The 121,896-nt window shown below is 46.0% G+C and overlaps 32 protein-coding genes across 32 annotated transcripts; 18 read left to right on the top strand and 14 right to left on the bottom strand.

Annotated features, from left to right (window-relative positions):
• Positions 1-3,249: 3,249 nt before the first annotated feature.
• B0T23DRAFT_221575 (fungal-specific transcription factor domain-containing protein) lies at positions 3,250-6,541 on the bottom strand. Its single transcript, XM_062833738.1, has 4 exons — positions 5,724-6,541; positions 5,620-5,647; positions 4,940-5,422; positions 3,250-4,882 (listed from the first exon to the last, which is right to left on the bottom strand). Exons 1-4 carry the CDS (start codon positions 6,227-6,229, stop codon positions 3,353-3,355), a joined length of 2,547 nt encoding a protein of 848 aa, XP_062690196.1. The 5' UTR covers positions 6,230-6,541; the 3' UTR covers positions 3,250-3,352.
• Positions 6,542-10,804: 4,263 nt separating this feature from the next.
• Positions 10,805-13,028, top strand: B0T23DRAFT_431687 (putative aflatoxin efflux pump; the record flags this gene model as incomplete). The annotated part of the gene is made up of 3 exons (XM_062840337.1): positions 10,805-11,205; positions 11,278-11,945; positions 12,016-13,028. 3 exons carry the CDS (start codon positions 10,805-10,807, stop codon positions 13,026-13,028), a joined length of 2,082 nt encoding a protein of 693 aa, XP_062690195.1.
• Positions 13,029-15,223: 2,195 nt separating this feature from the next.
• On the top strand, positions 15,224-16,519 carry B0T23DRAFT_323106 (uncharacterized protein; the record flags this gene model as incomplete). Its single annotated transcript, XM_062835336.1, has 2 exons — positions 15,224-15,942; positions 16,051-16,519. The coding sequence occupies 2 exons, from the start codon at positions 15,224-15,226 to the stop codon at positions 16,517-16,519; spliced, it is 1,188 nt and encodes a 395-aa protein (XP_062690194.1).
• Positions 16,520-16,697: 178 nt separating this feature from the next.
• B0T23DRAFT_221295 (uncharacterized protein) lies at positions 16,698-18,461 on the bottom strand. Its single transcript, XM_062833737.1, has one exon. The coding sequence runs from the start codon at positions 18,269-18,271 to the stop codon at positions 17,009-17,011; it is 1,263 nt and encodes a 420-aa protein (XP_062690193.1). The 5' UTR covers positions 18,272-18,461; the 3' UTR covers positions 16,698-17,008.
• B0T23DRAFT_447127 (uncharacterized protein) lies at positions 18,168-20,939 on the bottom strand (the record flags this gene model as incomplete). Its single annotated transcript, XM_062840992.1, has 2 exons — positions 18,168-19,308; positions 19,394-20,939. The coding sequence occupies 2 exons, from the start codon at positions 20,937-20,939 to the stop codon at positions 18,653-18,655; spliced, it is 2,202 nt and encodes a 733-aa protein (XP_062690192.1). The 3' UTR covers positions 18,168-18,652.
• A 1,560-nt stretch (positions 20,940-22,499) lies between these two features.
• B0T23DRAFT_221290 (beta-1,6-glucanase Neg1) lies at positions 22,500-24,197 on the top strand. The gene has a single exon (XM_062833736.1). The coding sequence runs from the start codon at positions 22,633-22,635 to the stop codon at positions 24,073-24,075; it is 1,443 nt and encodes a 480-aa protein (XP_062690191.1). The 5' UTR covers positions 22,500-22,632; the 3' UTR covers positions 24,076-24,197.
• Positions 24,198-24,384: 187 nt separating this feature from the next.
• Positions 24,385-26,566, bottom strand: B0T23DRAFT_447115 (uncharacterized protein; the record flags this gene model as incomplete). Its single annotated transcript, XM_062840991.1, has 6 exons — positions 24,385-24,735; positions 24,798-25,017; positions 25,092-25,198; positions 25,265-25,626; positions 25,691-25,802; positions 25,910-26,566. The coding sequence occupies 6 exons, from the start codon at positions 26,564-26,566 to the stop codon at positions 24,385-24,387; spliced, it is 1,809 nt and encodes a 602-aa protein (XP_062690190.1).
• Positions 26,567-28,082: 1,516 nt separating this feature from the next.
• Positions 28,083-30,527, top strand: B0T23DRAFT_221284 (uncharacterized protein). Its single transcript, XM_062833735.1, has 3 exons — positions 28,083-28,100; positions 28,172-29,282; positions 29,354-30,527. Exons 2-3 carry the CDS (start codon positions 28,286-28,288, stop codon positions 30,391-30,393), a joined length of 2,037 nt encoding a protein of 678 aa, XP_062690189.1. The 5' UTR covers positions 28,083-28,100; positions 28,172-28,285; the 3' UTR covers positions 30,394-30,527.
• A 1,055-nt stretch (positions 30,528-31,582) lies between these two features.
• B0T23DRAFT_447109 (uncharacterized protein) lies at positions 31,583-32,661 on the bottom strand (the record flags this gene model as incomplete). Its single annotated transcript, XM_062840990.1, has 2 exons — positions 31,583-31,811; positions 31,904-32,661. The coding sequence occupies 2 exons, from the start codon at positions 32,659-32,661 to the stop codon at positions 31,583-31,585; spliced, it is 987 nt and encodes a 328-aa protein (XP_062690188.1).
• Positions 32,662-33,620: 959 nt separating this feature from the next.
• B0T23DRAFT_447107 (Triosephosphate isomerase) lies at positions 33,621-35,094 on the bottom strand. Its single transcript, XM_062840989.1, has one exon. It carries the CDS (start codon positions 34,698-34,700, stop codon positions 33,801-33,803), a length of 900 nt encoding a protein of 299 aa, XP_062690187.1. The 5' UTR covers positions 34,701-35,094; the 3' UTR covers positions 33,621-33,800.
• A 752-nt stretch (positions 35,095-35,846) lies between these two features.
• B0T23DRAFT_447101 (uncharacterized protein) lies at positions 35,847-36,476 on the bottom strand (the record flags this gene model as incomplete). The annotated part of the gene is made up of 2 exons (XM_062840988.1): positions 35,847-36,317; positions 36,426-36,476. 2 exons carry the CDS (start codon positions 36,474-36,476, stop codon positions 35,847-35,849), a joined length of 522 nt encoding a protein of 173 aa, XP_062690186.1.
• A 580-nt stretch (positions 36,477-37,056) lies between these two features.
• B0T23DRAFT_447100 (Dak1 domain-containing protein) lies at positions 37,057-38,841 on the top strand (the record flags this gene model as incomplete). Its single annotated transcript, XM_062840987.1, has 1 exon — positions 37,057-38,841. One exon carries the CDS (start codon positions 37,057-37,059, stop codon positions 38,839-38,841), a length of 1,785 nt encoding a protein of 594 aa, XP_062690185.1.
• Positions 38,842-39,626: 785 nt separating this feature from the next.
• B0T23DRAFT_407234 (ketose-bisphosphate aldolase) lies at positions 39,627-40,493 on the bottom strand (the record flags this gene model as incomplete). Its single annotated transcript, XM_062839170.1, has 1 exon — positions 39,627-40,493. One exon carries the CDS (start codon positions 40,491-40,493, stop codon positions 39,627-39,629), a length of 867 nt encoding a protein of 288 aa, XP_062690184.1.
• A 959-nt stretch (positions 40,494-41,452) lies between these two features.
• On the top strand, positions 41,453-44,600 carry B0T23DRAFT_323487 (SET domain-containing protein; the record flags this gene model as incomplete). Its single annotated transcript, XM_062835361.1, has 4 exons — positions 41,453-42,778; positions 42,812-42,925; positions 43,520-43,567; positions 43,653-44,600. The coding sequence occupies 4 exons, from the start codon at positions 41,453-41,455 to the stop codon at positions 44,598-44,600; spliced, it is 2,436 nt and encodes an 811-aa protein (XP_062690183.1).
• Positions 44,601-46,162: 1,562 nt separating this feature from the next.
• On the top strand, positions 46,163-48,203 carry B0T23DRAFT_407232 (uncharacterized protein; the record flags this gene model as incomplete). Its single annotated transcript, XM_062839169.1, has 4 exons — positions 46,163-46,186; positions 46,586-47,767; positions 47,853-47,960; positions 48,114-48,203. 4 exons carry the CDS (start codon positions 46,163-46,165, stop codon positions 48,201-48,203), a joined length of 1,404 nt encoding a protein of 467 aa, XP_062690182.1.
• An 837-nt stretch (positions 48,204-49,040) lies between these two features.
• Positions 49,041-52,820, bottom strand: B0T23DRAFT_387206 (putative coatomer complex beta chain). Its single transcript, XM_062837672.1, has 3 exons — positions 52,095-52,820; positions 49,607-52,029; positions 49,041-49,539 (listed from the first exon to the last, which is right to left on the bottom strand). Exons 1-3 carry the CDS (start codon positions 52,394-52,396, stop codon positions 49,391-49,393), a joined length of 2,874 nt encoding a protein of 957 aa, XP_062690181.1. The 5' UTR covers positions 52,397-52,820; the 3' UTR covers positions 49,041-49,390.
• A 380-nt stretch (positions 52,821-53,200) lies between these two features.
• Positions 53,201-53,998, top strand: B0T23DRAFT_323055 (putative mago nashi protein; the record flags this gene model as incomplete). Its single annotated transcript, XM_062835332.1, has 6 exons — positions 53,201-53,238; positions 53,293-53,339; positions 53,423-53,518; positions 53,578-53,641; positions 53,708-53,795; positions 53,858-53,998. 6 exons carry the CDS (start codon positions 53,201-53,203, stop codon positions 53,996-53,998), a joined length of 474 nt encoding a protein of 157 aa, XP_062690180.1.
• A 1,922-nt stretch (positions 53,999-55,920) lies between these two features.
• Positions 55,921-57,641, top strand: B0T23DRAFT_221110 (vacuolar import and degradation protein-domain-containing protein). The gene is made up of 3 exons (XM_062833734.1): positions 55,921-56,912; positions 57,003-57,360; positions 57,432-57,641. Exons 1-3 carry the CDS (start codon positions 56,159-56,161, stop codon positions 57,496-57,498), a joined length of 1,179 nt encoding a protein of 392 aa, XP_062690179.1. The 5' UTR covers positions 55,921-56,158; the 3' UTR covers positions 57,499-57,641.
• A 518-nt stretch (positions 57,642-58,159) lies between these two features.
• Positions 58,160-60,073, bottom strand: B0T23DRAFT_221091 (S-adenosyl-L-methionine-dependent methyltransferase). Its single transcript, XM_062833733.1, has 3 exons — positions 59,785-60,073; positions 58,524-59,643; positions 58,160-58,461 (listed from the first exon to the last, which is right to left on the bottom strand). Exons 1-3 carry the CDS (start codon positions 59,905-59,907, stop codon positions 58,295-58,297), a joined length of 1,410 nt encoding a protein of 469 aa, XP_062690178.1. The 5' UTR covers positions 59,908-60,073; the 3' UTR covers positions 58,160-58,294.
• A 329-nt stretch (positions 60,074-60,402) lies between these two features.
• B0T23DRAFT_322387 (ribonuclease P 40kDa subunit-domain-containing protein) lies at positions 60,403-61,770 on the top strand (the record flags this gene model as incomplete). Its single annotated transcript, XM_062835292.1, has 6 exons — positions 60,403-60,546; positions 60,598-60,739; positions 60,800-60,862; positions 60,930-61,031; positions 61,100-61,228; positions 61,283-61,770. The coding sequence occupies 6 exons, from the start codon at positions 60,403-60,405 to the stop codon at positions 61,768-61,770; spliced, it is 1,068 nt and encodes a 355-aa protein (XP_062690177.1).
• Positions 61,771-61,785: 15 nt separating this feature from the next.
• On the bottom strand, positions 61,786-62,693 carry B0T23DRAFT_221072 (uncharacterized protein). The gene has a single exon (XM_062833732.1). It carries the CDS (start codon positions 62,422-62,424, stop codon positions 61,801-61,803), a length of 624 nt encoding a protein of 207 aa, XP_062690176.1. The 5' UTR covers positions 62,425-62,693; the 3' UTR covers positions 61,786-61,800.
• Positions 62,694-63,860: 1,167 nt separating this feature from the next.
• On the top strand, positions 63,861-66,383 carry B0T23DRAFT_323292 (fungal tRNA ligase phosphodiesterase domain-containing protein; the record flags this gene model as incomplete). The annotated part of the gene is made up of 1 exon (XM_062835346.1): positions 63,861-66,383. The coding sequence occupies one exon, from the start codon at positions 63,861-63,863 to the stop codon at positions 66,381-66,383; it is 2,523 nt and encodes an 840-aa protein (XP_062690175.1).
• Positions 66,384-66,748: 365 nt separating this feature from the next.
• On the bottom strand, positions 66,749-68,454 carry B0T23DRAFT_221054 (glycosyl transferase). The gene is made up of 2 exons (XM_062833731.1): positions 67,830-68,454; positions 66,749-67,720 (listed from the first exon to the last, which is right to left on the bottom strand). Exons 1-2 carry the CDS (start codon positions 68,181-68,183, stop codon positions 66,764-66,766), a joined length of 1,311 nt encoding a protein of 436 aa, XP_062690174.1. The 5' UTR covers positions 68,184-68,454; the 3' UTR covers positions 66,749-66,763.
• Positions 68,455-68,634: 180 nt separating this feature from the next.
• B0T23DRAFT_387194 (uncharacterized protein) lies at positions 68,635-70,312 on the top strand. The gene has a single exon (XM_062837671.1). It carries the CDS (start codon positions 68,849-68,851, stop codon positions 69,890-69,892), a length of 1,044 nt encoding a protein of 347 aa, XP_062690173.1. The 5' UTR covers positions 68,635-68,848; the 3' UTR covers positions 69,893-70,312.
• Positions 70,313-71,094: 782 nt separating this feature from the next.
• On the top strand, positions 71,095-71,929 carry B0T23DRAFT_324064 (uncharacterized protein; the record flags this gene model as incomplete). Its single annotated transcript, XM_062835389.1, has 3 exons — positions 71,095-71,588; positions 71,662-71,823; positions 71,875-71,929. 3 exons carry the CDS (start codon positions 71,095-71,097, stop codon positions 71,927-71,929), a joined length of 711 nt encoding a protein of 236 aa, XP_062690172.1.
• Positions 71,930-72,437: 508 nt separating this feature from the next.
• On the top strand, positions 72,438-74,680 carry B0T23DRAFT_387189 (P-loop containing nucleoside triphosphate hydrolase protein). Its single transcript, XM_062837670.1, has 4 exons — positions 72,438-72,969; positions 73,047-73,462; positions 73,528-74,162; positions 74,222-74,680. Exons 1-4 carry the CDS (start codon positions 72,659-72,661, stop codon positions 74,240-74,242), a joined length of 1,383 nt encoding a protein of 460 aa, XP_062690171.1. The 5' UTR covers positions 72,438-72,658; the 3' UTR covers positions 74,243-74,680.
• Positions 74,681-76,839: 2,159 nt separating this feature from the next.
• Positions 76,840-78,753, top strand: B0T23DRAFT_431662 (uncharacterized protein; the record flags this gene model as incomplete). The annotated part of the gene is made up of 5 exons (XM_062840336.1): positions 76,840-76,918; positions 76,980-77,342; positions 77,403-77,584; positions 77,639-78,421; positions 78,475-78,753. The coding sequence occupies 5 exons, from the start codon at positions 76,840-76,842 to the stop codon at positions 78,751-78,753; spliced, it is 1,686 nt and encodes a 561-aa protein (XP_062690170.1).
• A 2,056-nt stretch (positions 78,754-80,809) lies between these two features.
• On the bottom strand, positions 80,810-81,878 carry B0T23DRAFT_220967 (Clr5 domain-containing protein). Its single transcript, XM_062833730.1, has 3 exons — positions 81,452-81,878; positions 81,001-81,371; positions 80,810-80,914 (listed from the first exon to the last, which is right to left on the bottom strand). The coding sequence occupies exons 1-3, from the start codon at positions 81,712-81,714 to the stop codon at positions 80,859-80,861; spliced, it is 690 nt and encodes a 229-aa protein (XP_062690169.1). The 5' UTR covers positions 81,715-81,878; the 3' UTR covers positions 80,810-80,858.
• Positions 81,879-86,032: 4,154 nt separating this feature from the next.
• On the bottom strand, positions 86,033-87,120 carry B0T23DRAFT_364498 (uncharacterized protein; the record flags this gene model as incomplete). Its single annotated transcript, XM_062836341.1, has 2 exons — positions 86,033-86,664; positions 86,730-87,120. 2 exons carry the CDS (start codon positions 87,118-87,120, stop codon positions 86,033-86,035), a joined length of 1,023 nt encoding a protein of 340 aa, XP_062690168.1.
• A 907-nt stretch (positions 87,121-88,027) lies between these two features.
• Positions 88,028-88,273, top strand: B0T23DRAFT_407218 (uncharacterized protein; the record flags this gene model as incomplete). The annotated part of the gene is made up of 1 exon (XM_062839168.1): positions 88,028-88,273. The coding sequence occupies one exon, from the start codon at positions 88,028-88,030 to the stop codon at positions 88,271-88,273; it is 246 nt and encodes an 81-aa protein (XP_062690167.1).
• A 779-nt stretch (positions 88,274-89,052) lies between these two features.
• On the top strand, positions 89,053-89,894 carry B0T23DRAFT_398698 (uncharacterized protein; the record flags this gene model as incomplete). The annotated part of the gene is made up of 3 exons (XM_062838378.1): positions 89,053-89,621; positions 89,688-89,705; positions 89,819-89,894. The coding sequence occupies 3 exons, from the start codon at positions 89,053-89,055 to the stop codon at positions 89,892-89,894; spliced, it is 663 nt and encodes a 220-aa protein (XP_062690166.1).
• Positions 89,895-98,041: 8,147 nt separating this feature from the next.
• On the top strand, positions 98,042-100,450 carry B0T23DRAFT_220913 (major facilitator superfamily domain-containing protein). The gene is made up of 4 exons (XM_062833729.1): positions 98,042-98,601; positions 98,664-98,927; positions 98,991-99,081; positions 99,145-100,450. The coding sequence occupies exons 1-4, from the start codon at positions 98,380-98,382 to the stop codon at positions 100,305-100,307; spliced, it is 1,740 nt and encodes a 579-aa protein (XP_062690165.1). The 5' UTR covers positions 98,042-98,379; the 3' UTR covers positions 100,308-100,450.
• The last annotated feature ends 21,446 nt before the right edge of the window (positions 100,451-121,896 follow it).

The following is a 121,896-nucleotide window of genomic DNA, read 5'->3' as shown; positions in this document are numbered from 1 at the left end:
CGGCTATCGCCTATACTTAAATCCTATAGGACCTATTTAATAATTATAGTATTTTTATTTTCTAATAATTCTTTACTAAATAAACCTTCCTCGTCCGAAGTATTATTTCTATCCAAAGTAAAAATATCCCTATCTATCGGATTAAGTAATTAAACTAATTCCTTAATTAAAATAAAATTTAAAGTAGTATACTATAATATAATATTAATAGACAGAGGAAGCAGTACATATTAAACTTCAAATATTAGAATAATAAAATAGTAATATAACCTATTACTATTAAAATATATATTAATTTCCTCCGTAGCGGGTTCGTATAATTAGCCAAAATAGTTAAACTAATAATAAAGGACAAAATAAATCCCCACACTATATATAGTAGGATCCGTACGGACGGCGTATCCAAAATATTAAATTAAGTCCGTAACGTTATTTAACTTCACTATACTATATTATACTACGTATTACATATCTAGAATATTTATACTTATACCGAGCGAAATAGTAGCGAATATTATCCGGTATATAGAATTAAACCGTTTAAAATCTTTATATATAGACCTCTAATCTATAGAACGGATATTAGCATTATACCTACAAATTACCTTTATAATACGAAAGGGTTTACAATCGGAGGCTATAAGATATTGTAAGAGATACAACCGAGTAAAGAAAAGTAATAGCTTACTATTAATATAAATAATAATTTTCAGAATATAATAGATTTTAAATTAAGGGTCGCTAAGCATTATTACGCCGAAGACGAATTTAAACTGCTAGTAATCTTTAAACGCACTTAATAGAATTAATTAGAGTACTATTACAATATTAAATTAATTAATAAAAATACAAATAATAGAAAATTTACTAAAACTATAACCCTTTAGCCGGAAACCGCTATATTTATATATATATAATTATACTTTATATATAAGGGTGGCTATATACCCGAATTAAAGAATATTAGATAGGATAATAATCTTAATAGTATAAATATTTATAAATTATATTCAAAAAATATATTATTAGAATATAGTATATAATTCGTTTATAGTAATAAATATAATATACTAATTAAATAAAACCGTACGTAATAATTCTATAAACTTTATATATATAGCTTATTCTAAACCGAGGAGGATGTGTGTATAGTTTCTAAACTTTAAATCTGATTAGAAGCGAGGGTATTAATATATAATTAGTATATATCTATTTAAATCTAATAGGGGGAGCTTTTAAAAAAACTCCCCCTATTAAATTTAAACTAAAAGTAAATAGGTTCTCACCTTTATAGTTAATTGGTCGATTAAAATAGGTCGGGTACTAGGAAATTTAATAATAGTATCCCGCTACTCTTCGTTAAATCGACTAAACAGTATAATCTAAATAGTAATTTAATTAATTAAAATAATAAATACTATTTAGAAGATAATACTCTTACTATATTCTATATAAGTAATTAAGATCGTATCGCTATATTAATAAATAATATAATAAATAGACTCAATTTAACTAAGTTTTGTATAGTATTAGTCTAAGCCCGTAGGCAACCTCCAATTTAATAGATAAATAGTAACTATATTAATAAAATAATATTATATACCTTTATTATTAATAAATACTATATAACGCAATTTCTAAGCAATTTAATCTTAAAAAGTTAGTTTAAGAAGTAAAAACGTATTAGGTTACTGAAAATTGGTAATACAATAAAATAGCTCTATTATTTTATTAGTATTAGATTTATAGCTTTCTATTATATATATAAAGTTTTATATATATATAATATAAAGTTATGGAAAAATAGTATACGATCCTTCGGAATATAATTCTATGTACAATAAAAACTACCCCTATAATATTAATAAATAATAAAAGCATTATAGAAATACAATTTAAAATTTAGAAAAATTAATATACTATTCGTCCTATCCTTAAACAATTTATTTAATTGAAATTATAATTTTTATAGTAGTATAATTATCGAGTGTTAGTGTTGAAATAGGACATTTCTTATACACATTGAGCACTTTCGTCCAAGCTGTATATAGATATAATCCTAATATTACACTATTTGGCCTTGTAGGTCCAAAACAACTACGCTACGGGGTGGCGGGGAAGTGAATAGGGGCTGACTAAGGTTGAACGTCTATTATAAGAGACTACTACTAGCGTCCTGTCGGATATCCAGGTTTTTCGGGCATTAGGTATTTTTTTTTTTTTTTTATAAAGATTAGTTTAAGTCACCAAGCAAGGCGAGATATCAGATTTAGGTACGGATGTACATAGACTAAAAGAGAATAGGTATATAGATGGATGTGCAAATACAATACACGAAAGACTCAGGAGTGCTTGCTGCTATTCTATTTCTAGTCCTAAATCCCAAACTTATTAAAAGTATAAACCTTCGTAAGCCCAAAATCGAGAATCGATTTTTCGAGGGTTTCGGGTTCCATTCCCGTCTTCTTCCTATTGAGATTGAGGGACAAGTGAGATAAGTCCTCAATCGCTTCAACTATATTCCGACTTGATATATAGTAATAACCTTGTAAAAACCCGACAAATAATAGTTAGTAGCACGAAAAGAGCTTCATTTAGATAGAAAGAAATGGACTCGATCATCATCCAAATAACTCCGAAAATATAAACATGTTTAGTAAAGACAAAACACTAGATCGTCCTAAATATATACCAATGAGAATTCGAAAGTAACACTACCGAAGAGCGGTTTCGGTACATACGTCCAAACGACCTACCTACTAACAACACTTAAATAAACCTATACTACTAATAACTGCCCAAACTTAAAATAAGAAACATGGAAACTACGTAGCTATACCAACGGAGGTTCCAAGCCCTTTCTCTCTAGCTTGCTAGATACAGATGCACACGCAGGTACTTACTAAACTGACTTCCGCTTGCACAAAGCACACTCCCCCAAGTAGAGCAAACAGCTCATACACACAGGACGCAGTGTCTTATCACCTTAGATATACATACAGTTCCAGACTCGTAAGCTGTTGTTATATATCACTCAGAATGTTCCTCCATCGGTCCATAGTTGTTGTCCCTCAATTCCTCCTTTTGTATGTTCCGATTGCCCTCGTAATTATAATGTACCTCAAGCTTTATGATATCATCGTATAAATACCCCACCCCTATACTTAGCTTTCGTTACCTTAGTGCTTCCAATCCTTGAGAGGATATTCTCACTCAATTAAACACACTCAACAAGGCACCCAACAAACATCTTCAACACACCAACATATTCGACCAAACGTATTCGGGGGGTTTATCGGGGGTATCACTGTTCTAAACACAACATTTCACATCACCTATCTCCTGGCCTCCCTTACTGATTCCCCGGACCCGGTTGATGAGGGTATTGCATCTGCGCCGAGTAATTCGGATTGAACCCTCCGAAAGAGCTTAGTTGTACCAGATAATTCCAATCCATCTGCGAAATGTCGAGATCCATCGAGCCTGCTGACGGTGGCGCTGGCGCTCCAGCCCCAAACATCTGGCCCATGCTAGTATCGAAGCCTCCGTTGGGCGATCCGAACATCATCGACTCGTTCATCATCATGCTAGCTGAACCCATTTGCGGTGACGTATCCGTCTGTGGCGTTTGCTGCATCGGTTTGGGTGTCGTGTACATTCCCGTCTGCATGTTGACGCCAGGAAGCCCATGAGGGCCTGCCATGCCCGCCATAGCAGGAGGCATAGATGCCGTGGGCATCATTCCTGGCGGCGTAGCCGAGTTGGCAACGGACTGTCGTGGATCCGATGACATTGACATGCTGCCACCAACACCGCCGACTGGACCACTACCAACTTGCGGAGGACTGTTTGGTCGTTTGAACTTGGCTGCCGTATTGCGCATCAGAGTCACTATTTTCGGCGTCTGTAAATGACGTCCAAGTTGGTTCTGCGCCGCCTCGTGGGCATCCCAGGCCTTAACAAAGAAGCCGCCGAGAGCGATATGCATCGGTGTACGCAAGTTAGATGTCAAGCCACGGCGTTCCAAGTTCTCGATCATAAGAGTCCAGGCACGCTCGCAGGGCGCACCAGTCGTGCGCGTCCTCAGATCCTGTACAAGGAAAATGTAGGCCGGCAACGGAAAGTTGAGCATAGTGTACCACTTAAATCCTTTCAAAGCCTCATTGCCCTGCAACATGTTGTCATATTCAACCATCAAAATGGCCTGCTCAAAAAGCGCGTCTCGTTCATTGTGGTCCATGACACCCTGGGTGGCTTCGCGACAGAGAAAGTCAATAACTCGGAGTTTGCCGAGCGCTTGCCTTGTCATCAACAGGGTGAAGAAGTGCAGAGGTACCTTGGGGTCGCAATACTTGAGGTAAGCATTCTCCATATACGTGCAAAAACTTTCCAAATCGCGCGGCAAATTGGTGTTTGCAACGTGGGTAACAACATCTGGTGACGCCGGAGATGGGCTGAAATGCACTCGCGGCTGCGTGACGCGAGTCCCTCCAGGTGTAGTCACGACAGCACGAAGTCCATTAGGCTCCGCGGCAACCGTTAACTCGATCCGGGTGAGGGTGAACAGCATTTCGGTCGGGCCGGGGTATTGAGTAGGGAAGTCCTTTCCGTGGAGGTTGAGATCCGAGTCGTTGATATTCAGAGGGAATCTGCAATCACCGCCGCAGCTCGATAACGCGGTAATGGCCGAACCAGTGATCTCCGCTATTCGCTTGTCCAAAATCACAATCTGCCACCATAGACGTCTTCGTTGCTCCACCTCAAACGGGGGTAACCGAAACTGTTGTCCATCCTTGTGAATGCCCATCCGGGTCGCAATTCTGACGGCAATACCCATCAAGCAGAACATTGAGCGTGGGTCTACATATTGGCGGACACAGAGCTAGGAGAGATGGTGTCAGCTGATAACGTTCTGTAACGTGGTTGGGCAACAACTCACCAGATACAACAGGAAAGCTTGCAAGGTCATGATCTCGTTTGATCTCATAAAGCCAGCATTGACCAGAGCCTGCTGTGTTGCGCCATGGTATTTCGCCAACAGTATAGTCCTGTCTTCTCCAAATTCGGTCTGAACTTCTTCAGCAGTCATCGATGTGACAGCAGAGAAGTAGATGGCGAACATAAGAACCTCCAAAGGCTTGGGGATATTTGCCGGTTTTGCGCCAGCACTTATGATTTGCTTCTGCAGAGAGGAAGTGTGGCTGAGTTTTAAGAGTGGGTTAACATTCGTGATGTAGGTCTGCCATAGCTGGAATATCTGAAACGAGGACGGGTGCGAATTGGTCACGCTGGTAGGAGATCCGCCGACGACGAAAGGGAAGCCATCGTTGTTATCGAACATCGTGTCGTATGCATGATGGAGTGTTGGCCCATCGCAATCCTCATCGGAGGAATCTGCAAGTTCCTCGTCCATGGCTCGGAACTACGGTTTTTTGTTCTTGGGTCAACGTTTTGCACAGAGAACTGGTCATGGCCATTGGATTGACTGTGGAGTCTTTAATGAATGCAAAAGAAGGTATATAGGCCAGCCGAGGCACGCAAGTCCAATACTGAACAAACCCGGAATATGGAATGGTGACGATGAGCATTGGATGGATAGGGGGGTTCGATCACGCTTACCTCCTTGTTATATGGGAACCACTTTTGCCTGAGTGAAGCAAGGGCACGAAGTTAGCGTGGTGCTGGGGGGTTCATCAGTGAAGGATTACAGAGGAAGGACTGACTTGTCATATCCCTGATCGCCAGGCGAGACATGATCTGCGGCACTCGAAGGGGATGTCTTGAGCCCGCTAAGGTCCTGCTCCAGGTCGGCAACATCGTCGACGCATTCCGAAATTTTAAGGTCGTGGGCAATAGGCTCAAAGTTGACGCCATGCTGCGAAAGGAGGGATTCATATTTCTTGAGGCGGTCGATGAGGTCCCGCTCATGCGGCTTCTTCTTGCGGCGCCTAGGCGGCTGGGGCGGGACAACGCGGCACTCGACGCCGGCCTTGACGCAGTTGGCACAAGGTTTCTGCTTGTCGCAACGGACCTTGCGCTGCTGACAAAGGACGCATGAATGGCCTCGCGTCAACTTCATCACCGAGGGTTCAGCGACGGCCTGAAGGGAATGGACGCCGACGGAATGCCTCTGCTCCGACGACGACGACGACGAGGGCGGCAACGGGGGTTGCGGGTGCTGGTGAAGGTAGTCATGCCGCTGGTCCGGCGGCGTAAGCTCCGAAGCCATGTTGGCTACCAGTCGACTACCTTGACTTATGTAAAAGCGTGTTGCGGGGGTCCCCGTGAAGCTTGGTCGGATGCAGACGGGCCGCTCGGGTCCGAGACGGGACTTGAACCAGCCGTGGTCCAGGCCAGTTGAGTGGGAGCGCTTTCTACCTACTGAGCCAGGCCTACCAGGCCACGCCTAGCAAGCCCCCAACCACAAGTGGCCGTTATTTCCAAGGGTGAGGTAACTTTGCTGGCGTCACCACAGACTCACAGTTCCCGCACTTGTTTCTGCAGTTTTCTCTTGACGGCCTGCGTGGGCGTGCCAAGGGTCGACTCCTGGGGTCACCCACGGCTCGAAGACAGATGCTTGTGTGCAGAACCGCAGGACAGCCGCTACAAAAGGAAACTTGTACAGCTCTCTGCTATCCTGTATTGGGTACACCGTTAGCTTGCGCTCGCCTTATTCTGCTTCCCTGGCCTTTGGTCTTCTCTAGTCCAGTCCTGGTAGCGGACGCGGGAGGCGGATGGTGTCTCCGTGGTTGAAACCACACTACTCGCGGGCGGGATGCCTTGGCGTGCTCGAGGAACTGAAGGGGTGATGTGATAGTTGGGTACCTTCTACCTTTCTTTAGCCATCAATGTCCAACAAGTAGATGTGAGGGAGGGGCCAAGGCAGTGGGAGTTTGCGGATGGACGTGGGATATCCGTGTGTGAGGTATGTATGCCAGTATGTGTGTGTGTGTGTGTGTGTCGCCAGTCAGGTGTGCAGGATTAGAGTGTTGTCCACAGCATGTATCTGTCGCTGGATGAAGGACGATGTGTGTAGTATCAGCGAAGGCCAAAGCAGGTACTGGTAGTATGTGACGGGGCGGATCGGGGTACTTCAACTGGATGTTCAAGGGTCAAGGTCCAATCTCCAGACAGATACCTCTACCGCTCGATGTCAATCTTCTGTCCCCAAGGTCCGGTGTCCGGTCTTCAGCTGTCTGGATCCTTGGCCGAATCAGGAATCTGGAACCCGGAGGCCGGGGGCCTGATGGCTGCTGCTGCTGCCAGCAGGACAGGCGCAGAAAAGCCACTCCCGATTTAGAGATGCGTCACGATTCTCCGGAGACGTAAATGGATGATAGTCGGGAGTGCGCTGCCGATAGAGGTAGGTAGGTAGCGAAAGGCTGTGGTCGGCTGCTGGTAGGCTGGTCGAGGGAGTGCCAGAGTAGAGTGGAGGAGGCTCGGGACCAGAAGAGACATCGAAGCACCCGAAGTGCCCGAACGCTGGGAAAAAAGAAGGAGTCAATAGCACCTACTTTGCGTTGGCAGCCGTGGAATGCTGGGATGGGGCAAGGAGACCCGGTAATAGCGAAGAAAGCGTGGCCAGCAGAGGGGTTCAGTTGCAAAAAGGAAAGCGGGCGATTGGATGCACTTCCGGCAACACAAGATAAAGTGGTCTGGAATAGTATGTGCTTGAAGGCGCTTGTTCCTGTCCCAGGCTGTTGGTGCTATACTGTGGATTTCGTGTGTTGAACGACGCGACGAAGAAGAAAATAGAATAAAAAGGACGATGACTCGGCGAGAAGAAAATGAAAAGACGCAAGCAAACAAAACCAGCCCTGGCGAGAGGAGCAAGGCGATGAAAAGCAGCCAGAAGCAGCAGAAAGCAGTAGCAATCAAGCCAATTCGAGGGGACTAAGGAAACTGAGAGAAGGCAAGCAACGAAGCAAGCAACAGGCGTGCTGGTATGGCTCGTAAAGGGTTAGATCCTGACCAGAGTCCAGACACTCCAAGTCCACACATCCTGACCGCTCGTCTCTGCTTACACTGCTAAGCCTTGTGGATGATGAATGTCCAGCTTAAGACTGCTCGTTCCCCTCCAGCCCCGGGTCCAGTCTCGTGGCCTCTTTCAAATTGGTCTCCTCTCTCTTCATTATGGTCTTTCCACCTTGACTTGGTTTCTTTGTCCTTCCCCGCCGCAACACGGGTTTCTTACCTAGGCCGCGCACGCCTCGCTGGATCCGTCTATACGATGTCGGCCTTGATACTCGATACGTCCTGATGAGAATTATGACCTTGGATCGAAGCTAGACTGGACTGGAGGCAGCTGATCAAAGTGTATCTCCGAACTGTCCTCAGCTGTCACTGCCACTCACTGCCACTGTGACAGCGACTGTGCATCGGTGCGTGTAAGATGCGTGAGAGAACGGAATGAAAATGCTAACTGCAGTTGCCGTGGACTTGGAAGCGCTGTCGCATCAGATTGTGCGCCAGCTATAGGTTGACAAGAGCCAGCCCTACTGTGTATTGCGCACCTTGGGGGGTAGCGAGATGCTTGGCCCCTTTCTTTTTTCTGGTGTGTGTGTGTGTGTGCGTGCGTGTGTCTGTGTAAGGCGTGAGAGTTGGCAGCGGGATATCGCCGTCGCTTGTATGCCTTTGACAATTGCATACCACTGCCCTTCCCTTCCGCTTCCGCTGCTGCTGCTCTCTGATGGCCATGACGGGCATGACGACGGAATATTACCACCTATATTACCTGTACGGTTCACTACTTGATCTCTGGTGTCTCGAGGCCGACGTCGGGCCCTCAAACAAGTTCAGAACAATGTTCGCACTGGTGCCTCTAGTGACGGATCCCGGCACTATGGATAGTGCGTAAAGAGTGAAACGAGACGATGCAGGAGCGCGACGAGGTATGTACCTTCCTGGCACCCCGGTTGTTGGTTTCGGGGCCGAGAGCTCTCTTTCGTACCCGAGGAATTCAGCCCAGGAGCGAAAAAGTGGATTTGCCCTGAATGCAATGAGGTTAAGAGTGGGTCTAACCAAACCTCCTCCACTCGGCGGGGTCATAGGGCACTAGGTAGAGCCGCTAAATCCACCTGGAGATCGCAACGACACCAAAAAAAAAAAACAGGTCGGTTCTTGCAGGGGCCGACCTCCGCCTGTGCCATTTAATTGTACGACACTCAGACGCTAAGCCCTTGAGAAGCCATCGCGTCTGGGCCGCATCCCCCCCTCGTCCAGCTCCACACGACACCACGCTCATGGAACCTGCAGGAGCGGATCTTGCAATGGGGAACTCCTTCCCTTTCTTCGCTTCGCGCAAGGTACACGATGTCATTTTGGCTAGTAAACGAGATAGTGGGACAAAGAATAGGTAAGGCAGGAGTGGTCCGGGTAATCAGGTCAGAAACAGGCAATTGTCGCGCAGGGAGGACAGAGTGGAGTAAGTGGAATGCAGAGTCTGCACCCAAAGCTCCGATGCTCCGACATCTTAGGTTTCCATCCTCTTTGACAAATTGCAGTGATGGAAATGGGAACACCAACACTCTCTTCAATGCCCAAGATAGCAGCCCTTGGGATGGCGAAATGGAAAAAGATAGGTAGACTAGAGGTAACCACTCGCTTCATTCGCCTATCATTCATCCGCCTCCCTTCATCTTCTTCTCATTGCCTCGGTTCCCCTGTCCCTCCATCCATCTCGCGCCGGTCATCCAATATCAAAGTTGCATATTCCCGACAGAATGGGAGCAGCATGCCTCTACATGGCTCTACATGGACCATACATGGGGACCACTGAGGAATTTGAAAATCCCTACTGAGGGCTCATGGATTGGATCTTCCCCATGTCCCAATGGATGTGTCCATGTAACCCAGGTATTTCGGATCACAATTCATCCTGACGCGGCGCCGTAGGTCGAGGTTAAGGGACCGATGCGCATGTTAAGAGCCAGATGGTCCGACGGATTGATCTTGAACTCGCGGGTCCACGGTCCCATACTTGCCGTCACCCGTCATCCACGCCTGCCTGTCGCCTGGCATCTCCGGAGGCTGTCAAATTGTCACGCTGGTTGCTTTTTATGTCCGAGACCAAAAGAACAGGGTCTTATATAGACGACCGCGTGCGCGACGCTGCCTTTTCTTCCTTTCTTGCTGCATTCTCCCTCTTCTTTTTTTCTACGCTTCTTTTAATTCTCAGGATACCTCTGTGACGATATCATTAGTACATACGCAAGCAAGCACTTTCGGATCAGCATATCTTTGACGCACCTCTGATTGTGTTGTACTTGTTTAGTTGCTTCCCGTCTTCAGCTTTTTGTTTACATACTCCCCACATCTCCTCAAAAGGCTTGGCTCCCTCAATTCACTCACCGTGCGTCACCTAATCCTCACCTCGTTACGTCTCATCTCAACAACCACACGATTCCGGAACCTCACGCCTGGATGATTGGCGTGATGAGGCATGACTAATTAGCCGACCCGGCCGTTTGTTGTTTCGTCTGACTATCCGAACTCTGTTTGTGAGACCTTAAAATTGGCCCCCTTCGTCACCAAGGCTGCCAGTGTCCAGCACGAAAAGAAGGAGAGAAGCAGAGGAGGAACGCGAGAAAGAGGAGCGAGAAGGAAAACCAACGAGGAGAGACCTGCTTGTCATAGGACCCCGGGACGAACCCCCCATCAGCCATCGGATCACAACAAGTGTCTCGGTCGCACTCTGTCCCCGCTCCCGTCCGGCAGGCTGGTCCTCCTTTTCCCACGGGACCCCGCCGCCTCGCTTTCCATCTTTCTGCGACCTCCCACCAACTGTTCCGAGCCCCCATCCATAATGGCTACCGTCTCGCAGTCCACCGCGTCCCTCAGTAGTAGTGGCAAGTCAAGCCATCACAATCGCCCGGAAGACGAATCCAAGGGCGCTGGTAGCATGGCAGAACCAAACGATGTCGAAAAGCTCTCTCCCTCTCCGCCGCCTACGGGGCCACCGCAGCCAAATGAGAAAGATCTATACAAGCCAAAGAGCCCAAGGTTCTGGTTGACTCTGTTGTGCAACTTTATGGCGCTGTTTCTCGTTGCTCTCGACAGGACAATTATCGCGACCGCCGTTCCGCGCATATCCGACGAGTTCAACGCTTTGGGGGATATCGGATGGTATGGTTCCGCTTACATGTTAACCACATCGTGTGCTCAACTTGTCTATGGGCGCATCTACAAGTTTTATGATATGAAATGGTCAGTATCTTCATCATACTATTAGTGAACAGTGAAGTGGGGATCTGTGCTAACAGAACTCTCCATCTATAGGGTCTTTCTGGTCAGCGTTGTCGTCTTCGAGATTGGCTCCGCCATCTGCGGCGCGGCACCAAGCTCCACCGTATTCATCGTTGGTCGTGCCATTGCTGGCATGGCTTCTGCCGGTATCTTCTCCGGCTGCATGTTGATCATGATCCCTATGGTCCCCTTGCACCGCAGGCCTGCCTTTCAAGGTCTCTTCGGCATGGTGTTTGGTATTGCATCGGTTATGGGCCCCTTGATCGGCGGAGGCTTCACGAGCGGTGCCACTTGGCGTTGGTGTTTCTACATCAACTTGCCCATCGGTGCTGTCAGCTTCATCTTTATGGTCTTCTTCTGGAACCCACCGAAAGAGAAGCGCCCACCTGCTAGTCCTGGAGTACATATTAAACGGCTGGACCCCATCGGCATGATCTTCTTCCTTCCTGGAACCGTGTGTCTGTTGCTTGCTTTACAGTGGGCTGGTTCGACCTATGCGTGGAATTCGTGGCGTATCATTCTCCTCTTCGCGCTCTTTGGGGCATGTACCGCGGCTTTTATTGTTGTCCAGATCTTGAAACCCAAGACGGCTATGGTGCCGCCAAAGGTCATCACACAGAGAAGCGTGGCTTTTGGTACCGCCTTTACCTTCTTCCTGGCAGGGTCTATGCTTATGATGGTGTATTACGTACCGATATGGTGTAAGTTTTTGTATCCAACAATAGCCCCTTTTAATCTGAACTATAGCTGACCAACAACGTCGATCAAAAGTCCAAACCGTTAAGCAGGTCGATCCCATCAAGTCGGGTATCTATACACTCCCGCTCGTTCTCAGCCTGGTCGTTTCGAGTATTATTGCCGGTATCATCACCCAGAAAATCGGATACTATGTACCATCTATGCTCGTCGCTCCCTCACTCATGTCGGTAGGCGAGGGTCTCATGAGCACACTGAATCCAGGCAGTCCGTCTTCGCACTGGGCCGCCTTCCAGTTCCTGACAGGGTTCGGTCTCGGCTTTGGAATGCAGACTTCAGGTTTGGCCATCCAAACGGTTTTGCCGAAAGAAGATGTCAGCACAGGCATTGCCATTAACTTCTTTGTCCAACAACTGGGCGGCGCCGTTTTCACATCAGTTGGCCAGACTATCCTGAGCAACCTCCTGGTCAAGAAACTGTCCGGGATTCCTGGTATCGGCGGCCATGTCATCGTTAACGAAGGCGCCACGCAGCTCACCAACGAAGTACCACCTGAATACAAAGATCGCGTAATCGGCGCATACAACTATGCTTGCCAGCGCATCTTCCTAGCGGCCATGGGTCTTGCATTCGCCTCGCTCCTCTGCGCATTCGGAATGGAATGGAAGAGTATCAAGAAGGGAAGACAAGGGCCACCACCCTCGCAACCTCCTGAAAATGGATCTCAAGGACCCAACGAAGCTCTCCTACGTCCCTCGTCATCTTTCCCTCCAAAAGACCCATCAGAAGGACCAACAACGAATGGATTAATCATGGCCAAGAAGGAAGCCCCAGCCGAAGGCCTCCCACGACAACACCTCAGAAGCCGAAATTCGAGGAGAGAGTCGCTCGCATCTGAGGGCAGGGCCTCGGGAGTATTGACAAAGCCGCCGCCGGCGCATATGATTCCTGGATCTCCGGCCTCGGTCAAGGGCAGTCCTAGATCCAGTGATCAGAAGATAGAGCAAGATAGGGGGTCGAGTTATCACTCGGCGCCAACGAATATGGGTAGTCAAGAAATGAAGGAGCTTCCTAGTCCTGCTGCTTGAGTTGCTTGGGATGAATAACACAAGTTGGAAACTAGTTGGATTAGAATACACGAGTTGGACATGGCGATGTAGTTTTAAACAACACACCTTATGTATCCAATTTCGGGATGAGATCACGGTCAATGGTGTTACCTCATAAACCTTATGAAAGTTTGGGTTGCGGATTGGAACAGATGGCGAGCGAGTTAGTATGACGAACTGGAGTACCTATTTAGACAAACCTGTATTACCAATAAAGAACGTTATGTTACGAGTTTGGTTGATTAATAGGTATTGGAATGGTTTAAACGGTGTTTTGAGATAACACAGCAAGGTGAGGATACTGTGCTTAGGTAGATAGGAAGATGCAAATGAATGAGGTATTGAATAAGAAGAAGTAGGCGGGCGCAGTGGAGACCAAGAGCTGTGCCGGGTTGCGGGGCCGCAGCGGCAGGATCCCCACCATGCGGGCGGGAACTTTCAATTGCGGAGCCGGCATTTGCAAGCTCAAGTGGACCTAGTCTCACGGATCCACTCACGGATTCCAGGTGGAGCCTTAGCATCAGTCAACCCCCTCCATAAAAAGGGCCCCACAACTTCCAACTAGCATCACTTCTTTCCTCTTTCCTCCCCCGTGAAGCTTCGTCCTCTTTAACGCTGCGTTTCTATGCACCAACGGAGAGTTCTGCCTCGGCATTCCTTTCATCATGGCATATGAGAAATTCGGAGAAATCGCTTCACCTTCAGCCACCCCTCTGATCGCGTCAGGGTCGGCTCACTCCGGTGGCCTGGCTTTGTCAAGATTGAGGAGCTGCTGCCGGCAACGGTCTCACGCGATACTGCGTGTGTAATTGGCATCAGAAAAGCAGGCGGCTATCCTAGGCGGGCAAGCTGACGGTGTAGTCGCCCTTTGGGAGAGCCATTACGAAGCTTGTGGGTAGAATCACTTGAGTGCAATACGCAGCGTGCGGTGTCTGTCTTCTTGGTAGACCTGTACAATCCGATTCCGATTACTCTGTTGAGGACGAAGCTTCACCACCCTTTTCTTTCTCAGGTATGAAGTCCACGTGTCGACCCTGGAAGACAAGGATACTACTGACAATGCTGTCAACAATCACTCGTCGATGGCAAGCAACCCGTGCACAGATCTCACCAAAATTATCATATTTTGAAGCTGAAGTCAACACTTTTTCATTCAACCGCTCCTCCCAAGGATATCGTTATCAGACCGCAAGAACATTAACCGCAATTTGGTGAGGTACAAAACAAAGTCACCCAATGGTGACTGGGGGCGGCTTGCTAGTAATAACGGTACAAACGTGAATGTGCTCGATCGAATCTTCAGCCGCGGCGAGGTGGTCAGCAAAATACAGCATCGAGGAGGGCTGTGATATAATCTGTCTCCAGACCAAACTGACGGCTGAGGTTTGGAAGCTTCATGATGTCTTTGATCTAGGCGCCGCGATTAGTTTCAATAGCAGTCACACCGTTGTTTCCGAAGACAAATGCTGGACCGAGGCAGGTAAGCTGGCAACAATCAAATCATGAAATACAGCTGGCAGGTAGTCGCCCACAAGAGTCATCATGAGGCTGGTAAAACATACAGCCTGGTGTGATGTGGAACTTACAGTCCGGATCCGCTTGTTTATCTCACCTGCTGGACGCCGCCCGACCACTATTTCTCACGTTGCACATAATAAATTTTGCTTCAGAATGTGCTGAACCAATCCTTCGCGTTCATCCTCAAGATTAACAGCTCAAAGATCTACAGACCATCTGGTGACGTTCAGGTTTGGTGATGGCTTTGTGGTCCACCAGTAGAGACTCGATGAGGCTGAGACCTCGGGGAGTACACAGTTTCAACATTCTCGCTCTTGGGCAACACAAGATACTGAGCAAGGTGACTGGTTAACCAATGCGTCGGAAGCTTTCATATTAATATCACGTTAGAAACAGAAAGGTCGATGCTGTTTACTTGCCTTCGATGCTCTATAATCTCTCTCGGCAAAGGACCAGCAGATCACGCTTGATGGCTGCCTCCTCAGACACACAACCCTACTCGTCTTGACAACAGAACTGCCCACCCCAGACCCACAGGCACACAAAAGGGAACAAAGTAGGAGAGGGATCTGAATGTGGGTATGCGGACAGGCGCAGTACAATCAAGAATCACCAGTACTCCGCCTAGAGAAAAGACGTCTGCGCCCCAGTCCAATATGCCGGGATCTCGGTCATCAGAAAGCACGAGCGCCTATGACCGTGAGGACATCGACACCGCACAGGATGATGAACAGTCACCGCTTATCCAAGAGGCCAAAGGTGCCATCAGCTTCGACACTATATCATCTCCAGTCCGGCCAACACCAACTTCACGGCAGCAGCCGAGTCGAAATCGCAGCAGTCTTGGCACTAGCTCCAAGATATCTACCGTGGATTTTGGCTACCCATCGAAATCAGCATCAGATTCAGCAAGACGCAGGACCACGTCAGAAGAAGAAGACAGGACATTGCCTTCGTCACCACCACTACCACCCATCAAATCCAGCACCGACACGGGTTCATCAGATAAAGCACCCGTTGTTAGCCCGACAATGACGCCACTTCAAGCAGCAGCCGTCCGGTCCATGACGGCCGCCGAACATGGCATTTTCAGAGCCGACAACAACTTATCCTGGGGCGATCCAGCCGGTCTACCAATGCGCAGGACCAACGATGAGAACCTGGTGATATTCCGACGGGCGATCGGTATCAACAGCGGCCTGGCCGGGGAGTCGGACCCGCGAAGCCTGGAGGAGGGTCGCAGGCGGGCGGTGGGCATGTATGCGGCGACAATGAAGGCGCAGCTAGAAAAACGGGTAAAGCATGCCCTGATCGACGTTTTGCTTTATGCCAGTCATCTTGCACAGATATTGATTGGAGCTACGTTGACTGCTCTGTGAGTTTCAGTTTCGCCATCTAGACTACTTCCTCCTCCCCTATGGTATGGTATGATTACCAACTACTCGGCAGAGATATGTAATTAACACTTTACCTTGCCATCCAGCGGCCCGTCAGCAGGCAAACATGCTATCATCATCACCGTCCTAGGCGCAGTCAACACCGTCATCGCCGGTGTGTTGGCGCTCATCAAGGGCCAGGGGTTGCCCGAACGGTTGCGGCACGACCAGGCCGAATTCAGGAAATTGCAAGACTGGATCGAGCAGACCGAGGCGTTGCTGGCCGTGGGTGTGATTGGACGGGACCGTAAAGAGGTCGGGCTGTTGATCCAGGTCGCGTTTAGGAAGTACAATGCTGTCAGGCAGTCGGAGGAGAATAACAGAAACGAGAATTATGTGAGGGTTGGTGCGGCAGATCCGTTGGGGAGTGGTAGTGGAGGTGCATCGGCGCCGGTGCAACATGTTGGTCATACGGGGAAGTTGTTGAATTTGGATGATCATGAGAGGAATACTGGGGCGTATCAGAGTGTGGATAGTGGCCGCGGGAAAGGTAGTTCACACTCGGGAAACCAATGAGGATTCAACATTGTGTGAGTAGCCCTCGATATTTGTTCAAGGTGTCTGCGTTGATGTGGCTGCAGATGGGTAATCCAAGAGGGAGGTGTTTTGGCTTGAATCTTGCTATATTGTTGTATCAAATCTTTACAGGCCTTTCATGACAAAGATAATGTCCAATCGACTGATGTGAACAAGATTGGGGGAACTGTGCTGTGAAGGATAGGTCAATTCTCGTGCAGACCAGAGAAAGGGTTTGCCTTTCAGGGGAAGGTGGGGGCACAGATTGGCTAACTGAGCACTAACAGGATTTGGTGTGATTGATGTGTACAGGCGTTAGCGCAAGCTAGACATGCTTGGAATGCGGTCTCTCCACTAATCCCAACTCATTCTTCAAATCATTTTCCACTTCCAACTCAATTTCGCACAATGACTGAGGACAATAAACCATCACCTTATCTCAACCTGAGTTACACGTAAAGAACATGATTAAGTCATGTCCAATTCCCATCAAGCACCAAGTGCCTCCTCCACCTCGGGAAATTTCTCCCGCTTGTGCTTCGCCTTCAGTGCCTCCCGCTCCTCCCACGTATACAGCCCGTCACCGCTCTTCTCACCCAGATCACCACGTCCAACATACGTCTTCTTCAACCACTCCAGCGGCTTCTCGCCAGACCTTGCAAGTTCCGACCGTTGCTCGATATAATGCTCCTCAACATTGGCCACCACATCCAGCCCAACCTCATCCATGCGCTCACAGGGTCCCTTCTCGGCATGGAAAAAGTCGCGAAACAATGCGTCAATCTCAGCCGGTTGTCCGACCCCTTCCTGCAGCACCGCCAGCGTCTCGCGCTTGCATGCCGCCCAGATGCGGTTGAAAATGAACCCTTGCGACTGCACGCCGGGCGGCACCACCATGGGCGTCAAGCCCATGTTCTTCATCTCCCGTGTTAGGAACGGGAAAATCCCTTCGTACGTGTGCGAGGAGGACATCACCTCCACCATGACGTTGCGCGGCGGGATGTAGTAGTGCGTGTTGATGAGACGACCGGGGTTTTGCAGGTGCGGCGCCATTTCGGAAGTCATCAGGCTGCTGCTGTTGGACGCGATGATGCAATTTTCCGGGAGAAGGCGCTCGATCTCGGCGAGGGCGGCGATCTTGAGGGAGAGGTTTTCGGGGAGACATTCGATTACCATCCACGGTCCCTTTTTGCGTGTCGATTTGGGTTCAGTGTCGTGCGCCGCGCTGAAGTCCAACTTCAGACCGTGGCGTTTGCCAGCTGTGGTTGCTTCTCGGAGGTCGCTGGTGAAGTGGACGGGGCCGGGATGGGTCCCGTGTTCGAGACAGTACTTGGCTAGGTTGTCGGTGATGTACTCGGTCGACGAGCGGAGCGTGTTTTTGGAGATGTCGTACACCGTCACCGGGCGGAGCGCCGAGGCCCATACCAGCGCTACCCGACGGCCGATGTGGCCTGCGCCCATGATCAGGACGGGTTGTTCCCACATGTCTTGATCGGTGGGTGGGTGCCATTGGGTGATGGACCGCGCGACTCGCTCGGGGGCCTGGGAGGTGAATAGCTGGGTAGCATGTCGGGGGCATTGCACTGGACTGCTGCGTGTTGCTCGCCCACGTTTTTGGAAAGATCCGATTGAGAGCCGCTGGCCGGAGAACTGGACACCATATGCGCGAAGAGAAAGAAAGCTGTTCCAACTCTTTTGGAGGTTGGAAGGTCGACACAGAACAGGTCGAGTTACCACTGACAGAAGAGCCATGCTGACTTTTACATTACTTCCAGCTCAATTACTTAAACTGGAACAAGGAGTATGAATATTTCATATGGATTGGTGTTTGATGTTTATGGATTTGGCACGCAGAAAGAGCAAAACCCCAACAAGAGCGCGTTTGCTGTAAACGACTTGGGGCTTTATCGCCTAGACGGCCAAGCATCTGTGCGTCACTTTGGATGGCGGTCACTGCTCAGACCTCGGATTCCTGGCAGCTGATGAACGTCGCATTGCCTCGCTCCTGCGTCTTTCAAATAATCTCGTCACTCTCCTGCAAGGCTGTCCTGAATACTGAGTTCGAACCCCTCAAATTCGCACAAGTCTATATAACAGTAGAGGTAGGTAACGTTTCCCGATGTTGGAACCCATCTAACTGCTATGTCTAGACTCGTCAGACATCGTTGCCCCCCTCCGGCCTCTTGAATCCTTCCCTTTCTGCTTCGCTTTGTTGCGCACTATCGACACCTCCGACCTCACATGCGGGATCGTGTAATGGGGATCCATCTTCGCCCATTCTTCATAATTCCACAGCCCCGGGGTGATGGCAAGAATAACCTCTTTACCCATTTCATCCCGTTGAAGGTCTCCCAGATCTCCTGTTGAATTGTTACTCACCACATACTCATCCTCAAGGTCTCTCAAGTGCATCTTGTCGGGCACGAAGGAATACCCAAACTTTTGATCCTCAGTCCGTGGATCTGTGTATATGAGCGCCCAATTCCCCGATGACCGCAACATTCTCGAGTTGAGGTCGCTGGCGTGGCCGATGATTTGCACCGCCAGCTCCTGCATTTCCCTCTCTCGCTCAGCCCTCTCTTCGTGAAAATATCTGCCTGTGCGCGGGGGGTGTTCTTGTTCTTTCTCCCTTAGGAAATCGAGGATGCCATGACAAAAGACCTCTTCGAAAGCACGCGCCACACGAGATGGACTTTCTTTCTCGTAAATTTCTTTCAAGAAAGTCGCCAGTCGAGCCCTTTGCTCGCAGAGCTCCGGCACCGCTTCTCCAAAGTACAGTCCTGCTGACACTAAAACGATGGTCACAAACAACAGATCAGCAAATGTTGCGAGTCACTAACAAATTATGCAACAGCAACTCGGACAAAAACTTACAAGAAGTAACCCAAAATTCCAGCAGCATCGCCCTCCCATGTCCGAAAGCAAAATACTCGGACCGTTGCCGATCAAACATCAGCTTATGCAGCCTCCTCCAGATCAACGCCTCCAGCAACCACTTTCGAAGCGGCCCTTCGTCCGGTTTCCAGTACGCCTTTGCATACTTTGTCATTTTTTTGAGCTCCTCCCAGACATCAGGTACCCGCTTAGTCCATTCTTCAAGGGTTCGATCCGTGGGAATCATTTTCACCAATTTTTGAACCAGAATCTTGAGATGGGCAAAGTCCCGCTTGAGATCTTCCACGGTGACGGGGTCGCCGTACTCAGGCCCGGATGCCCGCGTGAAGATGCCTTGGTTGTACTTCAAGCCGTTTCGCTTGGTGCGGGCTACTCTAATGTTGTATGCCTCCTGGAGTTGGGAGAGGCGGGATTCGATGCCGGACATGATGTGGTCTTTCTGGATGTCGGGGAGGTCGCGGTAGAGGCGTTCGGAGGGTACGCTTGAGATTGAGTTTGAGGAGGTGTCCGAGGAGGAGTCTGAGGGGTCTTTGTCGGGGTCACCGCCATCAGCGCCTGCTGCTGCTGCTGCTTCGGCTACATCTTCGTTCCCTTCGTTGAGATTTTCATCTACCTCCCCCCGCTCCTCATCTACAGCCTCAACCTCGTTCTCCCTCTCATCATCTTCTCCCCGATCCTGACTCTGACCCTCACCTGGACGCCGCTCATCAACATCAAACTGCACCTCCCTTTCCTGTACCCTCCCCATTCCATTCCTCACCGAAACCCTAACAGGCGGCGACTTCTTCTTCTTCTGCTGCTGCGGCTTCTCCAGCCCCTCTCTAGCCAATCTGCCTGCCTCGTCATCTGCCTCCCGACTACTTCTATTTCCATCTGCTCTCCCTGGCCTCCCTGCTGCGTCCGCCCGCGCCACCTCTGATGACGTTCTTGGTTGCGCTCTCGGCCCCATTGATACTGACTTTCGAGGAATTTCGAAAGAAAGGCTTCCAGCAAGTTGAAAATTTCGGTGGTTGGGGTTGGTAGCGGTCTTTGCTGCAGCGGGGGACCTGGCTTTCTTTGCTGGTGGTTGGGCTTCATCCTCGTTTTCGGCTTCTTCGTTGTTGTTATTGTCTTCGTCTTCATTCCCTTCCATAACCTCTGCGGTTCTCTTTCTGCCTGTTGCTGTATTGTTTGCTGTTTTCGCGTTGGGTACCGCCCCTGCACGCTTCAGACCGGCGCTCTTCACGGGCGCTACTTTCTTGGGAACAGCATCCTTTTTAGCAGCAGCAGCCTTTTTGGGGGCAGCCTTTTTAGGGGCAGCAGCCTTCTTCTTTCCCTTTCCCTTGGGTTTAACAGGCGGTTGCTCGTCATTTCCGCCGTCCTCTTCGTCGTCCGCATCCTTCTCAGCCTCTTTCGCTGCCTTTTTTGCCTGCTGTTCTGCCTTCCTTTGCGCTTCTGCCTCGGCCTTGGCTGCCGCTTCGGCTTCTTTCGCGGCCTTTTTGTCGGCGAGGGCTTTTTGTCTCGCTGCTGCTGCTGCGCGAGGCATCTCGGCGGTGCTTTTTCCTTCTTTTTTTCTTCTTCTTTTTTTCTCGAGTGTCGATTCAGGTGAGGAATTTCAATGGATTAGACAAGTGTTGTGACAGGGGATCGCGAATGTGATTAAAGGTTCTTGAGGCTCTAACACAAGTCTCAAAATACTCTTGCTGGCCGAAGTGGTAGTATAAAATGATAATGCTGAAACCTCTTGTCTTTCTGGCATGAGAATTGGAACTGACGGAGTCAGAAAAGCTCTCTTGGAACTCATTTCACTTCGCGGTGTTGCGCTTTCTATGGGGGTTATCTACGTTCGCATCGCCCAACAAACAATGGCTCCCTTGATGGCCGTTTGCGGATGTTTTCCCTTGGCGTTGGGTTTCTTCCTGGTGTCCTTTCTTTGTGTCCCTGGTTCATTGTCACCTTTGAGCCATCACGCCGGTGAAAGTATTCCGGACGCATTCTCTCTTTTTTTCGACTAACTGGGAAATTACGGAGCCAGTATACTCCTACATTTGCACGTTCTTCTTTGCGCATATCTTTTTTTCTCACTATGCCATGATCGCCTCATAGAGTAGTGCGGAGATCTCCAATTTGAGCCAGTACCGCATCTAGTGGTGTTTGGCAGTTGTTTGGCATTTTTCTTTGTTTACTTGTACCCCAAGACAGCTACAACAATGAACAGGAAGGGACCAGTGCCGGTTTTGATGCAATTCGTTACCGGCGGTCTGGCCGGCAAACAATTGGGGGTTTTCTTTTTGGAGGAGGTGTCTTACCTTTGCATCATGATAGCACAAGCACCGCGGTATAGCTACCTATGAGGCCAGTGGCGGGTATTACCGGCGTGTGTATACTTGCACTTCGTACACTTCGTGCCTGACCCCTACAATGATCAAGGGCAGGAACACCATCAGCTGAGCGGAATGTCTCAGTACCCAGTGACTACTTCTCTCGGACTAGGAGGATGATGCTTCGTTGTCTTGCAAGGCTCTCAACGATGGCACGACGAGATTCGCTGACCCAGGCAATCGATAGTGTCTCATCAGATTCTGGGAAGATCTCAACACTCCTGTCTTACACCTGTGCATCACGTCTTCTTACAAATAACAACACCTCATCAATAAATCGAGTAGATATCATGTCTGTTGCTGAGTCATGTACTGGATTGTCTTTCGATATCCAGCATGAGCGCAATGTCCGCGGATGGTAACATGGGGCGTTTTGGACACCTCTTCCGGCGTGTAAATGGTTAGCGCGGTACCGCCACCTTCTCTTCAACGATTAGCCACTATCCAAATCCCCGCGCTAGCGTTTTATATGCCGGAGAAGAAGTTTAGATCTGGAAGAAGATGAGCGGGAAGGTCCCAGAGTTGAAAATGCGAATATGCACGAGTGCTCACCCAGACCAATTACATTCGAAGAATTTTTAGGCAACGACATTTGTCCCTAAGCTACTTTATACACGGCAGGTGCCATATGGTGCTACCGTCACATCTCCGACAAGATGCATAATAAGTTCACAAATCCGAGTATGAGGAATGCATTAAAGGTGGTACTCGGTGTGGTTGGTCATTACTCATGTCCGGATGTTACGTCAATCCGGGGTAATAAGTAAACATACAAAAGGGGCAAGTTTTCGTCCTCTTGGCCTCCATCGACAGCATTGAGTGACAAGCACCCTTCATCGCTTCCAATCATTGCCCAAGATGTATCCCCCAGCCCTCACTCTCCTCTTAACTCCGGGACTAGTCGCTGCGGCGATCCAACCCCAAGCCTATGCCTCCTCAGCAGATGGCAGATACAAACTCTCCTCCTACAGCGCTCCGGTCCGGGGCACTGGCACTCCGGGATCCAACTCAACATGGAAGCTCACCATAGACGACACTCCCTCTGGCCGGAAGCAAACCATCAAAGGCTTCGGCGCCGCCGTCACCGACTCCACCGTGTCCGTCTTCAACGCTCTCCCCTCCGCCCAACGCACCGCTCTGCTCAACACCCTCATGACCACCGCCGGCGCCAACTTTGCCATGATGCGACACACCATTGCCTCATCTGACCTCTCTGCCAACCCAGCCTATTCGTACGACGACTCCAACGGCCAAACCGACCTCTCCCTTTCCAACTTCAACCTCGGCGACCGCGGCAACGCCATGGCCTCGCTGCTCGCCGAGATGAGACGTCTCCAACCCAGCCTCACCATCCTCGGCTCTCCCTGGAGTCCACCAGGTTGGATGAAGCTCAACCGCGTGATTCAAGGCACTACGGTAAACAACAACCTCGACCACGCCTACGCCTCCCAGTTTGCCCAGTACTTCGTCAAATACCTCCAAGCGTACCAAGCCAAGGGCGCCAAAATCGACGCCATCACCATCCAAAACGAACCGCTCAACTCGCGCGCGCAGATGCCGACCATGTACATCTACGCCGACGAGGCCGGTGATCTCATCCAGAACAACATCGGTCCAGCGCTACGCAACGCCGGCTTGGATACCAAAATCTGGGCATACGACCACAACACCGACCAACCCTCCTACCCGTCCACCGTCCTTTCTCAGGCGGGTGGGTATGTTCCCGCAGTGGCATGGCATTGCTACGCCAGCTCGCTGGACTGGTCTGTCTTGACCACCTTTCACAATGCCCACCCGGGCGTGGAGCAGTACATGACCGAGTGCTGGACGTCAGCAAGGCAGCCGACGCCGTGGAACTGGGCCGCAAGCTTCACCATGGGACCGCTGCAGAACTGGGCAAGCGGAGTGACGGCGTGGGTGCTGGGGACGGATACCAACGATGGGCCGCACTTGACGGGCAGTGATGCCTGTGATAAGTGCACGGGGCTGGTGACGGTGGATACGGCGGCGGGGACATATAGTTTGAGGGGGGATTATTATATGATGGCGCAGTTTTCGAAGTTCATGAGGAAGGGCGCCGTGGTCATGAGTGGAACGGGAAGTTGGACGTATGGGGATGGGAGCGGGCTCGAGAGTGTCGCAGCCACGAATGAGGATGATGGAAGTAGGGTGGTTGTAATCGAGAATAAGTTTGGGAATGAGATTTATGTGACGGTTGAGGCGAAGAGTGGGGAGGTTTGGAGCGGGTTGGTTTATAGGAACTCGGTGGTGACTTGGGTTTTGCCGGCTGCAGGGGTGTGAGTACTATCTGTGGTAGGAGAACTTGGATTAATTTACTTTTTTTTTATAAAAGAAAAAAAAAGACACGGGGGTTGATCATTTGAAGTTTCTGTTCTGTTTCTGTGTGCTTGGATGCCAGTTTGGTTCAGTGTTCTAGTATACATTTGGCTTTATGAGCTGCAAGTGCTCATAACCTGGAAGAAAGACTCTTTGTGGTACCAAGCTGGGCGCAATGGGCGGTAAGATGATGACATGAGACATCCCCCCTTGTTCAGAAAGATTGAAGCAACATGAAGCAATTTTGTAGAGCAAATAATGTCGGAGAGATCATCAACGGGTGTTGTAGTCAACCTTCACGCTCTTGGAGCCTTCCTTCTTCCTACCACGATAGATCGCAAAGCCCATCGACTCTCCCGAGCATGTCATTTCGCAACGGTAGATCAGTTCCCCGTAGACTTCTCCGACCCTGTTCTTGAACTTCGGCAACGTGGAAGGGTCGATGACTGTCTCCCATTTGATGGAGCACAGCTGTTTGATAACATCCGGGTCCCATCTGGTCGGAGGGGGGAAGATGTTCGTTTCGAATATCTCCTCGTCCTCGGGCGTCTTCAGGGGTCCATTGCGATCAAAGGTCTGCTTGACTCTAAGACTTGTTGGTTCTTGAGCAGAAATGTCATCTCCCTGTCCATGGTCAGCTGTTTGTCACTATAGTGATTGTAAATTCCTTGTTGGATGGTACCTACCTCTTTAAGAAGCCATGCCATTTGGCCTCGTGCGAAATATTGCTGATCGATTTCACACCAATACTTGTCCTCAGGATCGTGACGCCGAGTGTCCCACGGCTCGTTCCAACAGATGCCATAACTCGCGCGTGCAACTCTAGTTTGAACTTGGACAGAGAGCTTCCCAATTCCAGATTGGGTCGCGGCATGAATGACGGCCCCGCGGCAGATGGCTGTCCATCTTTGAGTAAAGATTCTGTCAGTATCTCTGTACCATAGAAGGGTAGAGGTAAAAATGAAACGAAGAGCTCTTACGGTTTAGCCCCCTTTGCCTGGAGGACCTCAACCTCCGCGCCGAACCTCTCGTTCACTCTATCGTATAGATAGTTGCAACGACCAAAGCCACCGACCAAGATGACATACTGTATCATCCTACTAGTCAGTAAAGGCAATAGCGGATATTGAGAATCTGGTTGTCTTCGTCTGACCTTTGGGCTAACCCCCTCCTTCTCTTTGACGGCGTTGATTTGGCCATCAATGAGACTGTTGATCTGGTCAACAATGGGATCAAATGCTTCTCTAACGTCTCCAGGCAAAATGGTAATGGTAGGAACGGAGGTGGAGGCTCCTATAACGCGTCTCTCTTTTGCCAACAAGCATTCCATGGGGATACGAATGTTGTAGGATTTGTTGGAGCTCATCTTGAAGTTCCGCTTGATGCCAGTCTCCCATTGAGTGCGAACCATGTCGCGCCGATTCGACTCGTCCATCATCTCCCATTTCTTGCCAAACTTGCCCTTGAGGACATTCGTGAAGGCTTCATCGAGGAAAACTGCGCCGCACAACCCACCTGCCACTGTGTCAGTATCTGGGTATGCTTGTATGATACGCATGGAAGGGCTGTAGATGCTTACCACTTCCTTTCACACACTCCTTGACGATCATGGGTTCGGCTTGAATCAGTTTGTACGATATTAGATCCACAGTTCCACCGCCGCAATCCGCCACGACGAATGTGTCTTCATCCTGCTCAAAAAATCAAATTAGCATCCTCTGATATCGTCTGGAAATCTAATTGGGGGCTGCCTAGAAGATTATTGCTGACGTGCATTCCTCAAGAGAAGTTGACCTACCTTCACGTCAAAACGCCCTTCCATGTCCGCAAGAGTGGCTATGGCAGCCGCCTCAGGCTCAGAGATGAAAGTGAGTTGGGTCTCAACGCCCATCCTTTTGTCCAGCATACCAGCCTGCTCGGCCGCAAGTCTCATTTTCTCGCGTGCGTAGCTCGGCCAAATGGCCGGAAGCGTGATTACAATATGAAACTGAGCATAGTTGACCATGCCTCTGCTGATTGATTTGGTGATACAATCGATCGAGTGCTCCCAAAGATGGCGCAGAAACGTCGTGACCGCTTCTTCTGCTGTCTTGTTGTGCTTTTGAAGGTACTCACGAGCGTGCTTGATCTTGTCTGAGGTTCTGACTTCTTCCGGGATATCCTCATCGTTGAGGAGTAGAAGCTTAACCCATTTAAGCTGTTCCTTTTCCGGCTCAATAGAATAGCCCCAGGTCACCTTATTCCCAGTACCGTAGGAAATAGCGGTGGGTGCCTTGCACTCATCAGTGTTGTCACTCAAGGCATCGTCCCAGCCGGTTATGATCTCGATTTTGTCGACTTGGTTGGACCAGGTGAAAGCGACACCGGAGAAAGTTGTTCCGAAATCAATCCCAATGATGACAGTTCCTTGAGAACTGGCCGGTTTGCGGGGAGATCTCCGTGTGGTTGAAGGCATCTTGATCGCAACGAGCTTGAAGCTAGTGACTCTGTATGGAATCTGTGTAGAATCTGTCGAACCGTGATAATCTTGTACCTGGAATAACCAGAGGTGATTATTAGTGATGTTATGCGTTTGTTATTTTTATGGTAATTGCTCAAGATTTGTGTTTGGACATGATGACTGGACCAAGAAACACTCATGAGTTGGGGTGCCAGATGGTAGCGGACCTGTGATGTAGAAATGAGAAGGTGAGGGCGGGGTGATAACAAAGTTATGGAGGATTATAACAGCTTCAACAGTCCAGCAGCTTACCCGGTGATCTGCGAGAAAAGATGGCAGCTTCGTGACAAAGTTAGGGAAGACCAGCAGAGTGTTATCAGCCTTTGCTACTTGCAGGGAGATGTATGGTGAGAGACAACGATTCGTGAGATGTATGGTGTCAGAAGAAGCCGTGATAGTCTGACGGAAGTTAGATGTGCCGTTTGGGAGGGATGTGTTATCGGGGAGAAACTGATGGAGACTTTCAGTCTAGTATTGTCATCGGAGAGGGAGTGCGTGTGGGGTATTCCACGAATTCATGGTTTGGGAGGAAGGCCTCAGGAAAAACAAACAGAAGTAAGATGGAGGTAGTGGTCCCCTCTATTCGCCGAGAAAGGTGGGATGACGAGAGATATAGCTGTTTCAGATTGACTTGGGCTTTCAGATTTCTGTTTACGTCCAAAAAGTTATTCGCTGCCCGTTTGATAAGGAAGAAGAGACGAAATAACGTCCTTGTAATCAAGCATGTACCAAGGCTGTCTCTCCGAGGTGGAGGTAACTTTACCGTGCCTGTGACCACCAGGTACTTCTGGATGTACTCGGTTTTCTATTCCTGCCAGCGAGAGGTACTTATGGGCAGTACTCCGAACGAGTGCTTGCAGAAGTATACAAATCCCATACGAGATCTGGGTAAGTAAGGTAGGTACGTACCTATAGGTACCTATGTGTCGAGGGACCTCTTTGAAGAAGGGAATACTCCGAGTCAAAAGATGAGAAGATCAGACCGCAATCAGTCAAATATCAACTTCTGCGATTGGATGGGGGAGGCTGGTACTTCTGATCTTAGTTCTACTGCTTTTGAAATCTGTCAATAAATATGATATCCTAACGGCTGGCCTTTGGTCCTCCTTCGACAATTTTAGATCAATAGAGGTACCCGGCTGTCTCGCGAGGGGTTCACTTACTTATCAGCCTAGTCTGCGATACGTCGCCGTATCTGGGTAAGTTTGCTCCGTCAATACTCACTCATACACGATACTGATTGAGTTTGGTTTGGAACACATTTCTCTCCTCGCCTCACCATACTGCTTTTGCACCTTGTGCTTGAAGAGTATCAACATTTACTTACTATTGTGCTAGTTACGCACTTTCTACAATCGATCCAGAACTTTGTTCTCGACGAGTTCTTCCCTTGTCATCATAAGCGCTGCTGGACAAACGCGCTCTTCCACCGAGGAGAAGTTGCTTCGGCTGGGGCTTTCGAAGGACATCACTAAGGCATCAGCAATCGGTGAGCTCTATCCCACTGTTCCGCCACTGCGCATCCAAGTAATCACGAGAAATCTCACAACGTTATGAAAGCCCATATCACAGCACGCACCCTTCATCACGCGCTGTGGCCCAGCGAGCATTTCTCGTGCTCTCAACCCACCAAGCCTACACAAGCACTCGTCACCTACGGAACACATATCAACCATGCATCTCAACCACGGTCTATCGCCCGCACAAAACCCCGGCAACTCAGCTGGTGAAAGAACCGACGACCAGAAAATTAACATGAATGCAGCTTCTCATCATGCAAGACTGCATCGGTCAACCGGAGAACAAGCTAGCCGTGTCGCCCAAAACATTGACAAGGGAAATTCCGGGCCAGTTGAAACCGAGCCCGCCATCTCCAACATCGAACATCAGACACTGCGTCAACAGATGAAGATCAAGCGAGAAGGCCATGGTCAATTCATCTCGGATCCCATGAAGCACTCTCAGGAGTCCGAAGAGAATTATAATGGAATCCTGAAATACTTTCACGGTAATGGCGATGGAGAGCGTTACAGCAAAGAGCATGCCACCAGATCTAAGACGATCAAACGCAAGAGAGATGACACGGAAGAGCAGAGAGAATCCATTGCTCGAAGCTTGCCAGTGTCCATTGTCCGACTCTCACCGGGAATCGTAATGCAAGAAAGGGAAGAAGGGCCAAAGAAGACGTACTTCAACACACAAGAGACTGCGGATGCAGCTCGCATCCGAAGCCTGGAAGCCGAGAACAACCGTCTCAAATTAGAGATAAACAAACTTGAGAGAGAGCTAGATAAGACACGGACGGAGCTTCTTGAGGAACTTTCCGAGCTGCGATCGAAGAACTACGTTAGCCCAACCAAGGACGCCGATTCAGAGATTGGAAAAGACTGGGAACATTTGGATTTCTTGATTCAACAGTTTGTTAGCAATCACTTTCCCACTATGAATTTGTTGGAGGACATTCAGGGAGCTGTCACCGTCGAGCAGTACTCGCACATTAGTAAAGTATGTGCAAAGGCAGGATCAGTCCTCCAAAGCGGATACTTATACCCATACCTTGTGGAGAGCATGGTGTGGCGTTTTGTAAAGAAAGAAGTTTTTGACCCTATGTCGAAGCAGTGGGCAGGAGAAATTGGAGAGACATTCGATGATATCTGCGGACAAGTCAAAGGTAAGCGGATCCGCCCGAAATGTATCACCTGCCGTTCAGCTTCGGTCAAAATACTAACAAAGATTTATCAGGATGCGTCAAAAAATTCCCCGTCAACGAGAAGACAAAATTCAACACAGCTTTCCATGAATGGAGATCACGATCTGCGAGCTTCCTTGTCGACTTGGGTTTGGACAGGAAGTCGAGAGATCATTCAACTGCCAGGGAAATGATGGAAGAGTTACGGCAGTTCATCTCACCAAAGCCATCGAGGCTTCGGTTTTCCAATGAAACTTTGGTAGACGCTGCTGAGATCATCAGAAAAGCTGTTGACATCGACATTCAGCTCAGAAAGTCAAAAGCTTCCTTCCGTCTCATTTTCTCTGGTGCCGTACGATCGAATCAATCTCGGTTATTTGGGTTTTCTTTTAATGCAGGAAGCATGGGTAAAATTTCCCTTGGGCTGAGCAGCGATCAACTGGACCAAACAAGCCCTCCCATCGTTGACATGGCGGTATCACCAGGCTTGATGAAGCGCGGCAATGCTGATGGCACAAACTACGAATCCACGAAAATATTGGCCAAAATGCGAGTTATTTGCGACCTAGATGCCTTCTTCAATGATGTCGATGATAAGGAAGACGACAAGCAGCTTGACGATGGTGACCAGTCTGCCACGCCAGGTCACGCGACAGTTACATCCCAGAACACCGAAAACAACGAAGGGGATTCAGACGCTCCAGTGCACACGGCTCCGGAAAATGCGAATGATTCTGAGGGATCCGATTCACCGTGCACGGATATTCCATTGGCTCAAAATGCAGAGCATGTGAACAAAGAGGAGACAGAGGAGTCTACCGTCATCGTGGCCGCACATACTTCCGCCAAAGCTGAGCTTGAAGAGCAGGAAGGTGGCGCGTGTGATGCCGCAGAGTCGAAGCCCAACTCGCCTGAAACATCTCCATTGACCATGAAGGGGGAGGTTGTCAGTGCGGAAATAGTCTCTCCTCATACAGAGAATGCTGGAGGAAGCTCGGAGGCCATGGATCTTGACGGAGGTGCCGACTTTGCCAATCTACCGCCGGCTCCGGAGGTTGACCACGAAGGAGACCTGCAAATGGAATCAGTCTAGGTCAGGCTTCGCACAGAACAGAACACATCTGACGCCATTCCTGCTCACCGGCCACTAGATAATACGTATTCATTATTTGCGCAAATGCCTTGCTTTCTCCGAGTCGCCTTGCTAGTTAATTGTGTCCAAAAAGAATTTTTTTTTGAAAAAAAAAAAAAAAAGTGAAAAAAGACTGGAAGAAAACAATCCAAGATTCGTGCAGACTGCAACCTGCTCCTTGGAGGTATTCAGAGGGATGTTTAGCATTACCTAAATACCGAAGCGAGGAGTGACTGGAGGAAGGAACGAAGCAATTCCACCTTGTACGAGTTTTCGATCTCTAGTAGGTAGCTAGATAAGACTTTCCGAAGAAAGTCGGGTTCATCATGGAAAGAACGGATAGTAAAGCTCAAGAATTAGAGAATTAGAGGACAAATGTGCCAGTTCTTAGAGCTATGATAACCACACATGACGCATGCAATCTTGTGCTGATTTGTTTGTCAGCTTGATACCTCCTCCTAGTACGATGGATGTGATCGCTGCCGAATGGTCCCAAATCTTTTAGGGATTGAATGGAAAGTACTAAAAAGATTCGACCAAGTGTATTTTACGATAAAACGCTTAGGAAACTTGACCCAAGGTCTCGAGCTGACAAACAGACCAGTATTGGACCGCATATTCCACGACCATCAATGACATGTTGTCTTGGAGAGTGTGGTTCTTTGGGTCTTCAGTTTAGGCAATACGGGCTTGGGAATGGACCATGACGACCTTGACCGGTGGACTTGACTCGCTGTTCCAGCTCCGAATCCCGCTCTTTAGCTTCATCGCCTCTTTTTCTTATCATCGCAGACCGCGCGATAGTTTTGCAGCAGGCCTGAATAACGAGTGTTGTGTTTAAACTTTACGCTCTTGTGAACCTGATGGCGGCAGAATGGATGCGGTAACAATTCGACAGACTGGCTAATATTTACAATGAACAGCCTTGCCGTTGTTTGGAGGATCGTACACGAGCAACCTGAGAGTCTTCTGTCTCTTTTTGGTAGCCTATGAATGGAAGAAGTACGCCTTCTAATCGATTGTTCCTACCTACCTCCCGACTCAGAACCCCTTTGTATCCCTTCAAGCCTGACGCCCAAAACTCCATGCTCCAACGATTACACAACCGAAATTCAAATGGGTGCCAAAGACAATGAGAAAGAAAACCGGTTTAAGTGGAGTTATCAGTCTTGGCCTTCTTCTTGGGACGCAGCTCATGGCTATACATGCGGAAGAATTCGGAAGGCTGGGTAGGCTGCTCCCCAGTGACATCGTGGAAGGCCGTGGTGACAACGTAGTTGGTCTTGCCCTCGCGGACCAAGCTGTAGTACTCGAGGAGATACTCCTTCTCGGAGTCGTCGATGTCGGCTTGGGCCTTGAGGATTCTCTTGGCCTCGCGTCTGTGTTTTAGGCGTTGTTGTTAGCAATCGTTGGGGAATGTAGCGTGAGTTTAATGGTGATAAAGGATAGAGAATAGAAAAAAAAAACGTACTCGGAGATGTTCTCAAACTCCATCTTCTGACCGACAGCCTGGCTAGCAGCCTCAGCCAGCTCCTTTCCAGCGCAAAGCATGGGACCAGTGACAATCATCATCTGGCCGCGGTGGCGATCATCGAAGCCATGCTTGCCCTTACCAGCGAGGACACAAGCAGCGACGTACGCAATATCACCCAGAGCAACGGGAGCAAACTTGTGGTTCTCGCCGATGGGCAGAGGGAGGGTACCGTTCAACTGTGCTTGCTGAGAGTACAACAACAAGTTCTCGGCGTAGAAACCAGCGCGGATGACACAGGGCGAGTGGCCCAGCTCGACGCTCGGGTCGCCCTTGGAGCTCAAGACAATGTTCTCAATGTCGATGAACTCGCGCAAACGGGGCTGCTTGCGTCTCTCGGCATAGTCGCAGCCGGCAGCAGAGATGAGCAGCACGTTCTGGACGCCGGCCTTCTTGGCGGCCTCGCACAGCTCGATGGTGATGTCGACCTTGTCCTTGTGGGCGGGAGGGATCACGCAGATGGTGTCGCAGCCAACCTCCTTAAGAGTCTTAACCATCTGGCGCTCGCGGCCAGGGTGGTGCGGGACGATCTTGGCTCCGAGGGACTCGAGCTCCGTACACTTTGGGTTGGTAGGGTCGAGAACCAGGCCGGTGATGCTATCAATTCGCTTGGCGAACTTGCTCTCCTTGAGGAGTAGCTCGGCAATGAGGAAGCCGGTCTGGCCTTCGCTGGCGGTGATGCAGATGTTGCGAGTCATGGTGGAGGATTGTAATGTGTGGGTTGATCTGGTATCTCGATGTGATTTCTTGGGCTTGTAGTGGTGAGTTCAAGTCTTGAGAGGAGGCGACCGCGGCTGGAGTAAAAACGGGGAAGTAAACTTGCGATGGGCGCACATCTTGTGATTATCTGTCTGTCAGATGTCAGTCAACGGCATTATCTTCCATCCAGCACAAGCACAGCCCAGCTGCGCGTTCTGTTGCTGCGCGTTTGCTTTCAGATTCAATCCAATCTGGCTATGGAGAATGATGCAGTTGACGTCACGGCTAAGAAGGAGCGCGCCTGAGGGGCCATGAAGGTTCCCGTTACCCCGGAGATTCTGCTCCTGGACCACCTGTCACTGTCATTATTTTGGCCGATTTTTCAAAACTAGTATCGTCATCGTTGTCGCTGTTTGCCGCAATAGAGGGGAACCCCGGCCTTGCTGAAAAGGGTCCGTTCTTGTCGCCGGATTGGGTTCAATGCAAACAACGACGTGCCATCACCACAAACCAGTGTCTCAATTCCTAAGTACAAGAGAAGAAGTTTGCATTCAGCAACACATTGCCGCAGCTATGATGAAGGATCACGGCCTTTGTGTCATTGTTGAGGAGAAACTGTCTTCCAATGAAGCGATATAGGATAATGGCAAGGATTTGTGACGCCATAGAAACCTTTGAGAGGTATCCCCTAATACCTCTCTCTATCGCCTTAGAGGTCCTTGAGACTAGAAGAAAGCCTTCAAGACTAGGTAAAACACTAAATAGAAAGACAAAATCTATAACTCGTAAACTTTGGCTGTTTTGTACTGGACTAACACACAAACCAGGACTGGATTGTATATGTTCTTTTCATTCTTGTCTTGCTACCCTCTTCCTCACTCTGTATTACGAAGGTTCGAAGGGCGGCATCGGTTCAACATAGACTCCACGGTCATAGACTATAGACACTCGAAACTCTGGCCAAGAGGGCTGCCCGTAGACTTTGATTGGCGACCTTAAATTACTTCACTGCTCATCACTCGTCCTTATTCTTCAAGCACAAGCAGTTCATACGCATTTGCAATCCACGATGGCTGAGCTGTTCCAATACACTCATCGCAAGTTAAATTCCTCCGTACGTCCAAAAACAATTAAGACCTCACCTCCCTTCCCACCCAACCTCAGCAACCTCACAAATCGTCTTCCAAAACTGCCCCTCCTCATGCGCAAACCTGCCCAAAAACAACCCATCCACTCCATCTTCCTCTTTCAGTTGTTCAAACAAACCCGGCCCCGCGCTCCCTCCATACAAAATCCTCGTCACCCCGCCCCTTTCCTCCCTCCCCCTCACCACCTCACTTTTTCGTATAGTCCTCACCACACCCCTCACATGTTCCACCCCCGCAGGCTCCTTCGCACCAATAGCCCAAACAGGTTCGTAAGCTAGCCAAACTTCTTTAGTGGGGTCAACACCCTCTAGGCAAAGTTCTACTTGGTTCACCACCTCCTCCGCCGCTTTTCTGATCGCTACCTCGCTCGAGGCAGGTGTTTGACCAGGGGAACCTTCACCAACGCAGATGAGGGGGATCATTCCGTTTCTTATGACTGCTTGAGCTTTGAGGCAGGTGGTGGCATCTGTTTCGGCAAAGTGGCGGCGCCGTTCGGCATGGTTGAGTTCGACTATTCTGCACCCTATCTCGGCCAGGACGGCGGGGGATATCTCGCCTGTAAATGGGCCGGAATCTTCCCAGTGGCAGTTTTGCGCGCCGAAGAGGATTTTGGGATCTGTTGGGTCAGATTGACTTGTGTGGTTCGCGGTGCGGTTGATGGCAGACTGCAAAGAGAGGTGGTCGGGGATGATGAATATGTCGATCTTGGAGGCGAGGGCGGCAGCCAGATTGTTTCTGTTGGTGGACTGCTCGGTTTTGGTGGAGGTGTGGTGCTGCATGAGGTCGAGGAAGGAGGTGATGAAGTTGGTGGTGCGGGCGTGGGAGAAGTACATTTTTGTTGAAACGCCTACAAGACGCCGGCGCTCACGGGAAGGTGATGAGGTGGACATCGTTGTAGATTCTTGCTTGGCTTCAGCTTCAAGGGTGTTTTGTTGAAGTCTGCGATGGTTGTTGACGTGGTTTGGTGGTGGTACTTAGTCTAGGTATGGTTAGAGAGGATTATAGTTCCTAAGCTGATGGAGAGCGTTCAGTTAGAATTCAGTTTGTCTGTGATTCTTTCCGTGCAAAGAATCATCACCCGTACCACTATTTGCTATTACCTCAATCTCAATCTGATCTCAATACCAACAATGACTTACAACGAAGAAACACCATCTGTTTTCTTGGCATAGGTTGATGACAATCCGAGGAAAGATTGTTTGGAAGCTAACCAGAATCGTTGCGTACCCCGCGGATAAGCGCATCCTATACCCGTATCTAAGCTATCTCTTTTCTCGGGCCCGGGTAAATTGCAACATCACCTCCCCCCCCTCCCCCCCCCCCCTCGTCCGCCAATTTTCTCCCAAAGTCGTTTGTATTGTCCCAAACCGCGCGGATGCCCCTTCTCGGTTAAGTCTGATTTTACAGAAATCCGGGGGATCTACAACAAACCCACAAACCCACAAACCCCCCACGATCTATTGCGACAAACAAATTGCCACTCTATCATGTGTGAAGCTCGTGGTCGCGTTGGATATGTGACGCTCGGCGCGTTTGTGCTAACGTTATTTCCGTCCCAAGCTCGGGGGAATGCTACCCGAGCCCACTTACACTGCACCAGTCAGGGCATCTTCGCCGTTGGGGGGTCGGATTACGATATCCGAAAAAAGAATCACAAGAACAGGACAGGACAGGACTTGCAAGGCTTTCAGGGTCAAGGGTTTTCCCCAGGTTTTCCCCACGATTAACATGGCGGATCCGGGCTCTGGAGTCTGGACTCGTGGGGAGATGGAGAATGGATTGACATTGCATTCAAACAGAAACTGGGGAAAGAATGGACACTCGAAGCAACAACAACAACCAACTTGACTTTCCTCCTCTTTGTTGTAAGTCGTGATCAATTAGCTGAACTTGTGATCGAAACAAACTGCAAGCTGCCCGAAATCAAAATGCCCACACCTACCCAAATTCATGACGAGTGAAAGAAAAAGAAGGCATTGCAAACACAACAAGAGAAAAAAAAAAAAAAAAAAAAAAAAAAAAAAAGTCCGGTCTAACTAACACCCCTTCACCCACTCCGTCTCCCTACCCCCTTCTCTCCCCTCATACTCATGAATAGCCCTCACCTTCTCCGCACTAGCACTACTCTCATCAAACACATACCCCAACCACTCCTTCGCCAGTCTCCGCGCAAGTTCCAGCCCGACCACCCGTTCACCCATACACAGTACCTGGGCATTATTGCTCAACACGGCTCTTTCCACGGAAAAGCTGTCGTGGGCCGTAACCGCCCGGATACCCTTGATTTTGTTGGCCGCGATGGCCACCCCTAGTCCGGTGCCGCAGATGAGTAGGGCGCGGTCGCATTCGCCCGACGCGACCAGCTTGGCGGCTGCGGCGGCGATGTGTGGGTAGGCGGTGGACTTGTCTTGAGACTCGTGGGCAACGCCGACGTCGATGACGGAAATTACGCGAGGGTCAGAGGAGAGGTCGGATTTGATTTTGTTCTTGTAGTTGATGCCGGCGTCCTGTTGATTAGACAGGAAGGGGTTGGTTAGTAATAGATCCTGTTGAGGCCTACTATACAACTTTGATAGAGAGAAGGGGGTTCGAAGAGGGAAGACTACTGTACTGACATCGCAGCCGACGGCGATGCGCCATCGTGGTTGTGGTGTTGTTGTAGACATTTTTGCTGGTGATATTAGTCTAAACGTAAAAACTTGTCCGGAAGAACAACCGAAGACCGCCTTCTTTGTTCTTAATAACCTTACAAGCACCCATAACGCCGAGATCACAAGGTTGGTATGTCATGACTAATGACCGGCAACAGCTCGTCGAGTGAAGCCAAGCTATCAGGCGAGGGGACTCGGATTTAGCCAGGACGTGATGCCCTTCTGGGTAAACCGGAAGAATTGGGGGTCACTCCCGCCCCAATATTGACGCCACCACTCCCCGGTGCCCGATGTGATTGCCCCTCTCTGACACACGTCTGAATATTGAGGAAGCCGCTTACGCTACGGCAATTGAATGGTCTGGGACGGGAATCATACAAACGACACGGTGGGTTGAGGAGGGGGAAGCGAGTAACACACGAGTGTCCCAGGCTCATACCGGACGATATGACCCATGCTGGATTGGAGGACTTCTACATGGTCAATATCTCTGAGGACTTTCCGATATCACAAAACCTGATACATCCTCATAAGCACACATTTTTCTTGTATCTTCTTTGTGTCTTCTCTTACGCCTCATCATCATCTCTACACCATGTCGAAGCGTCATCTTTTCCCATCCCTGGACGGGCTCGTCCCCAAGGCTCTTCGCGGCATCGTTGCTTCGAACCCCCGACTCAACCTGGACGAAGCCAACAAAGTCGTATACGACTCCGAAGCACCTCGGTCCAATGTCAGCATTGTTAGCGGCGGAGGATCTGGACATGAACCTGCCTGGGCCGGCTATGTTGGAACCAACTTACTTGCGGCAGCCGTAATGGGTGACGTCTTTGCCTCACCAAGCACCAAGCAAATTCTAGCCGCGGTCGAATCAGTACCTTCCGACAAGGGCACTCTCCTGGTAATTACGAACTACACGGGCGACTGCCTTCATTTTGGACTCGCGGCCGAGAAGACGAAGGCAAAGGGCAATCCGTGTAAGATGCTCATCTGCGGCGACGATGTCTCCATCGGGAAGAAGGGCGGCTCCCTAGTCGGAAGACGTGGGTTGGCCGGGCAAATTGGAGTGCTCAAGGTTCTTGGTGCGGCAGCTGCTCAGGGGGCGACTCTCGATGAGCTTTACGATTTCGGTTCTGCATTTGCCAACTCGATTGTCAGCATTTCTGCTACTCTCGACCATTGCCACGTCCCGGGGAGGACTGAGCACGGAGCCCTAGCCGAGGACGAGCTGGAACTGGGAACTGGACCACACAACGAGCCAGGTTACTGGAAGCTATCGCCAGCACCTTCAGCCGAGGGACTCGTCCAGCAGATTCTCAAGTACTGCCTGGACGAGACTGACCCCGAAAGAAGCTACGTCAAGTTCAACCCCGGTGATGAGACGGTTCTTTTGGTCAGCAACTTTGGCGGCATCTCGAATCTTGAGCTAGGCGGGCTCGTAGACGAGATCCTGCAACAACTGCTCAAGGACTGGAATATGGAGCCGGTTCGAGTGTACTCGGGATGCCTGGAGACATCACTCAATGCTCCAGCATTCTCGGTATCCATTATCAACATCACCGCTGCTGCAGCCAACAGCACCTACACCGTCGACCAAATCAAGGGCTTCTTTGACACTCGAACGGACACCGCCTGGGAAGCCGTTGCTGGATACCAGAGTTATCCGCGACGACGTAAGCGGTCTGAGCAGGTCGTTCCACCCCCGAAAGAAATCAGGAGAACAGTCGATGACTCCTCTGACCTGAAGATTGACCCAGCGCTGCTCGAGAGCATGATCAAGAGCGCCTGCAACGCAGTGTCAGCCGCAGAGCCGGATCTCACAAAGTGGGACACCGTCATGGGCGACGGCGATTGCGGCCTGACTCTGCAGACCGGAGCCAACGCGCTGTTAGATGCTCTGACGACCAAACAGGTTGCCGCCAACGGCTCGGTGGTCGAGGTCCTGAACGAGCTGGAAGATATTGTCGAGGGTAAGATGGGCGGAACATTGGGTGGCATTCTGGGTATTTTCTTCGTGGCGTTGCGGACGGCACTTCAGGAGAACATCGGACTCGCAAAGGAAGTGGGAGTTCCCGCTCTATGGGGAAAAGCTTTGTCAACAGCCATCAGTCATTTGCGTCAGTACACCTCGGCCAAAGTTGGTGATCGTACAGTAATGGACACGCTGATTCCCTTCGCCATGGCTATGGAAGAAGGGAAAGGCTTTGAACAGAGCGTCGCTGCGGCTGTTAAGGGATCCGAAGGGACCAAGAAGTTGAAACCAAAACTGGGCAGGGCTACTTACGTTGGTGTTGGTGCGGATAACAACAAGGTGCTGCCGCCCGATCCAGGTGCGTGGGGAGCCATGGTCGGACTCCAGGGCCTCTTGTCGGCTCTCTAATTTCGTGGTGATACTGGATTGAAGTGCGTTCATCATAAATGGGATGGAAGGGGGGTGGAATAAGAGGGTGGGGTATCAAATCTTTGAGTTTTTGTTGTTTGAGAAAGAGCAGTTTCGTTTATCGCTGCCACTTTTCCATTTCTGCACATTATTTCCTGCGAAGTTTGAAGAGTGGCAGCCCAACCACCACCAACCTCGATTTACGTTAATTTTTCACTAAAATGTGAGAACAATTTCGATCATGCCCTCCTCAACTGATAGAATGGAAAGTGACGATAAGCAAGGAAAAAAAAACCTCCCCGGTGCGGTACAGCGTTTACCGCCTAGATGCCCTTTCTTGTTTTATCGTGACCAATGGTGTACTACCCTCTATTGTTAATTTCTTTCTTAGGTATGGGACGCCCTTTTTATACTTTGGAACAGTTGTTATGTGTGGATGTTCGATTGACCGCGCGGCTTCTTTGTTATGATTATGACACATTCGAATTAGGAGTGGTGGACAGTTAACCGCTGCGTCATTTGGCCAACGCCCCGAATCGGCTGACTTGTCGAACTGAGGCTTGGAATAAGTGATACATGTACTTGAGGCTACGGGTTGAAGAATCATAAAGGTTGAGGCCATTCAGGGATTTAGAGCGCAGGCATGACCCTAACCCTTCGTTGTTGAGGAGATGTTTTGGGGATGATGGGATGACACTGGTCTTCAATGAAGCGTGCAAGATAGACAAAAAGCTTAAACATCGTGGCTTCGGCTCATCTAGCATGTAAATTGTCTACAGGCACTATCAAGCCTTCCCGGCACTTCCCAGCCAGTGCATATACTGCTCAATAGCTTCCTGCATCGCCTTCGTCCCGGCCTCAATCACGCTCGTCAACGGCTTCCCCTTCATCTCATCCTGCACCCTCGCATAGCGATTGTTCATCCCTTTGTTGATGTTGACCTTGGTCACACCACCAGCCATGCACTTCCTAAAGATCTCCTCGTCGAATGGGTCCGCACCATGCAACACCAGCCTGACCCTCTCACCCACCCGCTCATTGATGGCTTGCAGACGATCATACTCCAGCTGGATTCCCCTAGGACCATACTCTCCATGCACGTTTCCAAACGCGGGGGCCAACATGTCAATCCCGGTATTGACAAACTCCTCAGCCTCCTCGGGCGTAGTCAGCAGTCCTTCCAAGTCCGCCGTCTCCGCCACGCCATCCTCTCCGCCCTCGATACGTCCAGGCTCCGCTTCGGCAGCAATCCCGCGCTCGTGGCAGTACTGCACCAACTCGGCCGTGAGCTTCAGGTTCTCTTCCTTTTCGTAGTGGCTCATGTCGCACATGATGCTGTCGAAGCCGTCGGGAATATCGGCGGCGCGGCGCACCAGCTCGGGTGTTTGCGCGTGGTCCAGGTGCAGCGACACAGGCACGCTGGCGCTGTGGGCGGCGTCGGCGGCGGCTTTCACGAGTGAGTCACCCGCGTACTGGATGGCCCAGGGGAAGAGGAGGACCATGGCTGGCGAGCGGGCGGCCTCGGCGGCCTTGACGGTGGCGATGATGGACTCGATGTTGTAGCAGCACATTCCCGGAATGGCGTAGCCGCCGGCTTTGGCCTTGTTGAGGATGGACATGGTCCGGTTCTCGGAGAGGGGTGGGCGGCCCATTGTAGCTGTTGTTTGTTGGTGTTGACTTTGGTATGGTGATCTAGGAGGGAAAAGAGGAAGGGAGCAACCGAAAAGAAACAGAATCCGGCTGGCAGGTAGGGTTGGAAAGTTGTGGTTTGCCTGGTTATGCTGAGACGGATGGGATGTGCTTCTGCCACTGATAGAGGTTGCCTCTCCTGTACTAACAGAAAGGGTCAACTGCAAAAATAGGCAGTACTTACAAAGAGCCGTGATTATCCAGCAGCCGAGTATCGGGAACAGTTTATCCTTCAACGTGTTGCCGAGTTGGAGGATGTCATCAGCAAGTTTCCGGATTGGGCAAACCGGGGTAACCACTATAAAGGCCATGACCCCCAAATTCACCCCCAACTTTACCCCAAACTTCCAAGCCGAAATCCCGACTCAACCAGTTTGGATGTTATGCATCTCTTTTAGCCTAATGCTGACCCAGTACGTACCTAGCGGGATACTTTCCTTGAAGAGGAACTACCCCAGCTGCTAATTAGTTTCCCGTCCAAGACCATGGAGAAAGGGGAAGTCATCTGGTTAAACATCACTTCGTGGCTCAAGCCTTTTGAATATTTAGGCGGGGGTGGGGGTGCCGAGGAGGAGGTGGTGGAGGCGGAGGAGCGGCTTATAGCCAGGTTTCGGTGTAAGACCGGTGGATCACGCCATGTTGATGTTCAAAACGTTCTGTTCGGCTTACAGGAAAACGAAAATGACGTTCTCGCCGTGGGGAAAGGTTGGCTTTCCCTCAAGTATGGGGAATCGAATTTCCGCAAAAGAGGGACCGTTGCTTAGACGACAAACTCGCCATACTCAGCTTCACGGGATACATCGAATCTGACTGGGTCTTACACTTGCACAGTGACTCCCCTACCTAACGACGACTCAACGCTCACTCATCACTGTTCACTTACTGGGACTTTGTCCATTCACCGAGTCGAACCCACAACATCATGTCAGACACCAAGCAACCTGTGGCCTTCATCGGCCTCGGGGCCATGGGCTTCGGCATGGCCACTCACCTCATCAAGCAAGGCTACCCTGTAACCGGCTTTGACGTCTGGCCCCCAACCCTAGAGAAGTTCACCTCCGCCGGCGGTCTCACAGCGTCCACACCAGCATCCGCCGTGGCCGACAAGCCACTCTGTGTCTGCATGGTAGCCACTGCGCAACAAGCCCAATCTGTGCTCATCGACGGGCCGGACGCCGCCGCTCCAGCTCTGCCCCAAGGGGCGGTCCTCCTCCTCTGCTCCACCGTCCCCTGTGACTATGTTCAATCTCTTGCGAAGCAGCTCTCCGCCATTGGCCGTCCGGACATCCATCTGATCGACTGCCCTGTCTCTGGCGGTGCCGCCCGCGCCGCCGACGGTACCCTTTCCATCATGGCGGGCGTGCCGTCTGAGAAGGCCCTGGGCAAATCCAAGCCGCTGCTGGAAGAGCTTGCCGATCCAGCCAAGTTGTACATTGTCCAAGGCGGCATCGGCGCCGGCAGCAACATGAAAATGGTGCACCAGGTGCTTGCGGCTGTGCAAATCCTCGCAGCGAGCGAGGCCATGGGGTTGGCCACTCATTTGGGACTGGACTTGGCAAGAACGAACGAGGCCGTGCTCGAATCGGACGCGTGGAACTGGATGTTTGAACACCGGACGCCGAGGATGTTGACGGGCTATCAGCCCATTGCGAGTGCGACGGTGATTATCGTCAAGGACACAAGCATCATCACTGCCGAGGCCAGGAGGAGCGGATTCCCCACGCTGATGACGAGCGTGGCCGAGCAGGTGTATTTTACTGCCGTAGGAAGGGGGTACGGAGCGGACGACGACAGTGGGCTGGTAAGGCTGTATGCAGAAGGCAAGGGCAAGGTTGGACCGGTTCAAGGAACTGCTGCGAGTGGCGAGGAGAAGCTAGCACTGGTGATCGGACTCTTGAAGGGGATATTGCTCTGCTCGGCGGCGGAGGCCCTGGCTTTCGCTGATAAGGTTGGGCTGGACCTCGATCAGGTGTTTGATCTGTGTATCAACGCGGCCGGAGGAAGTCAGATGCTGAAGAAGCATGGGCCCAGTATCATCAAGGCTTTCCGGGAGGGCACGGCGAGGCAGGGATGGGCTGCTGCCGAAAGCGAGACAAGTCTCAAGGAGATTGCCGATGGTCTTTCTGCGGCTGTTGAGGAGGCTCAAAGACTCAAGGCGCCCGTTTTCTTGGGCAGCCAGGCGTTGAATGTCGTCCGGGTTGCGCTGCAGTCGAGCCCAGATGGAGTTGCGGCGGGGGCTGTTGTGAAGGTGTGGAACTCGACAAGCATTTGAGGTATGTAGAGAGTTTGTTTGTCGGTTGTACCCAGTTATCGTAGTAAAGTCGAAACGTGTTGCTCCAACTGCCCGTTTTGTGACTATCAAAGCCGGTCGTCGTCATCAGCCTTGCCGTCTTCAGTCCCGTCTCGATTTTTCTCCTGTGCTCTGTAAGGCCAATCCTTCATCTTCGTATCCTAATATCGATGGTCACAAGTTGTTCATGTTCACCCTTCTCAGCCGGGTACGATCCGGTCAGAGCAACGTTAAATAATGTTTTTGCCAATTTTGGTGTTGAAAGGTGGAAGTGAAGGAAGCTTGATTCCATTTTGTTGACACCCGACTTCCTCTTTTTGACTGCTGTGACGGTTTCCTTGCAGGCGGAGTTTAGGGGGGGGAGGGGGGTTTGCGCCCCAAATCCACAGCGGCATCTGCCACTGAGCGAGCCACTGTAGCCACCCGACTACCTGTGCAGCCACTCCCCGCACTCCCCGCAACAGGGCAACCTAATGCTCAGCGCCTCCCTCCATGCCCGCCTTCTCCTCACGGGAATTCGCGTCTTGGTCACTTACGCTAACAGCCATTTCTCTCTCAACGCGTAAAGCTTCCAGGAGCGCGACCAGAATTCCAACAACCCAACCCAAGAGCGGCGCCTTTGGTTGACTCCCACTTCAAAGTTTGAAGAAAGAAATCTCCTGTACAAGTCAAAGTTAATTTGAGCTGATTTACGCAAAGATGGAGAAAGCGTTCCGCCCTCACTTCTTCAACCACGGGAAGCCAGATGTAAGTCATCCAACTGCATCCCACATCCAAACAAAAGTCGAGGCCAGCTTGAATCCTGCTGACTTACTTGTCTTTGATAAACTAGGCCAACCCAAAAGAGAAAAAGAATTGCCACTGGTGCCAGATCCGATCCTTCGCAACCCATGCGCAGCTGCCCATCTCCATCGTCAACCGCGAAGACGACGCCTTTCTCAACCCCAACTTCCGTTTTATCGACCACTCCATCATAGGCAAAAACGTTCCCGTGGCCGACCAGTCTTTCCGAGTAGGCTGCTCCTGCGCTAGCGATGAAGAGTGCATGTACTCGACATGTCAGTGTCTCGACGAGATGGCGCCAGATAGCGACGAGGAAGCTGATCCCTACACCCGGAAGAAGCGATTTGCCTACTACTCTCAAGGAGCGAAAAAGGGACTATTGCGTGATAGGGTCTTGCAATCCCAGGAGCCCATCTACGAGTGCCACCAAGGTTGCGCCTGTTCCAAGGACTGCCCAAACCGGGTGGTAGAGCGTGGCCGGACCGTGCCCTTACAGATCTTTAGAACCAAAGACAGGGGCTGGGGCGTCAAATGTCCCGTCAATATCAAGAGGGGGCAGTTCGTGGACCGGTACTTGGGCGAAATCATTACCAGCGAGGAGGCCGACCGGCGACGAGCTGAATCGACCATTGCTAGACGAAAGGATGTCTACTTGTTTGCCCTCGACAAGTTTTCCGATCCGGATTCACTAGACCCCTTGCTGGCCGGACAGCCGCTAGAGGTTGACGGCGAGTATATGAGTGGCCCTACCAGGTTCATCAACCACAGCTGCGACCCCAATATGGCCATCTTTGCGCGGGTGGGCGATCACGCTGACAAGCATATTCACGACCTTGCCCTGTTCGCCATCAAGGATATCCCCAAGGGGACCGAGTTGACATTCGACTATGTCAACGGATTGACAGGGCTCGAAAGCGACGCGCATGACCCATCAAAGATCTCGGAGATGACCAAATGTCTCTGCGGAACTGCCAAGTGCAGAGGCTATCTGTGGTAAAGGGGGAACATGTTAACTCACAAAAACCCTGTGGTGTCGCCAAAGATCACTTGACGATGCGTTCCCCGCAAACCCATATTTTATCCGGTGGCCTGACTTGCCGTTCGTATGCCCTAGACTACCACTTGCAGAGCTAATGCAACCGTTGCAGTGAGGCGACTGCAACACCAAGCATCCGTCGCTCTAGAGAACTTGTGTAAGTCGGCGTGATCAAGTCTGTACCTCAACAGCGCCCTGTAGACATCGTGCGGGACACGGCAATACTGGTCTTTTTACTGCGCCCTACACTAATCGTTGGGCTGAGCCATATTTGTAATGAATGGATGATGCTCAACTCGGGTGCGCTGCTAGGACGACTCAGCCTTCCTGTCGATGCAGGAAAAGACGGATTGAGTTAAGGGGGTCTGCGCCATCTACACTAGATCGGTAGTCAGATCAGGGAATTGGAGGCGGATGAAGGGGAGGGAGCTCGGGCTCTTAGGTAACGACCGAGCTTCCCCCCTGGCTAGGTTGCCATGATCTTACCGGGCCGACAGTGTAACGGGGCGGGATCGCATCACAATGACAAAGTCCCCCCTCAAACGTCATGCTCTCATGTCATGAACTTGTTTGTCTTGAGGCTCTTATCTGTGGTCGTCATGAAGTTTATTAGTCCTGGTCTAGTGCATTCATGAATCTATCCATCTCCCCGCTCCTTACCCCGACATCGCAAAGGGATGGTAGAAATCTAGAATTCCAATCTTCTCCAATTTCCATTAACGCCTCCCAATATTACGAAAGCTTGAACTTGTTCAACCAGTCAACGGCCGAGGTACAACCTCAGACATCGCCAACCACCAACCACCATCCCCGGCCACTTCAAGGGTGTGAAACGAAGCCCTCTTCACCGCGACATCGCCCAGAAACGCCTTATGTAGTGTAGCAAGGACTTATGGTAGCAGCCCCAGACTTGGCCGGACCACGCTAGCAGGCCGCGCATCAGCAACTTTAGTCAGGGACGGGGACCCCTACAGTGCATATGTAAACCCCACGCAACAGATCTGCCTGCGGGGGTTCACCTTAGCATCAAACACACCACAAGTGCCTGCCTGCCGAGAGCGAGACGTGCAGCATCGGAGGAGCTTTTCAACGGGCGAACAGGGGGAGCTTTGCCAGAGTCGAAGCTCATCTTCCGACAGTTCAAAAGGAAAGGGGAGAAAAAGTCGTCAACTTGAAAACTATACGTCGACTTTGGCACCACGTTCAACCTTACCTTTGTTGCCTCATTTTGTTCGCCCTTGAAATATCCAGCGAGGCTCCCGATCTCGAACATAAGGGGCCAAGGGCAGATCCGAAGGTAACTGGCCGAGACCCGACAAGTAAGACATTCGAGAAGGACGGGACGGGACGATACTGCGCCCATTCAGGGGAAACATCCACTCCCGGCACTGCCTGGTGCATACCGCCTCGTGCTTATTTATCCATTGTTTCAACCGGCGCAAAACTCTCAAACGGCCTACTGCGCGTTGCGAAACGACAACATTCGCTGGCGCCTTCAAGGCCAATCGCCGGCTCGGGCCGTCATGAACTGGCTATCCCGGCGGCTGGTATAACCCGAGCGAGCGGTGGCACTTAGGCAGGAGAGTGAAAACGGTTAAAGGTTGTTGAAGGGTCTGGTCAGTCAGGCAAAGACAAAGAAAGAAAAAGGGGGGAAAGGTAAACAAAGTTAATTCAGATATCCAATATCCGAAACAGAGAGAGAGAGGAAGAGAAAGAAGTGAACATTGTTGGATTTAGCGGCGTATCCGGTTCATCCATCCAGTCTCAAACGGTAAAAAAAGAAAGAAAATGGTGTGTATCACGACTATCTACCTACCTATCCTACCTATTAATCCAATCCAATCTCCACTGTTATCCCAACATCTTTATTCAAAAGTTTCTAACTCGTACTTCTGTCTCTTCCTTTTTGATTTGTGTAGGGTTGCTGCATATCCAGGTCCTCCGAGGAGGAGGGCGTAATAGCCCCATACCCAGCCGGCAGCCGCACCTCTAGGATTTCAGGTTCTTCCCGAGCAATCAACCGCCGTGAGTTAGATGCTGGAGGCTCGCCAGCTCCCACAACAGCAGCTGGAACACCAGCAGGGTCACAACTCCGCGGCATAGGAGGCGGTTCGTCAGTAACCAGTGATGATCGACAACCCCTTACTTCTCACCCTCCTTCAGGGGCAACAACATTCTCTCACCAACCACGACAAGAACAACAAGAACAACAGCAACCAGGTGAACAACGAGAACAACGACGACGGAGTCATCGTCGCCGTTCTTCTCAGCATCGTGGTGACCGTGGAGATGATCGTGGAGATCGAGACCGAGGCCGCCGCCGCCACTCCCGAAACCTCTCCCAACATATTAACAAACCCCTAAAGCGGCACGAGTGGACAAGTGATGGCACAGTATGGACGCGCGCAGCTTTGGACCGCGAGCGGACCGAGTTCTTTGATACTAGAGTCACGGGCAGGCAGGAGGTGTGGCTGGCCATTCACGCCGCGCTGGAGATTTTGTGGCATCAGGAGCAGGTGGATGCGGCTGCGGCTGCGCAGCATGGTGATGGAACGCTTGCGGCACCAAGTGACTACGAAGGCGAAGAAGGCCAAGGTGAAGGACGTGGCAGCGGTGCAGAGGAGGAGGAGGAGGAGGACGACGACGACAACGGCAGGGAAATAGCCCTAGCAACCGCTCAAACCATCCTCAACGCCGCCGAGATCACGCTTCCCACCGGCAACTTGGCACAGGGAGGAGCGTACGATTTACTAGGAAATCATTACTCGCTCCCGGAACACATTGTTTCAGATCCTACGAATATTTCGACGAGTCGACCATCTTCCTCCATGGAAGCCGATGAAGATGAGGAAGGATACGCGAATACAGATACCAAGGGTGCTGTGTCAGTAGCCAATGAAGAAGTTACCGAGGGCGCCAGCCAGGAGGCTTTGGAAAATGGTGGTGATGAGGTCTGCTCCTCCTCCGAGCGTCATCACAGGGGGAAGAAAGGCAAAACGGTGGTGAATGTCAAAGATTTGATCACTGTCAGGGTGAGGTTGAGTGATGGGAGCAGGGATGTTATTGTGCAAGTCGACAGAGGGGATTCGGTACGGGTTCTTGGGAGGAAGGTTGCTGAGAACGCAAAGGTACGATTTCTTTCCTTCTTTTCTTTGCTACCTCTATGCGGCACAACAGCTAACAGGCTCTTTTTTCTTTTTGTGTTTGCTACAGCTCTCCTCAGACAAAAAGATCCGCATAGCCTACATGGGCAAGGTCCTCAAAGAAACATCCACCCTCCCTGACCAAGGCTGGAAACAAGGAACCATTGTCAATGCCCTGGTTTTCAATCGGTAGCCACATTGTGAACCAGCGGAGTTTGACAGAATGATTTCCGCCATAACCAATCCACCTCCGTCTCCCCCCTCCAGAAGCAGGAGAGAACACCGACATCCCGCGGCGAATACGGCCACGGCTAGTTCCAGTCGACAACAGCCTCCTCCGCAGCAGCAGCAGCAGCAACAAGTCGCTTTTGACCGTTTTCTATCGCTACAGCTGTGGCGAGTCAATACGATGCCTCAGTAAAGAGGGCACAGTAGGGGGCGTATGGGGTTGCTGACTGGCATCTTCTGGCTGGTCCTTCCTCACTCCTCACATTCCAAGACAACTAACCGACCCCAAAACACTGCGCCGGCGCCGAAGAGCGCAACGGCGACAGCACCGCCAATCCATGAGCGCCGAGTCATTCCAACATTTCAACAAGAATACCTACCTACCTATCTATACCTTAATGTCACGACACCCTTCAACCACATAAATAAACCGGCCCCGCTTTAACGAGAACGGCCGCGTTCCGGGCACCACCCCGTCTACATCATATCACATGTGATAATATTCATCACCTTCCTTTTAAGAACGAATATGATACCATTTCCCTATTTTGCATCAACAGGACACCTGGGAGGACATCTTCAAAGACTTTTTTCATATGTCATGGTTAATGGCGGAGACAAATCCACGTCATATACCGCATACGATACCTTACTTATACCCCCTTTTTTTTTTTTTCTTCACCTACCTACGTACTGCTAATGTTAGTTTTTTTCGTCATAATTCGCAATCAGGCAGGCAGGCAGCACATGGCCTATGCAATTACCTTCTACTTTTCACTTTTACTACTGTTTAATTTTTACTTTTGTACCCAAGTTTGTGCTGGGGGGAAGGGTCGTATGGCATAATTATGCCATGGAGAAAGGGATGGATAAGAGACCGCAGGAAATGGAGGGAATGAGTGATGGAATGAACGGTGGACGAAGTTATGGGTAACTATATATGAATGAGAATAATGCGCATTTTTGCTCGAGCTTGTCTTAGAAGTCCACTGACTGATGACTGACGATGGCATTAATCACACCTGGCTGCTTTTCCATCAAGAATTGATTCTGCGTCTGTATCTGATTTTTTCATCTAGATAGCTCATCCTGCTTTTGGGTTCATCCTCTGCTTTTGTCTTCCTCATCCATCACACGATATGTCGAAAACCTTTTACATTTTTGCCATTAATCGGAGCAGAAAAAAAGAGAGTGACATGAGTCTCGCCGGATCTCTCACAAGCATCAACTAGTGGAAATGTAACAAAGACTATGATAACAACGACTGAAAATACCACAAGGGTGAAAAGAATATCAAGTGATGAATTAATCGCTATACAACCCTCCCAATCACCCCATACATCATCATTTTCATCTCATCTAGCCCGAGAGAAAATCTGTTCAAGCGGCAGAACCAATCTTGTTCAATGCCTTGAGGGAGCCAAGACTGAGGGCCAACCCTTGCGATCTGCTGCGTATCCTCAAGAAACCAGTAATGGGTCCGTCTTCGCCTTCCTTTTCGATGCTCAAGTTTGCTAGAGCGTCCTCGCCTGATAAGAAAAGGAAAGTTAGCGATGCTATTTCCGAAAGTGCTACGCGAATGACGAGAAATCTTACCGAAAACGCTTCTTGCGTAAAGGTTGGCGCTCAAGAACTGGCAATCACCCTTAAGACTGGCCTCTGGTGTCAAGCAGTTCATATTTGTGGACGCCATAAGCAGGTCCAGGAACTCACGTAGGCTCTTCGCCTTGCTGTTGATGTTGACCTTGTTCTCCCACTCAAACTCGGTCCACATGGTGCGGAACTGGGTCTCAGTGCAAGTGGCCGGTTGGATGTAATCCATGATATCGACGTGCAAGTCGTTCAGAATGACCACGTGGGTATCAGTGGAGTGAGCACCCTCATACACAACGTTGCCAAAAATGACACCAGTATCTGTGGAGGAGACCTTGATGGTGCACTGAACGTTGTGGAAGTCGTGGGGTCCCAGATTCTGGCTTGTCGGCTTCTCCACAACCTTGAGGTCACCGAGAGTCGCGAACTCGACGGTAAGGTTCTGGAGGGTCTCAGTTGTTTGGTTGACAAGTAGTACGTCTAGTACAATGTCGAACTGGTGGACCTTGACATAGGCCTCAGCATAAACAGGGTCGGAGAAACCGGTAAGCTGGACAACGCGGCTAAGCTTGCCAGATAGGTCCTCAGCCGAGCTGTTGTCTCCACCAGTGGCACGCTCGAGATCGGCATCGAAAGCATCAGCCCCATCAGTGGCATTCTTCTTGGATAGCTGGCGGATTTGATAAACATCGTCCACCTGAGTGGCCGTCTTTGCCTTTTGGTGGGCCTCTTTTGCTGCGCGCTTCTTCTCCTCAACCTGGACCATCGCCCTGAACGCCTTCCTGGTATCCTCGAGATAAACGGTCTCCAACTCCTTGTGCGCGGTGAACTCGGCAAGGGAGCGCACACAGCTCATGATACGATCCACCGAATCTTCATCAATAGGGGCCTTGACGAACTGCGACTGACCAACACGAATGACGGAGATCATGATGAGCATAGCCTCAGCGCGGAGGGCGTTCGTGCGAGCCTTTTCAGAGGAGATCTCGGCATGACGCATGACAAGCTTGGTAAGGGTCGAGGCGAGAACAGTGGCAAGGTAGTAATCGCCGTCAAGGATAAGTTGCCTGAGAGGGGGCTTCGACGAAGCCTTGACAGCCTCAAGGCGTGCAGCAGCTGTAGACTGGCTGGTAAGGGCAGTCTCGGTAGCGTATGTGCCATCAGCAAGGACCTTGCGTGAGCCAGTCGGCGCTGCTCTTGAGCCATTGACCTGCTCCTTCTCCTTCTCCTCGGCATCGCCATCAACATTATCCAGCAACCGTTGCTCGGATGCCAAGATCGGGATCTCACCCAGGCTTGCCCGAATTCTCTTCCATGCGTCCCTGATATCCTTCTCCTCAAGCGAGTACTCGCCGATAATCCAGAGGATACCGCGGTAGATCTTACCGGCGCGGACTTCACTCAGAGTATCTACGAGTCTCGCAATGATTGCTGGCCTGAGCTGAGGGAACTTCTCGACGACCTCCTTGACAAAGTTAATAACATCAACGGCGGAGTTGTTGTTAAAATCGGCAATAAAGTCCATGAGCAAGCCGACGACGCTAGCGGCGACTTCGGAGAACTTGATAGCGCATTGATGGATGGAGTGGATAAGAAGCTGGCGGTACTCGTTGTTCTTCTCGTACTCCTGGTCAACCGTCTTGGACAGCTCCTTCTTGAGCAAAAGCACGACTTCCTCCACGTTCTTGCTGGAGACCATCTCCAAAGCAATCTCGAGACCCTTCCTCCGCACATCGATATCCGTGCTAGAGAGAACGCGCAACACCTCCATGGTCAGGTCGTCCAGGACGCCGGGGTTCTTTTGGCGGAGTTGATCGACACGGTCCAGAACGATAAGCTTGACATTGTTATCCGCCTCCTTGATCGCAAGCTCAATGAACTTGCTGGCAGCAGCCTTGACAGCGACAGGGTTGTTGGTGAGAGCCGTCAACGACGAGGCCGCTTCGTAGATAACGGTCGAGGCACTAGCTTCCAAAAGGTCAAAAATGAGACGGAGGTAGCGCGCCTTGTTCTGGGTGTTGACAACAGCATCTTTCCTGATGAACTCCAACTCGGCCAACTGCAAAAGCTCATCTGCGTTGGGAATACCGTCAAAGACGGTGCTGAGATAGAGAAGAGCCTTGTCGTGGTCGATGCTGGCAAGGGCGGCGAAGCCATTCCGCTTGCAAGTTGGGTCGCTTTCGCCTTCGAGGAACGTGGAGATCAAGTCCGCAGCATCGGGAATAAGCGACGGGGAGTGCTGGTAAATGGAAGCGACAGCAAAGACGGCGTTCTTTCGGACATAGGCATGGCGATGTTCGAGACAGCCCCGGGCTGAGGAGAGCAAAGGCTCGAGAAGTTCGGCCTCCCGCAGCTTGCACAGGAAGCGCAGCGTGTTGCCTCGAATGTACTCGTTCGGGTGTTGCAAGTCGTTTCGGATGCCGTTACTGCGAGGCAATGGCTGGTCAGCTTGGAGGGGCCAGCACGCCCAGACGGACACGGAATGCCTTACCATACTAGGATGAACTCCTGCTTGAGCTTCCCTTGGGCATCAAGCTTGGGGCAGATCTCATAGTAGAAGTATAGAAGCTTCTTCAGGGGCTTGGATTTAGAAGGCATTACGAATCGGATAATGTGCATGAGCAATTGGGGCATGGGATCGCCGTTGAGCATGATGGTAAGAATGCGCTTCATGGTCTCGATCTTGGTCTCGTCGGTGCCCTTTTCGAGCTGCGTCTTGAGCTCCTGCACGGTTGGGGTGCCGTCGACGGCATTGTCCTTGACCAAGCTGTACGCATTTTCGAGGAACGACATGTTGGAGAGCTGGCGGCGGCCGGGCCGTCTTTGAGATTAAAGTTGAGATTGAATTTGGTAGAAAGTAGCTGGCCGGGCGTCCTGAAGAGGAGTCGGGGATCGGAATTAGAGAGGGGCGGGTGTGGTAAGGTGTTGTTTGACCCGTTGTAGATTGCGTGGTGCTAGTAAATGGATGGACTGAGTGGCTGCCTCGAGCTCCTGAAGAGTGACGATGAGCTGGCCTTGGTGCTGGATGTGGTTTCCTCCCCCTGGACTGACAGGGTCGTGGTTGGCCGAAAATCAAGAGACGGCTGCGCAATGAAAGGGTTGTCTGGAGTGCGCCGGCGAGGTGAGAGAGCGGAGCATCACCTGTGCTTGTTGTTGAAGTCTGGAAGAGCCAGCGTGGATAGGACGGTCAATTCTATCGAGAGACGGCCCCTGGGAGATGTGGCATTCTGGCCGGCCGCAACAGCACACGGCGAAGCACGGACCCCCGACACCCTTACGGCCTCACCAAGCCTCCATCTCCTGGCCGAGTCTGCCATCTGCCAGCCTGTCAAAACAGCCGAAGGATCACGTGTCGATGCTGACTACCAGCTGCCAGACAGGCTCGTGAACCCGTTATCAGCCTGGAGCCCAAACAAAGCCCCTGGGCCAAGCTGGGGTCAAGTGTGGGGCCGTATGCCCCGCCAATGTCACTGGAGCGTGGCCGCGCGGGCGCGACTTTCAAGGTTGTCCATCCAAAAGCGACAGGAACCAAGCCGCTGGCTGCATCTTTGCTTCTTGTCTTGCAAAGCCTACTACTGACAGAAGCAACAAACAGCCATGTCAGCCGCCAACGAACCCTTCTATCTGCGCTACTAGTTTGTACACCCCTACGGGATTTGATTCACACATTGAAAACACCATGCTAACAGCCGACTTAGCTCTGGCCATTCGGGCCGCTTCGGCCACGAGTTCCTAGGTGTGTTCAGCCATTGGCGCCTCGAGACGCAAGCCCCCACGTTTCCACGACCACGATGCTAAACTACCGCCATTTGACTACAGAGTTCGACTTTCGCGTCCTCGGCGACGGACGTAGCGCCACTGCCCGATATGCCAACAACTCCAACTACCGTAACGACAGTCTGATCAGGAAAGAGAGTAGGAAACACTGTTTAGCCGGCCGTGGATATCCATATACTGACGAGGGTCTCTTCTAGTGTGCGTCAGCTCTCTGGTCATTGACGAGATCAAGCGCATCATCAAGGACAGCGAGATTATGAAGTACGACATCCTGTTCACCCTTTTATACAAACGACCGACTTGGAGCGGCTGCTGACAGGCCAACAGGGAAGACGACGAGAAATGGCCGACCAAGAACAAAGACGGAAAGCAGGAGTTGGAAATCCGGCTCGGGAACGACCACATTTCATTCGAGGTGCGTCATGCCAGTGTCGGAATCGATCTCTGCAAAATGTTCAGAGCTAATACGGGAGATAGACTGCCAAGATTGGATCGATCAACGATGTTACGGACTCGGCCGACCCAGAAGGCTTGCGCGTCTTCTACTACCTCGTTCAGGACCTCAAGGCGCTGGTGTTCAGTCTCATTGCCTTGCACTTCAAGATCAAGCCCATCTAATCTTCCGACACGAACGAATACCCCGAGTTTGATATCCTTACTCATCGAAAGGAGAGATTTTGTGGCATAATGCGGCGTTTTCTAAAGGCGTTTTTTTCTATCAATTAGCGGCGCAGATGGGTTTTTTAAAACTGGATTTAACATGGAAAATTTCGGGACTGGCACAATCGTATACATTATCGACCAGCCGCCCCACTGGCCCCCGAACCTAAGAGTCGTCATGGTTGCCTGTGTCAGCTATTGACGACGACCAACCAAGCAGTGTGAGGCAAGATATCCGATGCAGTTGCCAGGCGGAGACCGAGTGATGGAACACCGACATCTCATTACGAAGCACACCAAATGCATGCCGCTGTACGATTCGTACAACAAATTTGATTCGTACCTCTGTGTGAAGAGAGACCTGCCATGGCTAGTCTTGAATCACGATTGATCAAGTGACATAAGGTTGGGCTACCAACTTTATAGCAGTAACAAGGCCCGCACATGTCAAAGTCAGAAGTTAATCGATCCAACTCTCCGACTTTTGGCTCTTATTGGCGGTAGACCGGTTATGCTGTGTAACTTTTCGCTTGACGAGTAACGCGGGGCAGACTTTCCTTCCGAGACACATCCAATGCGAAATGGCTTCAATTTATGGTAAATCCAAGTAGTACAAAATGCTTCGTGAAACTCGATCCATCCTGGAGCCCTTCGTCGTCGACGGCCCTGGCATGTGCGACGGATCGGGAAGGGTCTCTCGAGATGGAAGTTACATCGGTGGGGCTACTGACGTGAAGGATCTCCACCGCGATAAGCTCTATCGAACCCCTGAAGCTTCCGTCGACACCGCCAAACTGCATGCCGTAGGACACCTCTTTGGCTCGGCAACGCTTCTCCCAATCCCGCACTGCAAAGTGGAAGTCAACATCAGCCCGCTTGGCAGCACGGCGTGTGGCAGCTGCATCGCATGCTGTACCTGTGTGTTGTTTTGGCGCCGAGAGGTACAATCGCAAGCGAGCGGCCCAAGAGGCGGGAGGCCGATACCGCCAGTCAGTTTTCATCTTTTGTCTGCCCATCAACCGCCCACCTACCCACCCTCATCAATTAAGGTTAAATGTGGAAAATGGGAGCGGACCTGGGGCCATTGTAGTGCCCACCAACAAGGCGGGCAGGAGTCCGTGGAGTTTTGCTAGACAGATACAACTTGACTGTTGACGGCAGAACGCCATCACTCGACCCAGAAAATCGTCATTCCCTTGCCCTCATCTTTCCTCTCCCGCGAATATTATAACCTAGCTGCATCTCATTGCTACCACACCTACCAAACTAGGTAGCTGTCCAGCAATATCTCTTCCCGCTTGTCACCTGCCACCTGGTTTCGCATCTCAGCACGTATTTTTTCTTGGACATTGCTACTTGGACATTTTCCTCCTTTGGGAGTTCGAAACCCCGCGGTTCTTGGGTTTTCACTTTTCTGGTGGTGATCGAGCCAATGAATTCGCAACAGCAGCGAACGCAAGTCAACTGCCGCCAATTTGCCAGCGCTTCTGTCGCCTCCTGCTTCTGGTTAACTGCTTCATCTTGCCTGTAAGACCTGTTCGTTCTTGCGATCTGAGTGGCGGACCGCTACACGTTGCATACCTACTACCTAACACACTCTCACTGAATGGCACCCCGGACCAGACTCCAGTCGTCTTGTAATCCACTTTAGCTGCACTGGACCCTGGGGTTCCTCCACTCAGACATCTCTCCCGCCATCAAGGTTGTTTGATGGTACTAGTGACGGTCAGGTCGCACTACAGTCATCCCGTCGCGACATTGGTTGGGCCCGAGAACATCTATCTTGTCGCTTGGTTCAAGCCTGGGATCTAACTACACCTACAAGCTCCCACATCGACATCCAGACGCTTCGGCTTTGCAACTTTCGCAATCACATCTCTCGCTCAGATCCTTGGTCTGACTCCTTCCTTGTCGTCCCCACCTGCCGCTGTCATCGACATTCCATCCCACTGCATCGTCGCAAAAGCCCTTACTCCACCCGCAACACCGAGACGCAGGACAGCCAGACACGCCTGCCGACGCATCGCATCCGTCCTGCCATCAGCACAGCAGTCTACGTCGCAGTAGATCTTGGACGCCAGATCAGAGTGATATCGAACCGATTCACAAAAGCCCAACATGCCTAGGGTTGTGCCTTTCAACGACGCAATCGATCCCCCATCTCCACGCCTTTACCCATTTTCATCATGTCCCGATACCGATGACTCCCAAATGCATTCGCAGTCACACCATCAGTATTTCTCACCACCCATGATACCCATGACAACAGCACCAAGCACGGCCGATGTTATCGAAGGAACGGGACCGGCCGTATTGTCCCCGGAGAGTCAATCGGAGGTGAACCGTGATGTGGATATGGATCATGGATCCGAACGCATGCGAGACGACCGCCGGGACGCAGATGAGGCCCACAAGCAGCGGCCCGAGATTAACGACGAAACTTCCGTGGCCGTTAGTGACCCCGCACGTTCTATCCATGTCGAACAACGTAACCGCACTATTACGGCGAACAGAGTGCCGACTAGCACGTCGAATATAAGGCCATTAAGGTCATATGGGGTGAGCGATGGACATAGGAATCGGAAACAAGGCGACGAGCTTCTTGCGCCGAACACTACAAGTCTTGGTGAAGTAGAAGAAGTCGACTTGACTGGCAATGACACACCTTGGATGCACGACTATGGACTCGCAGGGCTCAGCTACGAGTACTGCCAGACAAGATTGACACCGTCCACGCCGTCATCCTATCTTCGCCCAGGCAGTAAATTTTCGGGGATGCAAAAGTCGGAGAGATCACGTTATGACGTGGAGGTGGAAATCAAGCAGGTTGATCTCCGCGAGTCCTTCTTGTGCGGCTATCTGCGGATTCAGGGTACGTAGCGGGAGGAACCTCTTCTTGTGTTACAATAAAAAAGGCAAAAGTAAGGGGACGGAATTTGCTAACCGGCAGCCGCTTGTCTAGGTCTTACTGATACCCACCCGACATTGACGACATATTTTGAAGGCGAAATCATTGGCCCACATTATAGCTTCCTCACTCAACACCCACAATGGGGAGCAAACGACAGGATCGATATCTCGCATTGGAGCAAGTTTCTCGCGTTCAAACCTTACGCCAAGGTCGCTAAAAGGGGCGGCGTCCACATTAGGGATGTGGCACAGAAAGATAACATCTTCATGCGATGGAAGGAGCAGTTTCTGGTCCCGAACCACCGTGTTAAAGCCATCGACGGGGCTAGTTTTGAAGGCTTCTACTACATCTGCTTCAACCAGATCCACGGGAGAATTCAAGGAATCTACTTTCACAGCAAGAGCGAAAAGTAAGCCGTTACCACTGTCTGGTCAAAAGCATATGAGAGGGCTGCTGCTAATGTTGTGCGTTTAATCGCAGGTTCCAACAATTAGATCTGCATCACGTCGAAGACAAAGGGTGCTTTGGCGCAATGGAGTTTAGATGAGACGACGCAGGGACGTCACATCGGAAGGGCGGCAAAATTCCGCGGCCTTGACAGGGCTGAAATTCGACCCAGGCCCTCGGGAATATGGTCCTAGGGACATGATCCCAAGACATAATTAAGCCCAGACAAAAGGTGGTTTTGGGCGGGTAGGGTCGAATGAATACTCAAAAGAAGCGACCCAACAGTGAATGAGGGCCACTCACGAGCGATCCAGGTGGACGGTTGTCTTTTTTGGGGTTCACATCTGCATCAGTCGGCTTTTTTGTCTTCATACCGTCGCACGATGTCATTTGCTTCTTATGTTGCTGTTATTGCTTATCTGGTTTGGGATCGGGATCGGGGTCTGATACCAGTTGTTACTAATTTGACATGTTGTGGGTTTCTTTGAGGGGTATGAGCGCAGTCTATTTTGACGGACAACAAAGACGCTCGAGGGAGGACATTTACATACCACACACGCACGCATTGTTACAAGGAGTCAGCGAAGGGTCAAGGAAGTAACAAGGCCTGGGGTTTTAGTCCCATAAGCCATGATGAGGTTCTTCATCATTCATCAGGTGGAGGCATGGCGTATAAAGCGTAGAGTCAGCATGAACGGGAACCGAAGGTGGACGAATGCCAGTCAAAGCAGGATCCGCCATATCTCAGGTTGTCCGGTGCAGAGACTCATTTCTTGTACATGTCTAAATCTTCAAGGGGGTATCTGAATGGAACACAACTGGAAGAGCGTACACATATGTGTGTCACATGCGTAGCCGTACAACAAGCTGGCAAGGCAGAGTGTTGATATATGAAATCAGTTTTTGAACCCCTTGAAGTAGGCGTTACGGAAAGGGTTCAGGTCGTCCGCCGTCTTGCCTTCTTCGACGGCCCGTTCTGCCTTGGCCTGCTCATATGCCTTGATGGCTGCAGCCTCAACTTGGGCATCGGGAATACGGCGATATGTTATTAGTCGTCGGGACCCTAGAATAAGATCACAATCAGTACATCTGTTAACATATCAAGATGAATGTTAGCCAACTCACATTTGTTAAAGTCCTGCACACAAACAGCCACAACCTCCATATAAGGATGCTGCGGTACCGGAATCTCCTGATCCTGGTCATTCGCCGTCGGCATCCAGAACGACAGTCGGCCCCCATCCACCAGCGTCTGCGCCGAGAACTGCAGGATATCATCCAACATCAACAAAAAGCTGTACGGCTTCCTAGGCGGGATGAAATCCGGATCCTTGTACATCTCCATGCCCTTGGGGATCACCCACGGACACTTCTCCGGGTCCTTGACCCCCAACACCTTCAGCCCTTCGCGCACCCCGTAGGGCGGGTCGCACACTACCGCGTCGAATATCCTGCCGCTTACCCCGTCACTTTTTGGTTGTCCAGCGGGGGAGGAGGCAGAAGTGGAAGTGCCAAGGGCAGATTTGCGTATAGGCGTGTTGGTCAAATCAGCAGTGAACATCCCACCCAAGTTTTGGGTAAGGCCGTATTGCTCAAAGTTCCCCCTCAGGGTCCTCTTCTTCTCGTCACCTCGGATGCTGCGCCCGTCAATATCGGACCCAAACGTCAAAGCGCCGAATTGCGCGCAGGCAATCGGGAAGGAACCGGTGCCGACGAAGGGGTCGTAGATCAGTTTTCCCGGTGCCGCCAGGGCAATGTTGGCCGTGACCAGGGCCAGTTCGGCGTCCATGGAGGTTGTGGAGATGTATCTTCTCTTTTTGAGGTCCAACTTCTTGGGCAGCGTCTCCCGGGAAGATGTACCCAAGTACCGACCAAAGTAGTAGTACTTTGGATCGGGGATGCCGAGAGGTGTGGAGTTCCACGGCCAGTCTTCAAATAGGATGAATTCCTCGTCAGGGTCGCGCATCTTGATGGGGCCGGCGAATCCGAGGTAGGCGAAGGAGTTGATGATGGAGAGTTTTTGGTCGTTGGTGCGAGAGCCTTGGTAGGAGTCGATGGTGAACTTGAAGGAGCAGGACAAGTATTGGGACCATAGGGGCTCGGTGTGAGAGCGGACGGAGCTGTGGACTTCCGGGAGGGTGGCGCCGTGGCCCCAGAGCTCGTGGATGGAGATTACGAGGATGGAGCGAGCGATGAGGCGCCTGGCGGCACTGGCGGAGGGGAGGGAAACTATGCAGAAGGGGGACTGTGTGTGGGTTGTTAGTTAAGCGGTCCAAGTTGAATTGGCTGTGAGTTTATGGTGGGTTGAGAAGCAGAAATGTGTCAACTGCTTCTGGCCTGGCATGGGCGTGTCCCGATTTAGGGGGTGAAACTTGAAGAGACTTACCTCTAGACTGTATGAGATGACTTTGAGATCGATGCCTTCTACTATTGCTAGGGCCTCAATCTCGGGGAGACGAAAAGTCTCGTGAGACTGAGAGAAGCGGATGAGATATTCCATTTCGGGCATGATGGAGAGGATGGTTAGAGAGTTGTGGTAGGGTTCTCTGCTGTTCAATTATGACCCATAGTCTGCTGGAAAATGTGATGACAAAAATAATGAGCCTCTTTATGTCGTGTTATAGAAAAATGATCTCGGCCAACAACCTGTTGTCACGGTGAGATTTTGTGATCAGTTGAAGTTGAAGTTACTCAAAAACACACAGGAGGGAGTGTTGTTTAATCTTTAGCGTGGTGTGGATCCATTGATAAGATCCCTGACTTGCAGATCTGGTAGGGCTGTGAGTGGTGCCCTGTCAGCTTGAAGTGGGGCTTAAATCTCTTGGTTTTACGGCAGGGGTCGGTACAGTCCATACCCCAGCTTTTGAATTTCCACTACAGTCGAGCAGCTTGGCCCCATCCAGCATATGAACCTTAATCGCAGCTTTGGCCAGCTTCAAAAACGACAACAGAAAGATCGACGATCCATCCATACGGCACCGTGAAAGACTATATCAGAATCACCATGCTCTCGTTTCCGACGCCTTCAGTCTACCAGTCGTCGAAATGCTTCGTCACCTACGGGGTAATGGGCCATCTTGACCCTAATCAGCCACCAACCAAAAGCAAGCCATGGTCAACAGTTGCAGGCCAGGACTTCATTAACAGGGTATGTCACTCTCCTTCATGTTGGACATCATCCACTAATAACTATTTCCAGGTCGAACTCATCATACCTCAAGATGCCTTTGAAGTTGTGCGGAAAATTCTGAATGAAAAGGCAGCACCTGAGTTTCAGCGAGTGGTCATGTCCTTGCACGACGTCTTATCTGGTGACTTCTTTACTGAATGCATCAAGAAGGGTAGGATGAGACCAATTTTCAAACCAAGCCAGTAGCGAAAGCTAACAAAGCATGCGCTAGGGAATGTTATGATGCTGTCGGAAGGGAGGAAAGGGATCGACAACGTTTTTACATTCAGAAATGGTACACCACATTCAAATAGTACACGAGTGAAGACCGCATTGAACGCTCTGCTAACGTAATGGTGCAGGTATCTTGACAATGTTATTGGACAAGGAAGCATATGAAAGAGCAGGTCTTGTTGGCAAGCCTGACGGAGTGAAAGGAAAGCGTGGTCTGAAGCCCCGGTGGGGTAAGTCTCTTCTTCCTAGCTGGAGTATACCAGTCCTTGATGGCTACTAACGAGGCCAATAATTACAGTCGTTGAAATCGACCTCACGAGTTCGTCGATGGTGCCAGGCAAGAAAGGATTCGACAGACTGATCTATGCGAGCAAAAACGCTTTCAATACACCAGTCACTTGGCTATTCTGCAACCTTTCTTCCACCAGTAAGCACCTCGTTCAGTGACCTACGGCACACGCACCCACTAACGTGACTTCAGTCCCCAATCCAGATCCCCTCGCGCCACATTCTCCGACCAGGTGTGCAGCAGAGCCCAGTGTCCTGGAAAACCTCGACGCCATGCTGCCGACCCTGAAGCCTCCGGTTGACGCAATCGGACCAGAGGGGAGAGAGGAACTCCAATATTTCTCTACCGAGCTCTATGAGTGGCTATCACTGGTTCGACTGCAGAGCCCCCGAATTCAGGTGGGCGACCAGGTTGATCCGTATCTTTGCCGATATCAGGTGCCTGGCGATGGCCAGCAAGGCAAAATCTGCAAGCTTACTTGGCAGGGCTTTCTTGCTCCGTCCTGGTGTCGGGAGATTCTCCTCAGTCTCGTTGCTGAGCTCCCGTCAAAAACTTGGTTCTCGTTCAGCACGACGACCTTCTCCAAGGGCATGGCTGGGGATAACTCTGAGATTTCGCTCTTTCGGGCCCAAGGAGCGCCGGGGGAATATTTAATGTGGGAGATTAAGAGCCATGAGTGAAAAGTGACTGGCATTCTATGGCGAAATGTCTCATTCCTGTCTAGGTCCTAGGATGGCATCCTCCACCAACTGGCGCAATGCCGCCTGTCCCTCGGCAGTCTCAAAGTCCTCTCTCGAGGCAAGCTCTTCAATCCGCCTGCGGAACTCGGGATCCGGCTCCCCAGCGTTCTCCGCCTCGTTCATTGTACCGATCTGTACTTGTAGACCCTCGGGAGCCGGGGGAAGGTCCGCTGGCGTGACTCCGTTTGTCGTGCCATGGGCAGTGGTGGTGGTGTTGGCCTCGCCTTCCAGGCCCCTGAGGTATTCTGCGACTTCGGGATAATCCTCTTCGGCCTCGATCTTCTCTCTCGCGGTCTGACCCTCGTCGTTCACGATGGTGGTGTCCAGCTTGAGCTCCTCGGCCAGGACCTTGGCAGCGGCGACGGTTTCGACGACAAAGAGCGCTGTCTCGCCATCTTCGTCCTTGAGGTCCACTGGGACTTTGAATTCGCCTACAAGAGTGCGCAAGAGGTCCAGGTGGTTGTAGCTGGCAGCGGCGTGAACGAGGGAGTAGCCGTGCTCGTCCTGACCCGAGGCCAGGGAGGGGTTCTCGCGAAGGAGCGCGATACACGCCTCCGGGTTATCGGCGGCGAGGAGGTATGGGTTGTTCGACATCTTGGGTGGGTGGATTCGGTCTTCGAGTCGGATTCGGATGTTCACGGGTATTAAAATAATGCGTAAAGGTATGTTTTGGTGAAGACAAGCACAGCTACTACATGCACTAGGTACGCAGACTCGCAATCGAAGTCACAAGTATATAGAGGACGGACCTGGGCGAGAGCTGTGGACAAAATTTTGGTGGAGACATCTCAAGCTAGGAATGCGGGGCACTCCAATCGATGGAATCCTACCGATCAATGTTCCCTCGAGCCCCTGTCCTGGCGCCTCTTGTTCCCTTCGGCGTGTGACGCACCGCAGGCGCAGTTCTGGACCCCTGGAACTCCTCAACTAACCCGAACCCTGCGCATACTCGCTTGCAAAACGCTGTAGGGCTGCCTCTACTGTCGTGAAAAATAGTGTACAACCTGACGGACTTGTTGACACAACCGGAAGGGACAGTTCATCCACCAGGTTCAGGAAAGTGGGAAAGTAAATTATCGGCGATGGTCTATACTAAGTGTGGTTGAGTTGGAGATAAAGATAAAGAAGCTGATGACAACGTCGATCAGCAATACGCCAATACTTAGTTGTATGTACGCCAGTTGTACGAACAATAAGGAACTGAGCAGATCTCGAAAGAGTCTCGGCGAACTAAATCAGTACACCGACACCAAACACAGTACGTCAAGAGGTTGGAGTTGCTACGGGCAGTAAACATGGATGAATATAGGACCATAGCTTTGATCGCCTGCGGCCCAATCCATGTGTTAGTGCAAAATCTACCAGGTCCCATATCTTGTCTCCCTTTTGTTGCAGTATCGCCGCCGTTCAAATGTATGACTGTGTCGGCGAACCGCAGACGTTGTCGGCAGCCTGTCAGCCCAAATAATCACCTTATTTTCGCCGTTATATTGGCCAAAAAGGTTTAATTTGGGCCCAATTAGCTGATGTGGTTCTCTTGGTGGTAGTAGTGTAGTGACTACCGGATTGCATCACAATCTCTCTAGGGCTGAGTCGCAAAGCCACCTTCTTTTTTTTTTCGTCCCATCAAGCTCCTTCCATCCCAGGTCCTAGACGCGGCTTCCAGGACAGCTGCAACAGCTTCTCCCGCAGAAGGCGATTCACAGATTCGGCCGAGCACTTGACCCACGAAAGGCAGCAGCGACAGCAAAGAAATCCTCCCATTATTAAATCACCTCTATCACCTCACTCAACTGTGATCGCCATTTTGGTGCCTTTTCAAACATCACTCCTACGCGTTGGAACACCTAGCTCCCTCTTTGCCAACCCTTTCCATTGCAAGGTCAAAGCCGGGAAGCTTCTCGCTGTTATATCCACCCCGAAACTCAGTTCTTTCCTTACCCCCGCTATAAACTTCCCCAACCACACCCAGCGCTCTCACTGGCGCAAGTCCGCACCTCAACCTCATATCACCACACCACAACCCAACCATGGACGAACCACTCACGGATCTCCGAGGCCCACTAGCCGCCAAATACACTGCTTCTACCGATTACAGCAAAATTGCAGACAAGTTTGAGGTCCCTCATGTCGCACAGGATGTTCACGAGGTTGCGACCTTGATCAACGGGCTCGAGAATGGCGCCAAGAAAAAGACCAGCTTCAAGGTGAAAAAAACGACTTACGAAGTTGCCCAGTCGCGTGACCACATCCGTGTCGACTCGTGGCGCTTCCATGACTGGGACTACAAGAAACATGACCTACCCACATATGCCCGCGGTCTCTTCACCACCAGACACAAGGACGGAACACCTGAGATTACCACCCGTGGCTACGACAAGTTCTTCAACGTCGACGAGGTCACCGAGACCAAGTGGGAAAACATCAGGACCAGGACGCGGGGTCCCTACGAACTGACACTGAAGGAGAACGGCTGCATCATATTCGTCAGTGGTCTTGCCGACGACACACTGCTTGTCTGCAGCAAGCACTCGACTGGCGACCGTAGTGATGTCGAAACCAGTCATGCCAGCGCTGGTGAGCGCAGGTTGGAGGAGCAGTTGGCACGCATTGGTAAGACAAAGGCCGATCTTGCACGGGAGTTGAGGAGACGGAATGTCACGGCTGTGGCAGAACTCTGCGACGACAGCTTTGAGGAGCACATTCTGGCGTACGGACCCGACAAGGCGGGCCTGTATTTGCATGGCATGAACCTCAACCTTCCCGAATTCATGACTTACCCCTCGCCTGTCGTTCAGAAATTCGCAGAGGACTGGGGCTTCATCAAAACCGGCCTGATCGTCATTGACACTATCGACGAGGTCAAGGCTTTCCTTGAGGAGGTAGCTGAAAGTGGCGCCCACGATGGCCGCGATGTAGAGGGTTTTGTCATTCGCTGCAAGATGTCTTACCAGCCTGGGCAGCAGCCCTTCCAGGATTGGTTCTTCAAGTACAAGTTCGAAGAGCCCTATCTAATGTATCGACAGTGGCGTGAGTGCACCAAGGCCATCATCGCAGGAAAGCCGCCAAAGTTCAAGAAGCACGTCAAAATTACCGAGGAGTATCTTCTCTACGCGCGTCAGCGTCTAGCTGGCGATCGGGAGCTGGCCAAGCGCTACAACCAAAACCACGGGATCATCGCTCTCCGAAACGATTTTCTCGCTTTCAAAAACCTCAAGGGTTCCGACGCTGCCAACTTCGAGGCCTTGCATGGAGGAGGAGCTGCCGCTGACGTTGAGAGCGATATCATCCTGGTCCCGATTGCCACCATCGGCTGCGGAAAGACGACTGTTGGTCTTGCTCTCACTCACTTGTTTGGCTGGGGTCACGTTCAAAACGACAACATCACCGGTAAAGCCCGGCCGCCTCGCTTTACCAAGGCTCTTCTCGACATTCTTGACGAAGGTGTCCCCGCAGTCTATGCCGACCGCAACAATGCGCAAAAGCATGAGCGTAAGCAGCTCATCACCGACGTCAAGATACAGCACGCCCGCGCCCGGCTTGTGGCGCTCCACTTCGTTCACAATGATCTCGAAAAAGTCCGCGAGGTTTGCCGGGATCGTGTCTTTGCACGAGGTGATAATCATCAAACCATCCAGGCCGCCTCAGATATGAACAAGGTTCGTGGCATCATGGAGGGATTCATCAACCGCTTCGAGCCTTGCGACCCAGAACAGAAGCCTGACTCGGAATTCGACGATATCATCGACCTTGATCCTTCGGCAGGAAGCAGACAAAACCTGGAGACTGTCATCAAGGAGCTCCATCGCATGTACCCCAAGTTCATGCCCAACATCCCCTCTGCAGCAGAAATGGACGAAGCCATCCAATATGCCCTCGAAGGCTACAAGCCTGATTTGCGTCACGTCATCCCCGACCGTAGTAACAAGAACAAGAACCAGCCTAAGCAGAACGGTCAGCAGCAACAGCAGAAGCAGAAAAAGCGACCCCTGGAGTACATGTCCGTCGACATGACGACCAAGGATGTGCTTAACACTCTTGAGAAGGCGTTTGCCGCTGCTGGCCCGGAGCAATCCCGCTTTTTCAAGCAGCTCCAGGGCACTCGCCGCGTACAACCCAAATTCCACGTCACTTTGATGCACAGGGCTGGTGCCAAGGAGAATCCGCAGCTCTGGGATAGATATCTGCGCATCAACGAGCTTGAAGGACCCAACTCTCCAGACGGGAAGCTCGGAGAGATCGACGTCCAGCTTGAGCGTGTGGTTTATGACGACCGGATCATGGCTATCGTGGTTCGCTTGATCCCCAGACCCGGGGACGAACACGCCAATCCCGATAGCAGTGAGCCTGCAGAGCCAAAGTGGAAGTGCACAAACCGTGTTGCGCATATTACGGTTGGAACGAGAGATGATAGTGTCAAGCCTAGGGAGAGCAATGACTTGCTTGTCAAGTGGTTGGAGCATGGTACGGGAGCGGAGACCGGAATCTACGACCTGTTAATCGACGGTAAGCCCACGTTGCAGGGAGTTGTCAGGGGGGTCCTCTCGAGATAGGAGACCGAAGGGGCTTCATCATCGGCAACCAATGACCATAATTCCCATCGGCGCCGTGGACGTGGACATGGGCATGGGCATGGGCATGGACGTGGTCGAGGCGGTGGCCACGGCCGGGGTAGAGGGTCACATAGGGGCACGGGGCATTGACGTTACTTGTAGGAATCTGTTAGACGCAGGATGATGTTCACGAAATATGTCTTGGGGAAAATCATAGCTTTACGTACAACGGCGGGAACGAAAAGACGACGGAAGGAGAGCAGATTTGGGGCTTTCGAAACCAAAATATGCAATATAGCCAGGCTTGTAGCCTTCTCATCACCACAATTACATATCCACATCTGTACTTAACCAGATGACAAGACCATAACACTGGCACTTTATGCGCTGAAGCTATTCGTGACCTCCACAAACTTGGCCCACTGCCTCGCCGCTTCTCCGCTCTTGATAGCCCATCTCGCCCTCCTAATACCCTCCTTCCAACGCCCACCTCCTGGTCCACGCTCCTTGATAACCTGCCCGTCATCACCATGTCCCATATCACTCGTGTCCGCCTCGCAGATACCCGACACCACAAACAGCGCCGCAGTGTTCATCAAAACAAAGTGCAAGATGGGATCATCATCCGGCATCTCATTGTTCAAAATCTTGCTCAAAATAGCCGCATTCTCAATCGGCTCCTTACCCGGCGACACCTCCGACAGCGGATGCGCCGGCAACCCAAAGTCGCTCGGGTGAAGCAAGAAATGGTTCACCACCGGCTCGCCCTCTGGGTCCTCCTCGGCGGGCTTGATCGTCCAGCAATGCGTCGGTCCAGCGCAGCTGATCTCGTCTAGCTCCTCGTCGCCGCAGACTACCATGGCCTTGCGCGCCCCGCCCATCTTGAGCGCCTCAGCGAATACGGGACCGAGGTCCTTGCGCGCGCATCCGATCATTCGCGCCTCTACCAGTTTGTCCTTTCCACCTTCACCCGCGAAAACGGCCGGGTCGAGCGCGTCCAGCGGGTTCGCCAGAGGGCCGACCAGGTTGAAGATGGTGCGCCAAGGGAGCTGCGCGCGGATGGGGGCTACGTGGCGCATGCCCTGGTGGAAGACGGGCGCGAAGAGGAAGCCGTAGTTGCATTGGGAGTAGAGCGAGCAGACGGTGTCGGGGCGGATTCGAGAAATTTGGGGTGGGCGGGGAGGGACGCAGGCCAAAAGGTCGGCCGAGCCGGACTTGGAGGTTGAGGCTTTGTTGCCGTGCTTGCCGACGAGTAGCAAGGAGGAGGCGAGGATGGAGGAGGTGGTGCTGATGTTGAAGGTGTTGTGGGAGTCGCCGCCTGTGCCTACAATGTCGCACTAGAATCGAGGAGGTGGTCAGTAAGGGAGCTAGTAGGGTGAGGAGGGAAAAGGGGACGGGACAACGAAAGGGACTGGGATGACTGAATGTGTAGGAGGAAAAACGTACGAGGCCGCCGTTGTAGGCTCCTTCTTGTCTGCCGCGCTTCTCAATGACTTGACGTAGTTCGTTGAGGTCGGTCTGGGCAGCGGCCTTCAGCATCACCTGGGCCGTTTTGGATAGCACTTCGGCACTGCGGTCCAGACCGGTAAAGTGCAGGCACATGAGCAGCGCGCCGGCCTGGACATCGGAAATTTGGTTGGTGAAGAAGTAAGAGATGGCATGGGCGATCTCGTCCGGCGTCACAGGGTCGGGGTGTCCGAGGGGCCAGAGACGGGTTAGTAGCTTCTTGATGTTGACATCCGGGAGGTCCTCAGCCGCAGTCGCGGTCGCCGGTGCCGCTTGTTGCTGTTGCGCCGACATGTCTCTGGAGATGTTGATATGGAGTTTCTGCCGGGATCAGAATTGTTTGCCTGGTCGCAATAGCTGTCAGGCTGGTCAGGGAGGCCAATTGAATGATGCCGGCTTCCTGGGAGCTGTGGAAGGAGTAAAGTCTGGCTGTTGTTGACTCATTTCGTGGATCGGAAAGGCGCAGCGGGAATACCATCCAAGGTTTGGTGGGAATGATGGGCAGCTTTCTACAGTGTGCTTTGTTCTCCCCAATGATGGCATCGAATGCTGCCAGAGTGCCCCGCGACGACGGGCATCAGCGGGGCAGATATGCAGGCATTGAGCACCCCAGCAGCCGCAGATCACAACCGCAAATGAGCCTGAATGGGCTGGCAGAATTAGCGGGCGGTGAGTTGCTTCCAACTCTTGGCATTTGGAGTAAGATGCGGCAGGCAACTTTTTGATTTTACAGCGAGCGGGAGACCGGGTGGTCAGTGCGTTCCGGCATTGGCGACGCGGCGCCAAAATTTCGGGAACTCTGTTCGCCAGCAGCCCGGCCGCGATTACGGGGACTGGGACTTATCAATCCGGGGGACTGACGGAGCGCGACATTGTTCACTCCTTTTACAAGTAAGTTCCGGCCCCCCGGAGATGACCCCAGTCTGCGTCCTCTATGATTAACGCAATGTGATTCAAGAATGTCTCTCAGACTAAGTCGCCCGGCCGTCCGCGGCTTGGGTTCTGCCATCAAGTCTTCCAGAATCTCGTCCAGGTCGGCCGCCCTGTTGGTGCCCTCCACCTCCACATCCGCCTTCTCGACTGCCTCACCACAACGCGCCGCCGCCGCCGGTCACCTCAGGCTACCCGACGACTATGTGCCGCCCACCCAACCCCCGAGCGCCCGTCCCGTCGATACGCGCAAGTCGCAACTTCTGCGCACTTACACCTCGATGCTCCGCTCGACCCCCTTGATGCTCATCTTCCAACACAACAACCTGACCGCTATCGAGTGGGCTGCGATAAGGCGAGAGCTTAGCCTTGCCCTGAGCAACGTTCCAGTTCCAGAGGGCGCTCCCGATATCACTTCCAAGATCCACCTCCAGGTTGTCCGTACGCGCATCTTCGATGTTGCGCTCAAGACCGTTGAGTTCTTCGACCCTTCTACAGTGGAGCCCACCACGGCTACAACAGCTACGGGCACCAAGGTTCCCGCTACATACAACCACGATCTGTCGAAGCATGCGTGGAAGGCTGTCAAGGAGGCTACCAAGAACACCGAGGCTGTTGAGAAGACCGTTTACGGCCAGCTCGCTCCTCTGCTCGTCGGACCTGTCGCCATCCTCACCCTGCCCTCCGTGTCGCCGGCGCATCTCGGCGCTGCCCTGAGCGTCCTCGCCCCCAGCCCTCCAGCCTTCCCTGCGCCCAGCAGGAAGAAGAACCCCGGCTATTATGACCTTACCTGCCAGTCTGGTCTGCAGAAGCTCCTGCTAGTCGGTGGCCGCATCGAGGGTAAGGCCTTCGACTACGACGGTATCAAGTGGGTTGGCGGCATCGAGAACGGAATCGAGGGTCTGCGCGCCCAGCTCGTGCACATGCTGCAGAGCGCCGGCATGGGTCTTACCAGCGTTTTGGAGGGTGCTGGCAAGAGCCTCTGGCTTACCATGGAGAGCCGCAGGAGTGTCTTGGAGGAGGAGCAGAACCCCAAGAAGGAGGGCGAGGGCGAGGAGGAGAAGAAGGAGTAGAGCTGATCAGCGTGAAGTCGAATGCGAACAAACGGCAATATCGGAGCCCAATTTACTCCACAAACACCAAAGGTCTGGGTGCTTTACATTCCTCAGGCTTGCCGGACCTACTGATGCGATGCTACCACTTTATAAGAGATCAAGTACAAAAGATCTGGTGTACAATACAATGTAACAAAGACATATGTAAACGCGCAAATAATCTGGCAGTGTCTCGTTTGTGTTTGATGCTGACTGGTGGGTTGACGATCTCTTCGGACAACGGTGCAGGTTCGGGTTCTCAGCAGAGGACCTTGATGATCAAGTGAGGTCTGTACTACCTACCTTAGCTAGGCTCGACCCCGCTGATGTTAAAGGCCCGGTGTAAGGGAGGTGGTCCCTGCAGTCGTTTGCTAGTGTACACCCCTGCACTCGCTTCCCTTCTGGTCATTGCTGCCTCCCAATGGTTCACTGACAGAATACCAAGACCATCAAGCGACCGTATGGAACTGGACTCTGCAACGCATAATTGCTAGATTGCCTTTGCATGGGCTGCTGTCTGTTACAAAAACCACTCACGAATTTCAAGAATTGACCGTTGGGAAATCCTACACGACTCTATTCCTGTGCTGACATCACATTGCAGCGAACGAGGGCCGCATCGCGCCTCGACAGCTTGCATTTGCATCTTCACGATGATGATCTTGGCCGCTTCTCACTAAAAGGTGCCGCTGAGCTACCGACTCCTTCCCCTCCCGAAAGCTTCCCGCTCGTCAAACCCCATCAGTCACAAGCTATCTACGAATCTCGATCATCCCCGCTGTCTTCAACTCCACTCAACCTCTCATCAACCCACCCTCTGCTTCGAGATACGGACTTGAGCATTGTGCCATTCCAACTCTCATCTCTCGTTCGCAGAGTATACATACGTCGTCTTTGCCATACATACGTCGTCTACGGCAATCTGCGTCAACTTGAACCCAATACCAAAACCAACCGCGGGCAGAGCAACAGCCACTTCCAAAATACAACCACTAACGAGCAACGGCCGGAACGAAGAGACGATAACGAGTTACGGGACCACCACGCAAGGCTACGATACATACCTGACACAACGACACGATCTGGCGAATCGAAACGAGCATTCCCATAATCGCACACGAGATTTCTTAACCTACGCATCACAACCGTATCGAGAAAGGCAAAACAAGAACAACAAAACAATGGACTTTGCACCTTACCAAGCCGCACCCCCGGAGCATGGGCGCACCATCTCACCACCCGACTCCACCTCCTCCCCACGCACATCATGGGACTACGGCCGCCGTTCTTCCTACTCCCCCGGCAGCGGAAACAAGTACCAACAGCGCCCAGCGCAAGTATCGCCTCCGCCACTTCTACACCCACAACCACATCGTGCTTGGTCGGGTGAGGGCATCAGCAGGTATCAAAGTCCGAGTGCTACTCCCGGCACCGCCAATGGGATCGGCAGTGGCATTGGGTTCAGCAGTAGGAACGGCAGTGGTGGAGGAGGAGGAGTAGGAGGAAGCATGGGCGAGTATTTCAATGCGCTGGGCGCTCGAGAGGGGATGGTGTCCGAGTTTGATACGAGCTTGGGACTGAGGCTGGATTATGAGGCGTGTTTGGCGTATTTGGCAGTGCCGCCGCTGGGAGCGATTTTGCTGTTGATTTTGGAGCGAAAGAGTGATTATGTCAGGTGAGTGAAACAAGACCCATCTCTCGGTATGGTCGAGGAGTTAGCGTTGCTGACATGTAGAACTGGGGATTAGGTTCCACGCATGGCAGTCCAGTCTGCTTTTTACGGCATTGTTTGTGCTTCATTTGTTGATTTCTTGGTCGAGTTTCCTTAGCTGGCTGTTATTTCTGGCGGATTTGGCGTTGGTAGGATGGCTGGTCATTAATGCTTATAGGGACGCCGACACGTTAGACAGGTATGTCTTTCGGGATCCAAACAAGTGGACAAGAGCTGACTTGGTTTCCAGATACGAAGTACCGATTTTTGGGCCGATAGCAAGCGGGATCTTGGACGACGAGTAGACGACTGTGGTTATTGGGGCTCAAAGGCATCAGGATCAGTCCGGCATCGTGGTTGTCCTGGGAGAGTTGATACTTGACACTTGACGAGAGGCGTGAATACAGCCTTCTCGTACTCTAATGTAATGCGCTGGTACATTGTTAGTCCGATGAGGGATATATCGAAACAATTCCTATGTTGTCGAGCTGCTTCCCCGTAAGGGACAAGCTCAAGGGTTTTCGTCAACTCCGTTTAAGACTTCATGAACATCGAAATTGAATGAAGCACAGCAGATGAATGATCGTGCAGTGAAACTCGACTGAATAAGTTGAAACCGTGAACCTGGATGGCCGATGCCGCGTGGTTAGTCAGCTGTGGCTGGTTCACTCTGGGGTCAGAGTGGGGTCTAGAGCTGAAGTACATACTGTGGGGCGTTAGGTACCCGGCCTTGTTACGTCGCGCTTTTGCCTGCAGCCCAGCTCCTGGTCAACCACCGACAGCACTCGAAGCTCTGTGCCGCATGTCGACCACGCAACTGCCACCATCCACGCAGCACTGCACTACAAGCACGACCGACGGTCTCCCAACCACAACGCAAACAACGGCGATTTTTATCACCAACCACCACTACTACTCCACGTCGTCGTTTTCAAATTCCGTGGAGGTTACATACAGAGGATCAGTAACCCGACCTCTGCGCCCTTGCGACTTTCCTTACCGATACCCCACATTCGCAACCGCCTGCGTCAGCCATGTCGACCCTTGAGGAACTCGACGACCTTGATCGCCGTGAGCGCGAGGACAAGAAGAAGGATCAGGACAAGGATAAGAACAACAAGAAGGAGGGAGATGGCGATGCCGAGATGAAGGATGCCGAGCCCGAGGCCGATGACATCCTAGATGAGGAGATCCTGAGTTTGAGCACAGAGGACATCCTGATGCGGAAGCGCCTCCTCGAGAACGATGCCAGAATCATGAAGAGCGAATACCAGCGGTTATCACATGAGAGGGCTACCATGAAGGACAAGATCAAGGAGAACCAAGAAAAGATTGCCAACAACCGGTAAACATCCCCTACACTCCCCTAAGGCTTGCCTTCAGTAGCCGCCAAACCTCCCCTACTAACGCTGGCCTCATCAGACAACTTCCCTATCTCGTAGGAAATGTCGTTGAACTTTTGGACCTTGACCCGACCGCCGAGTCCTCCGAAGAGGGCGCCAACATCGACTTGGATGCCACGCGCGTGGGTAAATCGGCAGTCATCAAGACATCTACCAGACAGACCATCTTCCTCCCTCTCATCGGCTTGGTCGACCCCGAGAAGTTGAAGCCCGGCGATCTCATCGGTGTCAACAAGGATTCGTACCTTATTCTGGATACGTTGCCCGCCGAGTACGACAGCAGAGTCAAGGCCATGGAGGTCGACGAGAAGCCTCAGGAGAAGTACACAGATGTCGGTGGTCTTGACAAGCAGATTGACGAACTTGTCGAGGCTATTGTGTGGCCTATGAAGGAAGCCGAACGGTTTAAGAAGATCGGTATCAAGGCGCCCAAGGGTATGTCTTTACCAAGATGGAGCAGAAACTCGCTGCTGTGGTATTGCTGCTAACTTCTGGAATAGGAGCTTTGATGTACGGACCTCCCGGAACAGGCAAGACTCTACTCGCCAGAGCTTGCGCCGCTCAGACAGATGCTACATTCCTCAAGCTTGCTGGTCCCCAGCTAGTGCAGATGTTTATAGGAGACGGTGCCAAGCTCGTAAGGGACTGCTTCGCCCTAGCAAAAGAGAAGGCCCCGTCAATTATCTTCATCGACGAGTTGGATGCCGTCGGTACCAAGCGTTTCGACAGCGAGAAGTCTGGTGATCGTGAAGTCCAGCGAACCATGTTGGAGCTCCTCAACCAGCTCGACGGTTTCGCTTCCGACGACCGCATCAAGGTCCTCGCCGCGACGAACCGTATCGATGTCCTCGACCCTGCTTTGCTTCGTTCCGGTCGTCTCGACCGCAAGATCGAGTTCCCTCTTCCGAACGAGGAGGCACGCGCACAGATTCTCAAGATTCATTCCAGAAAGATGAAGGTCAACCCCGGCGTTAACTGGGGCGAGTTGGCACGCAGCACGGATGAGTTTGGCGGTGCCATGCTGAAGGCCGTGTGTGTCGAGGCTGGCATGATTGCCCTCCGTATGGGCAAGAACCAGATTGGACACGAACACTACGTTGACGCTATTTCTGAGGTGCAGGCCAAGAAGAAGGAAGTGAGTATTTTCCCTAAGAGAACCAATGCTTGTGTGCTGCTTACTGACCGGGCTTTCAGACTGTCAACTTCTACGCTTAATGTTATTGCATTTCCTACCGTACTGAAAGCGACGACCGAACTGCGGCAAACAACTAGGTCATGGACGGTTCATAGAAATTCGGCATGCAATAGAGCTAGCGTTGGGTTGGGCATGTCTTGTATCATAATGAAGCGTTTTACTCTGATGACTTGCCATGCCATCCAAATACTCGACAACCCAGAGGCTTAATGACTCTGATGAACAATGTTTGCTGGCCTTCTTGTTGACTTACTGTCATGTTGCCTACCCGGTACTCTCATTCTAGGCAGTGAAATGGTTTCCGGTCCGCCGGTTTCGCTGCCCTGATATCGTCTTAGTAAAACTAAAATGTTAGGTGTAGCCTCAAACAGATTTCGCGGGTTTCCGTATATGGTCCGTTGACACTGTGACAACCTGTTGTTGGATTTTGATCATTCTTCAATGTCGTCTTGCATTTCGTCCTTGAGTTGCTGGTTTGCTGCTTCTACGACACCTCATTTATTGATTTTCGAACGCTTCTTCCATAATGTGGATTTACTCACCTTTTCTTCGTGGCTCAAGATGCGAACTGTACAAAGTACAACAGATTGCAACTCGCTCCTGATGATCCAAAGCTTGGCCCTCAGAACTAACCCGATAAAGAGCTGCAGCTTGAATGAAGATCCAGGTGTAGGTCGTTTGCTAGAAAGATCTCTCATGGTTTAAACAATGACTTTGAATTCTCACCACATTTTTTTTCAGAATTCCGCATGATTCTGGCATCCACGTTAGAGCACCATCCCTCATAGTTGGTATCCGACAAATCCGAACTACTCGGTTAGAACAACACGACCACTCTGCCTCTTCACTACCGCCAATACGTGGCATGTCAAAACTTGAAACGACCAGAAGGAAATATCACTATAGAACGCCAGGGGATCCTGTGAAAACGACTCTCGAGATGCTCTAGTAACCTTAACATTATTGGATTAGGTAGATGATTTGGGCTTTGACCAGATCAGGGATGGATCGCAACCTGTTTTTCTTTTTTCTTTTTTTTTTTTCGTGAGAAGAAACCATTGATGGATCATCTCCAAAAAAAAAAAAAAAAAAAAAAAAAAAAAAAAAAAAAAAAAAAAAACACTTTCATAGCGCGCCAAAGTAATCAAAGAGAAACAAAATTCGCGATTTTGTTGTCAGTTGTGAAGGATCGTGGTTCAGCGATGCTCGAATGAGCATCTGCCTCGCTGAGAAGTTCAGTGCAAGATGTGCCCTGGCATGCATCAATATCAGTCCATCCCGTTATTCCTGCCGAGTACAAACATCTTTTGAGACACTTGAAAATTCCCTGCACAGGTGACTGCAGAGCATAACGTGGCATCTCGATATCGGATGACCTCTCAAACGACCCTGAATTCTGCACGCGTTGAAGGTGAACCGAGATGAGTGGTGACTGAAACGGTGGTCGCAAATCCTCACAGCATCACACTCGGCTACCCGTCAGGTTCCCCCTCCCCAACAAGTATCAGACTCCATTTCCGCAGTTCACACTAATCCAGAGTCATCGTGGGGTAATAGACAAGATCAACAGAAAGAACAACAGCTTCCAAATACAAATTTCTGCCATCCATCTACCATCCAAATATCTGGCTCACGACAGCTTGTTCTGGATCTCTTTCTTCTGATCGAGGGTTAGGAGAACGAGAGAGCTTAGCATGTTAGCGCGTCTTGGCGCCAATGGTCTGGGCCCAACACCAAAATGTCACTAGGGACGGCAGCATGACGTCATTGCTTTGGCACAGAAAAAGATGTTTTGGTTTTGGCCTGTGACACGATGATGTGACGGGACTGGAGGATACACGAGCAAACGATGATGCCGGCCTTCGTTTGTCGAGGGCAGAGAAGGGATGAGAGATTGACAGCAGACCAATGGCCAGACAGCAACAAGCTTCAACTAACAGCAATTCACGCGGGAGTTCAGGCGGCGACTGCCAATTACGTCATTGTATCGGAGCTTCCCCTCCCCTCTCACTCGTCCACCTTGCCTTCGCAGAGCATCGCATCTGTGTACGTAGGGACCGAGACGATAGCTTGTTCCTGCCAGTTGTAGATCGAAACGGGGCTGTACAAGAAACTCTGGAGCCGGTGGTGGATAATGAATGCCTGCCACTCTTGTTTTCTGTAGGCATGCTCGTGTTCCTACCAAATACGTGACACTGGGCAGCTGCCAAACCGTGGTGCCAGTTGTGGCTTGTTTGTTGTGTTTTGTGAAAGAACAAGGACGCGACACAATGCCTGGCACCAGTCGGGCAGGAGTGACGTCCATGACCGCCCCTCGTTTTCACTTGGATCTTCAGTCCCTTGGTTTTGACCAACGCAGCAGCTGCCTTCCTTCCTTCCTTTGTCTTCTGGAATCCCAGGGCACACCAAACATCAAAACAAGTTCTGCCGATTTAACCTTCTCTTCTGTTGACTTCCTCTTTTGCTTTTTCTGAACTGGAACACGACTCAGCTTTTGATACCCCCAACCACATACTCTCACCATCTGTGTGCATAATCTTCAAACAACAACCTCACGACCACGCCGTCTTCGTTGCTCACCCCGACAATAGTAACGTACCTCTAAACTCAGTCCGCGATGAGGATCGCAAAGACTTTCCTCTCCCTGGCCCTCGTGGCCGACGCTGTCTACGGCAGCTCGTGGTTTTCCAATGCTGGTGCGTAATCTCGCTTTTCTGTTGTTAGCCAGACACCCGCTGACTGATCTTTTCTTCACAGCCTACAACAAATGGCACGAGACTGAGCTCGAGAGATGGCTTTCCGACCACGATGTCCCCTATCCTACACCCGCGGACCGCAAGGAGCTTGAGAAGCTCGTCCAGTCCAACTGGGATAACCAGGTGGTCGCTCCTTACAAGGAGTGGGATACTGCCAAGCTCACCGACTACCTGAAGCAGAAGGGAATCGAGACCAAGGACTCCGCCGGTTCCACCAAGGACTCTCTCATCGACCAGGTCAAGGGTGTCTGGTATGAGTCTGAGGACAAGGCTCACAACTCCTGGCTCAACGTGAAGGACTGGATCTTGGACTCGTGGACTGACAGCCAGCTCAAGGCCTTCTGCGACCGCCATGGCATCCCAGGTAAGCTTCATCGTACTCGCATCTTATGCAAATCCGCTTAAGGTACTAACAATATCACAGTCCCCCAGCCCCGTAAGCGTGATACCCTTCTCGAGAAGGCCCGTTCTAGCTACGAGACCATCGCTCAAAAGGCTGGCGAGACTGCTGCCTACCCTGGCAACTGGCTGTATGAGACCTGGTCTGAGTCTGACTTGAAGGAGTGGCTTGATACCCATGGCATCCCTGCTCCCCAGCCCACTACTGTAAGTTGATATGCGTGACTGTAGATCTCGACCAAACATTAACCATCATTGCAGAGAGACAAGCTTATCGCTACTGTTCGCCGCAACTCCCGCCTTGCCTATCTCCGCATGAAGGAACAACAGGCCAGTGCCACCTCCAGCGCCCAAGCTGCTTATGCGACCCTGACCGACAAGCTCATCGATGCCTGGAGCGAGTCCCAGCTCAAGGACTTCTGTGACAAGAACGGAATTCCCGTACCCCAGGGCACCAAGCTCAACCAGCTTCGTGCCCTTGTCCGCAAGCACCGCGCCGATCTCCTTGGTGATACCCTTTCTGCTTCTGCTTCTTCGGCTTTTGGTGCTGCTACCTCTAACATCGGCTCCAACTATGCCAAGGCCACTGATGCCGCTTCCCAGGCTGCTGCGGATGCTTTCGACAAGGCTATCAACACGTGGTCTGAGACTCGCCTCAAGGCCTATCTCGACGCTCGCGGTGTCCCCGTCCCCCAGGCTTCCAAGATTGATGAGCTCCGCGCCCTGGCCCGTAAGCATGCCCACAAGGCTGCTTCTGGTTACACTGCTTGGACCTTCGATGACTGGACCTATGACAACTTGAAGGACTATATTCTCGCCCACGGTGATGCCGCCAGCAAGAAGGTCGCCAACCAGGCCGGTGTTACCCGTGACCAGCTGCTCGCCGCTGCTCAATCTGGATATGCCTCTGCTTCCGCTGCCGGTGGCGATTCTTACGCCTCAGTTACTAGCTACCTCGCTAAGGCTACTGACTCTGCCAAGGCCCAGACCTTTGATACCTGGAGTGAAAGCGATCTCAAGGCTTACCTTGATAGCTATGGCGTAGTAAGTTGATATTACCCTTTCAATACGCAACAGTTGCTAACACAATCTACCAGCCTGTCCCCCAAGGTTCTACTCTTAACGAGCTCCGTGCTCTGGCCCGCCGTCAGTGGACTTACTTCAAGTACGGAACCTCGACACCGACCGAGACCGTCTTTGCTAAGATCGGAGAGAGCGCGAAGGCCGGTTGGGATTGGATCAAGGGTCAGCTTCATATTGGTGCTGATGCTGCCCAGAAGCAGGCCATCAAGGCCGGCGACAAGGTCAAGGAAGGTGCTGATGCCTACCAGAAGGGCGCCGAGAAGGTTGGCGACAAGATCAAGGAGGAGCTCTAAGTTCACCTGATCTCGTGATACCCCATGTCTCCTATCAAAGAAATATTCGATACCTTCACCATACGGCGAAGGTACGTTGATGACTTGTGTGATGAAGTGACGAGAACTTTCACAACCTAATTGCAGAGGATGGAAATTTTGGGAAATATTTACCCCATTCGGAGGACGAAAATGACACAGACGGGGGAGTCACGGACTGGTTGTAATGCAGTTTAGCATTTATCATGGAAGGTTGAGTAGGAAGGTACAAAGGATTACTTCCAAGGCAGTCCTGGAGTTTGTCGTTATTTTGATATCAGTAACCCATGAGAATTTTATGCATCGGTTGTATCTTTGAAGATACCTTCATTGTGTCGATCTCGTGAAGCTCGTGAATTATGATGTTGCCACGTAGGTACTTGCTCCTGCTTCGAGTGATCTGTGTAGGTGTAATGTTTTTTTTTCTTTTTTTTTTTTTTTGGGGGGGGGTGGAGGGGTTTTGGATTTTTTTCTTCCTCAACAAAGGCGCTTGCGCTTTCGTAACGCCCCACACTGTCGGCTGTTGAAGTCAGCTCAGGCATACACAGCGAAAGTGTATAATTATACACACATCGGGTTCTGAGATGTAGTATAATTCAGGACAAGTGAATGTAGACTTGTTCTCAACTTGAAATTGGTGAATCCCCACAAAGTCATCTGATGATCTCTTGTACACGCCACCATAAAAACAGCTCCCCCTCATCGTGGACAAATTAGGTGAGATATTTGACATTATACCGTGGGTATACTCCTCCTACGCATCCAAGCGTCTTTCTAACACCTCTGATCTTGAGTTCTAGGCCATTCCTGAATAGAAATATCCAAATGGGACTCTAGCCGATGTCTCTTCGAATTGTTGTAACCCCCATCACACTTTTGCAACGGCCTGTTCTGTTTTTTTTTTTTTTTTTTTTTTCCTTGACGAGCGGTGGCAGCAGGCTGGTTTCCCTAAGCTGTTGGCTGGTCTCATCTATTTTGTCCCAGGACATGCCCCCTCACTCCGCGCCTCAAGACAGAACAAGAGATGTCAAATATAAAATAAAAAAGAAGAAAAGAAATTTGAAAAGAAGAAAAGAAATTTGAAAAGAAGAAGAACTTCTGTACCTCCCCTTACCCTCTTTCTCTCTTTCTGTGCCCATCCCCGCTATTCCCCCGACGGAAAACCACCGTCTCCGGACTAGTAATATGCGTGGAACTTTCCCAAAGACGCCGGGTACACTACTGGGCTGACTGGACCTGGACTGACACATGTTCCCTGCGTACATAAGTTTCCGTTGCCGTTTCCGTTCTGGTTCGCATGCCGGAGATCAGAAGTCAGCTGGGACCGTTCGTTCCATGGCAAATTCTTTTCTCGTGAGTCGGTATTTTTCCTTTCTTTCCGATTTTGGATGGTTAAATGGGAGCAACTATCTTAATTGGTTACACGACTTTCACGGCAAAGTTTCTAGCGAAGCATTTGTGGTATCAAAAACTGCGTGGTATCATTTTATTTTGTTAGTGAAGCACGATTGTCTTGACTTGAGAAAGGTCTATTTCTATTTATATATGCATAGTTTTTTTTTGGTCATCAGCACCTCTGGTGGTGGGTTGGTGGCGTGTTCGGAGGTGAAGTGACTGCGGTGGTGTGTGTGGATAGAAGGGGTTGACCACGTTAGAATGGTCGAATGAGGTGATGTACTTCGCAGTCAGGCGTAGAGGCTATCCTGTCTTCTCGCTTCTTGCGACTCTTGAGCGAAGCTTGAGGTTGGTCGTCCTCGTTTCTGCTTTCATCGTTACAATCATCGCCTGCTATAATCATTGTAGATGTGATGGTGGTTATGATGATTATGTTGTTGTTGTTGCTGATGCTGATGCTGATGCTGATGCTGCTGCTGTATATGGGAATGAGTGCTCTGGACCGCCGTCGTGTACTGATGATGGGTATACGATGGATACGACGGGTATGCTGACTGAGGCTGCTGCTGGTGGTCATATTCCTGAGAGGTGCTAGCACTAGTAGTGGTAGCAAATCTCCCGCGGGCCAGCCAGTCCCCGATGAGATCGTCCGTCGTGGGTGCTTGATGATGAGCTCCCACTCCCGTTAATTGCTATTGCTCATGGTATTCGGTTGTTTGGTATTGTGTTGGAGGTGGGGGAGGGGCGTCTTTTTGTGGCACCAGAAAGTTTGTGTTAGTTTCCAATTGTTTATGCTGGTCAGGGGATCTCGGTGAGTACCGAGTGGGATCTTACATGATGAAAAGTTCGGCTCTGGTGAGGGTGAGGGAGTGATGTAAACCAGATCTTCAATATCCTCTGCTTCTTCATACCCGAATGTGTTAACTTGTTGGCAGCAACCGTAATGATGATTGTTGTGGGGCATACCCTTGGCGTTGTAGGCGAGCTCTTCATCCTTTATCATTCCCTTCTTGGATGCCCGCTTCTCGAACCGGTTGATGTCTTTTGGATCCACGGGTCGCCCTCGGAGAATGAAGCGTGTTTGTTTTGGTGGGTTTTCATTTTCTCGTCGCCTCTTGGTCTTGATCATGGCCATGTATTCGGACGCCTTGGTGTACTTGGTGTCCAGGTTCCACTTTTTGATCTGCGTCTTATACTGCTTCTCGCTAACGATTATTGTTAGCTTTTCTTTCCTTTTCCTTTTTCTTTTGGAGATACACTTTTAAAATCGTAAGCACAGACTTACGTTGCCTTGAAATTGTGTCTTGTATGCATCTCATTCATGACATCCTTCAGCTTCATCGTCGTATACAGATGAGCTATCAGATCCCGGTATGGCTCCCAGTCCTCAGGTCTGGTTGGCCTAAAGACTGTACCAACAGTCATCACAGGGGATGGTGACAAGGACGATGACGATGTCCTGTCGTAGTTTGTCGTGGGTGAGTGAAACTCGGTGGTAGGGCTGAGGCCAGAGTAATGAAGTTGGAGGTAGAGTTGTTGCGCCATCATCAATTTGAACGGAGGACCCCGTCCGGGGATTTTATCGAGGCCGTCGGTGGCGATTGTCGTTATGTGAGTCTGGCAGATGATCGTTTGCTGTGCTTGGTGACCCTAGTTTCTTGTCGAGCAAGAGTGGATATGTCCCGGAAGATTTGTTGCGGCAGTTCGTGTGTGTATAGTGAAGATCTTACTCTTTGAGCTTGGTCCCATTCATGTGGTGTTGAATGTATGTTTTTGGTAGAAGTTCACAACAGAAGAAACATGGACGATGGTGAGAAGCACTGGGAGGTCCCAAAGCTTATATCATTATAGACTTGATGGTCCAACATAGATGCTACTAGGTAAGACCGGAACGCACAAGGGCCCCGGCTATCACGATTGGCAAATTCTGTGAAATTTTTCTGCAACGCTGCTGATGAATAGTGTATTGATACTTCGGGCGGTCTCCCAGTTTGGGATAACAGCATGCCAATGATACGACAAGTCGGCTGTGGGAAGACATGGTCACAGGTCGAGAAAGGGGGGTTATGTAGGCGAATGAAAGGGGGTGGCAAGCCGAAGTTGCTCCAGAGGGGATAAGGCTGGAGCAATCCTTGGAAAGAAAGCCGGCGGAGTGTGCGATGTGGTGATGCAGATTGAAAGAAATCAAAACATGGTGCGGGGCGATGGGGACGGCAATTGGGCAGCTGGAAAATCAGACCCGGGGGTCGCTGAAATTGTTAACATGTTTGGTTTACAGGTATGCAAGCGCCGGTACAAGGGGTCACTGCCCCTGACCAACCACAGCATCCGCATCACAGGCTCCCCAGGAGCCCAGCTCTTGCAATGTCTTTCCAGTGCGATGGGCCTGACAAGTTCTTCGGACACTGCCGAGGGGCAACACCCTACGACCCACATCCTTCCAATAACCCCCCCTACTGCCGTTTTTATGTGGAATTCGGTGACATTCTGGTGGCCAAATCGATGAAGGTGGTTTTCTCCCCACAAAAACCATCATCAAGCTTCCAGATGCTGTTGAGTCCGTTGGGCCAGAACCTGCGTCCACTTGACACCCACAACCGCTGATCTGATTTGACATTGTTACCATTCAGACGGCGGTGCTCGTTCCGAGCTGGTCGGCGAGCACAACAGCAGCGCATCATGGCCTGTCTTGTTTGCCATCGTGGTGTAAACGACGTCGAGGATCATGGCTGACACTCAGCGGAGTCCTGCTTATCTCCAAGTTCATCACAACCAGGCATATCATGCATGAGTCAACGCGGCCCTGTCGTGTTGGCCTTGTGCTTCTCGAAGTCAACTGTCATCTTGACATTAGCCTGGGGTTGGGTTAACATTGTGCTTCTTGGCATTGATATCGACGACTCTCCCAGGTCTCCTGTCAGGTTATTCGAGGAGCGGTGATCCCACCATGGTGTTGTCGGTGGTTTTAAGCTTAATCGTCGTTTCCATGTTGTAAGACGACGACATCATATTCCGTTTTGAGATCCCCCGAGGTTAAGTACAACATTTACACTACTATGCATAGTACACTACAAACGTGGGTAGCTTCATATGATCGACGGCACGTCACAAAGGCGCCCACCCATGCCGCCACGCCTTACTCACCCTTGGACTGTCCTCGGGTTCTACCGGCCAAAAGAAATTTTTTGGAAGTCATGAAGAGCAGAACGGCCCGCCATCAACACCTCTGCCGAGAGAAGAAGAAAAAACGGTCAGCGTGATACTTCCATCTCACAGAAAACTAGGATTTTATGCTGGTATGAGTGCTAATCTTCTGTAGGTGTTTGTCTTTTGCCACTGATCTACACCATCGACGAACTCACAACAATTAGCCTTTTCTTTCCCCGGCAGAGGTCAAGATCTATGGCTGCAAGGATCTTGTGTGCGACATCTCCGATTCAAGCCAGAACACATGAGCCAAGCAGAGCTCCGGTCTGGACCTGCGTAAGGGGGTACGACTTTGAGAGCACGCAAGCGGCTCTTTAGACATAAGAGTTGCCCAAACCCTCCGTGTTCACAAAGTGTGGCTATGATACTCGGTTAAACAACTGTCTTATAGGAGTCCTCAAGCTGCTGGCACCTGAAGATACGCGTGCCAGTTAGGTGGATAGAGTACCCGTATCTCATGCATCACTTCAAGACTGTATCTCCAGCCAGCCCCAGCCCTTCGTTTCTATATCATGTCTCGCGCTTATTAGCCGACGACCCCATCCACTTCGTGGCGCCTCTCACAACATCAATGTTCGGAAGGATTTCTATGGTTACCTCAACATGCAGTGTCTAGAATCCCCCAATGTTCCAGCATGGAAATGCTTAGGACAGCCATCGACACCGACATACAAGCGAATGGATTCACTTAAAAACATTTACCAAATATGGCATCTGACACAACGCCAGTAGGCTTCCACCATCACAGCAGTTAACTGGAGTAATCCGAGTCAAATCTGCTCCTGGTGGTCAGTCTCCAAGGGGCTGATAACGAAGCCCCTTGTATCACGTACGATACATGAAAGGGTCTATCCGTTTCAACTGCCGGACACCGATGTCAACTCGTACCAACGGGTATCACTGAGGTTCATAAGGCCACTCTCGTACTCAACTAATGCTGACTTGCGGTAAGCAACCCATTCGGGAAGCTCAAACGCGGAGAGAATCGCACAATGGGACCAATCATACCTTGGGTGTCACAGAACTAAACGCTCCGGGTCGGGGGCTTAGGATGCACAAGTGCCACGCTGGTTTCGCTTCTGACATATATATCTAGATCACACCCGCTCATCACTGCCGCCGAAGCGATCTCTTCCAAGCTTTGCTGCCGAATCTCGATGCCGGAATCTGAGTGCTGCCCTGGTGTATCCTCAAGATCAACTTCTGCAGACAGCCATCTCGAAGAAAGCGACAACAAAGATATCCGGGATCGATTGCCGTTCACCAACATGACATGAGAAGTATGACTGACTACCTTACTATATAATCTCACTCGTATGATTAAGAATCTACAGACCCCCCTTTGGTACCAAGAACTCGACGACGCCGTCATCACGGCACCATCACCACCACCACCAGAAGAAGAAGCAAGCAAGCGAATCCATCCCGCTCCCACTTACCGAATTTTCGCACCTGGTCACCCCCGCATAGCCGGACGGGAGTAACATCAGCAAAGCGAAAAGCGCTGCAGTCAAGTAGTAGCCGCACCACGGGGAAACAACGCCGCAATGCTGCGTTGCTGTGTGGCTGAAAAACACTAGGCATTTTCGATCACGCTCGAGCACACCTAACAACCTCACATCGTGTATCGAAACCAACACCGGCTGTTCAATAATCACCAAACAGATTTGTTCGCTACAAAGCATGCAAACTGATCACTTCAAATTCCTATTTCGACGACCGGCTCGCCAGGATAGCAAATTCTGCCTACCTCCAAGCTGTCATGATTACTGCCATATCTAACGCATGGTAGCAGTAGGATTCAAGCCCCAAGCCACTTGATGTGCGGGATGCAGATTTCTTGAAGGATTCACCAGGGGCATGGAAATCTTGAATTCCGCCCAGCGATCGAAGATCCAGTCGAAACGTCATTGTGCTTGTCAGGCAATTGGATGCATGACTGGCTCCTTCGCTCCTTTCCGCTTCTTTAGGTAATTTTCTTTTGAATGTCAGCCGCACCTGCTTTGGACACTCGACATATTTCACATGATTGCTTACTCGAACCTGCCGCTGGAGCAAAGATCGATAGTTCGACCATGCAAGGAAGCAGCATTTTTCACATCAATCTCGTCCTCCATCGTCACGCCTCTCGTTCACGCCAACTTCATCCGTCACCTGCAACCCTTGAACTTGATTTCACACTCCCAGATTCCTTTCATCAGTTCACCTGTTCATCTTGCAACCCGAGATTGAGTCTTGTATTCTTTCTCCTCTTCTTCCGCCCTTTCAATGTTTCTTTCTTCATCACCACCAAGTCTACTTCACCGGACCGATCGCACGTTATGCATCTGCAGGCAGCCCGGCCTATGAAAGCATGGGGTTGGGGAACAGGAGTGGTTTGTGCGTGCTTGTGATGATTCTATTCTGAAGAATGCTAACATTCACAGCTGATTATTTCTGAACGCCGTGACGCCATTGTCCTTTTACCTTCCAACGTCTTTTCCTTTCCCATATCCTCTATCCTCCATGAAGTCTTGAACACAGACCTTCGAGAACATACTACCCAGCATCGTGATTCTCGTTATGTCTAAACTGGTGACACGTTCTTCCACTGACCATCTTCTAAGGACCGCAAGGATCATAGCCTACACACCGGGGAAGGTGATGTTAGCATATATTTTCACCGACACTCATCTTGTTCAGTGCACCAAGAGCCTGATAAAGACTTACCATAGCGGCAAAGAACACCCTTTGCCTTGAACTCCCAATCAAGGGACATCCTGCAGGCCAGTGCCTGGCCCTTGACAGTCCCGAAATAGAACTCCATGATTCTATAGTGCTTGCGCTCGGTGGGGACGGCAGCTCTTTCCTGGGCCTCCAGCTGGACCTCTGGCTCAGCAGAAGCTGGCTTGGCTCGCTCTCGCCAATTATTTGATGCCAGGGCTCGACTCTGGCGCTTCTCGGGTGCAGGAGCAGGCGCTATGGGAATAGGAGCAGCGGGATTGGCGGGAGGTTGTCCTCCACACACATGTACATCGCGATATTCCTCCGAGAGCACGAGGATCTTCTCAAGGTCGAAACGGCACTTCGTGCGGAAGTACGACAGGAGGAACTCCTCGTTGACGATGTCCGACGGTCCTTCAACCTGAATAACCCTGGTCACATGTTCTCTGTCGGTACAGGGAGCTGCCTTGACCTGGTTCCACACCACGTTTACGGGTAGACGTCCGAGGATGCGTCCAGGACGGGCAACGGTACCGCCCCAGCGGACGGCCGGGTTGTCCCGGGTAGAAAAACGGTTGTAGAACCGCTCTGTACATCATAGATATCATTAGTGTCTGGAAGAGGAGTACGATGGGTGGTTGGAGGATGCTTACCTGCAGCGGCTCTCGTGAAGAAGACAATTGCAGCCGCAGCTCGTGAGTGGCTGTCTCCTCTTGGCGAGATATGCAGCGAGTAGACCTTTCCGATGTTACGGATATCGTCAAAAATCTGTCGCACCGTAATGTCGATAGGTAGTCCCGTAATGTAGAGTGAACAATTGAGGTTGTCAGGGATATTTGCTGACCGGTTCCTCTCGTTTGTTGCATCTCCCATGTAATTTTCTGAGAAGCCCAGCGCTCTCCGCGCTTCCTTCTCTTCCTCGGTAAGAGGACCACGCTCGACGACGACAGCGTCCATAGGACGGAACTCGCGCCGGCCACTTCCAGTGGCACCAAGGGAGGAACCCGCCTGGGGATTGTTCTGGGAACTGTTGTGTGAACTCATTTCGAAGAGAAATATATAATGCGGATGTTTGATCGTTGAACTACTAGTCAGTTAGCGTTCGTTTCAACACCGAAGCCGGTCGGTTAATAGCAGTGGCATAACTTCATCGTCATCACCAACCAAAGATTGATTACTTACTATGATTGCTGCTTTGCTTCGATTCCGCTGTTTTTGCTTAGCTTGAGAGCAAAAAACTGTTATCCTTCCTAACTGATCTGCAGAAAAGGAACGTCCTAGAATGGAGTTGCGGACGTGGCAGTTGCTGATGAATATCGAATTTTGTCAATCGAGAATGTGAAGATGATGATGATTGATGGGTCTGTCACTGCTTTGCATATGTTTACGAGACAGCTCGTTGAGAGTCCCAAATTGCCAGTTTGCCTGTAACTTGAAAACCCAAAGTTGATGATGGTTGAACAGGAGAAGAGGGACGAGAACTGCTGATCCAGGAGTATATTTTATACCCAAATTCCATGGTTCCCACAATTTGAAATCGGCAGGTGAATGCGAGAACCAAATGGGCGTATCGTGAATGGTATAGGCATGGGATGAAAGCTCTTGGTGCCCATTCTGGACAGTGAATTGTAGTTTTCCGAAATTCTTGGTGGAGTTCCAGCCGCTCAGAAGGCCAAAGAATTTCTTGGACATCGAAAACGGATGGGATGAGAGCTTTTGATGCTCATTCATGGCAGTGAATTGTTCTTTTTTTTTTTTTTGGAATTCTTGGTGGAGTTCCTGCCCTTCAGAAGGGCAAAGAACATTCTTGGACGTGGTGAAGGCCACTTCGTGGCGTTTATACGAACGAAAATGTTGGAAGGAGCAGTGGGAAAGTTGCGATGAAAGATGAAATCTTCTCAAAAGGACGCGTGAAGGGCTATTTTTCATTGAAGCTGTCCAGTAGGTCAAGATGACAAAACCTGAAATGCTCGTTTGGTATCCTCTTCTCGTCGTGAGTGAAATCCGTAGCGCGTATGAGGATCCCCGGACCTTAACAGCTTTTCTGCCCCTGCCTCAGCCCAGCCCGCCGGCGTTTTGCTCTCCGTATACCTTGTTGGAGGGTATTGCGAATCCCATCTCTCCTACCATGGATGTGGATGTCGAGTCCAATCTGCGCTTGGTCTCGACTCGACATTCAAGGCTCGAAGGGGGCTAGCCAGTCAAGAGGGCATAACCATTCTTCCATTTTGTTAAGGTGATGTTCAGTACGATCTGGAGGCAATGCCACTTCTGTAGGACATGAATCTGGCACGATTTATCCTTACTAGGTAGTCCTGCTACCAATGTAGATTTTAAGCGACTGCTCGGCTGTCTGGTGGCTCTTGGTCGCTCTTGCTGGGAAGCTTTGGTCTGCACAAATTTCAGTCAAAGTTGCTTAGAAATGGAGGCAGTCTGGCCGCCCGTGTGACGTAGCCTCAGTGGTCATTTTGCTCTGGTTCTCGCTATTACGTTCATTATAAGGAAGGAACGACTACCGAGAAAAGTTGATTACAATAAGAGATCCATGCGCTAACAAACTTGCAACTGCCAATTTCCTAAAGAGCCGTCAACCAGGGCTGTCATATCGAGACACAAACCGAACCGTGTCATCGAATGGGTCTCTGAAGACAACCCTATAGCCTCCAGTTTTCCAACCTTGTGTTGAGGTCCTCTTCCCCCGGCTTTCGCCGTGGTCATTCAACAAGAGTAGCCGCTTTTGTCGCTTGCCGATGTGAATGATGTGTTGGTTCCGGTGTTAAGCCAGTCGGGTTACTAATAAATACCGGGTTGATCATGAAGAGCGTGTTCATCATAGAAAGTGGGCTCATCTTAATCGGAGAAGCTGTCTACATCAGATTACTTGGGATCCGACGAAGTCCAGACTATTGTGTGACTTGCAAGACAGCCAAATTATAACCAGATTCGCCCCCAATCCACTAGTCATATGCAAAGATAATGTTTTTTGAGATGAAACAACGATCTCTGTTGAGAACCTCCTCCAGACAGGTTTGGGTTTGTGGTGGTCCGTCAGGTGCTTGCGACGATATCGTCGACCTCACGGAGGAAGATCAGGAGCGACTCCTCGCCGTTGGCAAATCCGACCTGATCGGAGGAAACTTGATCAGTCGCTCTATTGCCGTTCATCGTCTCCGAAACGAACTCCTCGGGCTGGCGGAGGAGCACCAGAGTGCCACCATCCTATACAACGACACCAAAGAGGCCCTCGGTCGTCTCTACAACCAAGTTAGTCACGCCCGTTTCAACTACGTCCGCAAGGTCACCTACTCGGAGTTGCCCATGGTCAAGGGCATTCGCAATCAGGATGTGAAGACGATCAGTGTCTGGAAGGAAGAGGGCGATGCTTCGGACTGGAAGAGTCACCTCCCGGCTCGTTCCACCCTTTTGGCCTGCCGCATGGCCAACGTATCCAACAGTCTCCCCGAGCAAGTGACTGATTGCCTCTTCCGCCTTGGCATGGCTCACCTTGCCGAGATTCGCCCAATGCAAGCGAGGGACTTGGTACGGTTTGTCTTAAAATCACCGTTGCGGGCCATGTATTTTTAGTCGCATTGTCGGCTCACGCCGAACAGCCCTGATGGACGATTGAAGTGAGTAATTTGATGCAGAATTCACCGTCTGCTGTGACGATTCAGAGTTATAATGGAAGGTCATGTGGGGAAAAAAATAGGAAAAAGAAACAAAAAAAAAAAAAAAAAAAAAGGAGAGAGAAAAAGAGAGACAAACAATATGTTAGCAAGAACAACTTTATGCATGATGAGTACGCGGCAGACTATTAGAACATGGACTTGATCATTAAAAAGGAGGAAGGACCGCAAGGCTGTTGCGCAAGGGTTCCAAACACCTCAGTAGCTGAAAGATATATGGTTGGAAGATTTTTTTTTATTTTTTTTTTTTTTAAAAAAAAAAGACAGGGAAACTGTCGATACTCGAATTCTTGGGGAAGAAAACTCTTGGTAAAGAAAACTAGAAAGACAAAGTGCCCGTTATTAATCATGGGATTCATCTTACTGCCGGTCAAGCTCTACATACTCAATAAATATGGCTGGATGTTAAAGGAATCTGCAGACACAAAGGACGGTTACGCTTCTTTATACTTTTTGCGGAAGACTCTTCCTTCTTACTCATCTGCTCCTTCGATCGAAGTTTGCTTGTTCTATGACAACAGTTCTGCCCCTTAGTTTGCGAGTGACTCTCCAGTTCGACCTGACTAGGGTTGACTCTAAATTTCATTTGTGGGTGTCATCCACTGACTCCATTCCAGTCACAACGGGCTTCAAAAGAGCAAATTCAGAGAGCTTTGCTGACAGTTGAGGCAGAACACGAGGTAAAGGAAAGCAAAGAATTAACTCTTTGGGTCAAAAACTACGGAGAGAAATCGAGAGAAGAAGAGCCTGATGCTTTACCGGAATGACTTCCTTAACGGTAGTAATTGCTTCCTGAATCCGCTTCATGGAGCATCGATCGAAAGTGACGAAGGTAGAGATGAAGATCACATAACACTCCGTAAAGAAAGATTAATTAGCGCTCGGCCATCTCTTGGACTCGTGGGCACAAGAAGTGTGTTGATTGTCCTAAGCTAAGAACGAGAAAGGAAAAGAATTGTAGAGGGTTAAAATATATAGTAGTAGCGCCCTAATGGGCCCCACATATGACCGAGCAATTCGGGCAGGCCCAATACCAGTAAATAGCAGTCTGGACGCTCCATACTATACTACAATACCCCCCCGTAGCCCGAAACGGCTCTATAGACTTATCCTTCCTCTTACTCTTATTAATTAAGGTATAATCTTTACTAATTGCCCTTTTCCAATCTAAAGTGGGCCCTTTCTCTCTATCGGTTAGTACAGCCAATTAGACTCGTCTAAAATTTTTTAGCGTCCGTATTAAGACGGAAAGCCGTTTAGCATTCAAACTCCTACTTAGGGGTAAAATACTAGCTAAAATATTGCTAATTTAACCCTTCTACTATAAGAGTTATTATTACCCTCAATAATCTATCCGTACTTCCTAAAATAGTTTAGAAAGTTCTAATTAAATTATATAGTCTACTTCAAACTACTTTACTATTACTAACCCCCCCCGGGGTGCTATAGGGACGCCCGTAGTATAGCGGTTTGTGTAGGACGTTTATAGCCGCTACTAATATAAGTTCGAGAGTTCGTGCGTTTAATTCCCTATTTGTAATTTATCTTTTCTTTAAACGTTCAATTATTATACTACTAACTTTAAAGACTTTCAAATTCCTCTTATCTTCAAATCTTAGTATTAACTACATGTATAGCCAATCTGGGGAATAGGAAACGTAAGACCGCCGTAAGACGTACTATTTTTCGGTACTATTAACGGTTACTTTGTAAAAGGGTATACTATAAAGTATTTAATTAGGGTATATAAAATAAATTGAATTAAATTCCTTTCTTTTTATTTAAAGATTATTCAATTTAATTCCTTTTTTTACTTCCAATCCTTCTTTTACCCAAAATTCGTTCAAACCTATAATATTAATCTTTACTCAAATTTAAATTATCTAATAAAAGAGGTATATTTATTTACTTTTAAAAGTTTTATTAATCTATTTATAATTATATCTTCTCCCTTAATATAAATAATTTTAAATTCTTTTACTTTAACCTATTCGATAATCTACTTAAAGCGAACATCTATACAGCGGTTGTAACTTAGAATTTTTCGATTTAATACCCGGTCTCTAATATTCTTATTGTCCATATATAATACTTTCAAAGATAGTTATTTGTAACCAAGTTCTTCTATTATTTAAGAGATCTATTATAGTAATTTTGCCGTTAGAATAAGATTAGTAAATTCTACTTCGGTTATACTAGTAGTGACGAAAACTTACTTCTTCGACTTCTAATATACTAATCCTCCTATAATAAAAATAATATATCTTTTAGTACTATGACGGGTTATTAGGTTATTAGTAAATAAAATATCGCTAAATATTTTTAAATTTATATTCGATAGCGATATTTTACCTTCTAAAGTTATTCTTATATTAGTATATTTCGTTAAGTATCGAAATAAATATTTCAATATTAATATTAATCTTGTAGTTGGTCTGGCATTGGCTTCGTAAAGCTTATTAACTGTGAAAGTGATGTCCGGTCGGGTACCTATCGATAAATAATTGAGGCTGCCGGTCTTCTTAATGTATAGTTTCTATTACTCCGGCAATTTATTACCAATTTTATAATCTCCTACTTTTATATTATTCGGCCAGGGTATATTAACACTATAAAGATCCTTATAATTAAATTTCTTTAATAAGGTTCTAATATAGCAAATTTGTAAGATGAATACTATCTTTTCGTTTCGATCTCTGTTGATATTAAAGCCTAAGAATATTTTTACCTCCCTTAAATATTTAAGTTTAAAATGCCGGAGGAGCTGGTCTTTAATTTCGAAGATGATAGTCGTGGATGGTGCTATAATAAGGAAGTTATCGATATATAAGACCAATAATGCTTCTTTCTTTCTATTGCTAAATAGGTAAGTATCGTTACTTATTAGTTCAAACCCTATATCTTTCAATATAAGTAGAAATATTTAAAATTAATAGAAAGGACTACTCTTAAATCTATATAGAATTCTTTTTAGTAGGTAAATTAAGCATTGAAGCCCCCTTTATCCTTTTTCTAATCCGGTAGGCTGTTCTATATAATATACTTTTCCTTCTAAAATTTATATATTTAAGAACGCGGTGTTAAAGTTAAATTAGTAATATTTAAGGTCTAGGACTGCTATAGTAGCTAAAAAGATCTTTACGCTCGCTACGTTAATTATAGCCGTATAAACATCCTCTATATCCTAAGATCCTTGTTTAAAATTACTATAAACAACCTATTGTACTCTAGGTTCCTTTATTTTTAAATTATAATTGTCCTTTTCATTATATACCCACTTCCTAGGAAGAATATCTATACTTCCCTTAAATAGTACTAATTCGTAAATTTCTTTCTCTTCTAAAGTTCGAAGCTGCTTTTCTATAACTAGTTTTTAGTATATTACAAAATTAGCCAATTTTTATACTTTTTTATAATTCTTGGGAATTCTTTCTTAAAGATTATATTCTACTTTTATTACTATTAAATATAGGAGTTCAATATCTATTTCCATTAATCCTCTTTCCCAAAGACTAAAGTAGAAGATTAGAACATTTCTAATCGGTTTGTTATTGCTATTAATTATAATTTATTATTTAGTTAATATACTTGGTTGTAGTGCGGCTTATTTTCTTAATTTTTCGGTTTTTATTAAGGATATTATTGGTATATTTGTGGTTTGATTTGTTACCGGATCCTTTTCTATTATTCTATTCTATTCCTAATTCCTTATTTGAGTTGAGTCTTTTAGTAGCTTCGATAGGGTATTAATTATAAGATTTAGAAATAACCACCTTATATTTCTTCGTAATAGAATTAAGTCTTTTTTATCCAAGTTATTTAGATTTACGAAGGGGGAATAATCGAAAGGTTCGAATTTATCCTTATTCTCTAAATTAATAAATAATTAAAACTAATCATCCTATTCAATTAAGTTAACTACGTTATTAGCCGGTATCGCTCTCTAAAATACCCGAAGTTGTATTTTAGTATTTAATTATACAGAGTTATTTAGAGGCTCGGAGTCTCTTATTCCTATAATAGATTATTAATTTTCAATAGGAGTTTGAGGTTTAGTAGGGGTCTGGGTTTAGATAGATAGTAATAGTATTAGTATTTATAGGGCTTCTAGTACTAGAATCCGTAACAGCGTTAGAAATTTTAGATTTAGAGCCGGTAGAAATTCTAGACCTAGGGCTAATATTATATTAAGTAAAGGTATCGGTAATCCTAATTGTTCTATAAATTTTAAGCTTAAAGTTTTATCTATAATTGGCTAAATATATTCCTCCTCCTTTCTTTCTTTCTCTTCTATATTTTTCACTTTAACTCCCTTCCTTAGAGGTATTTCTATAGGCTTAGGTTTATTTATTATAATCCAAGCTTCTTTCCCGCTCTTCAAAACCTTATTAATATCTTTAATTAACTAATCCGAAAATACTACTATATAATTAATAGCCTATTCCTCTAATAACTAGTCTTCTTCTAATTCCAGAAAGTATACCGTACTAGTTTTAATAAATTACTTATACTCCGGGTCCTAAATATAGAAGATCCTCCTATTCAGATCGGCATATCCTACTAAATAGCCTCTTCTCGAATATATAACAAATTTATCGCCCTAAACTCGTCTCTACTTCTTAATATAGTAATATACTATATAATAGTACGTTCTAAAATATTTAATATTAGGTTTAGAATTCAGGATGTCTATAATTCGACTAAGAACCTTATATAAACTAATATACTTATTATTAGCCTTTATCGGAAAAAAATTTATAATTTTTACTATTAAATTTACAATTAATAATTATAATTCTATTAGAATATTATACTAGATGATTATAACCCTTACTTTCTCTATCATCGCCCTTCCTACTCGTTCTAGAACGCTATTCATCTATAGGGTATATACTAGTATTTTTATAACTTCAATACCCTCCTATCTTGCCTATACAATAATCTTATCCTTTTAGAAATCCTTAGAACCGAAGCCAAATTCTATTCCTCTATCTAAACTAATAACTTTCACTTTTAAACCTATTTAAAGCTCTACCTATTTTTTCCATTCTTTAATCGTATTAAAACCCTCGCCCTTATTTCTTATACCCTTAATTTAATAAAAGCTTAATACTATATATATAAAGTAAATAATATACCTTATACCTAAATAACCAACTATATTATAATTCTATATATTAACCCTTACAAATTCTAAAGGTATAACTACTACTAAATTTAAAACTCTATAGACTACATCGATTGATTTATTTTGAAGGTAAGCGTTGTATTCTCTCCTCCTAATATTAATTAATTTAATATTAGCATCTTTATAGGCTTTTATAACCTATTCTCTCCCTATATATATAAGCCTACGATATATAGTATTATAATTAATAATTACTATTAGGGCTAGTCTAGGTACCTAAACTCTATATTTCTCGTCGATATCTAATAATAGTATAATTAACAATACCGGCAGGTTCGTTACCTAATTATATTAAATTTCTTATGTCCTTTTAAGGACGATTTTATTAATTTCTATTAACTATACTATACCACTATTTAGAAGACCCGTTATTGTAATTAAATTAATTAGTATTGAAGGGTAAAGTATAGCGTCTTTAATTTTAATTATTATTCTTTTCCCCATTATAGTAAGGAGATCCAGTTCTACTATACTAATATAATAAAATCTAATCTTTCTATTATTGCCGATTTAATATATAATTAGTCTAGGTAGGGGATATAGTTCTATAAATTATTTAATATTATTAAATATATTAGAACTACTTCTACTATTAAATAATATTATATTTCGTATTATAATTATTACCTTAGGAATTTATTAAACTTTAACGAAATTATATTGAACGTTATCTATTTAATAAATAACTGGTTCTAAAATTGTTAGGAGCTTTAGTGAAAATCCTCTTTATCCTAATTATTATTAAAAGATAATCTTCTAAAACCAAACAATAGATTGGAATTAATACTAAAAGCCGTAGGCGGATTGTTAATATTAGTATTATTACCTACAACAACTGCAATAGTACCATTATTCTTCTTAAAAATCGTCGCCTTTATCTTATTCTTCTAAGTATCCAGCGTTTTATTAAATTTATACTACTAGCAGTCCGGAGTTCTAGGGATTTAATAATAGCCGCAAGGGTAATATTTCAAACCTTTAAAGATCCTCTTTTAATAAATATTATAATTAATATACTTTAGGCTACCATCTTCCTTAATCTTAATCTCCCTAACTACATCCTTAATATTAATTTTAACTTTTACTATAATTATATTAGTATAATTCTTCTAAGTATTAATTAGAGTAAATAAGCGAGCTAGAAAAGAGATAATTGTTAGTTCGTTCTTATTTATATTTGCAGCCTATAGTATAGCTTTAGTAGGGAACAAGTGCTTAATAGTATTAAAAAAGTTAGTAAATTCGACTATATTATCGATCTTATAACTAACATCCTTCACACACTTACGCAACACTTACTAATACATTAAGAAGGCCTTCAAAATAGTGAAGGATACATACTTAATAGTTTAATATTTATTAAAAATATTATTCTTAGCTTCGTTAGTAATATTAAAAATACTACTCTTAATAAAGTCGAATAGGTATTTAGGGTCGTTATTATCTTCGTCCTATCCGTTAATAGATAAGGTATTTTGAATTTTCTTATTATAAATTGTAGAATAGATAATAGTTATTACCTTAGTATAGTCTATTTACTACTAAAAATAGCGTTTTTTATCCTCCGCCTTAATTGTATTATTAATAGCGGGTTTAGTAATATTGGAAGTGATATAGTATTTAATACTTTATAATACAAATTTAACCTTTAAAGTACGAACCTAAATTTTAAAATTAGATTCGCCCTTTAAGGAAATTAGAGTAACTATATTAAAAAATATAATATTACTATCTTTATTATTATTAATATTTAAATTAGTAGTATATTAAGTTTCTTAGTAATTTGTATTCTTATTTATTAATATCGTAATAGTATAAAGGTAAACGTATTTCAAACTACCTACAATTTTCATTAATCTTATCGCTTAATAAATCTATTCTTTTATTTTTATTTTACTACTTAATAAAGATTCTTAGGGATTTATAGAAAGAAAGAAGGGGACTCGTAAATAGTACTTATGTACAATATACACCCGATATTACAAAACTATAGTCTTAATTTACGCCCAATATCGTTTATCGTCTTGGTTCTGGTGATTCGCGCCCAATATCGTTCGTCTTCTTAATTTTAATTATTTTAATAAATAGCTACGCGCAGTATTACAATACAATAGATTACGTATAGAGGGCTTATAACCTTTTAGATTCGTAGGCACAAGAAGTGTGTTAATTGTCCTAAACTAAGAACGAGAAAGGAAAAGAATTGTGGAGGGCTAAAATATATAGTGGTGGCGCCCTAATAGGCCCCACATGTGACCGAGCAATTCGGGCAGGCCCAATGCCAGTGAATGGCAGTCTGGGCGCTCCATACCACACCACAACACCATCAGATACGTATACAACGGGTGGGAGCATGCCGTAGGTTTGATGAAATCAGGACCGACGATGTTTATGTCATTTTGCCAATTGGAATAATGAAGTATCGACCATGATAAAATGTTCATATCGGCTGAACAACTTGTCCAATATCAACCTTGCGGCCTTTATGCCATAGGACTAAATGGAGAAGGACAGCTAAACTTAAACGTCGACGAAGAAAACCCCCAGTGAGCTCACCGGCTGAAGGGAAAAAAAAAAAAAAAAAAAAAAAAAAAAAAAAAAAAAAAAGATGGATACCCCCACGTTTCGTTGTGTTGTCGTCTCTGAAGGGTATTTCTCGTACACGGTTTCCCAGGCAATTGACTTTCACATGCCCAACACTGAGCCATACTTGAAACATCCCCCTTTGATCGACAGTGTCCAACGTACCTGAATCACGAAAAGTCTCCGCCAAGTTTGTTTGGATAAAACAGCAATTCACCGCGTGATGAATCCATCAAGGTTGTCGTCACGGCTTGGCATGCCTGCTAAGGATTTCCGTGGGAAACAGAGAGTCATCCTCTAAAAACTGACATAGTGACTCCCTCACATCAACTTTTGTTCTTCCCCAAATCATGATGACTGCTGGGTGAAAACAAAGATAACAGGCAGGCTCTACGTTTCCCCGAGCAAACTTGGGCGTCGTGGCACGCGACAGCTCGTCACGCAAGCCACGCTAGAAATGTCGGCAATTGAAGCGGTCCCGATGCAGCAACGCCGTAGCCCATCATTGAGTGTTCGCTCAACATTCCCCCGCTTGCCGGTCTCCGGCACCACATCACCGGTGACGGAAAACTTTCCCGCATCCTTCCCATGAAAGCTTTTACCCCAACCGGTCAAGACTTTCCGGAAGCGAACCAATGACTATGCGGCAAGTTGATGTGGTTAACCTTATTAAGTAGGACCGATTAGATAAGAAATAGTCCTTCTTACTGTATATTCGTTTCCACTGTCCGTCGAAAGTCCGGGGGTTTATTTTATGCTTATTTCCATGACTTCCCACGATCAACCGGCCGATCGTTTTGATGGTGTCTGTTTCCATTGTCAATATCAACAGCTAGAATAGCGAAAATGGCAAGGTCGATCGAGGCCGCCCCGGAGAGAAACGGAGCTTGGGGAGAGGAGAAAAGGGAGGCGGTACCTTGCAGCAAGCCGACTTCGGATGAGTCCATCACGAGCGATGACGCTGGGACTGTCGATGAGATCGTGCAAGACCAGCCACCAGCTCTTCCCTTTTCGAAGGCACGATGCATTGCCCTCGTGGCAACGGTTGCGGGAGCTAGTTTCCTGAATGTAAGTAGTTGAGTTGCCCTGGATATTTCTTGTGATGTTTTTGGTGCTGACCATCTTTGCAGACTGTATCTGGCCAAGCAGTGGTCATTGTCCTGCCAACAATCGGACGGCACTTGGACATACCAGATTCTCGGCTCCAGTGGGTGGTATCTGCGTATAATCTTGCATTCGGCTGCTTCCTTTTGCTTTGGGGCCGCATTGCAGACATCTACGGCAAACGCAAGATCTTCATCTGGGGTTCTGCTTGGGTAGCCATCACTACCGTCATTAATCCGTTCTTGCCAAACGAGATTGCGTTCGATCTTTTTCGAGGTCTGCAAGGCTTGGTATGTTTACCATACGACTTTTCATGAAAACATGAACACAAACTGACATACCTTGCGGGAAAGGGGGCGGCGGCGAATGTGCCAACCGCCATTGGTATTCTAGGAACCACCTTTCCCCCTGGGAAGGCAAAGAACTATGCTTTTAGCTGCTATGGTATGTTCCACCGCCGCGTGTTTGCAGTCGCACAAAAACTAACAGCTTGTCCAACGACGATAGCCGCTGGAGCGCCACTCGGCGCCGTCTTTGGCAATCTGGTCGCTGGGCTCATTGCCGAGTATGCGTCATGGAAATGGGTGTTTGGTGTAATAGCCATCCTCGCGGCCATCATCACCGTGGCAGCCATTTTCGTGATCCCGCCACCCAAGCATACTCTACACCAAGATGGAGCATCTGTTAAGGGATCCGTGGACTGGATTGGAGCGTTCTTGATTACAGCCGGCCTTCTTGTCCTCCTCTTCGCGCTCACCGAAGGCAATGTAGTCGGATGGAGGACTCCTTGGGTCTCGGTTCTGATTGTTGTTGCGGTTGCTCTGGTCGTTGTTTTTGTGCTCTGGCAGCAACATCTCGAGAAGACAGGCAAGCAGGCGCCGATCATGAAGATATCCATGTTCCACAGCAAGCGCTTCAGCGCGGCAATGCTGATCATGGGTCTGTTCTTCAGCAGCTTCAGTGGATGGTTGGTGTTTGCGACCTACTTCTACCAGGACTATCAAGGCCAATCCGTGATCCAGACAACACTTCGGTTCCTGCCAACCGGAGTCATGGGTCTGGTTTGCGCCTTTGTCGTTTCGCAGTTACTTTCCCGCGTGCCGACCTACATGATGCTGGCATCTGGCAACGCTTGTGTGGCCATCACTTGCATTCTCTTCGCCGCGCCGATCCCTCCCCATACATCGTACTGGGCATGGGCATTTATAGGTATGATTTTGTCTGTCATCGGCGCGGACACGGCATGGCCGTGTTTGATACTATTCACGAGCCACTCGCTCCCCCAAGCCGATCAGGCTCTGGGTGGCGCTCTTGTCAACGCTTGTGGGCAAATTGGTCGCGCGGTAGGGCTTGCTATTGCGACAGCCATTCAAACCGCGGTAATGGCGCAACAACGTGGTGTCAGTGTCGAAGACGCCGGGTACATGAAAGAGTGGGAAGACGCATCTCTGGCCGGTATCAGAGCCGCCAACTGGTTCCATATGGCGTTGGGACTCTGTTCGCTCGCTGTCGTGCTAATCGCCTTCCGAGGCTCGGGCATCATTGGGAAAATTCCTGCAGGCAACGTCAATAAAAACGAACAGTCAGCACAACCTGAAGCTAGACGAAAAGCAGCGGACGAGGAAATGGGGATCAGCGAATCTGATGACGCAAAAAGGACATCCAATTAAGTCAGCTTGGGTTTGATTTTTCTATGTTCTTTAAAAGATTGGCAAGGGCCTTCACTTCTTGTTGTTGAATTTGTGAGGTGCCTTGACAACAACGGGGTCACTTTGTGTACCTCTAGATTTGAAGATGATCTGCAAGTGTCGGCGCATTCTTGTCCGGTTCGGTTGGACGAAGCAGTGTGTCCAACGATAGTGCAGCGGTTTTCGGATCAAAGTTTGACGCCAAGTACGTTTGTTGTAGTTGCCGATGCAAGATGGATTCCCATCTACGTCAAGAATTAAGGGAAAGTTAGACAAGGACGGTCGCAACGGGGGTAATGAGAGGGCGAGATGACGGAGGTTCAAGTACAGGTTCGTTCCATCCCCACCTTCCCCGGACTTTCAGCTTGTAGCCTTGCGGTGGCAGGAAGCACGGCGACAATGGATTGGTAAAATATGGAACTTGATCGTACCTTCCATATTTGCATGAGAATTTGCAATTGTGGCATCGCACTTGATTTGGTTCGGCTTCCATAATGCCAGCCCGGATTCCCTCGTTCTTTCCGCCCCGTCACTGTCACCGGTTGCCGGGTTCGATGACAATCCGTGGCATCTGAGGTTATCACCACTCACGAGAATAGCCATCACCACGATGCAGAAGCGCTACCGGCACTGCTTTCCATTGCTACCACTAGAACAGCTACCCTTGTCGGACGGAAGATGATACTGTTATCCACAAGATCTCCATCATGATGAACCGCGCCCAATGTACAGGTACTACACCCATCAAGGATGACGATGAGGATGAAGTCATGAACGAGAATCCTTTGTGGCAGTCTCCCAGTCTTTTGTGACTTCTCCACGTCACGTTACCACAGCCGCCGGGAGTTTCGTACTCTGGACAGTTCTAAGCATTTTCGATTCCGTCTACGTCCGATCTCTTGTTTATCATAGCGTCAACGACACCATCAAGAGCGAGGTAGGTCTGACTAACCCCATGCTTCTTCTTATTTCAATATCCCTCGTTGATAGACCCCAAGTCATCATGATTACTTCCTCAACCCATCACCGTCATCGCCGGCCGTTTCCACTTCATCCTAGACTCTGATCTACGGCCTGCGTTTGACACTTGCAGCAGTGTGTGGCGAGGCGAGACACGCAGAGAGGACAGCAGCTGAAGATCACCGCCTCTTGCCTAGTAACCTGCCCTCAACATCTACCCGGGGTAGACCCATACGAGATTTCCTTTTTCAGCAACTTGCAGTTGAAACTCCCATACCATCGGCGTCACTTCCGGTTGACACTCATACTCCTCTTCGCGCCTAGGCATGCCCAGTCACGGCTTTAGTGCCCTATCGTGAAATGGCATACCGCCTTTCTGTAGTGTGAGCCTGCGTGCAGGTTAGGCCGCACATATACCAGGCCCAGCTTGAAGGCTCTGGGACTGAGACCGACAGTATGGTAGAGCAATGCATATGGGGTGTAGAGAGGATTACAACATGATTCCCTTGTACACCACACCGAGACGGAAATACTTACCTAGGTAACTCGCTATCCAAACGGTAAATTATAGACTTTCCACCGCTTTGGCACCATTTGCCCTTCCCCGAACTACTCCGAGTTTCTCCGACATCTTGCTCATCAGACACTCTTACCCCTTTTCTTCAAAGTTGACCGCCTTGGTGACAACAGCTGAAAGTCCTTGGACGCCGACATGCATCGCCGTTAGAACTGGTTCAGATAGGGCCACCTCCACGGCTGATGCGCCGATAAATGACAGTGAAGATGCTGGAGCAAGTTTGTTTGTCGGCAATAACCGTTGAATCTCCCGAATGCCGAACGGCTAGGCACCTACCCTTTTGACTCGGATTCGTCGATCTTGCTTTACTGTCAGCCTGTCCCAAGAGATCTCGCCGGCTCAGCGGCTCACACGCCCACAGCCCCCTCCCGATGTTTTGGTTCCTGTTCCAGACAGTCAGACAGTACGGCCCAGATAGACGGGCAGCCGCTAGACTTCCCCGCGAATGAGGCTTGAGCTTGACTCTGATCGACAGCCACCTACGTAACTACCCGCTCTTGCCAAAGAAGAGAAACAAGAGGCAGTTTTCTTTCTTTTCGCAGTCAGCCGTTGAAGTTGACCGCTGAGTGTCTCACCAGCTGCTTGCCCCTCACCTCTCTTTCTCATCGCCAGTATCACCATTCGAATTTAATTTCTTGTCTTAGTTATCAGATTAAGTCGCAAAAAGGATGCCAATATCTGGAAAACGACCTGCAAGGTGCCGAGTTCCCGCTGGCACCGCTGTGTAGCCTGGTGGAGGGCAGGGCGGCCGGTGGGAGCGGCGGTGACTGTTACATACCTCTAGACAAGGCAACCTAGTCCAACTTTCCAACATCTTTCAACTGACGAGGGAAGAAAAGGGGAAAATTAGAGGCGGACGGGGGGGTGGGAGGAAGGCGGTAGGCGGCGGCAAGGGCAGCAGCAAGGTGACAGGCAGGTGAAGGCGACTTCCTGTGTCCAAGTCGAGTATTTCTTGGAAAGGAAGGTGCGAGCCACCCACTGCAATTCAACTTGAAGCCCGTAAGTCTGCAAGCCAGTGTGAGAGACACAAATGATGTTGTGGAACATGTAACGCTGGCAGACGTTGTCGACATTGTCACACTAACGAGGGTTCACTTTCCATTTGCCGGTCAGTTAAGGTAAGTAGAGGCAGCTTTCTCCAATTGTCTCGTCCTACTTTTCCGGAGCCTCTAGTCCGCTCTCCGCCCGGTATCATGATTCTGTAGTAGCATGTGAAACTAACCGACATGAACACAACGGAAACACAAGGACAAGTACGAGCAGATTTTTTTTCAAGATCCTCATGATAATCGGAAGAGAGCGGGGCTCCGGACATTTTGCCGAGTCAAGTTGTGATTGTCGAGTTGACAATTTCTTCTCCCGTATGAAGTTACACTATTGGACATTATTGCATCCTACTAGTGTATGTCCTCGGCTGTGTCCTTCTGTCCTTCTTTCCCTCTGGGTCCTGGGACGAGCAATAACCAGGGCTGGACACTATAATCAAGTTTGGTGCACTTTCATCAGAGGGGATACAAATTACGGTTTGGAGTTATCGAGTACTCCTCATGTGAGCATCCGACTCCAGCTTTGACTGGCCCACTGGCCGTTGGCACGTAAGTCAAAGGGCCTTTGTGGCTGCACTTGTATTAGGGTTGAGACGGTAATTGACTGGAAGCCCGAGTAATTGTTCCGGTTCTTTGTCTTTGCTTCAGCTCGCTCAATGAAATTTCAACGAACACAATCTACTTATCTATGTGTGTATGTGTAAGTGTCGGATCATGGGCCGAAGATTCTGCTAGGGGTTCAGTCTTATCAATCAGTAGGTGGTCACCGATTACGAAGTACTTGTGTCTGGAAGCGGGTTAGGCAAGAAATTGACAGTCACATAGTGCTTACGGTGGTACCGAGCGAAGGATGACTTGAATACTGTAGGTAGCTCATGTTCTTCCCTTTTTTTTCATCAGCTGGCATAGAGTTTCCTCTCTCATTTGACGCTTGAAATCATCTTCACTGGGTGGAAACTATGATGTAACTACCAGGTAGTATTGTTTGCGATTGGATTGGAACTAGTGCATAAGTAAAGAGCTTGACTTGCCGCACCGTCCCCAATATCCTCGCGCACCTTTTTTGACTTTACGCACCATATGTCAGCTGTCATAATTACAAGCCGTTTTCCTATAGAAATTTCCGTATTTTCAATGTTTCTGAGCATTATAGTGTACTAAGTTAAAGAAGGGTGCGGCAAATCGTAAGGGTGCGCCAAGTCATCTGGCGATATTTTATAGTATTAAATGAGTAATAATCCCTTAATTTTTATAGTGATATTGAGGCTCTATAAGGCTTTTAATCGTCGTCTACAACCAATAGATTACTTAAATTACTACCTAGTTATACTCTACGTAGGTCTAGGTCTTCTAAATAATCTTCTAATAAGTAAATCTATCTAACCTCCTCATTTACTACCTCCTTCTCCCTTCTTCTAACCGCTACCCGCTTCCTCCAATTTATTATAGTATAATTTAAATTAATAAAATATTTCTTCTTAATATTATTATCATTAACAATATTTGATGGAAAATTTAATAGAGAGCCCGGTTCTACTAGAACAGGGCGTTTATAGGAGGTACGTACCGGGTAGTTAGAGGAGGAGGAGGTTAGAATTAGAATTCTCGTTTTACCTTTACTTAATCCCTTTAATTTACCCCTCTTGCATTTTAGCGGCTGTTTTAGCAATTGGTTATTATTACTAATAATAATACACTCTTATTCGTTATCGGCGGTATTAGTAGTATTGAAAGCCTCCAAACTGGGACTAGAAACTTCAATTCGAGAATAATTATATTTCGCGCTACGGGGGCTACAGCTACCTCTCCCAATTCGAATTGCCCCGCGGGGACTTCGGGCTCCTTTATTAGTACTATTATTACTAGCGATAGGGGTAAGGACGACGGCCTTATTACTAAAAGAATTATATTAGTTTTTTGGCCTCCCTTTAGAAGTTGCTTTAATTATTAAAATAATACGGAGATACTAGTCTTATATATTTAGTGCCTCCTCGAGATATTAAAAGGGGTAATAGTCGATTTTATTGACTAGTGCTCTCTAGGAATTATTATAATTATACCGCTTTAATAATTCGTAAGTATATAGTAAATTATATTAATCTCTAAAATTATTACGGTAGGAGGGGAGCTTTTAAGGATAGGGGTTATAATTTAATTATATCGTACTAAACGTTTTTATATACTATTCTATTAATATATTTAGACCCTAATTAGATATTTAAAGTCTATAATCGTCTAATTAACCTTTACGTAAATATTTACAACGTACCCGGGTACTAGACAAAGCGATACCCTCCTTATATAAATTGTAATATTTCTAAGTAATAGTTTTAATAATATAAAATACTTTATTAAAACCCGTGCGGACTAATAATCCTTCTATTTTAATACTAGTATTAGTAGATTTATTGGGGGAGGTAGTCCTACTATTAAAATTAAAGTTAATTTTAGTATAGTAGCCTACCTATTCTAATTTACTAGGTATAAATTTATTATCGATATACTTTAATAATTTTGGCTAAGTCTCTTTAAAATTACTATTTATAAGCCGCTTAGCATTAATAAAGATTGTTGAATTATTATTAAATATTATATATTACTAGTAAGTAAAGAAAATAATCTTTGTTTGTACTATTTGGGTAGGTAAGGAATTTATTTGAACCTTAGTTCTAGTGGCGGTGTGTATTTTCTAGTATTTTTATTGAAGCCTCTCAAAATTAGAATCGTTATAATTATCGCTAAAATCGTCGCTTTACCTAAATTGGACAGATTGGGGGGGTTAGGGGGAGGGAAACCGTAAGGGAAATTGGGGGGTTAATTAGGGGGGAAATTATAAACTACATTTACTTTAGCGGGCACCCCTCTTTCTACTTCTCCCTCTACTTCTATTATATTAGGAATTACACCCTTAATAACCATCCTCTTTTATTTTATCCTTCTACTAATATTTCTTAATAGTAGTAATAATATTATTATTAAAATATTATATATAATACTACCGCCGTCGATTAAGGAACGTAGATTATAAAATAGTAATAAACTATACGTCTCTATTTATAATAAAGATTTTAAGTAATAGGATCTTTAGCTCCTCTATTACCCTCCGTAGCTACTCGAAATACTATTTAAATCCCTCCTCCTCCTTCTTATTATTAATAAAATATTAAAAGATAGGAGTAGTAGTATATATAAATATAATAATAACGCTTATAATTAGCGGCTTATAGAATTTATTGGTTTTGTAGGTGGCGTCGATTATTAATATATAGGGATACTACTACTATAAAAATTCTTGTTCTTTAAATACTTAAAACGCTGAGTAAAATATAGTATTATTATCGTTATTAAAATTGGTATTAGCGTAAATAACCGACCGGTTACTATCGCTAAGCTCTACCTCCTTTTCTAGTAATTGTATAAAATTTTAAATATTAATATAGTTAATTTACTATTCTTTATAGGTATAGAAACGTATATTAGAATAATTTTTAGTAATAAGTAGAAACTTTAAATATTTGTATTTAATGAGTTGTTTAATAGTATAGATCGAAAGTTCTCGTTAGGCGAAGAGATTATAAATGTATTTTATTTAGTCGTTTATAATAGTAAGACGAACTTTAATAAAGGCGGTTATAGAGGTAATTGGAGGATAATTATAGTATTTGAGATTTATAGGTATAATAATATAGAGATTTTTATTACTAAATACGCGCTTGAATTTGAATTTGAATAGGTAGTCGTATATAGTCTTCTTAGAGTTACGACGAAGGTAGACAATCTCTTTAGGAATAGAATAGTTATAGTATTCAGTATATTTATATTGTAATTGGCTAGAGACGAGTTTATTATTACAAATACGAAATTACTATTTCGTTAACCCTATACAATAACGGTAATAAAAGTCGTAAATTATTTTAACGAACGCTTATTCCTCTATAGGACCGACGTAAAAGAATTTATTATTTTTATTAATTAATTATATTAGTTCGTCGATTTAGGGAGGCTTTAGCTAATTAGCGCTTTTATTATTGCCCGCAGCAATATAGAAGCTAATTATAAATAAGGATTGAGATAATTATTAATTTGGGGTGGTACATGGGAACATATATATTAGTTTTTAGTAGTGATTTTTTTTTTTTTTTTTTTCAAAAATTTTCAAAGTATATAGGATTAGGGAAGTATTTTCTAGATTGAGCAAACCTGGACAATTAGTGTAGAAAAAGAATAGAAAAAGAAGGAGATCGAATATGAGGAAATAGGATGGGAGATCAATAGAATATTAACCTTTTATTAAATTGAATAATTAGTTTCTATCTTTTTAGTAATTTTTAATTATATAAAATTAATTTTTAATAATTATTAATTATTTATCTTTATTTATTTAGTATACTAAGTAATCCTTTATTCTTTTTAGGGAAATGTTTATTCGTATCCCTATTTATATCCGAAAGAAAGATATAGAAAGATCCGATAATTACCTTTATTTTCCGGCGAAAATTGAATATTAAGTTATTTAATAAATGTATAATTCTAATAAATTATATTTAATTTAATACTTCTTATTTTAATTATTTAAAAAAATTTAAAAATTATCTACCACTTTACTTAATTAGACAGCTAAGAACTACGGTCCTTATGTATCGTGCTGGTTGTGGTAGTATTAGTGTTATTATTGTAGTTTTCTCGCTATTTTAAATTAGTAATAAGGACGAGATAGGTATTAAAACTCTATACTAAATTGGCTAAAACGAATATAGGAAATTTACAATTTCCTATCCTTATTAAAGTTTACCCGATATTTATTAATAATATTTAATTAATTGTTATAAAAAGGCTTAAATAACTTTATTTTAAAAAAGAATAAAAATCCTTAATACCGGATGCTTACTATAGTCTGGGGCCCTTAATAGTAGCCAATATACAGTTATATTAGTAGCTGTACTATAATCGGTAATAATATAATTAATTAGTAATTACCCGATTACTACTCGAATATAACGTTAGAGTACGAATAATAATATAATTAATTAATAAAAAAAATATATAAACGAATATCTAAGCGATAATAATTAAATGTAAGTAAGTATAAATAATAAATAAATTGTTAGATAGTGGTAATTCGATTATATAACCTAATAGATAAATGAATACCTAATTAATAGTACTTGAATAATAATAAAAATAGATAATTAATAGGCTATTTAAATAGTAGCTTAGTTGAAAGACTATTTAAGAATAATAAATAATAAAAGAATTTATTAATAATTAGGGTAGGTATTAGTATTAGGCTTTTAGGGACCGCTATCTTTAAATTAGTAGTGTATAGCCTTTGTTTAAGCGTAGAAAGATTAGACGGCCCTTAGACCCTTTTCTTTGAAAATTTATAATTAATTCTTTAAAGGGAAGGATATTAATTATTATTTCCGAATTCCTCTTTCGCAGAATATATTAACTATTATTATTAATAGATTTTCGGGATTGTAATTATTATTGTTATTATATTTTAGAGAATTAAAAGGAAGTAATTAATTACTATAAGTCCTTATTAGAAGGGCTTTAATAATGATATTACTAATATAAATAGAAATTACTTTCTACTAATATTAATAATAGAAGTAGTGAAAAGGAAAAGAATAGAGAATAAGAATTAAAGAAATTCCTTTTATTTAAGAAAAGAAAGAAAAAAGGGATATTAGAAGAATAAAAAGAGGAATATTAATAAGAGATTTCTAATTAGAAAAAGTATATAAATACTTTATTAAAAGAGAAATAGTTAAAAGAGGAATAAAGATCCTTAACCGAGAAAAAGAAAAGAAAAGAGAGTAGGATAAAAGATAAAATAAAAATAAATATGTAAAATAGTATAAATAATATTAATAAGATTTAGAATAACCGGAATATTTTTATAATTTTAATTTTAGATATTAATTAGGGAGTGTTAAATTAACCTCTCATATTAGTATTAAAATTATTTTTATTATTTTTCCCGAATTCTATTCTTCCTTCTTTTATTCTTATATTAAAAATTACTTTTTTTCCTTTTTTAAAATTTAATTAATCTCCGACGCCTTTACCTATCCTATTAAAAAACCTATTGCTAATCCCTTTAGGGAATCCTTTACTTAATTTAAATGAAGAAGACCGCTATTAAATCCTTTACTATAAGGATAATAGCGAATATAATTAATCTACTATTTAAAATTTACTATTAAACCTACTTAGTTCTATTTATACCCTATATTTATATATTTTATTTGCCCCTCCGCTTAGCGTTCGAATTTAGCCTCCGCCTCCTTATATTGTTTTTTTACGACCTATCCAATTGCTTTTAAAATTTTATTGTACTAAATTAGAAATTAATTATTCCTAAAACTTTAAATTTAAATAGTATTCTCCGAACCCTTAAGATTATTATCCTATTACCCTTATTTTTACCCCTTTTAATAATTATTAATATTCTTCTTTAAGATTGTTAGGATTAAGTATTATAATATTTAAATAGTCCGAATAATTATAAGAGTTTAAATATAAATTATAGTAAAATTTAGGTATAAATCCGCTTAAAGGTCTATTTAATATATACTTAGTGTAAATGTTAATAGGTAAGACTTTTATAACTTCTTTCGTAAAAGATTGTACGCTCAATATATAATTTAAAGGGAAGAATATATTTATATACTTGAAGGAATTCAATAATAGGGTTTAAAATTATTGCCTCTTTAACGAAATTAAATTGAATACTTAGTATTAGTAATATATATTGGACGCCTAAAAGATTTATAGAGAAATAGCGAAGGATGTTATTAATAAGGGTATTTAGATATAGAAAGAATTTTACCGTTTTTTAAAGCGAGAATTCTTAGTACTAGACCCTAATTAAATAAATAATAAAATTACTTTACTAAAAGTCTTTTATAGTAAATTAATTCCCTATAATAGAGAGAAGATTATTAAAATAATACTTCGGTATTTAATATTTCTAATAAAATAATTAAATAAAAAGAAGAATTTCGTTTAATTTATAATAGTATACAATTTTTATAAGAAATTTACGAAGAAAATTAAGCGAATAATTATAATAATTATAGGCTTTAAAGAAAAGGTCTACTAAATAACCTAGTTATAATTCTATACTAAAGTAACTAAGGTTATTTATAAGTACTTCGATTTTGAAAATAATATTCGTATTAATAATAAAGTAACTATTTTATTAAATAATAGCCTTAATATAGATTAGATTAAGAAGAAAATATTAGTAATTATTAAAAAGAAAAGTAGTCTAATTAAATTAAACAATAATTCCAATTAATTTTCTTATAAGAAAACTCCTTTAGTAAATTAAATTACTATTTTAATACCTACTATTTCCTACTTAATTGAGAAATCGGATATTAATAAAATAATTAAAGAATTCAATTAAATAAAGTTTATATAGTCCTAATTCGATAAAAAATTAGTAAAGAAATAAAAGGAAGAAGTTTAAGTTAATTATTTATCGATAATTAATTAGGGAGGCGCCACTAACGAAGGAGGAGGATATATAGGCGGCTCTTTTATAAAAAATAAATAAAGAGGTAGTAGAGGAGGGAATTAAAGTTATAGAGACTCCTACTAAATCTATTATTACTAGTATAATAATAATTATTATTAGAATTAATATTAAGAAATAGTAAATAATATTTAAAAGAGTAAATTAGTAGTCTTTTAATTTTAGAATCCTACGTACGCTTCCTAAATAATTATTACTATCGGTAATAAAAAAGATTATAATAATTTTATTCTTAATAACTTACTAATTTTAGCTATTAAAAATAGAAAATTAGGACTTTTAACACAATCCTAAATAGTAGTTTATAGGATATCTCCCGAATATAAGGCTATCTTCGACCGCTAGAAGAAGAATATTTAAATATTAAAAAAAAAATGCTACTTCGAATTAGAATTCTCCTTACTACCTAGTAATACCCGCAGCCAATAATGGTAAAGGAGTAATAGTATAAATACCTCTATAAATATAATAGGCACTAATTTATTAAACTATTATTATATAACTAACGGATTAGATATTACTTAAGAAATATATTAAAAATCTCTAATTAAATATAAAATCGTTATAATTTACTAAACGCCTATAGAATATTCTATTAGGAGGCTAAGAGCTCGTACACAGAGGCACCTCAGCGGCTGCTACTCCCCTTCGTTAATAGAAGCGTAGGATTATTTATAATAATGCCTATATCGGGTCGGACCCGCGGGAAGGATAATCCGGCATTGCGCCGAGGCGCCAGACTAGGATGAGGCTCTATAATGTTCGTTAGCGGAGGAATAGAGTTTATATAGGTATAAAAGAGGTTTAATAGAACGTATTTTATTATAATCGGTAATTATCAATATATTTTTAAATTGACCCCTAATTTACTGTCCCTTACGTACGGCTACGACTATAGTTACCTTAATCTACCTTTTGCCTATATTTTTAATAAGTTAATAGTTCTTCCTCCGGGAATTGAACCGATATTATTAAAATATATATACGTAACGGCTAGTCTATTTTTTATACTACCGAAACTACTCTTCGTCCCTCTTATACTACTACCCCTATAATTATTATAATTAAAATAATCCAACCCCCTCCGCCCTTATTATAATAACGCTAACCTACTATAAAATCTATTAAAGAAGATAGTAATAAAGACTACCCCTCTATACCGCCCCGGGCTCTCCATTCGTACCCCTAAACCTTAAAAACCGATAAATTCGCATATAAATAATAATTATTCAAATTTTAATTTACTATAATTAAACTCCTTCTTAATTACTTCCTCTTATATATATTCTAATAAGAATAATTCGCGTTCGTAGGCCTTACTAAATAAAATTTAATAGGAAATTACCCCCCTATCCCTACCGGGTTCTATTACTAAAATTACCTTTTTTATAACTAAATTCGTATTTCTACTATATCTCCCCTTATTATTCCTTCGTTAGTAGTTGTTACTATAATTACCCCTTTACTAACTACGGCTATATTAGCCCATACTAAATACCATCCTAAATATAATATTACTAAATTTACTAATAAAAATTTTTTATAATTATAAAATTACTTTTATAATATCGATATATATTTTTAGGAATACCCTTATATTTCCCTTTTATTTACCGTTAATTATATTAAAAGTAATCTTAAAAATATATAAATTAAATATATATTAGTTCTCTATAGTAAGCCTAAGTATAATATTATTTGTAATACGCCTACGTAAAGCGACCTCTATACCTTCTTAGAGACCGAATATAATAGTAATATTTAAACTATTAAACGATCCGCTCTCGACAAATTTAAATACATATAGTAAAGTACCTTAGAAATTATTTATACTTTTTATAACTATTATTATATTAAAGAATTTAATTTATTATATAACTAACTAGAATATATTTAGGTCGTTACTTAAACTAACCGGTTGCGCCCCCTCTTCAAATAAGGCGTCCTTTTAACGGCCAGTATTAATATAATAAATAAAGTAATAGTATATATAGAACGGTTAAAAGGTTTAGAAAGTATTGAACCATCTATATTACATTACTAATACTAGGTATCTTTAAAGTATAATTTATTATTTTCTTTATTTTCGCACCTTCCTACCTCTTCTTCGAATATTCTTTTATAATTATTCTATAGTAATAACCCCTCCGATTTTCCCTATCGCCCCCCTATTATTTTTTAAATAAATCCTAATTTTATTTATTTCCTTTATTATTAAAAAGGTTATATATATAGTCGGTATACCCAGTTAAAGCTATTAAACACTTATTATAAATATAGTATAATAGGCCACTTTACAATAGCGTACCCGAACCGAACCTATTACAATTATAACCAAATTAATTATTTAGTACGGAATTACCCTATCCCTATAAGTACCCCCTTATATAAAGCGAACGCCGAACTAATCGTAATTAGAGCGGCAATTACAACCACTTAAAATAATATAAGTAAATTACAAATATACTTAAAGACAAGATTATTAGTAAAGATTTATAAAAATTAATAGAATACGTAAGGGTTAATAAATTCGGGCGCGGAATTAAACCTAATTAATAAATATTTATTCCTATTAAATACGAAAATTAATTTAGTACTTTATTATTTTATTAATTTCTCCCTTTAACTTATTTTTATATATAGTACAATTACCTATTTTATTAGAATATATAATTCCTATAGTATTAAGCGGATAAAGTAAATTACGTTTACTATAGTTAAATCCCTAATTATAAAAATTATCCTCGGTTACCCTTAGCTTTATAAGTAGAACCCTAACATTAATTAATAGCGACGGTCATTTTAATTTTATATTAAAACTAGCAATCTTATATTAAATATAGTATTAATAAAGGAAGTATATAATACTGTAGCCATCCTAGCGGAGCTATAATAGAATTTAATTCTACTATTAGACCTTTAGGAAATAGTAAAGGTAGAAGAGGGTTTCCGCCCTCCCATATATACGAATATCCCGTTCGAAATCCCCTCTTCCTTAGCGTTAAAATTTATAACCCTACTCGTTATAGTAGAATTAACTAAATTACTTCTAATCCCTACCCCCCTAATAAAAATTTTTCGAATAATATTTAATAATATCTACCCTATTCTAATACCCCCTGCGGAGCTAGCGCTACTATAACTTTTAGAGTCGTTAAAGGAAATAAAAAACGAACCTGCCGTCCCTAAACCGATTATCCTACTAGAATATAAAGAATTCCAATCGGTATTTAAAACCTCGGCTATACCCCTACCCTAATATAATCGGTTAAAATATTATATTAATTTAATTAAAGGGGAATTAGCACCTTAAGGACCGATTTATATATTAAATATTAAGGAATTAAAAATATTATACGAATAATTAGCGGAAATACTCTAAAAGGGGTAGATTTATCCTTTTATTAATTTAATAGACGTTCCTATTATTTTTATTTTAAAGAAGGGTAGAAAATTAAGGTTTTATATTGATTTTAGGGCGCTAAATAAAATTATAAAGAAGAATCGGATAGTATTACCCTTTATTTAAAAAATTCTAGATTGGTTATTATTAGTTAAAGTCTTTATAAAATTAGATTTAAAGGATATGTATTATAGGATTCGGATTCGAAAGGGAAATAAAGAGAAGATAGCGTTTCGTACGAAGTATGGGTACTATAAATTCTTAATTATATTAATAGGATTAGCGAACGTACTAGCAATATTTTAAATGTATATTAATAATATATTAATAAGGCTAATAAATACTATATATATTATTTACTTTAATAATATCCTAATTTATAATAAAAACAAAGAAGACTATATTAACTATATTAAAAAAGTCCTTTAATAATTATAAAATCGTAATTTCTATGTAAATTTAAGTAAGTACGAATTTTATATAAAGCGAATATTGTTCTTAAAATATATCGTTTCCCCGGAAGGTATAATAATAGATCTAGAAAGGGTGGTAATAATAATAGAATAGAAGGCTCCGGCGAGCGTTTATAATATCTAGGTCTTTCTAGGGTTTATAGGATTCTATTAATACTTTGTAATATTATACTCCAAAGTAATTACACTCCTAATAGAATTATTAAAGGGGGATAAACGGAGGTTATTCGAATTTACAAGAGAAGTGGAAAAAATGTTCGTAGAATTTAAAAAGCAGTTCTAAAAAACTCTTATATTATACTATTTTAATCCAACATTATAAATTCGAATAGAAATAGATATATTAGACTTCGTAATTAAGGTAGTTCTTATATAACTATATAATAATAAATAGTATTCGGTAGTTTTCTTTTCGAGGAAGAAATTGCCGGAGGAAACTAGGTATAAGGTTAAGGATAAAGAATTATTAATAATTGTAGGAGTATTAAAGGCGTAGAAGTAATACCTATTATATATAAATAAATTATTCCTAATAATTACAAATTATTTAAATTTATAATATTTTTAAAAAAAGGAGCGGGTTAATATGAAGTAGAATTAATAGGTATTAGAATTAATAGTATATAATTTTAGGATTGAATATTGTCCGGGAAAGTTAAATTTGGCGGATAGGCTATCGAAGAAGCCGTAATTGTAAGGAGAAGAATAGAAGGTAGAGGGCGACTACTTATTAATAAAGGTTATTAAAGGGGGTAAAGAGAAAGGTCGGGCGATAAAAGAAAGTTGAATAGCGAGGGCGCTAGTAAAATAGGTAGTTTTAATTAGAAAGGAAATTTAAAGAATAATAGTAAAAGAAAGGGAATAGTAATAGGATATAAGTAAAATAGAAGAAAATTAAATATTAGAGGACGAAAGGGTTGAATTATAGGAAGAAAAATAGAATTCGTAGGGGAAGGACGAATTAAATAGGGAGGAAAGGAAGTAAAAGAAAATTGAAAGCGATAGTAAAAAGGATAGAATAGTAAGGAAGAAAGTAAAATTCGTAGGTGAAATTACCGTTAAATTAAGGAGGGAGGATAAAAGTATTATTATAAAAAATATAAGCGGATATATAATAATAGCGAAGGTATAGAAGGATAAAGAGTAATTACTATTATTAGAATAATAATTATTAAAAGCGTAGAAGGAGGACCTATTTATTATTAAAAAAATATAGAAGAATAGTAAAGGGAGGAGATAGGTAAAGAATTGGAAAATAGGGGAAAATAGAATTTTATAGTATTAATATTAGGTTTATATCCTAGAATAGATACGGGCTAAATTACTCTACGCCTATTATAATATAGTAATAGTAGGATACCCGGGCTAAAGGAAGATATTAAAGTATATTAATTAATTCTATTATTAGTCTATTATTATAATTAACATCGAATTATATATTCGTAAATATCTAATATACTAGAAAATTAAATTTTATAACTATTAATTATATAAGTTATTAGGGTCGTTACTTATCCCTACTATTCCTTAATAAAATATTTCGTATAATTTTATTATTAGAATACTAAAATCATTCGATTTTATATTTAATCGGACTTATAATATAATCCTTATTATTATCGACCGCTTTATTAAATACATTTTATATATCCCTATATAAAAAATAATTAATATTTAATAATTTATATTCCTCTTCTAACGAAATGTCTTCTAATAATTTAACTTCCCGGATTCGATTATATTGAATAGAAGTAACCTCTTTATAAATTAATTTTAGAAGATTTATTGCGAATTCCTAGATATTTATAAACGTTTTAATATAGCCTAGTACCCCTAAATAGACGAATAAACGGAGAGGTAAAATTAGAATTTGGAATTATACCTCCGAATCTTCTATAATATAGAGTAAATCGATTAGGCCAAAAAAATTATATTAATATAATAAATGTACAATAATTATTTTTATACTACTATCAGAAAGTCCCCCTCGGAACTACTCTTCGAATATTATCCTTGGAAATTAATAGACCCGGAGTAAGGGTAGAGGACGGTCCTTCTAATAATAATTACTAATTAAATTAACGAATTACTTTGCAAATAATTAAAAATTGTAGTAGTTTTAGAGGTTATTAATTAGGGCTATATAAAATAGTATAATAAAGTTTAGAAATTAAAGGAATTTAATATTAGAAATTAAGTTTTACTTAATACGAAGTATATTAAATAACGCCGCCTAAATACTAAATTAGTAAATAAATTTTTAGGACCCTTCTAAATTATTAAAGTTGTTAGAAAAAAGAAAATAGCATACCGACTCGTATTCTCTACGTATTATTAGATCTATTTAGTGTTCTCTATTATTTTACTGGAGCTGTACTATAAGGATCCTGCTACGGCGGTACTACGAAGGGAAATTGTAGATATTAAGGAAAATAATATTTAGTATAAAATTGAAGTAATTATAAAATATTATAAATCTAGTTGCTAATATTAATTCTAGGTTAAATAAAAGGGGTATCCGGATAATAAGAATTCGTAGGTTTTACGAGAAGATATAAATTGCCCGGACTTTTTTAAGGAATATAAAGTTAGGGAGACGTAACGGCGGCGTATTAGCGGCGGGCTGACTATTAGATTGATAAGGGTTAGTTAAGTAGTAGGAGGAAAATAGTAATTATTTAGAAATTTAGAGTAGAGATGTAAAATATAAATGTAAATTATAAAGTAGAGACGTAAAACATAGACGTAAGATGTAAAATATAAATATAAAACGTAAATGTAAAATATAAAACGTAAATGTAAGATGTAGACGTAAGATGTAAAATATAAATGTAAAATGTAGATGTGAGATGTAAGATGTAAATATAAAATATAAATATAAAATATAAAATATAAATATAAGACGTAGACGTAAGACGTAGGTGTAAGATATAAAATATAAATATAAAATATAAATATGAAATGTAAAATGTAAATGTAAGATATAAATGTAAAATGTAAAATATAAATGTAAAATATAGATATGAGACGTAGATATAAAGTATAAAATAAGGATGTAAAAATAGAAATGTAAGGCGGAGATATAAAGTAGAAATATTAAAGGGGATAAAAAATAGGAAGGGAAAGTAGTTTAATTTAATATAAGATATTAATAAAGTACTAAATAGAATATAGTTTATATTTTCTATTATTACTCTAAATAAAAAAATCCTTAGTAATATCTACTATTATTAATATAGGATTAGGATTTACAATTTTAAAAGGAATATTCCTGCGTACTACCGTACTTATTAATAATATTTATAAATATTACTTTATATTATTTATTTATAATCTTCCCTTACGAATTTTAATAATTTATTTAATTTCCTATTTATAAATATTAATTTCTTATTAACTATTTAATATTAAGGACCCTAACTATAATTAGGGGAGGGGGTAATACGAGTAGGAAAGTTCGATATAAAGATATTTATAGGAGAGCCGCTATTACTAGTAATAGGACTATTAATAGGGGCTACCAGATTGATATTAATATTAATATTACTAATACTATAGTAATTAAATTTCGAGTAGCCTTTACAATCGAAGTTCCTAATTCGGAGTATACTAAATAATATTATAGGGAGATTATTATTAATAAAGTGCGTTTATATTATAGTTTAAAATACTACTGCGGACCGATATAATTATTGTAGGAGGGGGGTAGGTAGGGGGCTACCGGTATTAGTAAAGTGTATAATTTCGGTTATTATATTCTATATATTATTCCAGAGGTTATAAATACCGTAGAGGATTTCGAGTATATAGCGGCGTAGCGATAGCGAATACTACGATCTCTTGTTGAACTTTGGAAGGAGAAGACATTAGTAAAAAAAAAAAAAAAAAAAAAAAAAAAAAAAAAAAAAAAAAAAAAAAATAGGAGAGATAATAAGGGGAAGATAGCGTACCTTTAGTCTAGTAAATATATATACCAATTAGATAGAGTGCTTTACGTAGGTTTAGGGCTAGGGCGCTAGTAAACGCTTAGGTTAAAGTAATATTATATTTTAAGTAAGTAAGGGGACGAATATTATTAAAGGATAGGAAAGGAGTAATTAATTAGAAGTTAATTACAAGTATAAAGTAAGAGGAAGGAGAGGATAGAGTAAAAAGGAAGAAAATAAAAAGGAAAAGTAAATATATTAATTAAATTTATAAGGGAGATAGGGATTAATATATAAGTATATAGTAGAAATATATATATTTATAATAAGGGGCGGTTTAAGTAAGGAGATAGGCAAGGCGGTTATAGAATTAGGGGAAAGAGTAGCGAATATAATTATAAAAGTAAAAATAGGAGGAAGAAGAGAAGAGAGGCGAAGAGGGTAGGCGGAAGGGATATTATATAAATAAGGGAGGAGGTCCTTATATAAATATAAATTAAGGTAAGTGAGTATAATTTAAAGTAGGCGAGTATAAAATAATATAGGGTAAATAGAGTATTAGGTAATTATATAAATAGTAGGAGGGGGTAAATAGAAGGATAAAATGAAGGTAATAGTTAAAAGGGGAAGGATAGGATAAATAGGTAATAGCGGTAGTTGTAAAAAGGTAAGAGGGAAAGGTGGAAAATAGGAAGGTACGTACTTTGGATTATAATAGAAAGGGCGGGGGAAGTAGTTAAGAATTATATTATTAAAAAGGAAGGAGTAATATAAAAAATAAGGTAAAAGTAATAGAAAAATAATTAAGAAGGAATAATATAGAAGAGGGAGGTTTATAGAAGAAATAGTATATAGAATTATAAGAAGCGGAGGATAAAAATAAAAGTTCTAAGGATAGAACTTATAAAGAGGGGGATTATATTTAAATATTATAATAAATTATAATAAATACGAATAATAGAGAATAATTTACGAAAGGAATTTTGGGTTTCAATTATATAGGTATTTTAAAATAAGCGTAGATAATAGAAAGTATTTTATAAGAATATTAAATTATATTGCGAGTATAAATAATAGAGAGTATTTAGGGGGAGGAATTATAGGGTATAATTATATTGGTATTTTAAAGTATTTATTAATACTTTTAAGTTCGGAGTAGCACTCCTCGTTAAATAAAATGAAATTTATTACTTCGTACGCTTGTAGGATAATAGTTTTGGTAACGGTCGGGAACCCCATTAATATTTTAAATTTAATACTAGTTTTGTATCCGTATTGGAATTTATAAGAATAGATATTACAATACTAATATTCTAGCGGGCGGCACGCTAGCGCTTTAAATCTAATATTGGTTTCGTATCTGTATTAGAATTTATAAAAATAGATATTATAATGCCGATATTCTAGCGGGCGGTACGTTAACGCTTTGAATTTAATGCCGGTTTTGTATTTGTATTAGAATTTATAAAAATAGATATTATAATACTAATATTCTAGTAGGTAGTATATTAATATTTTAAATCTAATACCGGTTTTGTATTTACGTTAGAGTTTATAAGAATGGATATTATAATGCTGATGTTCTGGCAAGTAGAACGCTAGTTCTTTAGACCTAATGCCGGCTTTAGGGTTGTATTAGAATTTATAAGAATGGATATTATAATACCGATATTCTAGTAGACGGTTCGCCGGGGGCGGAGCGGCTACAATCCGGAATATAGCGTCGGCGGTTATAGCAAATAATATCCAACAATACTACGGTACCCGGCGTTTATTATAAAGGTTCCGAAGATGGAATTTATAAGGGAGGGGGTTGTATTAGGAGGTTAAGAATTCGTATATAGAGGTATTTTAGCGGCTGCTATTCCCCTTTATTAATAGAAGTGTAGGATTATTTATAATAATATTTATATTAGGTCGGACTTATAGGAAGGATAATTTGGTACTACGTTGAAGCGTTAGATTAGGATAAGGCTCTATAATATTTATTAATAGAGGAATAGAGTTTATATAGGTATAAAAGAGGTTTAATAGAGTATATCTTATTATAGTCGGTAATTATTAATACATCTTTAGATTAACCCCTAACTTACCGTCCCCTACGTACGGCTACGACCGTAGTCACCTCAACCTACCTTTCGCCTACGTTCCTAACATATTTTTAAAACTTTAATAACTATTTTACAAACTAATCTTATATTATTAAAAATTATCCAATTTAATTATTATTTAAAGGATAAATATTTAAAGAAATAGGGAATGTATTAGAAGAATTTAATCCTACTACTATAGGGCTATTATTACCTCTAATTAATAGCTTATTAAGTATACTCCCTAAGGATATATGAAAATCGGAAAGTAATATTATATTTATTAAATAAATACTTTCTTCCTTATATTACGTAGAAGCCCCTATAAATTCCTCCGTATAACTTAAATATTAAAATCCTTTTATAATTCTTATAGAAATACTATATAAATTCAAGGCAGATTAGGCACAACTCCTTTAAAAAATGTAATCTTTAAATTATAAAATTAAGAATACCTATTAAAGGATAATTAATATTATAATTAATTTAAGGCTATTTAATTAAAATACTGATATAAAAAAGTCTAGTAAATAAATTATAAATTTTATAGGAGAAATATCTTTCCCCAACCGTCTAACTAAACAGCTATAGTAATTAAATATTACTAATAATAATACTATTATATTTAAAAATAATTTACCCCAACCCGCTTCCTTAAAAATTAACTAAATACCTCTAATAAACTGGTTAATAAAAATCCTTAAACCGACTATAGAAAATAAAGTAATTAATCTACTAACCCCCGATTTTAATAAGGAAAATATAAGACTTGATACTTTATTTATAAAATTTACTAAAATAATTAATATTAATATTATTATAAAGGAGGCTATCCAACGGGTAAAAGAGTGATACCCTCTTGTTTTTAAAATTATTAACTATAATATTCCCTATCGAATTAGGGAATTATATTGTATAAATTAACGGTTTACTATTATATTTATTACTCTAATCCAATATAAAGCTAGCCTAAATAAGGAAAATATTATTAAAATCTCTTATAAAGGTAGCGCGATAGCTAATTAGTTTGAAGAAGCGAATAAGGTTATTCCCTTAACTTAGTATAAAATTAATAATATATTTATTATAGGAAATTTAAACGATAGTATAGAAAATCCGGATTCTATTAAAACCTCTATTTACTATTTAAATTAAAAATTAAATAGTACAATTAAATTTATTCAGGAAGATATATTAAAATCTACTTTTAATTATATAATAAAAGTAATTACTCTTATATAATTATACGCCTATTTACACAAACTCTCCTACCTATTATATTTAGAGGATATAATTAGAATATCTATTCTACCAACCTTATTTATTTCCTTATAGTAAAAAAGGTTAAAAATTAGAGCCCTCCTTAATACTAACGCAAAAGTAAATACAATTACTTATAATTTAGTTAAGGAATACAAATTAGCCATTACTAGTACCGGAATATTAAATACAAATAGTAATAGCGGTAGACGGGACTTTATTAAGAAAACATACAATTAAATATAACTAACTAACATTCTATAGGGAGCACATTTCTTTATTACTAC

Source organism: Neurospora hispaniola (assembly GCF_033458365.1).
Source record: "Neurospora hispaniola strain FGSC 10403 chromosome Unknown B0T23scaffold_7, whole genome shotgun sequence".
Lineage (NCBI taxonomy): Eukaryota > Fungi > Ascomycota > Sordariomycetes > Sordariales > Sordariaceae > Neurospora > Neurospora hispaniola.
The sequence above is the reverse complement of the archived record's forward strand: the minus strand, read 5'-3'. Positions and strand labels throughout refer to the sequence as shown.

Coding starts and splice junctions, on each gene's coding strand:
- B0T23DRAFT_221575 (XM_062833738.1), bottom strand. CDS start 6,229: ATGGCTTCGGAGCTTACGCCGCCGGACCAGCGGCATGACTACCTTCAC. Junction 5,648..5,723: donor GGCGATCAGGGATATGACAA/GTCAGTCCTTCC, acceptor TGCTTCACTCAG/GCAAAAGTGGTTCCCATATA. Junction 5,423..5,619: donor GGTTCCCATATAACAAGGAG/GTAAGCGTGATC, acceptor AAAAAACCGTAG/TTCCGAGCCATGGACGAGGA.
- B0T23DRAFT_221295 (XM_062833737.1), bottom strand. CDS start 18,271: ATGGCTCTTCTGTCAGTGGTAACTCGACCTGTTCTGTGTCGACCTTCC.
- B0T23DRAFT_221290 (XM_062833736.1), top strand. CDS start 22,633: ATGTATCCCCCAGCCCTCACTCTCCTCTTAACTCCGGGACTAGTCGCT.
- B0T23DRAFT_221284 (XM_062833735.1), top strand. CDS start 28,286: ATGCATCTCAACCACGGTCTATCGCCCGCACAAAACCCCGGCAACTCA. Junction 29,283..29,353: donor TATCTGCGGACAAGTCAAAG/GTAAGCGGATCC, acceptor AAGATTTATCAG/GATGCGTCAAAAAATTCCCC.
- B0T23DRAFT_447107 (XM_062840989.1), bottom strand. CDS start 34,700: ATGTCCACCTCATCACCTTCCCGTGAGCGCCGGCGTCTTGTAGGCGTT.
- B0T23DRAFT_387206 (XM_062837672.1), bottom strand. CDS start 52,396: ATGTCGTTCCTCGAAAATGCGTACAGCTTGGTCAAGGACAATGCCGTC. Junction 52,030..52,094: donor CAGGAGTTCATCCTAGTATG/GTAAGGCATTCC, acceptor ATTGCCTCGCAG/TAACGGCATCCGAAACGACT. Junction 49,540..49,606: donor TTACGCAAGAAGCGTTTTCG/GTAAGATTTCTC, acceptor TTTTCTTATCAG/GCGAGGACGCTCTAGCAAAC.
- B0T23DRAFT_221110 (XM_062833734.1), top strand. CDS start 56,159: ATGCCTAGGGTTGTGCCTTTCAACGACGCAATCGATCCCCCATCTCCA. Junction 56,913..57,002: donor CGGCTATCTGCGGATTCAGG/GTACGTAGCGGG, acceptor CCGCTTGTCTAG/GTCTTACTGATACCCACCCG. Junction 57,361..57,431: donor TTTCACAGCAAGAGCGAAAA/GTAAGCCGTTAC, acceptor GTTTAATCGCAG/GTTCCAACAATTAGATCTGC.
- B0T23DRAFT_221091 (XM_062833733.1), bottom strand. CDS start 59,907: ATGCCCGAAATGGAATATCTCATCCGCTTCTCTCAGTCTCACGAGACT. Junction 59,644..59,784: donor TCATCTCATACAGTCTAGAG/GTAAGTCTCTTC, acceptor ACCCACACACAG/TCCCCCTTCTGCATAGTTTC. Junction 58,462..58,523: donor TGTGCAGGACTTTAACAAAT/GTGAGTTGGCTA, acceptor ATCTTATTCTAG/GGTCCCGACGACTAATAACA.
- B0T23DRAFT_221072 (XM_062833732.1), bottom strand. CDS start 62,424: ATGTCGAACAACCCATACCTCCTCGCCGCCGATAACCCGGAGGCGTGT.
- B0T23DRAFT_221054 (XM_062833731.1), bottom strand. CDS start 68,183: ATGTCGGCGCAACAGCAACAAGCGGCACCGGCGACCGCGACTGCGGCT. Junction 67,721..67,829: donor GAGCCTACAACGGCGGCCTC/GTACGTTTTTCC, acceptor CCTCGATTCTAG/TGCGACATTGTAGGCACAGG.
- B0T23DRAFT_387194 (XM_062837671.1), top strand. CDS start 68,849: ATGTCTCTCAGACTAAGTCGCCCGGCCGTCCGCGGCTTGGGTTCTGCC.
- B0T23DRAFT_387189 (XM_062837670.1), top strand. CDS start 72,659: ATGTCGACCCTTGAGGAACTCGACGACCTTGATCGCCGTGAGCGCGAG. Junction 72,970..73,046: donor GAAAAGATTGCCAACAACCG/GTAAACATCCCC, acceptor TGGCCTCATCAG/ACAACTTCCCTATCTCGTAG. Junction 73,463..73,527: donor CGGTATCAAGGCGCCCAAGG/GTATGTCTTTAC, acceptor CTTCTGGAATAG/GAGCTTTGATGTACGGACCT.
- B0T23DRAFT_220967 (XM_062833730.1), bottom strand. CDS start 81,714: ATGATGGCGCAACAACTCTACCTCCAACTTCATTACTCTGGCCTCAGC. Junction 81,372..81,451: donor AGACACAATTTCAAGGCAAC/GTAAGTCTGTGC, acceptor AATAATCGTTAG/CGAGAAGCAGTATAAGACGC. Junction 80,915..81,000: donor AGAGCCGAACTTTTCATCAT/GTAAGATCCCAC, acceptor TGCCACAAAAAG/ACGCCCCTCCCCCACCTCCA.
- B0T23DRAFT_220913 (XM_062833729.1), top strand. CDS start 98,380: ATGGCAAGGTCGATCGAGGCCGCCCCGGAGAGAAACGGAGCTTGGGGA. Junction 98,602..98,663: donor CGGGAGCTAGTTTCCTGAAT/GTAAGTAGTTGA, acceptor CCATCTTTGCAG/ACTGTATCTGGCCAAGCAGT. Junction 99,082..99,144: donor CTATGCTTTTAGCTGCTATG/GTATGTTCCACC, acceptor CAACGACGATAG/CCGCTGGAGCGCCACTCGGC.